General features: G+C 36.7%; 1 protein-coding gene and 1 pseudogene across 2 annotated transcripts; one reads left to right on the forward strand and one right to left on the reverse strand.

Annotated features, from left to right (window-relative positions):
- Positions 1 to 20852: 20852 nt before the first annotated feature.
- Positions 20853 to 102577, reverse strand: GNAI1 (G protein subunit alpha i1). 2 transcript variants are annotated; one of them, XM_005550380.4, is made up of 8 exons: positions 102150 to 102577; positions 49202 to 49244; positions 48955 to 49096; positions 38801 to 38958; positions 34338 to 34466; positions 29075 to 29204; positions 27261 to 27414; positions 20853 to 22938 (listed from the first exon to the last, which is right to left on the reverse strand). In XM_005550380.4, exons 1-8 carry the CDS (start codon positions 102265 to 102267, stop codon positions 22748 to 22750), a joined length of 1065 nt encoding a protein of 354 aa, XP_005550437.1. In that variant the 5' UTR covers positions 102268 to 102577; the 3' UTR covers positions 20853 to 22747. The 2 variants fall into 2 exon arrangements, with proteins under 2 accessions (XP_005550437.1, XP_005550439.1); XM_005550382.5 differs by lacking the exon at positions 102150 to 102577 and adding an exon at positions 101352 to 101702.
- A 36378-nt stretch (positions 102578 to 138955) lies between these two features.
- Positions 138956 to 140014, forward strand: LOC102135792 (large ribosomal subunit protein uL16-like; annotated as a pseudogene).
- Positions 140015 to 144179: the final 4165 nt, after the last annotated feature.

Consider the following 144179-nt stretch of genomic DNA (forward strand, 5'->3'; position numbering starts at 1 on the left):
GTATGTACTTAGAATGAAATTAAATCTATGTCGAAAAGTATCTAGCACAATGTCTTGTACTGGTAGTAAATGTTTCTTTACTTGGCTGGCAATTAAATACTCCACAAATTCTGACACAAATAATAATTTAAATAATCAACAGTAATGTTTTCCAGGAGCTTACAGAGGCTACAGGGTTTTTGTCTACAATTTTAAAGTATTTTAAAATAATTTTCCATTACCCTGATATTTTGAAACTGCTCTGGATAAATTATGAGTTCTTAAGTGCATGTTTTCACAATAGTGAGAATGTGGAAACAATATTGTTTCTTTCATAAGGAATCTTGGAGGTTACAGGGACCAACTTATTAAAGACGGGAGTATCAAGAAAAATTGGGGTAAAGATGAAATTCGGCAAGCATCATGATGAAAACTTCTCATGTTGTTTGGTGACAATCTGGAATGATAAGTAATAAAAAGTATTGGTTTGTTGGCTTTTCCTGTCAGTTTTTATGATGCTCCCAAAAACTCATATAATAGTTACCTTATTTTTAGAATATTCCAGTTTGGTAAAGTAATATGAGTTAACAACAAGAGAAGGGCAAAGCTATGGCTAATGGTCATGGTCCAATAAAGCCAAGTCTGTTGGCCTTGGGGCTCTCAGTACAGGATCCATCTGCTTAGCCAGATTTTTTTTTCTAATTGAGATGAAGTCAGTTGGCTCTTTAACGTCAAAATTTCAACATTTCATTTTATTTTGAGAGTTTTGCTTTTATATCCATACTTCCTGTGATATTTCATATTGGTGTATTTTTAGAAGTAAAATCTATAGTGATCATTATGTTTTGGGGCATTGAGTAGATTTCATTTTGTTACTGCTAAAAATGATATTGGTAGAAAAAATGTATGGTATGTAAAAAACATGCCAAACTTATTCTGAAAAAGTGTATTTTTGGTAAATTATTCAGTATGAAAATTTCTTCCTATCCATAAGGCTTCATTCACCAATAGGCACAAGAAATGTTACATGCTAAGCAGAAAGGGTAATGTTAAGACCTTTGACACTGTGGCTCTTATATTCCTTAAGAATTAATTTTATGAAAAAATTTAAATTTCTAATAATTCGTATTATAATTTAATATAGTCGTGTGCCACATAATGACATTTTGGTCAATGAGGGACCACATCCACAACAGTGGTCCCATAAAATTATAATGGAGTTGAAAAATTCTGTCTAGTGACATCTTGATGATCCTGACCCTGTGTGTAGGCCTAGGATAATGTGTGTGTTTGTGTCTTAGTTTTTAACAAAAAAAGTTTAAAAAGAAAAAAAAAAAAAAAGAAATTTAAATTTAAAAATAAGAAAAGGCTTTCAAAAATATAAAGAAAGAAGACATTGTTTCTACAGCTGTACAATGTATTTTAAGATAAATGTTATTACAAAAGAGTAAAAAAGTATAAAATTAAAATGTTTATAAAGTTAAAAGTTACTTTATAAGCTAAGGTAAAATTATTGTGGAAATAAAAATATTTTTATAAATTTAGTGTAGTCTAAGTATACAGTTTATAAAATATACAGTAATGTACAATAATGTCCTAGGCCTTCACATTTACTCACCACTAACTCATTAACTTTTTTTTTTTTTTTTTTTTTTTTGAGACGGAGTGTCGCTCTGTCGCCCAGGCTGGAGTGCTGTGGCTGGATCTCAGCTCACTGCAAGCTCCGCCTCCCGGGTTTACGCCATTCTCCTGCCTCAGCCTCCCGAGTAGCTGGGACTACAGGCACCCGCCACCTTGCCCGGCTAATTTTTTGTATTTTTTAGTAGAGACGGGGTTTCACCGTGTTAGCCAGGATGGTCTTGATCTCCTGACCTCGTGATCCGTCCGTCTCGGCCTCCCAAAGTGCTTGGATTTAACTTTTTTTTTTAGATGGAATTTCACTCTTGTCGCCCAGGCTGGAGTGCAATGGTGCAATCTCTGCTCACTGCAGCCTCCACTGCCCAGGTTCAAGCAATTCTCCTGCCTCAGCTTCCCGAGTAGCTGGGATTACAGGTGCCAGCCACTGGTGCCTGGCTAATTTTTGTATTTTTCGTATAAGAGACAGGGTTTCACCATGTTGGCCTGGCTGGTCTTAAACTCCTGACCTCAGGTCATCCTCCTGCCTTGGCCTCCCAAAGTCCTGGGATTACAGGCGTGTGCCAGGCCTCACTCGTTAACTTAGCCAGAGCAATTTCCAGTCCTGTAGGCTCTATTTATGGTAAGTGTCGTGTATAGGTTGTAATGGTTTGGCTTTGTGACCCACCCAAATTTCAATGTTGAATTGTAATTCTCAATGTTAGGGGAGGAATCTGGTGACAGATGATTGGACCATAGGGTGATAGATTTCCCCATTGCTCTTCTCGTGACAGCGAGTGAATTCTTACCAGATCTGGTTGTTTAAAAGCGTGTAGCACTTCCCCCTTCATGCTCTTTCTCCTGCTCCAGCATGGTAAGGCATGCTTTCTTCCCCTTTGCCTTCTTCCATGATTCTAAGTTTCCTGAGGCCTCTCAGCCATCCTTCCTGTACAGCCTGCAGAACTGTGAGTCAATTAAACGTCTTTTATTAATAAATTACCCAGTCTCAGGTAGTTCTTTATAGCAGTGTGAGAACAGATCAATACACAAGCGTACCATTTTTTATCTTTTATAACGTATTTATACTATACCTTTTCTATGTTTAGACATAAAAATAGTTGCCATTGTGTTAACATTGCAGTATTCACTACAATATTCACTATAGTATTCACTACAGTAACATGCTGTACAGGTTTGTAGTCTAGAAACAATAGGCTATACCATCTAACATAGTGTGTAGTAGGCTATCTAGGTTTATGGAAGTATAGTCTATAATGTTTGTACAAAAAAATCCCTTAACAGTATGTCTCTCAGAACTTTTCCCAATTTAGCAACACATGTTTGTATATAATTTCTAAATTATAATTGATGTGATTAATCCATGAACAGTTTTTTTAAGGTAGATTTTACTTTTAATTAAAACTTTGAAATGATTGTGTGCATTTGAGAAACATGTCAAACTTGACTATGAAATCAAATTTTTCTTGGTAATATTTTGCTGTTAAGAAACAGTCTTTTATAAACTAACCAAGGTTCCTAAAAAATCAGAACAACAATAATGTCACATAAAAATAACTAATTAGCACAGACTACGATGTAGTTGATTCTGTGAGTTGTGAGCCAGCCAGCTCGCCCCAGGTACTGGGTGTTGCCATAAGCTGTAGACTCATTTCAGAGAGAAACATAAGGCAGATATGCCACTCTAGTAACTATGGTGGGCAAGCTTTTGCTAAATCATGAACAGTGGTGAATCATCAGATTATTTTATATTTTCTCCCACTGCATATGCATCATGTTTAAAATGTGGGTTTCCTTCCTTATTTGAATCAGAATAAATTTTTCAAAAGAAATTTCAGCATAGAAAATATTTTGAGGAAATTCTTCTAAGCCCTGTATTTACTTCTCATGTCTATAATAAAATAAAAGCATATCATAGTTTCTCAATTTTGTTTCCATTTTGGTGTGCAGTGCACAGGTGTGAAACTGAAACAATTCCAAATATCTACATAAATAAAAGAATAAAATAAGAAAATATTGTTCCACTAGCAAAAAGGAAATTATGAAGTTCTTATTTCTGACTAGTGGTTCTTAGACTTATGGTTCTGAAATCTTGGTGTCTGGAACAATAGCAGCAGCACCTGAGTACTCGTTATAATGTATATTCTCAGGTCCCACCCGGGCCTACTGAATCATAAACTCTCAGAGTGGGGCCCATAGATCTGAGTTTCACAAGCCTCCCACGTAATTCTAATGCCTGCTAAAATTTGAGAAAAACTATCTTTGACTATGGAATATAAATTAACAAAGCTAAAATAGATAGGTCTGAATTTATCTGTAGACTCATTGGTTCTTATTGGATCTCACTCATGCCCTCTAATCCTACCTGGGGATGTTTATAAGACCCCAAACCAGATAATCAGAATTGAATTGAATCAGAATCTCTGTCCTAGTATCAGAATTTTCAAAAGCTCTCTGGCTATTGAGCAGGCAGGATAGACAGACACTGGTATAAGCTACACATATTTGTTCCACAGATCAACTACTTACTGTTGGGGTCCGCGTGTTTCCTAAACAAAGGAATGAACACACAAGAGAAGACAAACATGGCGGCCGCCTCGAATGGCGCGCTCTGCTTTATTTTATACAGTCGTTTGTGGAATGTTGCCAAGTCACAAGACACATTGTTGTTTTTCTGACCTTTCCCTGACTTTCTGGATTTTCAAGATGTTTACACATAAGCCCCCAATGCCCTACTTCGTTTACAAGAGCAGGACTTATCGGGAACGTCTCGTTTGCGAGACTTACCATGTCTTAAGCATATACCAATGTGTGGTGATAACTGTTGCCCCTTTTTGTTGACCCTGCTTTCCTGCTGTTCCTCACTATTTTATTAGCTGAAGCTACGAGAGCCAGAAAGAGGATGAACATTAAGAAGATATTTTCATATATCTACTGTTACTTTTTCATTCCCACACCTAATTACTAGAGTGGCATTCATATGAATTGTTCCATTTTAGAAACGTGCATATTCGATTTAAAAATCAGCCCACTATTCCTTGGATTATTAAACACACCCCTACTACTGATTTGCTTGCTTTGTTTTATCCCTTTTCAACCCATTCTTCACATTGTAGAAAATGTTATCTTTCTAAAATGCAAATTTGATCATGTCCAAACTTTTTTAAATGACTTGCAAAGCACTACATAAGCTCTGTGTGATAGCCCTGCTTCATCTATCTTCTATCTACTATTCCCCTCCCTGAATCCCTTCAATGATGTAGCCATACTAAATGTTAGGTTTCTTGAACCCAGCATGTGTTTTCTCGCTTCTTATCAGCAGAACACATGTTGTTCTCTTTCCTTGGAACGCTGCCTCTGACAGATGGTCACCTCACCATCACTCATTCATCTTTCAAGTCTTTGATACGATTTCTTCCAAGAAAACTTACCTGATTATTTGAGCTTGAGACAGCACTCTCTGGAAAACCCTAGCATTTTTATAGCTTGCAGTAATTACTTACTGAAATCCCCAGTGGGCTGGAAAATTAGGGAGGTATTTTCACATATCTGTTGTTAATTTTTCATTACCACAGCAAGCAGAGAGGTTACATGTTTTCAAAAAATTTTATTGAGTAAATGAGAGGATGAATTTAAAACAACCTAAACACAGGTAATACAACCAAATAACAAATTAAAAATCATGAAGAAGTGAACCAAAGAATAAAATCAATAAGGTAATATGGGTCAGGAGTGAAATTGCACAATAAATGTGCTGTGATAGACATAGGGCCCAGATAAATTGATCTCCCAGGTAAATGTCCTTTTTCTTATATCATCCTAACACTTTAATCCCTTTCTTTCCATCATACATGAAGTAACTCTTTTCTGGTAAAACAATTGAGATGCAATTGATGTATTTTAAAAAGTCTACATTTCTTAATATATTAGCACTTCTCATACTGTGCTCCTCAAGCACTAAATGTACAAGAGGTTAATACATGTTTCACATAAATTCATTTCTCTGGTGGAATAAGTCTGTGAGGTGCTGTGTTAAATTAAGTAGCTTTCTCTAACGCAGTCATATTCAGAATCTTTATTAGGGTAATGTGCTTTGTAAATCTCCCAAAGGGAGAAATAGTAAACATTTCTTTGGAAATACTTTGAGACACGTCTTGCGGAATTAATTGTCAGTGAAACCGTTTGAAAAGCATTAGTTTAAATGAATCAATAAATATCTCACTCCAAGAAAGTTGAGGAAAATCATGGGGAGTGTTGCAGCAGCTTTCCTCTATCTCTCAGGAAATTGATTGGTCAGAATTATTTTCTGAACTATGTGAACTTGGTGAGCTTAAAAAATTTATATATAAAATGAGTGACCAACGTGTATATCTTCAAGACTATTGAAAAGTATGTATTAAACACATACAGTATGCAGTATTGTATGTATAAGGTATGGCTCTTTTGATAACTACACATTCTTGTTGAACATACAATGACTGTGCTGGATGGGTGTTCTGAATTGTAAGGACTATGACAGCCTAACAGTTCAGGAAGACTGTATAGCAATGTCAGTTGAAATAAACAATGGAAAAGTTAAAGATACAGGAGGGATCTAAATGGGCCTCGGGAAAATAATATGGGACCTTATTGGAATTTTGAAACGTGGGGCTCAGATTATGTTAAACAGTGTTAAACAGTGAGGCACCATCTATTTCCAAAGCTAGGACTTGGGTGCTAGTGGGTGGATTTAGGAGCAACTCTACCCAATGTGTTCATTTATATTTAGGAGCCTCCAGGAGGGAAAGGCACTGACGCCTTGATCTCTGAGATTTAAATGCATAAAAGCCTAACTGACCCAAGTGGAACCTATTAAATGAGGTTCATGTTTCCTCAAGCTTCTCTTCCTCAAAAAGAAATTTACCTCAGAAAGGGAAGCTGGGCCAGTGAAGCATACTTAGTGCCAAGGTCTAGTTATTTGAAGAAAGCGACTTTTCAGGCACATTACACACTTAATTCCAGAACTTTCTAAACAGTCCTTCTAGCATTGAGGGAAAACTTAGAGAATGACAGTTTGACAAGTCCTACTGTAAGAAAGATAGAGCTTAAACCATTAAAAAGCTCTTATACATAGGGCCATGGAAGTCTGTAGTGTAGGACTCCTAACTGGGCTTAGTCAAGAAGACTCCACGGGACATTGTGTGTATATGTGTCTGCATGCACACACATGCATGCACGCATGCTTCATTCATCACCATTTCCTTAGGAAATGTTCCTCTTCCGTCTGGTGTGATTCTGAGGAAGTCTGTCAATTACATAGTTCACCAGCTCTAGCCACAGGACTCTGTCCCAGACCTGGCCTAGTTTATCACAATAACTTACCTTTCTGATCAGCAAGGGGGATAATCAAGGGCTAGACATATGATCCCAGAAATACCTATCTGAGTCCCTCATGAGATTAGCTAGACAATGGGAAAGAGAGAGACTCTCTTTCTTTTGGTTAGTAAGTTACAGAGAATAATGACTTGAGGCTGACAGGAACCATTTTTCATACCATGTGGAAAAAAAGCTTGCATAAGAATGAAACCATCACACAGAGGAAAGCAGAGCCCAGAGTCATAGAAAAACTGAGTATGAATGACAGCTTTGTTAGAAACTCTAGATCACAATGTGCTCAAAGTCTACCTCATGCTCAGACTTGCCAGTTACAGGAGTCAATACTTACTTATTAAACTGTCTTGAATTTATGTTTGGTTTCTTTTACAAAGAGGGTGTTGACTAATGGATAATCACCCCGTTTTCACAAAAAGGAGCCAGGAAATGGATGGAGCCACTGACAGAAGTTTGCTTCAGGATCCTGGAGAGCATGCAGGACAGTAGTAGTACTAGAAATTCAAAAAGAGATGATTGGTGTTCAGGTGAGTCAAAGACTTGCAGAATTATTAGGACTTCCAGCAAAGTTATCAGTGATAGTTTATGTCCAGTTTCACCACTGGGAAGAACGGCAATAAATCATTGGCAATGCCACATGGATCATGGTCAACTGTTGGATGAAAGGGGTTTGGAAATGAAGTTTGACCTCTGGGAGCTTTGAGGTACTGCTTCTTTGGAATCATGAAGTGTAAGACGAATGAGAAACATTTCATAATTCACCACAAGAAGATACTGGGAATATCTAGAAAAGGAAGGTGCTTAGATCTATTAGAATTTCTATAAGCAAGGTTGGTGAAGGCTTGCAGGTATTATGATTTAAGGAACAGTTGTTAAGTATAACCTCAGACTACTTACATCAGAGAAGGAAGTGAGAAGGTCATGCCAGAAAAAGGAAAATCTTGACAATAAGCCTTGGCATATTCACAAGGCTTTGAGACCAAACTGATGAGACAGGATGAAATTTTGGAGGGCGTTGTGAGAAATAAAGCTGGCTGGTTATGAGAGTTTTGGGTTAGGGTACAGTTTATCAGAGAAATTTAAATTGGATTTAGTATGAATGAAATAGGAAGCACAATAGACTTGGAAACACTTGTTAAACTTGTCTGCAGCATAAACACAATCACACTTCTTATTTTTCAGATAGTCGCTTAAGCTTTCAAGTTTTCTTCCTTATACCTCGTGAGATTCTCTATTTACCTTTTTGAGATAGCCCCCTATACTCCCACCCACACTGAAATGTCCAAAAAGCAAGGGGCTAACTCTCTCTCTCTCTAAATATATATATATATATATATATATATATATATATATATATGGAGATTAGTTCTGTTTCCAAATACCAAATAGGAAAAGGGAACGATAAAGTTAGATGAGTCCCCATCCACCATTGATTTGATCATGTACATCTCATACAGTCAGAGGTTTCTCCCCGTCTTGCAGATACCTGCCCAGGTTGGAGTGGTGGCTATCTTTCAACTTCAAAGATACATCTTAAGCAAATCTTTCTGTTCTCAAACATTGTTTCCTAAGACAGGACACCATACAGAGACTGGCTGGGGCTGAACTCATGCTGACTCACAGAGACGGAGTGCAGATGTGTTTTTAGAGAGTATGCTCAAAATTTCACAAGCTGTCTCCTAGCAGCTGATCATGGCGCAAATTTTGCTGCCCTGCTGCAAATTGGATATGACTTTAACAATACCAAGTGTTCTTGAGTGTAACAATAAACAGCAAGTTTTATAAAATGTGGGTAGGAGTATAAATTGCTATGTCCACCTTGAAAAGTAATTTCACATCTAGCCAAGTTCAAGATATAAGTATGTTTTATCAAATAATTCCATTCCCCAAGTATAAGCTCCAGATGAGTGGATTCATGGCAGTATTGACCAAAGCAGGGGAAATGATCAAAATGTCCAATAATAGAGAATTACCAAATAAATTATGATATGTTCATGCAATCAATTAAAATTTACCAGTGAAAGTATATGAAAAGTAAGACATGCCAACATGGATAAATCTCACAAACAATGTTGAACAACAAAAAAAGCAAGTTGTAGAAGGACACCTCCAGTTGGAGGTCATATATCTAAAGTTCAAAAATGAATAATAGGGCTGGGCGCAGTGGCCCACACCTGTAATCCCAGCACTTTGGGAGGCCAAGGCTGGTGGATCACCTGAGGTCAGGAGTTCAAGACCAGCCTGGCCAACATGGTGTCTCTACAAAATACAAAAATTAGTCAGGCATGGTGGTGCATGCCTGTAGTCCCAGAGGCACTCGGCTACTCAGGAGGCTGAGGCAAGAGAATAACTTGAACTCAGAAGGCAGAGGTTGCCATGAGCTGAGATCACACCACTGCACGACAGCCTGGGTGACAGAGCAAGACTCCGTCTTAAAAAAAAAAAAAAAAGAGAGAGAAAGAAAAATATATAAAGAGTATGTAACTATGTGATAAATTTTAAAAACTCACAGAGGAATGATGAACACAAACTTCAGGATCCTGCTTAGCTCTGTAGGGAATAGAGTGAGCTGCGATCAGGGACTGATCAGGGACAGACACATGGTGGGCTCCAGATATTGTAACTTTATATGTCATAGAGAACACAAGTGTTTGCTTTATTCTTCTTTAAGACCTACATACGTATATTACATTTATTCCATATGCACACATGCATGCATATCTTATATTATGTGTTGTGCATACAGATTCACAAATACACATACAATTTCATAAACAATTTTTATAAGGACTCACTTAGGTGGGGTAAGTTATGTAAGTGCAAGTCCATAAATCTCCATGGCTGTCCCTTAACTCTCTGGCTGACAAAACTCTAGGGGGGTGAAGACTCATTTGGATAAGAATCCAAGAGGCTTTCTGAGAGGAAGGACCAAAATACCAACTCTTTCTTAGCTGTTCTCTGCAAACAACCACAGACATTTATTACCATATCCTTAAACACTGGATAGCTTCCTCCTGAAAAAGCCTTCCTGTGGATGACAACCACCCACCTCTTCTTCAGCAGTTTTACTGTCTCTCCTCTCCCTGCAACCCTGGCTCCAGAGCACGGCCTCTTGTTCACCCGTCTGTATTTATTGAACATTTCCACTCTTCCATCTTTTTTTTCTCTTCTTTTCTTCACCTACTTTTCTATTTTTTCTCTCCATTCTCTACTTGCCAAGTTCTTAAAACTCAAAATAATAGACATGGCGTGGGAAGAGGCGAAAAATTCAGGAAGTACTTAAAAACGGTTCTAAGTATACTCATTGTGTCCTTGTTGGTATCTGGGGGGCAGGGGGAGTTGAGGTCTCCTTATCAAATAAATATAGCCAATGAAACATTTTTCTTTTTTTTGCAGCAAGACTTAGAGAACTTTAAGAGGAGGGTATAGTATGTTGTTTATTTACAAATTTTTTGATGAAACAATTTCCCTGTTCTCCAAATACCTATCTTGGATAATACTATGTTCAGTGGAAAAATATGGGAAATGCTGAGTTTGAATTACCACCAAGAACGTTCTTCAAAGTATAAGGAGAAGAAATTATACTTCTTTCTACATTAAGTCTTAGTGACCAAATATTTTTATTGAATTCTCCCACTTTCTACAATGAATTCTAGGCTCACATGGATATAACAAGTTCTCTATAGTAAATATTATAGCTATAAGTGAGTGCTTGCTCAACATAACCATCTTTTAGAACAATTTACATCTTACTTCCTGCTTGAAAATTGAACGACTGTCTACTCTATAACAGTATCTTAGTGTTTGGGACAAAATTGTGAATATTATATACATAATTACTGCCATCATGGAGTTTATAGGTAAGGAAAAAATTGTCAGAAATTGATCACCACTCTATTGAATGTAATTATCATAATAGTAACATAAGAAACATAATTTTGACAAATTAAAAGGAGCTTTTAGTCCCAACTTTTTTTCCCCCAAATTATTACATCTCTACTCAAGTGAAAGGCTAGATTGATTACCTGGGTATTTATTATTTGATTTACCCATTATAAAAAAGATTGCATGGGGAAGAAAAAAGCATCATATAATGAAAAATTCATTTGAAACTTTGAATTTAATCTCTTAAGCAGTCCTCTTCTGTTAATAGGAGTACACAGCCCTAGCAATGACAGCAACATCTTTGCCCATCCAAGTTTTAGTATCCTATTTTCATTGTGTGATTTGATGTTCAATGCAAATATGATTTCAAATAAACTATTAGTGAAATTAGAAATATTGTGAATATATTGTTAATGTAATTGATGAAAGTAATATTGGAGAAATTCTTTAATCAAAACCCATAAAAAATGAAGGCACAGAATGAGAATTGTTAAAAAATAAAGAATATAATAAGAATGACAACAAAATTATTCAGAGGTGAATTGTTAAGAGAGGTCTTTGAAAAACCTGGAAAGCCCTCAAATGTATTTTCAGAAATAACTCTTTATGATCATTCTATGAAAGCCAAATACGAAGGCAGTCATGATCTGTCATTTTTGAAAAAATACCATACTAAAAGAATCAACTTACTTTACTCTTTGTTCAACAAATCAGAGCACAACTGAAATTGTAATTTAAATGTTGTTAAGCACAGAAAGCATATTTTTAGAATGTTACACTTCATTTGTCAAAAAATGAACCAGTCAACCTTGTTTATGATTATTTATTGTGAATTTCTCTTCCTATTTTAAGGGGTCTAACTTTAAAATCCTTTCCATTACCAGCTGCTCTCAGATAATGAGGACTTCTTGCACCGATATTCTCCTAAACATACAGCTAAAAACTCACATTAAAGTTTGGAGCCCTGTTTTCTCAGTTAGTTCCTGATTCTGGTTGGAAACTGCAGTTAGCTGACAGCCCTGTGCCTGAGATTGTTAAAATATTGAACCTTTCATCTTTAATAGGATGACATTTGACATTAAATATTGTACTGTTGATACCAGAAAAATGAGTCTCGGTGGTAGGCTGAATAACACACCGCCCCCACCAAAAGATGTCCATGTTCTAATTTCTGAAACCTGTGGACATGTTACTTTTAGGGTGAAAGGGATTTTACAGATGTGATTAAATTAAGGCTCTTAAATTGCAGAGATTATTCCGGATTATTCAGATGAGCTCAGTGTAATCAAAAGGGTCCTTATAGGAAAGAGGCAGGAGTCAGAACATATGTAGAGAAAACGTAAGGACAGATGCAGAGATCGGAGAGAAGAGGTTAGGCTTTGGGTCTTGAAGACAGCGGAAAAAAGGCTTATGAGCCAGGGAATGTGAACAGCCTCTAGAAAGAGGAAAAGGCAAAGAAACAGATTCTCCCCTAGAGCTTCAGATGATGTGCAGTCCCATGGACCCATTTTTGACTTTTGACCTCCAGAATTTAAGTGAATAAATTTATATTGCTTTATACCAGTAATTTTATGGTAAATTGTTACCATGGCAATAGAACACTAATATAGTCTTGTTTGGAATTCTTTTCTGATCTGCTGAAAACTAAAGGAAAACGTAGCTTTCACCCTTCTAGCTCCCCCTTCACGAAAAGCCAGGCAATGGACAGAGAAATGACTTTCCCTCTCTACCCCTGTTCCTTTTATGGGTCAGTTCAGAAGTCTTTTCCTTCATGAAGCCTTAAGTCCGTCCTGTGACCTCTCATATCAGGTTGCTCTTATTTACAGGACCGTAGATCCATTTTGAGACTGCAATGGGATGAAGTTAATAACCATGCTGTGACAATAGGGGTAAACTGGAACTGTGCTGGAACAGACCGTCACCAAACCCATTTTGTTTTGCCTTGAATTACAATTAGTTACTTAAATGTCTACCTCCCTTTTCTTTTCCTCTCTGTTCTTCATAATATATTCATCATCATCACCAACATCACTATGATGAGAATTACATTTAAAAGTTCCATCACACTTACCATGTGTCTGGCACACATCATGCACCTTACATTAATAATTCATGAGTCCTTGCAACAGCTACGGGAGGACAGCACTAATGTTATCCTCATTTTATAGAGAAATCATTGAGGCATAGAAAGGCCAAGTAACTTATTCAAGGTCACACAATCGGAGGCAGCAGGGCCAGGATTCAGTTTCAGACAGTCTGGCCTCTTCATTACTATTCCTGTTTTGTGTCCCTAAATAGGACTTTTCACAGCAAAGGTGCTAAGTTGTCATTTGAAAAGTAAATGACCCCGGGTGCACACACTTACACTCCTATCCCTAAATACTAGCGGAAAGACAGGGTTTGGAATACAAATAATAACGTCAATATAATAGTTTTTGTTCTGTCCAAATCTCTGTGGCAAACTTTTTAAAAACCTATCCACACCAAATGTTGTCCTTAGTCTTTTCAGACCTAAATTAAAGTATTAAACTGATTTGGTGAAATGAGTTATTAGAAGAAACATATACATTTTTAAAGTTGCTTTTTCATTAGAGCTTTGCCACAATGTCTATAAGTGGAGCTAGCAGCTGTATTTTCCTTAACAGGTCAAATGCTTCCAAACTGTCCTTGACAGTAGCTAAACACAAAGGGCATTTTTGCCAAAGGTTCATGGAAAAGAGAGATAACACTTAATTAGAAAAGATGAAGCATTGATGTGACTTAAGTGAACTTTATTGCTAAATTTGAGATAAGTCATGTTTAAAACAGCCCTGGCCTGAGATTGCCAAATATGTGGTACTCTGTTACTTAGTAAACAGAATAACCATTGATTTTGATTATCCACATACTTATGCCAAGAAAAATCACAGTCCTAAAAAATAAACTTGGATTCTAAGAAATTAGGTAGCAGGACTGATGCTGCTTTTCTTCCATGTAAAGCTCTGCTTTCCATGTGAACCATAATGTATTTAAATAAAGATAAATGCATTTGACCAACTTAATACAAGAGTTATAAAAATAGATAAAATTACCTTAATGATGTGTATAGATATGAACATGATGATTTGATTAAAAAATGATTTTTTAAACATTGGATTATTAAAAATAATATGGATATAAATATACTTTTTAAATGCCTTTATTGGATACATAATTTTTAACCAAATGACAAGTTGATATAAGAATCTAGTTTTTTTCTTCATAATTGTCAGAAGGACTTAAATCAGGTTTAATCATTCAGCAACTTCCAAACTTAAAACAAAAATGAATATGTTTTTCTAAAATATGTGTCTGGACAATTTCAACTAATTATAAATGAGTTTATTCTCATATTCAAATATAGTAAACTTTTATTTGATGCACATTGTACCAAGTAGAAAATAATCATTTTCACAGATATGTGTGTGTGTATACATATTTGAAGGATAAGGATAGCTAAAGTCTGCATATAAATACAATTTTTCACAGATTGATCCCATTAAACTAATGAACTCAAATCTTGTGGAAAGTTTGAGAATCTAGTAAACTTCAACTATATAGATTAGTAGATATGATTTTATTGACCCTTAAAGAGCAAGTCATTTGCAATCTTCTATCTTTATCAATAAATGAAATGGGCATAGAAGGCCTTGGAATATTTGATACTCTATCCTGATTTAAGTCCTGCAGATAGCAAATTCCTGTCCTCCTCCACACTCCAGGGAGCTACTCTTTCCAAAATAAGTTCAGAAGCTTTTTTAATGCATGACTGTGCTCAGCCCAGTCCTGTGGGAGGTGTGGAGAAAGAAAGGAATTTGGCTGGGGGAATTGAAACATATTTTAAAAACACAACACAACACAATAACAACAATAAAAAAAAAAAAAAAACACTAATCTTTTGATTTGGCTGCAGAACACTAAAGAGATGAGTCTGTAAACCAGGATTTAATAATTTTCCAGTATCTTGAAGGGTCGACTCCCACTCCATGTATTGGAACTAAAAATAAAGAGCTGCTAATTTCAAAACCCTGTTTTAGAGTATAGATCTTAAAATGTGTATGTCTCTCTTTTATTATAGCTGACATATTTAAAGTGAAAATGAGATGGGTTTTCCCCCCACAGGAAAGGCTGTATTACACCAAACTCAACCATAGCATTTAAAACTGGAATAGTCCAAGTCTTTACTGAGGCCCACCATTTCCCAAGAAAGTCACTGAAGGTGTGATTTATTCAAGACACCAAGACCCAGATCTTCCACATTCAAATTTTAGCATTTTATCCTTTTTATTTTTTGTATGTGCTTCTCTAAAACTTGGGAACATTTCCACGCAATGCAAATAGAGTTGTTGTGGAAGAAAAACAAAGCATTTCATTTCCCAAATACAAACATAATGCAAAGACACAAGAGTACCTATTTTCCAGTAACCCATTAAAAATGTAAAAAAAAGGTAGAATTTTAAAATTATATAACCCACTATATGAAAAATCAGTTCAACATGTAATTTTTTTATTCTGCATATCTGAACTCTTGTATTTTACACTAATAGGGCCGCTCACTTTGGACTAGCTATGTTTCAAGTGCTCTACATTCACACCTGGGTAGTGGCTGCTATGTTCGTGCAATTGCTATGTTTGTGAAATGGAGGGTTAACACATAGAGAGCTCTTTACTTCTTTACTGCACTGGCTTTTCATAGCCATTGACATGCTAATGTGCATCATGCATACTTATTAACATCTGTTCAGGCCATGCTGTTGGGCATGCTGTACTACACCATGTGGCACCCTTGGGAAAAACTTCTTTATGCCATTGGATTTTGAAGATATGGCTAACAAATGACACTGGATTTTGAAGATATGGCTAACAAATGACACTGGATTTTGAAGACACGGCTAACAAATGACACTGAATTTTGAAGATAGGGTTAAGAAATGACACTGGATTTTGAAGATATGGCTAACAAAGGTCTTAACTCTAGATTTTACTCCCAGCTCTGCCACTTCCTAGGTAGCCAACATTGCACAAAATACTAACCTCTCTTGAATGTATTTCCTTATATAGAAAATGGAAATTTTACCAATATTGCAGGACTGCTCTGATGACTAAATGAGAGCATTAGTAATGTACCCAGAAAAGTACCTAGCACACAGTAGGCACTAAATAAATTATGTATGCATTTTCTCTATATATTTATGTATTTCTAACATATTTTAAATAATGTAGGAGTTCGTGGTTTTGAGTAAATCTTACTACATTAGTACATTTTTCAAGGTCTTGATTTAGAACTATTGTATAAATCTGCATCTAGAAGCCTTAAGTGTAGGAGGATCAGAGGTGGGGGCTCTCAGAAAGAAGAAAGGGCACTTTTTATGGCCTTCCTTATGCCAGCTTCATACTGAAGCTTTCCATTGCAACTTCAGCCAGAAAAATGCTTTATTAGATTTAGACAAGATTCCTTTTGAAGAAAAAATTCATCGTTAAAATGTGTAACTTACTATGTTAAGGAATTCAAGAATGGTGTAAATCATTTAAATGTATGCTGAAGTCTGCAAAAAAGTTCTATTTATTATAGATAAATTGCCTTGTGAAGTAGATTGCTAGGACAATTGGTCACTTAAAATAGATAATTGCTTATATTTGTAAACAGGAAAACATGTTATACTAAAATGGAATACTGCAAAGTGAGTCCTGTACAAATCATATTAATGAATTTGCTGCTGGGATAGTCCGCATTGAACAAGCTACAAAATTGATACCTCAGTACTATTTAATAGAAATTAAAGATAGAGCTGTTTAGAAGTAGCTTTGACTTACTTCATTCTTGATTTTCAAAAGTGAAGGAAGGAACAAAGTTAAAACTCTGTGAAGTTTCCACAGAACATAATTAAAATTCAAGAGTGAATAACAGAAAATCCAAGGTAATATCCAATCTTCACAGTGGTTTATTTTGAAGACTAGCTTTACATTGAAATTGTACAAACATTTGTCAATTTAGTAAAAAATAACTGCAAAATTGTATGTCCAATTTAGCAAAAACAAAAAATCCTGGTAAAATAGAGAATACACAGATAGTGTGTTTGCACAGGAATAAAATTAATTATAAGAATCCCTCCATAGACACTGCAGCTGGAAAAGGAATTTCTGTGGCCCTTAGGCTCTCAAGAGTCCTACTCTATGTACAGGTGGTCCCCAATGTATGATGGTCCAACTTAACAATTTTTCAACTTTACGTTGGTGCGAAACTGGTATGCATTCAGTTAGAAACCATATTTCAGTACCCATGCAATCAGTCTGTTTTTCACTTTCAGTACAGTATCCAAGAAAATTACATGAGATATCCTTTATTGTAAAACAGGCTTTATGCTATTCTGTCCCAACTGTATGCTAATCTAAGTGTTCTGAGCACCTTTAAGGTAGGCTAGGCTAAGCCACATTTGGTAGGTTAGGTGTATTAAATGCAGTTTCGAAGTAAGATATTATCAATTTACAGAGGGTTTCTCAGGACATAACCTATGGTAAGTCAAGGAGCACCTGTACTTTCTTCTAGGTGACACCTTCCTTTACTAAAAGGGGCACTCTTATCTGCTAAAAATAGTCTCTGCCTAGTATTCTATGCATGTTTCCTCAAATTATCTCATTTTTAATCAATTAAAAATATTTTGGCTGGGCGTGGTGGCTCACGCCTGTAATCCCAGCCCTTTGGGCGACCGGGGAGGGTGGATTACCTGAGGTCAGGAGTTCGAGACCAGCCTGACCAACATCGAGAAACCCCGTCTCTACCAAAAATACAAAATTAGCCGGGTGTGGTGTCGCATGCCTGTAATTCCAGCTACTCAGGAGCCTGAGGCAGGAGAATCACTTGAACCCAGGAGGCGGAGGTTGCGGTGAGCCGAGATCACGCCATTGCACTCCAGCCTGGGCAACAAGAACGAAACTCCATCTCAAAAATAAATAAATAAATAAATTTAAATTTGAAGAACTAGCTCCTTCAATGACAGTGTTTCCATCCACTTTATGGATGGAGACCTAGGAAGATGGGCAGTAAAATCAAAGAAGCTGGAAATATTTGACCTTATACACAGTTCTCAGGAAGATTTATTACATGGTGGGACTATTCCAGTTGAGGCCTAATCAGCTCTGGCTTGGACAATTGCAGCCAATTCCTGTCTGTGAATATTTGGGTGTCTCTAGCCTCTGGATGTGATGAAATGTGAACTTTCATAACTTTTAAAGTAACTACAAAATCCAACTAAATAAGAGAAATCACAACAGACACCAAAGCAAACACAAAAAAAAATTGGTTTAAAAAAAAAAAAAAAGCCTGGGAAACAGGCCAGTGGGATTGTGAAACGTAAACTTCTTTATATAACTACATTTCAACTGTTAAGAAAGGGTTTTGAAAAGAACTAAAAAAGAAAACTGGCTGGGCGCGGTGGCTCACATCTGTAATCCCAGCACTTTGAGAGGCCGAGGCGGGCGGGTCACAAGCTCAGGATGTCGAGACTATTCTGGCCAACGTGGTGAAACTCAGTCTCTACTAAAAATACAAAAATTAGCTGGGCGTAGTGGCACGTGCCTGTAGTCCCAGCTACTTGGGAGGCTGAGGCAGGAGAATGGCTTGAACCAGGGAGTCAGAGGTTGCAGAGAGCGGAGATCACGCCACTGCACTCCAGCCTGGCGAAAGAGCGAGACTCCGTCTCGAAAAAAAAGAAAAAGAAAATTTTCCAACCTAACATTAAAATATCGAATCTCTCATATTATTGGTTACATTAAAATGACAGAAGTGTCAAGTTGATTAGAGATTGCATTGTTTTTTTTCCAGTATCAATATCAATGTGAGACACTTAGTTTTAATTATGAAAATGAATTATGAGTTTTGTTTTTGAGGCATTTCATTCAAAGCTCGTATCAACAACCATTTGTTAAACACTGATTATGATTTTAAAGGCCCATTAAAACTATTATTTGTAATCAAATAACAGCAAAATTTATTGAGGGCTTATACATTCCACACTCCCTTCTAGGTACTTAACATGTACTGTGAACTTAATACTGACAACCACCATTAAAATTAATGGTTGGATTATTTAATCCTTATTTTTTTCAGATGATATAAATGGAGGCAGACCAAAACTAAATTATTTGCCCAGATTTTCCCAGTTAATAAGAAATTGAGCCAGGATTTGAAGCCAGACTGGGTTCCAGAGCCTATGATTTCCATCATCACTTTCTACTTCCAACATAACACACTAAGCAATGATGATGCTACCATCTGTAATGATTACAGTATCAAATTCATTTAGGTAAGGTAGTTCTGCAAACAACAAATGATGTAAAAAATGGTAACTGTTTGTGCTCTAAGTAGCTTCAAATCTAAGGAGTAAAAAATAGCTCTGATGAAAGACATTAATAAGTATCTTTTTTTAAATCTGAAAAAGTATTATGGCTCAGAGGAACTCAGAAGGGCAGAGTGGGACAGGTGAAACACTACTTACACATTTTCTGGAAATAAGGTAGCCTCTTTGGGGTCCTCTGACAGACACGCAGTCAGAAGCCCTAGGTTTAAAACCTTGATCTGGTCTTGCTCAAGTTAATTCACCTCTTTGAGCCTTTTTTGATCTATCTAGTTACTGTATTAAATGAGAGCATATGGATTTTAATCAGTACTTTTTCAGTAACAAACTGAATTTGATTAAACTAGATTAGGCATAAAAGTAGACTTAAGAAGGGTACTGAAATGAATGAAGGAAATTTTAGAAACCACAAGCGCTTTAGGGACTTTAAGAACGGCAACTGGGACGACGATTGGCTCACTTGTCCAATGCTGGAGGACTCGGATTGGTCAGGTCTAAGCCTACAGACTGAGAAGTGAGAAATGCGATTGGCAGCTCTATCACAATCATGTAGTTCCCCAAAGGGCACCCTGAAGAACAGATGCCAGAGGAGTCTAAAAGATACATCACAACCAAATTTCAAAGTGCCAATGAATTTTACATGCCATTTTACAAGTCCTAATAAAAATAACATTGACAGACACAAATGAACACTTAGGCACTGCTCTAAGCATATCACATGTAGTAAGTAATACAGTACTTGGAGGAAAGCCCAGGCTATGCACAGGACACTATTTGGATACAGTGTAGAAAGGAATAAGAAGTAGTGAAGAGGCCTCAGGTGATGAAGAGCATTAAATGGGAGGCTAACATACTTAACTTTATTAAATCAGAGTCAATGCAGATCAAGGCACCGAAGGAGATAGGGCCACAGTTCTGTATTAGGACAACCTACCTAGGTTTTTCAAGAAGAGAGAAATGGGAGGTGGGGAATTTAATTAATAAGTCATTTCAAGAGGAAGTTTAGCAAAGACTTGAATAGGTAGTAGTAGGAATAGAAAGGAAAACAAACAAAAAACAGATGTTAAGGCTTTGTAGAACTGTCAGTAAACTGAAATGGAGATGAGGAATAACAGTTCCACCTGATGCATGCAGGGCTTAAAACCTAGATGATGGGTTGATAGGTGCAGCAAACCACCACAGCACATGTATACCTATGTAACAAACCTGCACGTTCTGCACATGTATCCCAGACCTTAAATTAAAAAAAAAAAAAAAAAAAAAAAAAAAAAAAAAAAAAAAAAAAAGTTCCAAATGGCTAAAAAGTTCCCCATTGAAGGAATAAATGATGATGGTACTTAGTAGAAAAAAATGGCCAAGTCAGGGATGAGAACTGGTTTAAGGGGAGAACGATGATGAATTTAGTTTTGAATATAATGAGTTAAAGCAGGCAATGGATTCTCAGAAGGGGATATCAAGAAGGCAATTCCACAAGTGGCATCACATCTCATAGCTTGGAGCAGGGAAAATTTGAGCTTCTGAAGTAGCTGAAATTGTAAAGAGCACAGAAAAAGAAGAAATGAAGATACAAGACTGATACTTAAATTCTAATCCAAAATGTACTTAGCCAATAGGTTTGTAAAATTTTAAAAATTTAAATTTATTAGGATTTATTAACACAATTACACAAAGTTCAGGATTTCATTAATGATGGTCACCAATATGTGCTTCTTTGTGGCTTTTTAACCCATAATTCTCATGATTCAAATTTATTCATATTATAGTTGAATTTCATACATAGCTTCACAATGTGGATTTACAGGTCCATCAGTAAAATTAAAGAAAACATATCTTTCATGAAAGGCACATAAAGAATCTAAGCTAACACATTTAAGGTACTTCGATAACTTTGAATTTCTTTACATTACAAAGAAGAAAATCCTCCAAATGAAACAGATACGAATATAGTTTATGGTTACACACACACGCACACACACACAATTCAACAAATATACTTCAACCCAGGGACAACATATAACTTGGAAACTACTTACCAGCAACATGTACTGAAAGACTAACTTTTTCCAAGATGAGTAAAAAAAGGGGGCGGGGTAGGGAGTGCTGTTTACTTTGCTGAAACAAGGTCAGAGATGACACATCATGAATAATCAAAAGAAAATTATTCTATCAAAGCTCAGTATCTAGTGATATGTAACACTTATTTGAGCATAATCACTGACTTATTAAATACTAGTACTCATTTTCTAAGTGTAATTGTCCATTTCATTCTCAGAAATAATAGTATAATTGAAAAAGAAATAATATAAACTCAAGCAAGTGGAGAAATCTGAACATCTAAGGGAAAAAAAGTAATTTTAACATAATGTGATAATCACATTTGAAACTAGTTATATGTATAAATTTAAATCTTGTATTATATCAGCAATAGAGTATTCAAAGATCCTTCTTGTTACCTTCCCAACGAGGAGCTATCATGTATGCTAGGTACAAGAGACGCCTCAAGGGAAATACACAAAAGCCTCACCAATGTCTCAAAATTCATTATGCCCACAGGTTTTTTTTACCCACAAAAACGCTCTTAGGATCCCTCAAAACTTAGTTATAAACAAAAATGTAGTTATTTAAAGTGTATAAAAATGAAGATGACATCACCTTTGAGGCAATGCATTAATATCAGCCAAATATTAAAATTCAGAGTGAAAACAAGTGAATAAAAACTAAGTGTTTACAATAAGTCTAAGACAGTATATCCTCAAAAATCTGAAATTTTAGTTTTTCAAACCAAATCTAATGTGGAATCTAATGTAAAATTAAATTATTTTATTTTCTTAAAGTAGGAAAAATCAAAATGCACACAATGTTTAAATAATTGATCCAAAGGCAGGTGTATTCATCTTAAGAACATTTCAATAAAACACATAAAATTTAAAGAACAAATCATGTTATTAAAATAGTCTGTGCAATGTTTGTACAAATAACATTTTTATTAATACAAGTATACATATAATCAAGATAAGGGTTATGTTTCCTAATATTAATTACTGTACTTAAAAATTTACAGGACATGAACATAAATAAAGCTGTTTAAAACTGGCAAACATAGTAATAGTCTGTCATTCAGTACAAGGTATTATTTATGTTATTTCCAAAGCCATCACCCTAGAATCCTAAGTTGCCACTCTAAAAACCTAAAAATAATGTCGAAAACTAAAGTCATAAATACATGTATACATACATTTGCATATTTACACTTATGCAGAAATCATCAATATACTAGAGCCCAGCTTTAACACTGTCCTTCAGTTTCACACTGCAGGACCATCTGTCACATTTAAGAAAGGTCCTTCTGTTACTTTCAGTTAAAAAAACAAAACAGAACAACTTTGGTCAGGTCCCAGATGCATTTGCCTTATATTACATTCTGTGTTGCTGCAAGACTCTAGTCTACAGAGATCCATATATAAGTACTCATTTGGTTTGAAAATGCATTTTACCATTAACTGCAAAACTTAGAAGAGACCACAATCTTTTAGATTATTTTTTATGATGACATCTGTTACAGCATCAAAAACAAACTGCACATTCTTAGTATCTGTGGCACATGTGAAGTGGGTGTATATTTCCTTTGTGTCCTTTCTTTTATTGAGGTCTTCAAACTGACATTGAATATATGCAGCTGCCTCTTCATATGTGTTTGATCCTGAGATGGAAAAAGGAAAGAAATATAATGTAGAAAGTTAAAATAACTGCTTAAAATACTGAAGTCAGTTTCATACAGCTTCATTCATGGACTCCTTAACTGTGCTTTCCCTTCTAGAATGGGAGACACTATTTCTTCTAAATGAAAAACACTCCATGTTAATTACCTTTAATGACTGTAAGTTATCCCTAAAATTAAACAAAAAATTTCCTCTACATGGCATTCCGTGTTCATCATGATCTTTGTTCCTGCCTCAATCTCCAAAGGCTAGATCTTTTATCCTCTTATCTTCTGTCCTCTACACCCCAACTCAGATGCTTGATGACGGCATGCTATTTCAGTTCTGGCTCAACGGTGGATCAAAAAATGTTGGCTGAATGCTGATCAGTATTTTTTCCTCCCTTTTCTATATATACATTAATTAGCATTCTTCACTCATTTTTCTTTATTCAAAAATTGTACCAAGGTCTACAATGATGTTTAGGAGTATGAGGTTACAAAAAAAGTGAATGACACACTCCAGCTTTCAGGTTACTGACTAAAAAAGACTCCCTCTGAGTACAAACACTCCAGAAATTGTTTGGCAATATCTAAAGATAATCACACACACACTCTGACCCCGCAATTCAGTTTCTAGATATACACTTGACAGAACTGTGTATCACTGAAGACACAGAAGAAGTGAGAATGAAAGTACTACTGCTATACTCAATAACTGAGTTCACTCATAAGTGAACTATTGAGCAAAAGCAGCTAGATGCAAAAAGATCACATACTGTATGATACAACACTGTTTGAAAAATGAATTGGTGAGGACAAAAGTCTCACCAATTAATAGAGTCTGTGGCACATGTGAAGTGGGTATATATTTCCTTTGTGTCCGTTCTTTTATTAAGGTCTTCAGTGATTATCAGTGAGTAATCAGTGATTACTCTGTGTATCGGATGTGAGTGTGTACGTGTGTGTTGCGGGGAGGTTTTGATTGGTTAAGACTGGGAGGAAGCATGATGGGACTTTCTGGGGCCTTGAAGCTGTTTGGTTTCTTCACCTGAGTGGTGGATACTGGTATGTTCACCTTTAAAAATGCACTTATGCTGAGGGTGTGTGTGTACATATGTACGTACATAATATACATAATGTATACAATGTAATGCTATATGTAATGCTTCAATAAAAAAATTAATCATCCAAAATTATCTGCCAGGCTTTCAAGGTCTTCTACTATCCAGCCTGCTCTGCAGTGCCATCATTCTGAGATCCTCTCCTCCACACTGGTGCTCAACCCAGGTCCATGTCATGAGGACCCAACATGCAAACTGCCACCTGTGGTACTGCAGTACTTCCTCTTCATTCTACTTTACCGGCTGAGATCTCTGCCTGCCTTCACATTTGCTCAAAATTGGCACTCCATCTAACTTTTCCTAATTAATCAAATCTAGCTGGGTTCTCTATCACTTAAAAACTTTTGTCTCCTCCTAGAAATAACTATTTCAGTTTTTGTTATACTGCTTTAAAGTCTTAAATTCTTTTTCAGTGTTGAGTCTCCTAAACTAGAATGTGAACTCCTCAAGAGTAAACATCACACCCCACCAGCCCCATACTCCTTTTATATCTTACAGAATCCAGTATAATACAATGTGACAAATGCCCATAGGAATGTTGTGTAATGTGCTATGATACAGATTATGAGATTTTTATTAGGGATAAAAAGGTAATAAAGTTATTGTCTTTAAGTTTACATTTTAACTATTTTATATCACTAGAAATCACATACTTTAAAAAATCAAATTTTATTAAATCCTAAGTTTCGTTCTCCAAAATTTTAAAGCAATTAACAGCATCTTGTTGGCCCACAGAAGCTAATGCAACTGCTAAATTAAAATATATTTCAGCCAAACAGCTTACATTGAGTGCCTACCTCAATTTGCTCTACATATCCTAGGCAGCTAGCTAGATTACCCTCAAAGTACAACACACATGAATGAACATTCTTCATTCTGATTTTAAGTCTTAAGAAAAGAATGGCAATGCAGGGACACGAGAGCAAATATGGTATTTTTTTTTTAATGTGAGATAGAATTATCCTGAACAAAGGTAAGCACAGGTGATAACCAGGTTCAAAAATGAAGAACTGGGAGGCTGATGACAGAATCAAAAAGGAAAGAGAAGAGATCTGCGTTTAAACAAGAAGAGGAGTTCTGTTTGAGCTTCGGGTGCTAAAAAACCAACCAACCAACCAAACAAACAACAAAAAAACATGTATGTTCAAGCAGTTGGTAATGCAAATCTAAGGCTCCAGAGATAAATTAGGGCTGACCATAAAATTTAACCTATTGAGAATAGCTATGACTACGAAAGGATAGAGAGCTAAGATGACATGACTGCAGATGAAACTGGTAAAGTGGCAACATACAGTAAAAAGAAGAGGAGGAGAAGGATGACACATGAGCAGACAGACAGGAGATAAATCAAGCAAGTTGCTTAGGGGCTACACAGGGTTCTTCCACAGCCATAGGAAATTGAGAGTTGCGGCTGAAGCAAGAAGCAACTGAATCAATACTTAGGGCATGCCATGGAGATCTTAAATAATAATCTTAACTCTGGAGATGTGAAAGAATTATGTAATATTCTTTTTGTGCAAAGATTCTGAAGTTAGGGATTATTAAGCAAAACACAAGCAAAAATTCCTAAACACACTGTCTACTTGGCAAGGAAAGAGCTAACAAGTATATTCTTAGTTGTTCTGAAATCCCTGTAGCTATACAATATTTATGGATTCATTTGGGGCTCTGGTACTATGAATTAATACAAAATGGCTACATCATAGAATACGATAAAAATAAACTAAAAAATATATTCAAATAAGGGAAAAAATAAGCCATCTTGACTCTGGATAACTTATTTCCAATAAGCACAAAAAAATGTTCCTGAACACAGTGATTCAGGACTATGACTTCCAAAAAGAAAGCAAAGTTTTAAAGTAACTGTGTGAAATTAGTTTGAACTGAAGTATAATTTCACAGTACGCAAAAAGAGCTATAACAATTAACATGATTATATTTACCAAAGAACCCTCCCCTTTTGGTTTCAGTGAATGTTTAATTAAATGTAGCCTAGCCGTGAATGGTGGAGGAGCAGGAGGACAATGGATTTGGGTCTGGAACTGCACTCTGGCTTCACTAAGCCTCGCTATTCTCATTTGTATGGGTAGGGATACCCGAGCCCTGACATCACAGGGTTGTCTTAACATTTCCTGTAAAATGGCAGTGAATACTCATCGTACAATCGACTCAATACAAGACTCAGGAAAACGTTGTTTATAAAAAAACAAATCCTTGAGACTTTTTTAAAAAAAACAGGAAGAGTGGAGTGATGGTAAATAACTAAACTCTTCAAAGTAGATTTGGAGATTACATACACCAGTGGTAGTCAAACTCCTGTTTTTTAAGGCATATTGAATGCTCTTCACTAAAATAAAACCTTACTTGATATGGAAACCAGATGAAAGCTGAGTTCCTCTGCTTTAATGAAAAAGTTATAAGGTGGCGGGTGCGGGGGGGCAGTAATTAGTTCTGTTTCCTCTCCCATCTCCACCTTCAACAGCAACCCAGGAGGTGCTCCAAGGAACTAAACTAAACTAAAACTAATGTTTTAGCCCAACTCCTGACTTCACAGATGGAATACTGAGACCTAGGTGAACTAACTGCCTTGCTCAAGATCAAAGAGCTAATTATGGAAAAGTCAGGACTGTACTTCAGGTCTACTTTTCTCACTCCATGGAATTTTCCACTGTAGTAAAATTAAAGCACTATTAACAGTCTCATTACCAAAGCTTAGGCTTCTTGCGAAACCTTCCCTGCCCTTCTGGAAGAGTTAGCCGCTTCAATGATCCCATCTTCATTTTCCCCCTTACAATAACGTTCATGTTCCTTTTTAGCAGTAGGATGCACTGCTATTGCTTGTTGTTTAAGTATGTCTGTCTTTGAGATTAGATGGTGGGCAGAGACATGTCTTATTTATTGTACATCACACAGTACTGATATGAAATCTGTTAACTTGGTTTAAAAACAGTATTTTAACTTGGAGTCATCACTAAACATTATCTAACAGTTTTTCCATAAAATGAATACATTATTTTCAGTAATTTCCTCCACATCTTAAGGAAATTTCTGTGCTCAACTGCAGTTTGATAAATAATATCCCTTAAAGGTCTAAGAATCACTAAGCCAAGAGATTTAAATTAACAACTGAATTCTTGCCTTAGGGGAAGTTTCAATTAGAAATATGTAACTTGACAAGTGATTCCCGGAAAAGTAAAATACCTGCATATTCTGGATAGCATATAGTGAGAGGGCTCTTCTTGATTTTTTCTTCAAAGAGATCCTTCTTGTTGAGAAAAAGTATAATGGATGTATCTGTAAACCACTTGTTGTTACATATGCTGTCAAACAACTTCATGCTTTCATGCATTCGATTCTATAACAGAAAAAAAGAAAACCAATGGTCACTAACAGCAAGGACTTTTAAGGAGTATTTTAAAAAATAATAGGTGTTGTAATAAAACAGAGTTTAGTCATTGAAAAATACATAACATATCACAAAAATACATTTCTGTCATTTCAGAACACACTTTCACTTTAGGTGAGAGAAGTGTCTAACCATCTTTCATCACTTTCTGCATCCAACTTTTACTTGCTAAGTGCCCACTATATGTCATGCTCTATGCCAGAGAACATCCTGCTACAGGACAGTATAATCTAGGATGTGAAATGTGAACTTGTGAAAAGAAATGACATCGTCATAGAGCTTATTTCATCTAAGTTTCCATTAAAAGATAAACAGAGGTTTTTAAAGATTAATAAAATTAAATTGAACAAGCTAAGACCCAATTAGCCCATTACTCTAAATATTACAATACATATAAATACTGGAAGAACACTTCCAATTCCTGTTTCTGGAACTTCTAGGATCTGTGCTCATCAAAGAGGGCACTGATACATTTTGTAGTGCTGAAATAAGAGAAATGAACATGTGGTGTTGCATTGCACTATAATTTCATAGACTTGATTTTAAAGATATAATCGTCTCTCGGTATATTCAGAGGGATTAGTACAAAGACACCCAAAGGTACTAAAATCTGCATATACTCAAGTCCAGCAGGCGGTTCTGTGGAACCCACGTACAGGAAAAGTTGACTTTCTGCATACTCAGGTTTTGCATCCCATGAATGTGCTTGGTTGAAAAAAATTCTCATATATGTGGACCCATGCAGCTTAAACCCCTGTTGTTCAAGGGTCAACTGTACAAAACTGACATTTCTACTCCTTTTTCCCCACTTCGTAATAAAGTTAACTTAAAGTTTTACATTTCTATTTAAAAATACTTCCCCCATATTAATGGTACATTGAAACCTATCTGAAAATTACAGGGCAGCAACAAAGTATAACATATATTAAAGATTTACTGGCTGGGTGTGGTGGCTCAGGCCTGTAATCCCAGCACTTTGGGAGGCTGAGGTGGGTGGATCACCAGAGGTCAGGAGTTTGCGACCAGCCTGGCCAATGTGGCGAAACCCCATCTCTACTAAAAATACAAAAACCAGCTGGGTGTGGTGGCACGTGCCGGTAATTCCAACTACTTAGGAGGCTGGGGCAGGAGAACTGGCTTCAAACCGGGAGGTGGAGGTTGCAGTGAGCCAAGATCGTGCCACTGCACTCCATCCTGGCAACACAGCAAGACTCCATCTCAAAAAAAAAAAAAAAAAAAAAAAAAAAAAAAAAAAAAAAAAAGGATTTACTAAACTAATAGAAGTAACAAATTAAGAAAAGGGATCTTGAACTACTATGTAAATATATTTCCATGTGCTATGTTGATATCAGATACAGAAATGCATAGTTAAGCTTACAGGCTTGAGGTGAGATTGACTCTCCATGCTTTCCTTTTCCTCAAGATCCACCTGTGCTTCTCTAGTATATTTCTCTTGTATTAGGCAAATAGAAAAGTTAGAGGAAAGACCCTGTACTTTCAAATTGTTATAGACATTAGAAAGAATTTAAGAATTTTTCTCAGAAAAATTCTTGGCAACACCTTCAGCTCTTCATGTTTCAAGCTCAACTCTTAAAGTAGTTCTACTTGCCATTTCTTCATCTTCAGCTAGAACCAGATCGTAGTCACTCAGTGCTACACAGAAGATGATCGCCGTCACTCCTTCGAAGCAATGAATCCACTTCTTCCGCTCAGATCTCTGACCTCCCACATCAAACATTCTGTTAAGAGGAGAAATGAGTTAACATCATATTAAACGTTCAAGAAGTTCTGAGAAGTTCTTTAACAAAAAAAGCTCTGAATAGTTGTGGAAATGTGTGATGAAAAGGAAGGAGAGAAGGACTTTATGGGAGAAAAACAATGTCACAAACTGGACTTCTCAAAAGGGGAAAAAATCTGCTAGTTTTTAAAAGTTTTGATTGAAGGGAGGGTATCTCTAAAACAAAAGCAAAAACAAAAGTACCCTCAAAAGACAAGACGTTAACACACGGAAGAACACTTAGAACATTAAAGCAAACAAATGAATGGACTGCACTGTGTGTAAACACTGAGAAGTCACATGAAGCAACTGGGGAATGCAGAGATCAAAGAGTAAATATTCCATTTGCCACAGTCACGGACATCGAAGGCAGAGAACAGAGACCCCTCCTCCTACTAAAACATGTTGTTTTAGCTCAGAAGTAATAAGCAAGGCTTTGATGTAAAGAAGAAGCCATTTCAGGTAAGAAAATGTAGGGCAAGTAAATAAAACTCAGATAGGGTAAAATACGTTTGCATAAAAAGTAAAATCAGGATACATTACAAAATGAGAGAACTGAACTATGACATAAATGAGTGATCCTACTGAATGGCCTCAAAATTTAGAATGGAAAAAAACTCAATTTTTATACAATATACAATAGTGAACCACTGTAGGTTACTGAACAAAGTAGTAGCAAAATCAAACAATATAAAGACAATAGTCTATTCCTTTTCTAAGATCTTCTAAAGTTAAGCAAAAGTTAAAATTTGCATAGACTACATTATACAACCTAGAAATAACCACTTATATAATGAAAACACTATGCAAACTGGTACATTTTTAAAGGCTCCATTTATCTAGATGGTGCACTAATTAAAATAGTCCCTATTTAATTCCCAGGCAAAAAGAATTTTCCCTACAGAGCAGTACTGGCCTATAAACCAAATCTGAGTACATCAACTAGTATTGTTACTTTTATGATCATTTAAGCAGCTTCATTCTTTTGGCTTAGCTGATACCATTGTTCATTAAATTCAGGTAAGTTATATAATAAAATGTTTCTACCACAAAATAAATCAAAGAGTTAAGATGTAAAACGCATAGCTGGGTAATAAAGATCAAACAAGAACAAAATAAATGATAGTAAATTAAAATGATTTAAATTGGGTTACCATTTGCAAAAATGCCCAGGAACACAATTTGAAAATAACTTTACTGAAAAGATAGCATATCTCAGTGATGACCACACTCAAGAGTTCCCAGTAGAATTATTCTAAATGCATTTCTGCTCTCATTCATCTGAGGCTCATTTAACCTATAAAAAGCAAAGTTGAAACCATATGCTAGCAATGATAGTAATTCAACAGAATTCAAAATCCAAAATAAGACAAAGTTTATCTGAAGTTCCTGACAAACCTGTGTTTATCTTTAAGTCACCGAATAAAAACAGCAACTAAATACATCAATCTCAACCAAGAAGCTTAAATGGAGTACGATAAATGAACCTCGTGGAAGGATAATGGTGAGAGTCAACTTTACTCAATCCCAGTATTTGCTGGATGCTGAAATGACAGGTTTGAAAAACCTAGGAGGGAAGTGAAAACTATGGTCCTGAAATAAATGTTTAAGAGTGCACCTAAACAAGATGAAAAGTGAATTTTATACAGTCAGACCGCCTTAAATACCAAATAACTGATTTAGTATTTGCCTCTGCCACTTATTACTATTTATAGAGTTCTCACCTTTACAACATTTTTCATAGGTAATAACTCATTTTATTTTTAAGCCTCTAACAGAGCAAAACTGTAATAGAATGTTAAGAAACTTAACCAAGTTTACCCAACTACTTATTAGGGGAACCGAGGTCTAGAATCTTTACTTGCTAACTCCAACTCCACACATTTTCTCCTCAGACAATATTGGTTAGAAATACAGTAGTTCCCCCTTATTCCTGGTTTCACTCTCTGCAGTTTCAGTTACCTGTGGTCAACCGAGGTCCAAAAATACAACAGTATTTTGAGAAAGTGAGACCACATTCACATACCTTTTAATTATAGTATGTTGCCATGATTGTTCTATGTTATTATTAGTTGTTAGTCTCTTACTGTGCTGAATTTATAAACTTTATCATAGGTATGTATGCCTACGAAGAAACACGGTGTATACAAGGTTCAGTACTATTAGCAGTTTCAAGCATACATGGGGGGTCTTGGAACATATCCCCTCAAATAAGGGGGGACTACTGTAAGCCATTAGCTGAACATAATTTAAGTTTGCTTTAGAACACAATCTTTAAAACAAAGTGAACAAAAACCAAAATCAGAATCTAAGGTATACTAGGTTAAAAAAAAATTCTAAGTCCCAATCTATTAGTGAACTTCCTTGTCATTAAAATCACTTCTTAGTTTTAAGATAAAATGATGATATTCTCCGGATCAGACATACCTGATTATTTGAAATCAGAGTACTCAGTTTGTTTATTTAATATTATGGAAATAGTAATAAGCAGACTAAAAGAAGTTAAACAATTTCAGTAAGAGATAATGACAGCAGTATAAAATGTCGACTGAGGGCTTTTTTTTAGAAAAGAATGAAAATGAAAAAAAAAAAAAAACCCTATGCAAAACCATAGCATGTATTAAAGCACAAAGCTAATGTTGCCAGATAAATTAATTATGACCTATATCTTTGTTTAAGAAAGCAGGTCAATGTTTGTTTCTTGGGGAGAAGTAGCCATGAAAATTGAAATAAAGCTTTAGTTTTCTGGAAAATTCAGTTACATGAACCACCTGTAAATCAGTGACAAGTGATAGCAACAAATGCATTAAATATAAAATATTTATGGAAGCAATCAGAAGTATTGTTGCATATAATTTAACAGTGCTCACTACTTCTAACAGTGAGATTTCTTTATGAGATGAACCGATAACTATTTTTTCTCTCACTAGGAACCTTTATTCCAAGATGATTTTAGAAATTCTGCTTTATTATCATGACCATTTCAGAGCAATAAAGTTAGATGAAGCAAAGCCTAATCCGTAATTCATAGTAAAGATTTATTTAGAATGATTATGTTGAATCATATAATTTTTAGTGAAAATAAAAAAGACAAAATAATTTCAATAACGATATGGGACACTCCGTTTGCAAACCAAATGCAGACAAATTACTTTTTGGCAAACAGAATAATATAAGTTTATTGTTCTTTTGCTTGTGTAATCTTTTAAAAAATTCTTTTTGGTATTGTGGGGATAGAGTTGGGTAAAAGTTAAGGAGATATATACACAGTCTTGTAAAGTTTGAATTTCTACAAAGACACCAAAAACCTCCACTAAACATAATCTTAAAAAAAAATCACAAACTGATAACAAATGATTTATCTAACCCTTCACTGTATTTAAAAGTTGAAATTTAGAAAAACATGAAATATTAAAATTTTCCTTAAAAAAACAGACCATAAACACCTTTTCTAATCCAATCTCCTGCAGTGACAACTGGAGTGTGCTCAATTTGGGTCAACATATCTATAAAGCTCTGCAGCTGTGCGATGATAGCTACTTGATGCCCATGACTACAATGGCAATCTTAAAATCAATCTTAACCTTGCTGGGTTAAAAACAAACAAAAATATCCCTATCTGTTAAATTTAAAAGAACAACAACAATAAAATCCCTATAAGTCTACAACTCACTTAATTCTAGCATTTTTATTATTTTCATTTCCAGGAATATTTACTAGTGAATATGTGGTGTAGGACACGCATAGGTTTTAATACTGTGTGAATAATGTGACTCTATTATAGTCATATAAATTAGTCATTGACTTCAGAAGGGCCTCCCAAAGCTATTGAACAGCTTTGTGTTTGGTGTTCCTTCAGCTGAACACTCAACTGGCACTTGGGACATGTGACATTTTAAATGAATGTGAATTATAAGAAACTAGCAGATTTTAAAAAAAGAACTTCTGCCTCTTTATTTAGCTTCAATGTACTGAAATAAAAAATACTAAGAAGGAAAAAAGGAACATCTGTATTTTTTAATGAGTATTTTTTAACATCAAGTAACACTACAGTGGTCTTAGATGTCTATGACAATACAGAAGTTTTGTTTCAGTAGAATATCCTGTGATGTTATCTTATTAATGTATATATCTTTACATAGGCTACATACTTTCTCTTTTCATGATTTTACTATTACTTTAATAGAAATGATGAATAACAGTACAGACTTAAAGGCAATTTTGTTTGAGTGAACAATGAAATGAGTAAGTGGAGCATTTTAGAAGAAGTCATGGTAACAACTAGCAGATGACCTGGAAGGGAAACAGATGAAAGTAACTGACCAGGAAGGCTGTATAATAAAACAAGACTCTGCAAATGAAAACATCATATTCAGTTGTGTTTAAGTCCAACAGTTTTCCTCATACCTTGGAAACTGTTATTTACTGGAAAAAGAGAAAAGTAGTTTTGTAAATTTGAATATGATGTTTTACTAAACTTTCCTGAGCCTCGTTCATTATAAAATGAGGCAACTGGGAAAACATTCACTCCAAGACCCCTTGCATTTCTAAAGACTACAATTCAGTGCTCTTCTGCTCAGACCTCAGTAAGCGGATATTCAGTACACTTTAAATGTGTATTTCTTATCATGAAATAGTGCATAAGGACTACCTTCACAGGGACGGCAAGTTCCCTAGGAAGAAAACTGTTCATGAAAAAATTTTTAAAGCTGCTCTTAGTATTTCCATAAATAAGCATTTATACTATCAGTAAAACTTGCTCTCTTTTTACCTAAAAATAGATGGCAACACTTTCCGAAAACACAGTAGATTAGAGCAGAATTTTCTGTTTAGAAATAAAAGCCAAAAACTATTTTGTTTGAATCACTGTAAAAACTACAGGCAAAACAGAATTTGCCTGGATAGATTTTCTTAAATAAAAATATTCCACTTAGGAATGCTTTTTTTGACTTCACCCAAAAATTATTTTGTATAATCATCTGAAGAAAGTTTTTTTCCAATTGTAATTTCCGACTGTAAAAATGTTGTCAACTTTTATTATACCTTTTATTTCTAAAACAATGTGTTTTATATCTAAAATTAGAAAGCTACTCACTTAAAATGAAGATCTTTGAAAGTAAAATGGGTTTCAACAATTCCTGTAGTTTTCACTCTAGTTCTGAGAACATCTTGTTGAGTCGGGATGTAATTTGGCTGAGCTATTCTGTCCAAGTCATTCAAATAGCTGAAAAAATTAAACAAAACAACGTATTAAATATAGCCAATAAAGATCATCCAAAACAAAAATTAAAACACACTGCAATATAAGCGATAATCTGAAATCACTAAAAGTTTTTAAAATTCTGTGTAAAGATACAAACGAGTTTAAGTTTGTATCTTCTTATATAACTCCCATGGAAATAAAAATGTTTACACCTCTGCAACCACAAAGCTCTTTTAGTATGTTTTAAATATGTTCTTTATTTCTAAGGGACAGTTAGTAATTCAAAGGAAAAAGAACAACTTAAAAAAAAAACAGAAAGCTAGTACACGGCATGAGTTTGTTTCTTAGAATTCTTTATCACACTTTTTGGATATAGCACTGTGTTTATGATCCAGACATCACTCTTTTTTATTGAAGATTTTTAAAGTCTTAATTTTGGAGCAAGTAGTGATGAAAGCTCTGCCCAAAGGCTGAATGAGATGTTTCTTTTCAACCACTCTTACGTTACATACAGGAAAACAGCACATACTCCTCTACGCTGCACTTTACTGCTCTCTAAATCAATACATGTTTTAGTCACTCATGTAATACTCTCTGCCACTGGTGCTACATATGTTGTGATATAAAAATGTAGTGGTATCATACCATGCAATGTAAAAGAGTAAGTTATTTTGTGTCAAATTGTACGGTATAGTCAATAATTCACAGAAAGTATAGGTATGGACAGATTAATGTGGATCTAGGTGATTAAAGGATTCATGGATAGTGAGGGGTGTAAACAGAATAACAGGGATGGAAGAAAAGGAATGACACTGCCCCAGGAGAAGCTGTAAATTAGTATGGAGATGAGAACAGTTGCCTGTTCTTTCTTGGAGAGTAAAGCCACTAGTAAGCTATACAAAGCCTTAAACGAGGAGTTTGGAATGAGTCCTAAGGTCAGCTGAATGTAGAGAGCATCACCGCAGTGCTTTTATTACGAGAGCTATAAGGTGACTGATAACTTAGAAATAAAAAATGTTTTAGACAGTCAAGTGTATGTATGTGGTAATTATACTAGAACACATAGAGAGATGACAGCCTGAGTTACCTGTATTGTATTTACTGAAGTTAAGAGAATCTTATCACATTGGTGATAATACTCCAGTACTTTCTCTGTGCTTTTAATTCCAAATGTTCTACTTTACTGTAAGAAAATCCGACTTAACAAATCAAACAAGCCATGGCAAGATTTTACTGCCTCTTTAAAATAATGAGCTACTCTTATTTAAAATGTTCTTTGATTACTCACAGATTTCTTTGCTTAAAACTGTTATAGTTTGCCGGGCACGGTGGCTTGCGCCTGTAAACCCAGCACTTTGGGAGGCCGAGGTGGGCAGATCACGAGGTCAGGAGATCGAGACCATCCTGGTCAACATGGTGAAACCCCGTTTCTACTAAAAATGCAAAAATTAGCTGAGCGTGGTGGTGTGTGCCTGTAATCCCAGCTACTCGAGATGCTGAGGCAGGACAATCGCCTGAACCTGGGAGGCCAAGGTTGCAGTGAGCCAAGATCATGCCACTGCACTCCAGCCTGGCGACAGAGCCAGACTCCATCTCAAAAAACCAAAAACCAAAAACAAAAACAAAACAGAAACAAAACAAAACAAAACAAAACAAAAAACAGCTACAGTTCAAAAAAATCTCTAAAAATAATATTTCAATAAGACAAAGAAGAAAAGCAGGCACTGCGAAAAATTATGATTGTTCTAAATGATTACAAATTTAAAGTGTGAATTGGTGGGGAGTCAGCCCTAATGGGCAACTTGACTGCATCTTAGCATCCCCAGTCAAGAACTCATAGATCAAGATTCCCTCTAATAACTATGGAGAAAAATGTTTCTATGACTTTCTTCATTCCTAAAAAGCAGCCACATTAGTGCCATCTTAAGGTCACGACTATTAGAATAAAATAATGTAAAACTAAAGCAACATATTTTTCATTTTATAACTTTATTTTTTTTCTTTTAGATATGGTCTTGCTCTGTCACCCAGGCTGGAATGCAGCTGCGCAGTCATAGCTCACTACAGCCTCAACCTTCTGGGCTTGGGTGATTCTCCTGACTCAGTCTCTCAAGAAGCGAGGACTATAAGGGATGGGCCACCATGCCTGGCTAATTTTTTTGTTTTTACTTTTTGTAGAGACAAGGTCTCAGTATGTTGCTCAGGCTGGTCTGGAATTCCTAGGCTCAAGTGATCTTCTCACCTCAGCCTCCCCAAATGCTGGGATTACAAAGCATAAGCCACCAATGCCCAGACTATGTTTTTGTTAACTCATTTTCAAGTAGTGTGCACAGGAGAGAGTAGTGGACAAGAGACTGAGGGGGTCTGGAAGTTCCCACATATAGTGAGAAAGAGAACTTCAATCTGTCATTCCCAAGTAGCACCCCTTAATTACTGAAATAGCTCCTTTTGCTGGGCTCCACTCAAAGTAATCTTCTCATAATAGTGACTCCCACTTAAATCTCTGCAGATACTGGTGGTGTCAAAGCAAATATGGTTTAAGAGTTGTGTTCTTCCTATAAGTATTTTTTCTAATTTGTCTTCTAGCCTTTGTGATGCCTGGTTTATGAATTCATTCATTATTAAACAAGATCATATTGAGTGCTGACTGTGTCAGGCTGTGGGAATACATTAGGTAAAAACACATTACTGAATTTACAATGTAACGGCAGAGACAGAAAATAATCAAATATTCACAACATAAACAGAAATAAAATAACCTCAAAATAAAAGGAAAGCTGAAGAAAAAGTAAATTAGGAGTACCTAAAACTGGAGAGCAAGGACCAACTCAGTGAGTCAAGGAATATTTCTTTGTATAGGATATGATACCAGTTGGAGAGATGGGCTACATATTCAATGTGTTTATGTTATATATACATGTATAAACCACGTAATAATACATAAGGTTAATACAAGTGTAAAATGTTAAAAATATAGATTAAGAAATACAGGGTTATAAAGATTGATGTGGGTGATACAATATTATTTCTTAAACACACTAAATCACACAACATATAGTACCTATGCTGATGCTGAACAAATAATATAATTCGCTCTTCAGGAGCCACACCTCATTTACTTATTCATTGTGGCAAAGTGTATGCATTCACCTAGACCTTTCAAAATCTGTCATCTATCTAATCCTTACTTGTGTCCCTAACAGCCAACAGCTGTGTCAAGAAAATGGAACAATCCTGGAAAGTAAAACAAATGCACAACATAGATTTTAAGAGCAATTAATGCCTAATACATATCATATAGGACTTTTTGAGTATGTGTGGTAAATTATAAATTTGTTTTTTTTGTTGTTTTTGGTGTTGTTCTATGGAGATCACCAAACAGAAAGCTCCCTGATTAGGTTTTTATTTTTTATTTTTTTGAGACAGGGCCTCGCTCCATTCACAGGCTGGAGTGCAGTGGTATGTTCATGGCTCACTGCAAACTCAAACTCTTGAATTCAAGCAATCATCCTGTCTCAGCCCCACTGAGTAACTGGGACCAATCAGGTGTGCACCATCATGACTAGATAATTTTTGTATTTTTGTAGAGATGTGGGGGTGGGTCTCGCTAAGTTACCCAGACTGGTCTCAAACACCTGGGCTCAAGAGAGCTGCCCACCTTGGCCTCTCAAAGTGCTGGGATTACAAGCAATGAGCCACCTCACCCAGCTTCCCTGATTAGGTTTTATCACAACTTGTTTTGCAAACTTTCTGGCGCCACCACCTGAAAATTTAGGGCAGATTTTTCTTCTAAAAAACTGAACTTAAGTATCTGGAAACTGTATCAAATACAACAGGGCACACACACAACTGACAATTTTCAAATACAGAGCTATTTTACTTACTGAAAAAACATCTTGGAGTCATTCTGCACTCTTTCAAAAAAATCCCTAAAGTACCTGTCATTGAACAAGTAACTCTTCTCAGGCACTGCTAGCATAATGAAAAGAACTCAAATCAGTTACACTCTCAAGATAGCTCCAAGTAAACTTATACACCCCAATTCAGAGTGGTTTCTGGAAACTTCCAATTACTTTCTTGAAAATATATTGGAAAAGGTACCATTTTGCATGTTTCAATTAGAGTTACATAGCATGAGTCTCTTGAGACACTATTGAACACACAGGAAATAACACTGCTATCTACACACACACAACACACATAAGACAGATAAAATTTTAAAATATTGTCATCTTGAATATCCTAAGTTGTACAAGAATGTGTCAGCCAATTCTGCAATAAAATTGACTTGGAAGTATATTTGACTTGCAAGTAATTATTCATGATAGTTTAGTTCTGAAGTTATGATTACTTACTATGCTGCAGAATCATTAAGCTGGTACTCTCGGGATCTGTTGAAACAGGCTTGTACACCACTATCTTTCCACAATCTCTTTATAACTCCAGCAAGTTCTGCAGTCATAAAGCCTTCTTCAGCAGCTCCAGCTAGCACAAAGAGTTGGCGTGCATCATCCTGAACATTCAAAGGACATTTTTTTTAAGTAAATAGGGATATGTTTGAGATAAAAAGTACAAAGGAGACAATTATAGAGTTAAAAAAAATGGCAATAGTGAATTTCCTCTGTTTTTATTAATGTGTCATTACTTTTCTTTCTCTAAGGCACCACTTAAAAACTGGGTTGACCAAAAGACAATAATCATACATCATACGTCTATGTTCTGTGGTGTCAGTAGTATCTGTCAAGGCACTAGGAAGCTGGAAGAATAACTAAGGTTCCAGCTCATAAAGGGGACATTAACCAATTATGCACTCACAGTTTTTTTGTGTATTGAAGATGGTCATTTTTGAGAAAACAGAAGAAGAACCTATGTCTTCTTCCTCTCTCCTCAAAATGTTTTCTAAACTAAGAAACACAACTTTTAAAAATTAGAGATAGAATTGAACTAAGTGTTAGCTTTCTGATATACCTTATAGTTGCAAAACAAGTTCAGAGCAGGGAGAAATCAATGTGGAGTGGGCAAGACCAGAAGACTAGTTTCATACAATGGTCTGAGATTTTCAGGAGATTTTAAGTATGGCCACATTAAAATCAATGGGGCAGAAGTTGGGAGCAGGTGTTTTGCTAATCCAGGCATAGAAAACAAAATAAGCACAGCTTTGGAGTAGAAATACTCATGATATATATAGAAGACAGTATGTAAAAATTTCTAAATGAAAAGATACTTTATATAAAGTTAATTAAACTTTGCTTAAAATTTGAGGCTACTCATATTTGGTTATTCTGATCCACAAGTAATCAACCACTCTAAATCAGTGTGGGGTCCAAGAGAAATATAACGTGCACCACGAATACAATCTAAATTTTCTAATAGCTACATTTGTAAAAGCTTTTTTTAAAGCTATGTGAAATGATTTTTAACAGTATTACTTAATCTATGTATAAAAATATCAATTCATTTATATGTAATAAATATACAATTATATTTATTATGAAATTTATTATGTATATTTTTTCACACATATTACAAAATCTGGTGTGTATTTTATGCAAACAGCCCATTTCAATTCAGAGTAGATACATTTTAAGGATTCAGTAGCCACATGCGGATAGGAGATACCACACTGGATAACATAACTCCAGTTTTCAAGTAATAACACAATTTTTAAAAAACACAACAATAAACAAACAAAAAACCCAGATGTGAAGTTTCTTTCTTAACCAAGATTCTCCTTAACTTTAAATATGTAGCTTTAAGTTAACTGGGTGGACAATTCCTAATTTCTCTCAAGGGGCATTCTTCCAAAGTATCGTAGCAGATGCTTACAAAGTGATGGCACACATTATTATAAGGGGTATAGAAGAGAAGCAGCATTTGGTGACACAGGCTAGCAGAGTGTACTAGCTGACAATATAAATTCATGCTGTTGCCAATTTGTGAAACATTTTCTTTTCAGCTGGAACCCATCATGAAAAATAATTAAGTCTCTCAGCATGAGAACATATTATTCAAGCATATGCTTCCCTTTTTAGCAAATCACAAGAGAAATGCATGCAAGCAAGCGACACGTGCATAATATCCTTAATAAACCTCACATAACATGGTTTCAAGTCATTCTTAGCACCATTAGCCTAATTCCAGTAAACAATTATTCAATTATCCGATTACCTATACATGAGAAATTTCTGAATCTGACCATTTTTATTTATTAAATTACATCAAACATAACCTATTTTAGTAAAGTACTTTCCGTATAAGTAGGTTTTTAAATGAGCTTTCATTATGACGTCTTCATTCAATTTCAATAGCGTTTTTTGACAAAAAAGGACTAATGCCCTCCAGTATGGGTTACAAGATCACATTCTTCTCAAACTTTCCAGGGACAGGCCTGAAGAAAAGCCTTAAGAAACTTTGGAAGCTGTATTTATAAACTGCATTCTCTCTATAGCATTAAAAAAAAATGTTTCTTTTTCATAATTCCACATATAAGTAAGATGATGTAATATTTTTCGGTGTCTGGCTTATTTCACTAAGCATAATGTCCTTCAGGTCTCAAAAAAAATCCACAGAAACAAAAATAGGTCAAGGTCAAATATACAAAGGTAGAGGACAAACCAGTAGTTATGGCTGTGGGGTGGGGGAGGAGAGGAGGGAGGAGAAAGAGAAAATAGACATATTCAAAGAATACAAAGTAGCAGATACGCAGGATGACCAAGTCTAGAGAAGTGGACACTGAAGTACAATATGAGGACTGTAGCTAATGAAAATGTACCGTATTCGAGATTTTTGTTAAATAGGTTTTAACTGCTCTTGTAGCCAAAAAATTTAAGTATGTGAGATAATGGATATGTTAACTTGCTCCACTAGAGTAACCATTTTACAATCTATATGTATCTCATAACATCAAGTTGTAAAGCTCAGATAATTTTTTCAAGCCTCTTTTCTTTAAAAAAAACCTTTTCTTTAAAAAAACCTTTTCTTTAAAAAAAACTTACTGGGATTATTCACTTCCACATCATTACCAGGACATTCAGGTGTGTCTGTAGATGAGCTTTCAGGTAATAAATCTGAGCAGAAGAACACTGCTGAAATTATTCTACCTAATCTTCTGTATAAAACGAACCCAAGGCACAAAGAGCTTAAGCAACTTACTTAAAGTTCCATGGCTAGTCACCCAATCATACAAAGTAGGGAGTCAACAGTTCATAAGTGGCTGTATCTAAAACAGGATAAATTTTAAAAACACAGAATGATGACAATGATTTTATCTTGCCATGGAATGAGGTCTTTGCAAAATTTATGAGAAGGAAAATTACTTAACATTTATAAATATAAATGTGAGGGTACCAAAACAGTGTGATGCGGAGTAGAAAAAGAATAGAGATTACTTAAGAGAAGACTGGAGTTTGGTAAGGAGGGTTACAGGTTAATAAAGCAGTTTACAGGAAGTCTTTGTGGTGGTGAAGAGAAAGAAACATTATTTGACAGGCAATTATTTGACAGAAAAATTCCTCTGATGTAGCAAAGCTAAAATATTTTCAAATTACTAAAAGCTAAATAAAAATAAGATGATTTAGAGAAGGTAAATTCCAGTTCATAAAACCGTGTGCTCTGAGAACTCAGAAAGGAGCTATGAAGCACTATTTTGTCGAGAGACAAATAATAAGTCCTCATTCCAAGCAGTGATCAGGGAATATCTAGCATGCTGTACTTATTCAGTGATTACATGTTTTATTTAAAGCTATCACCCACTTTATGAAAATTCATAAGAGTCTGCCTAGGATAGGAGGAGAAGACTTTGAGGGAGCATGATGGCTGTAGTCTGACATAATTACAAGGTAACAAAGAACAGAGTTCATGTTTAGGCACAGAGCAGAAAAAGGAGCATTCTTAGAGCAAAAGATATCAGAGTTCATCTCAATTACAGGATTTTTTTTTTTTTTAATAAAGCCACCTGAAAAACAAAAAAGGGAAGGGGAATGAGAGACTGAGGTTTTAAAGCAAAGTGGTATGACTATTCATTGTAATACAGCAGGTAGAATTTATGCATAAGATTAAGAGTTTACATTTAAAAAGATCAGCAAACCCTTCTAAAACAGAAGCTAAATAATATGGTAATGGAGTGTTATTGAGAGTTTCTAGCACGAAGGGGTGTTGAATTTTACTGAAGGCCTTTCCTTCATCTATTGAGATAATCATGTGGTTTTTGTCTTTGGTTCTGTTAATGTGATGGATTACACTGATGTGCGTATGTTGAACCAGCCTTGCATCCCAGGGATGAAACTGACTTGATCAGATGTTAAAGAGTTGCTTTAAGGAATACATACATGTAAAATACATTTTTTTCTAAAAGCACAAATATAATCAAAGTAAAACTGACTTGAGGAAATGAAATGGGAAGTCATTTTTCTTTTTTCCCCATAAATTTATCTCTGACATATAGTTAAAATTAACTTAAAAGGAGGAAAAAGCCTAAAATAAAGTTAATTTTAACTATATGTCAGAGATAAATTTTTAACTAAATTGCAGTGAATTTAGCATGAATTAGGAGTTTCATTAAGTCAACAAGGGAAATTATCAATAAATATATAAATATACATATTTACAAATCTTATACATGTGTATTTTTTCAAATTGGTAAAATGAAGAAATACTGACATTTAAGCGTTCTTTGTACTGACAAGAGAACTTGTCAAGAGATACAGAAATGTGAGATAAGTGAAATGAGAAGAGAAATATACTATATTAGAAGTACACATTCATTTCAAATGGTAGCTAGTAACATTTTGCCACATATATATCAACATTTTTCAGAATCAAAACAAAAACCGTAAGTTTCTTCATCTTAGTTCTCAAACATAAACCAGAATACTACTAAAAATGATACAAACATTCATGAGGAAAAAACAAGTAAAAGTAATAAGGAGCATTTTGAAAAAGACTAGGAGCACAGGGATGTTTTTATCAGATATTGAAAGCCTACAATATGTAGAAACAGTCTACTATGAAGGCAGATCCATAGGGGGAAAAAATCCCAAATCTGAACTTATTATACGATAAATGTGGCAAGATAAATCAGTCAGAAAAGATATGATTAATCCAGTCACACTGGTGATAATTAGATAGCCACCTGAAGAGAAATAAAATAATGTACATCCTTCATGCATACTCCATGCTTCAGACAGATTAAAAAATAAACACAGAAACAAATGGTAAAATTCACTCCCTTGAAACTCCTCTTGCTTTTAAAAGAGCATCAATATTTGCTAAATCTTTTGTTGGGAGAGGATGTTCTACATTTAAACACAATGGAAGAAATAACAGGTGAAGATTTAAACACTTTTTAAAATATAGTATTACCATAACATTAATGGCAGTTAAGTAAAATGTGACTTACTAAACATTTGTATTAGTGGACAAAGAGTTAATACGTATGTACATATAAACAAGCAAATAGATCATCAAAACACGAAGATTCCAAGTGGTAAATGAATAAAGTGTCACAAACCACATAGAAAAATAAAAATATAATCAATTGACACGGAAAACTGGTCAGCTACATTAAAAATGGAAAATTCAAAGTAAGCTGATACATGATTTACTAACAACAAATTAGCAAAGATTTTTTAAATACGAGACTCCTAAATTTTGGCTGTCCAGAGTGCTAAGAAAACGCATTCCAAAAACTGCTGCAAGGAAAGCAAACTGATAGAACCTTTCTAAAAAACAATCTAGCAAATCTGGCAGACAGACATAGACAAACTAACTAATGAAAGTAAATAACAAAGTTATTGGAACAGAAAAATGGCCATTATGCAGAAACATACATGAAGCTTGGGGGGAAAAACTTATGTAAGTCAATTCAAGGTGAGGATTCCTACTCCTCATAGCCTGAAGTATTCTAAATAAGTGCTTCTCAAGCTGTCTGTGATGAAGAACCAGTGTTGTGTTTTATTTCATTTGCATTTGTTTCCAATCTATTCCAGAATAATAATAGAAAAAATTAAATGACATACAAAATATGAATTAATGTTTTAAAAACTCTCAGAGTGAACATATAAATTACTCTGTCAATTGCTATAAACCCAATGCTTACGTTTAATTTCTATATCCACTTTGTGCACACTCTTGCGGACAGGCACTGGCCCATGAATCACATTGTGAACAGCACTCCTGTAAGTGCCCAGTGCCTGAACAGGCGAATAGGCCCCTCTGTAAAGCTTCTAAAATTTTACTTCATTAGAAACATAATCACCTAAATTATCAATATATTATCACTCACAGATGGACCATCCTCATTCTGCGAAAGTTCTGAAATGACATTAGGCATAAAATGTGATTGCTCCATGCCAGCCTTGAAAACAATTTTGTTTCTTCTCATTTTCTTCTCATTTTAAATAATCAGTGTATAATCTGTTTTGGAAATCTGGTAACTGCCAAATACGAAGCAAACCACAGAAAATTACTCACCACTTATTAAGATTTTACATCTTCTTACTCAATTCTTACCAAATCAACCTATATACTAAGATGTAATCCCAACGAAGTCAACAAGCTGTTTTGGTTTGTTGTGTTTCAACAGGGTTGTGGGGGATTAAGTTGGCTCTCAAGTTCATCTGGGAGAGAAATTATGATGGCATTGTTATCTGGCAAAAGAACAATGGAATGAAATGGGGGGCACTTACTCTACCTACCAGGTGCCATGAAACGACAGAAATTAAAATGGCGTGACTCTCACAAGAGTAACAGTAATGTAATAATAATTACTTAAAAAAAAAGAAAAAAGGCTGGGCATGGTGGCTCACGCCTGTAATCCCAGCACTTTGGGAGGCTGAGGCAGGTGGATCACCTGAGGTCAGGAGATCAAGACCAGCCTGGCTAACATGATGAAACCCCATCTCTACTAAAAATACAAAAAAATCAGCTGGGTGTGGTGGTGGATGCCTGTAATCCCAGCTACTCAAGAGGCTGAGGCAAGAGAATCACTGAACCAGGAAGGCGCAGGTTGCAGTGAGCCGAGATCGTGCCACTGCACTCAAGCCTGGCAAGAAGAGGGAAATTCTGTTTCAAAAAACAAACAGAAAAAAAGCAAAAGACAACAATAGCAGTAACAGACATTTATTGAGCATGTATTAGACGAAGGCATGTGGGGAGTGCTTAATATTCATAATGTCATTATTCCTCACAACCCTACAACACAGATGTTATCATTATTTCCCTTGTATTATAAGGAAACAAGCTTAGGGAGGTTGAATAGCTTAATACGTGACAGATGTGGGGAAAAGGAATACATCAATAAAAGAAAAACTGGAGTCCAGAAACACACTCAATTTAATGCTAAGGGTAGCAATTTCAAGTCGCTGAGGAATAGACAGAATAGACTTGATTATTTAATATTTAATAAATGACTGTTAGGCAAAAGATATGATAAAATACACTTAGATCCTAACTAGCAACAAACACAACATTTAAAGCTGTGTGAAGCGATAACGAGATAAATATAAAAAATAAAACTACATTCTAAAAAATAAGAGAATTTAAAAAATTATAAGATGAAGAATGCCATTCTAATAAGAAACAAAACACAGAAGTGAGAATCGACTGTAAAAATCTTAACGGTTTTGTAATGTACTATTTCAAAAACTAAAAGAAATATGCTAGGCAAAAGTGTTTGCAATATGCAAGGAAGGGTTAATATCCTTAATACTTAAACAGAATCAATGTGAAACGATAAGTAATTGAACAGAAATGAGTAAAAACTAAGGATTTTACAGAAGAAATACAAACGAAAAAATGTTTTAAAATAATCCTCAAATTCATTAAAAATCAGAAAAAAACTAGAAAAAGACAATAATTCACATTTATCAGATGTTAAAAATTGAAACGCTGATAACATCTAAGTTGGTGAGACTACGGTAAAACAGACACTGATGAATGGTTACTAAAACAGATTATTTATGTTGCTTTTCTTCGGAAAGCAAACCTGTGGTACCTATCAAAATTCAGTATCTGGTTATCCTTCAACTCAGGGTTAATACTTCCAGAAACAGAAATACATTCAGACTTCTTTTGAATATATTGTTTGTGGCTGGGTGCGGTGACTCACGCCTGTAATCCCAGTACTTGGGGAGGCCGAGGTGGGCGGACAACTTGAGGCCAGGAGCTCAAGACCAGCCTGGCCAACACAGTGAAACCCTACCTTTATGAAAATACAAAAATTAGCCAGGTGTGGTGGCACACATCCATGGTCCCAGCTACTTGGGAGGCCAAGGCATGAGAACTGCTTGAACTCGGGAAGTGGAGGTTGCAGTGAGCTGAGATTGTACCACCGTACTACAGCCTGGGCTACACAGCGAGACTCTGTCTCAAAAAAAAAAAAAAAAAAAAATAATAATAATAATAAATATAATAATAACAATGTACTGTTTCTTATTCCTAGAATGTTTTTTCTATTTTTGTCTAGAAAACTCTTATTCATGTCTTAACACTCAGCTTCAATGCCCCTTCCTCGTGTCCAGGCCACGTTTAATTCATCTTTGTATTCCTCAGCACAACTGCAAAAGTCCAGTAGTTTTGAAAGCTTACGTAAAGACAGGCAGCACAAAACATGGAGTAGATCAATGAGAAGCAATGGGAGGACATGAGGCATTTGTGTGAATGAGTTAATGATGATGGAGAAAGCAAACAGAAGTAACAGTCCGAAGGCAGGAAGAAGACAGTTACTGAAGTATGGCTAGAGAGTCTAAAAAGAGTGGGTCAAACCAACAACAGTGAAACAAAGATGAGCAAAGCAGACCCACATAAGATTCCAAAGCATGAGAAAACTGGTTTAAAAAAAAAAATAGCGCTTGAGAGTAGTTATTTCCAGTCTTGAAACTAAGCCCAAGTTATGTTTAAAAAAAGAAACAGAAAACGACAACATTCCTTGAGAGAAAAACTTGAAAATAAAAAGAACTCATGAAAAGCTGTTTGTATTGACCCTTCATGATCTCCTAAAATGGAGGCTACAATGCTTTTTTCTTTCATAAGCACATACAAGATCCAAATGCAGAATGTCGTATATGTGAATTTGGTAACAGGTTTAAATTAAAAGTTTATAATTGGAATTGGTGTAAGGTATTAATTCTTTTTTCTTAATCGAAGCATGGTTCTCTACTGTAGAGTCTTTTAAACAAAGATTAAAACGGCTTAGTTTAATTAGTATTTCCAAGTAGATTTCAACATTATTTTCAATAATAATGTTCTTTTAAAATGTCTTTTCTGAAATAAGATTTGATCTTCTCCAGAATATTTATTGCTTGGAATCACTCTAATTTATGAATTTATCATTTATTCATTCAACAAATGCTTTTGAGTCAAAAAGTTTGCTGAATAAATGATAAATGTATAAATTATTTAAAATGATATTGAAATCTTGAAATTTTTAATTTATGATACTAACCTTTTTAAAAAAGTTTGAAAAACAGTAAATTAATACGGCTCAGTAACTTGTAAGAGAATTTTTAAAGTAACATTTTAAAAACTAGATTTTACAGAGTTTTCCAGTGTGCATTCCCTAATGTTGCTTTCATTTTTCTTCCCTATTAAGCATGAATTGAGCCTACATGTTTAAAAAATAAAATCTAGCCGATACTAAGACAGAAAGAAAAACGTACAGTCTCTACACACAAAATCTTCATAGTATTAGTAGGGAGACAGCATGTATACTGAACACACAGAAATATAAAGGAACCATAAAAATAAATATTAGTAAAAACAATACAATAATATACAGAAGATGAGAGAAGAAAAGAAAAAAAAAAAAGGTGCTTTATGGATTGGATCTGGGCTGCTTCCAATCCAACTGAAACAAGTTACTGGGGCAAATGAGGAGGCATAGGCATAGTACCTTGGTTACCACAAGCTGTATGGCAATCTCTGTACCATGTAATTTCCTGGGTGCTAGTTTCTTTCTTGGCAAAATAAAGAATTGGAACTAGCTCGTCTCCAAAAATCTTTTAGCTCTCAAATTTTGATACATGGTTTTTAATAGCCGATATTTTCCTATTCCAAAGATAAGCAAACTTTTATACTGTTTTCACTATTTGAGATTAGACTGCTTTTCAGTCTAGGCAAGAATACAAATAACTATATCACTTCATTATTCCAAATTACAGAAACAGATTCTGAAGAGGGCCAGGGTAAGCAGTTTACTCAGTACTAAACATCATTATGGTATTACAGGGGTACCCAATATAGCATGCTATACAGAAAGCACCGTGATGATTATTCAGTTGTCCAAATCATCTAATGGAAAAGGAAAGCATAAAGGAGACATTACACAATCCTATATATTTTTATTTCACTCACTTCTAACGCTCCTGACTCTTTTCACTCACTTCTAATCTTTTGATTCCTTTTATAAAATGGTCCTGATAGTTGACAAGCCTGTGTAATAACATGGTATGGTATTAGCACACAAGTTATTCTTTTTACTCGTCAGGTCGGCTCCAACAAATTTATAACTTACCGCCCGGGCTGAGTCACCAAAGTCTATCTTCAACCTCCCCATGGCCCTAATGATAGCAATAATCGACTGGATGGTGTTACTGTAGACGACTGCTTTGTACTGTTTACACTCCTCTTCTGAATAACCAGCTTCATGGATAATTCTTATGAGACAAAAGGGGGAAAAAAACCAAAACATTTACTTCCTTTGGTAGAAGGGTACACTTACTTAAACATAAACAGCAAATTTAATGTTTAAATCTACTTACTTCATCTGCTTCACAATTGTACTTTTACCAGATTCACCAGCACCTAAAAAAAACCATAAATAAAAGGTTTCTAACTTCATCATAATCACTTTATAATCACTTTATGTTGGGAGTTGAGTAAGTATATTCAACTCCCAACACACACACACCCAGTCTTCTCTCTGTGTGTCTACCTCTTAGAGCTGAATTTTGTTTTATACTAAAATGAGATACAAGGCAGCAAATATGTAGGATTAATAAGTATAAAGATCTAACATACAACATGAGAACTGTAGTTGTAGCGTAATAATACTGTATGGTCTCAAGATTTTGCTAAATGAGTAGATGACAGCTGTTCTAGCCACAGGTGACAAACAGGTAACTACATGAAATGATGTGTATGTTCATCTGTCTCAACATAGTAACCATTTTGATACATATATTTTGTAACATCAGGTTGTATGCATTTAATACACAAAATAAAATTTATTTTAAAACAAATAAATAAAATGAGCTTCATCGGTTTCCAAACACACAGAAAAGTTCTGGGAAATAAGTCTGCTCTACCTGTTATTTCATAAAGTCAATAAACTCAAATGAAAAAAACATGCTTCTACTGTTGTTTGTGTGTATTCTGTAAAGCATTAAAAAATTCAGTCTTTTCTAAGTTAAATAAAACCTGTATAAATTAGTTTTATTTAAGACTCTGTTCCCCACTGGAAGATGTTTTAACTGCTTGACCAATTATCTTAATTTTAACCCGTGGCTTTTGTGAAATAGGCAGCAGTGGCACCAAGAAGCCACATGAAAAACTATTCTAAAGTATCAGATGTTCAAACAGCTATGTCTCATGCAGTATGTGTTCAATCACCATTATTAAAAACGTAATACAGAACCAAGATGATCTGCTAGCCCTGAGGATTCAATGTTGTGCTGGACAAAAATAAAATAAAATAAAAAGCGTCTTTTCATCTTCAGTGTCATGCAAGTCGTAAGGCCAGAAGCCATTCTCAAAACTCTCCCTCACACTCTATATATGCAGGGCCTCCTCAAGATTTGAGTTCCTAGGGCTATGCTATCCTAACATGAAAATACTACTAAGGAAATGACAGTTTACAAAATCAGGCCCTTCTTAAATACCCTTTCCACTTTACAACAGCTGCTATCTTTATACCAAATTAGATCAATTATTTGTCAGGCTCCCCTCCCTTGATTGCTGGGTATTGAGAACATCCGAGCCAAGGACACAAGACATGGAAGATATGACAAGTCTATCATTTGGTTTCACACACTCTTTGGCCAATACTACAATATCCTGGAGGAATTTATGACTGTTTGAGAGACAGGGCCCAGGATTTTCACTACATTTTCATTCCATTTTAGGCTCCATATTCCCATTTTCCCTGGGCCATTCCTACAGTTTTATGTTCAGCATTACTGAACAACTTACAGTTCCAGGAACACCCACTGCTGCTCATGCCACACATCTTCAAACACTGTTTCCCCTGCCAAAATGCAATTTGCTCTGGTCTTGCCACCCTGGTGATTCTTTATTAACCATCGAACTTATCTCCTTTGTCAACCTCTCCTTACCCATTCTGCATGTGATTCCTGCTGCCTCTCACTTTGCACATGTTTGTATTTGAATTTTCAGAAGCTAGCTTGTGCTATACACAAAATCAACCAACCAGAAATGTACTTGAATTTATTTAAGCTATTTATGACTGATACAACTGATGGTCAACTTCTGGGCCTCATCTCTCCCTTTACCTCTTTTCTTCTCCAGATACACACACACACACACACACACACACACAAGCACACACACCCAACTCATCAGAGACATCTGAAAAGAGGTTATAAACAGCCTATTTGAATATCTGAGGATAAAACTCCCTAAATTTTACTTGCTGTTTGATATTTAAGAAATTTTCCCAAAATACCCTCACACTGAATAGAAAAGCAGGCACTGAATAAACAATAAAAGCATTCTTCATTTACAGACAGGCTTTGAATCTTTCAGGGCATCTGCCAATAAAAACAAGTCCAAGATAAACAACCCATTATTTATTAATCAACAACAGTGTGCTTGGCTCTATGAAAAGCACAATGGCAGGCATTCTGGCTCACACATTTCTCTAATCCTGGGGGTCCACACAAGTAATACAACCTAGGCAGTTTCCAGTGGGGCTGTCTTTAAGAAACCAGTCTGGGTTTCTAGAGTACTGTGAGTGAGTCAGCGGCTGCCATGCTGTGATGATGGGACACTCTAGATTCCAGGATTCATACACAGGGGTGGCGATTCCACAGATATAGCCAACTTTGATGAATAGCCACCTATGGTCTATTTTGTTAGTGAAACAACTCAAAAGCCCAGAGAAAGGTTCAAGTGACATAAGCTCGTTGAGTTTCGAGATCCACGAAAGGAAGAAAATCAGAAATCGTAAAGAATAAGTTTGTTTCCAGTTGAACTGGTCTTGCCACCCTGGTGATTCATTTGAGTTTATGTATGTACAAATGAGAATGTTTAAACCTTAAGAAAAAAACAAATTTTCCTGCTATTAGACATTATATCTACATTCTAATTCACTTTTTATCTCTTCAAATAAATGGGAACATGGAACCCTTAGCTTACTTTGCATTGCACATCCAGTCAATGGCTTGTGGTTCAAAAAATCCTGAAATCTGTTTGACATTAAAGAGTGGGGGGGGGGGGGGGGCGGGCGTGGTGGCTCATGCCTGTAATCCCAGCACTTTGGGAGGCTGAGGTGTGCAGATGACAAGGACAGGAGTTCGAGACCAGCCTGGCCAATATGGTAAAACCCCGTCTCTACTAAAAATACAAAAATTAACTGGGCATGGTAGCAGGTGCCTATAGTCCCAGCTACTCCAGAGGCTGAGGCAGAAGAGTTGCATGAACCCAGGAAGGGGAGCTTGCAGTGAGTTGAGATCATGCCACTGTACTCCAGACTGGGCAACAGTGCGAGACTCCATCTCAAAAAAAAAAAAGAATGGGGATGGGAGTCTTATTAACTGGATTTGTACTTTCTTTACTAGTCACAAAATACTCTTTGTGGAATAGATATCTACAGGCAGAAATTTTGCAAAAATGTTTCAAAGCTTAGTAATTTACATAATTAGTTTTCAACTCTCACTTCCATACAGAGTCTCCTAACAGGAAAAGTACAAATGTCACGTGGTTAGGGTTTCAACATTCTGAACACTGGTATTTTCTCCATATAGTATAGACAAAAGAGTAAACAGTTGTTCTCTACAAATCTCAGGCAGCAGAGTCACTTCTGGGAGGCTGGGGGTGTAACGCTGCACATCGTTGCCTGATGTGCATGCCAAGTCAATGTGCTGAGACCCTGGGCTGCAGTAGAGAAAGAGGTTTAATCGTAGTAGGGCCACCGAACAGACAGAGGAAACCACAAATCCATCTGCCTGAGGAGTTTGGGGCTAGAGTTTTTAAGGGTTTGGGAGTCGGCTGAAGTGTACAGATTGAGTGGTCAATGAAAGCAGGGTAAAGTCATAGGACAGGGAGATGAAGAAACTATTCTTAGGCTGATTCAGTTCTTCTGTGAGGGTCTTTAAACTGGGTGGCCTTTAAACTGGGTGGCCTCAGCTGTTAAATTGGAATTCAGGATCCACTTAAATAATTCTTAAACAAAAGCCTCATGATTCTAATACCAGAGATCCAATTTAAGGCCAGAAATACAATCTATAGGAACAATGGAGATGCAAATGGTCAGTATCCTGTTAAGTGACTTTCAGCTACAAGGAAGTGGGTCCAAGCACAGACTGATTAATGCTTAATTATAACTATATTTCTGTCCAGAATTAGTGTTAGCCCTATGAACATGGCTTCAGCAGGAAGTAATATTGTAAGGAAAAAAATGGGGTTGGGGGGTAAATTTTTTCCAGTAGTACTCAGCCAAGATGCCGTTACTTTTCACTGAAATCCAGGGTGGGATGAAAAGTGCTCCCATCTACCAAGAGCAGCTTCAGAAGAAAAGAGAAATATGTAACATGTGTCAGTCAAGAAAGATCAAAGTGTGTAACCATTTGCAGTCACAAAACCTGGCTGGTCAAGGTGACTAAGTGGCCCACACAGGAACTATCAATAAGGTAATCACTGTGGAGTGAATGAGAGTTTAGAGGGGAGAATGTGACTCCCAGAGGGCTGAGAATGTGCGTGCTATGGTTATTGTAGGCCAGTGGCTATAAAGTCAAAGTTGTGACATTACAGCAGGTAGCTAGTCAGGCATGAGCAGGACAGGAGAGGGCTCCACCCGTCCAGGAATGTCAGGCGACCATCAGATGATGGACAGGATGTTGTCAAATGTTTTTCTAAAACAGTAATTGGTCACAGCCAGTAAAAGGGAAAGGCAGTCTCCATATAGACAGAAAGAAACCTGCAAGTGGCCATCAGCAGCTTCCCAATAAGATCCGGAGAAATGGGTGAGTGAGCTCAAGCATGCACATTAAGAGGCAAAATGGTGGAGTTTAACTGGTATGTGACCTTCCTCTAGGAATGCTAGACTGGTAAGGGAAGAAAGCCTCAAGTAAGCATGGGCACAATTCCCGTAAACACACTGCCAGGCTCCTCTCCCAGGCGCTAGTAGGCCACTGCACATGTGAACAGCCCACCCCAAGGGAAGAATCAGGGGAGACGGGACCCAAGACCCCGGAAGTATGCCAATGGATAAAATCCCAAGTCAAAAGGTCAAACTGCACACTAACCATTCGAGCCACCAGCCTGGCCCTCTTCCAGGTACACATTCCTTCCTTTTGTTCCTGCCCTAAAGCTTTTTAATAAATTTTCACTCCTCTAAAAGTTGTCTCGGCCTCTCCTACCTTGTGCCCCTCGGATGAATTTTCTTCTGAGGAGGCAAGAATTGAGGTTGCTGCAGATGCACTGGATTCGCTACTGGTAACAGGCACACAGAGAAGTCCTCCCCCTCCGCCCACTGGTCTCCTTTAAGGAGGAAGCGGCTAACGAAAAACTGCATCTCTGAGAGCAAATATGGAGTCCAGCAAATAAGACTGCACTGAGGGCAAAGGAGCACCACCATAGTAACAGAGGGGAGAGAACTCACGGGCACTTTGGGGTCTCAAACATACTGCAGCCTACCGGTAGGATCCAGGAAAGGGAAATGCATCAAGTCAAGATGGTGGAGGAAGGGAGAAAAAATAAAAACAAATCAAGATATAAGGTAACTCTTTGCTAGATTCTAATTCCTTTAAGAGAGTTATATAATTTATCGCTATCAATATGATAGCCAAACAGTGTCTGCCTCTGATTTGGTGGGGGGTAGCATAGGAAATTTTAGTTTTATCTGCTGATAAAGTTTAAAACAAAACAAAAAAACACTTCTGACCTCAGAAAACAAGTATTTTTATTTTTCTTTCAAAGAAAAAATCCTTTGGTCTACTTTCTGCTTAGGGTCACATTTATATCATTTATTTCCTGGCTTCAAGGATGGAGGGTGTTCAACATCACAGGCTGTTCAGCTACAACATAGGGATTTAGCCAAGTTATCTTACACTGAAGTCCTCATACCACTACACTCCTTTTAAGAAATCCTAATTTTTATGTTGAATTTACTGATTTAAAATGTTAACATCGAATAAAACTAAACTATAATTTAGTTGAAAATGAAATAAAACTAAATTACAAATGCATTTAAAATCCCTTCTCTTTATTATAATGCTACTGTAAGATTAACAAGATCAAGGTCCTTATGTTTAAGATAGAAGCAGATAAAGTAGGGGTGCAAGGGCAAATACAAATCAAAAATAAAACGTTCAATCCTCCCTGTTGAAAGGAAAAACATTTCCCTCCCTTTTTCTTAGAGCATTTACTTCAGAAAAATTATAATTGGAAATACTTTTCTCTCTCTTTGAAATGTATATAATATATTCTTTTGAAAACTAAATAGGCCTTTTGCCAGCTTTATGATTCAGGAATGTGTTTCTCAAGGACCTGGGAGCCATCTCTTTGAAATGCAAATATCAAGGGAGATAGCATCCCTACCTCCCAGTTTCTGTGGCAGGGTAGGAACTTGACTTCATGGGCACCTTGCTCCAAGATGCAAAATTACCTTCTGTCCTAAAGATAGAAGTTTCTTTTTCTCCTATGAATAAGGCCAATTAGCTAACATGATGGTCATCCCAATGACCACAGTAAAGGTACGGTAAGTTATGTGTGACAAAGGTGCTTTGAAGTCCTCTTACTTGAGGACTTACTGTTTATCATGTGAACATGCATGTAATGGGTTGAATAGGCTGCAATGTATAAGAGGGTGAGGGTCTTTTGTCTTTCCAATCTCTTAGCAGATGTACATCACAATATGGTTTATAACACATATTTAATAATGAAAATATTTTCTCTCTCTGCTATTTTTGTAAAGAGGATTTCTGGGTTGGGAGAAGGTTTTGTTTTTAATTATCATTCTCCAACAGAGGTAATTATCTAAAATATTTTCCATTTAGTTCTAAGAAGCTCTGAACTTATATTTAAATAAATATTTACATATATATGGGAGACATCTGACATTCTGGGATATAAGAAAAATTTAATAATGACTGTAAACATGAAAATCCAAAATCTAGAGCTTCAAAATGACCCACTTTCCCCAATCTTTACTCCATATAAAACTATCCCCTGAGCCATTCACTTCTGAGATAGGTATCATACTATAATGAGCAACAATGTATGCACACAAAGGAAATGAAATCAGTATACTGATATGTTCACCGCAGTATTATTCACAATAGCCAACTTATGAAATCAATCTAAATTATCTGTCAATGGATGAATGGATAAAGAAAATGTTGTGTATATATACACAATGAAATATTATTCAGCCTTAAAAAGGAAATCCTGTCATTTGTGATAGTATGGACAAACCTGGACAAATACCACATAATCTAACTTATACAGTACATGTAGAATCTAAAAATGTCAGACTCATAGAAACAGCACAGAACTGTGATTACCAGGAGGATTAGCTGGGGAGGAAGGGAGATGTGGGTTAAAGGGTACAAAGTTTTAGTTAGGATGAATAAGTTGTAGAGATCCACTGCACATCACGGTGACAACAGTTAATAACATATTGTATACCTGAAAACTACTAACAGAGTAGATCTTAAATGTTTTCACCACAAAAAATGGTATGTATGCAAGATGATGGATATGTTAATTAGTCTGACTTAATTATTTATGTACCCATATAGTAAAATATTACCTTGTATACTGTAAATATATATAATTTTTACATATCAAAGGAGTGAACCCCGCTGACACTTTGATTTTGAATATTTAGCTGCAGAACCATGAAAGAATACATTTATGTGGTTTTAAAAAAATGAATGAATGCACACACAAAGCTATCCTAGAAAGGAAGGACAAAAGAAAGAATTGTGTGCAGCACTGAAAGCTCTTTTCTGAGATTCCCGTCAAATAGACCACTCGGCTAACTGAACTGACAGACAAAATGTTTCTAAAATTTGAATCTACACACCCACTCGATGAGGAAGGGTGGAGGACCGGAGGCCATAGGCATATTTTTAGGTGTCTATAAGTTTTCTGTGAAAATTTTTAATACAGTGTTCTTATTTGTATAGTGATAAAATAAACTCTAAGTCACTCTAATCACACCATATGTCTGAAGGGGGTCACACAGTTTCAAGGTCTATATTTGAGTTTGTGTTTATAAGTCCCTAAGATACTTAAGCGAATGTCAAATGTTGTGCTGGAGGGACCCTTCCATCCACCACTCTATCTGGTTTGACTGTCAATCACCCAACTGGTCAAAGAAGAAGTGTCATGTGTTTCTAACTGGCCAATGAGAGTGGTGTCATTGGGAATAAAATTCCTCACGCTTCTAGGTCTTATACCAACCAGCAAACAAAATATTTTACAAATTAATATAAGATATATACATGTAATATATATATACATAAAACTTACAATCACTTAAGATGCAGTGATTTTTTCCCCCCTATAAAGGAAAGAGCCAGTCTCTTTCCTTTTATATGAAAGTTATCAAGAAAGATCACAGCACTGAAAAGATGATGTGAAATCTGGCCCACAAAAGCCATTTTCAATGATCACATAATGGAGGATGCCATTAAAGGATGGGGCCAAAACCTAGAGTAGCAGCACTGAATGAAGACCAGGAAATGAGAAGCCTGACAGTACTGTTTGAACCTTTACATGAAGCCACAGTCAGGAGAACATATAATTTATCTTCCAAGTAGGGACTTTCGAGAGTTAAAGCGGACACAAGGTCAACCAGACTGACCTGGGCCAAGTAGGAAATATATCACTCTAGTTGTAACTGCAGACAAATCCACCTTGATTTCCCAGCTATGAGAGCCAGGTATGAGGTTGCTTTCTGTCACATCGACCCAAAGAGTCTTGATTACCCCTGTGCCAAGTAGTAATACTTTAATTATCTTGAGCTAATGAGGGAGAAACAAAGGAGGTTAACGATGCATCTGTACCAAGTGAAGGCCAAATAAATACTGCATGCCGCACAAAAGAAAGTTACAGAATTTTAGGTAGAAAAAGATGTGGGAAAATTTGATATTATACAGCCCATTGCAGAAGAGGTATGCCAAATCAAAACAATCAAATTGCACGTGCAATTTATTGTAGCTAACATACCATTACTTCTCATACTAATTTCACATTTACACTTTATACATATATACACACACACACACACACACACATATACACACATTTTATAAGAATGTTTTGTTTTACAGTTCATGTAAGACCTAAAAGGGTAAGAAACTTTACTTCCTATCACAATTATACATACACATTTATGAAAATAATTTAGAACCACACAAGAGGAAGATATTTTTCTTCATCAGGAAATCATACACTGTTTTGTCTAAAGCTCAAGTCTAATTGCTCTCATGTTTTTCCTAAGCTGTTTTCTATTAAGGACTGGCAAATAATTAACATATACAAACTTTTTCAACATTTCCTCTGCTAAGCTACAATTCTCCATGGGCCTCTCTCACATTTGTGAACATTTGTGAGCAGAGTCATGGACTACCTATTCCTATCTTTTCAAGGGTATTTGTAGAGACAAGACACTGATAATGTCTCCCTCTGTGGCAGAAAATAGGTTTACTGTCCAGTATAATAAAGGCAATATATCCTCTGGGACAAAGGTCAGATTGACTTATTTTTAAAAAATTGTGATCCCTAAAGTCAGGGTTCATCTACTATAATATAACCCACTGCTTGTGCACCTATCACCTGGCACTGTTCATGCTGTCCTTACGGACTGGGTAAATCACCACCAATGCTGATTCTCTGGCATAACTGCTGTATTAAAGTCATTTTTCATCTCTAAATGAGGAACTCCTTGTTTTTTCACAGCATTCATGAAATGGTGGTATGGTAAATTGTTAGCTTGTATGTAGGGGAAAGTCTCAGACACTGAATAATTCCTGACAAACTATTCTGCTTAATTTTTTTTAATTCCCAAATTTCTGGCAACTAAGGATACTACACTTCCAGTATCTTTATACCCAAACTACATACATGTCTTTTAAAAATTCTAATATTTTTCCTTCCCAAATGGCAGGTAAAACAAGGTTGCCTAATAAACCAAAGAAATAAGTAGAACAGTGGTTCTGAAACGATGATACCAGTATCTGCATCACCCGGGGATTTTGTTAGAAATGGACATCTCAGGCCCCATCCAGTGTTTACTGAGTCAGAAACAAACTCTGGAGGTGAGGGGTCCAGTAATCTGTGTTTTAACAATCCCTCCAAGTGATTCTGATGCATGCTAAAGATTGAGAGCCACTAAGGAAGAAAAAGAAAAAGGTCACCTCCTTTTTTCTTGATTAGTTATCATAACACAGTCATTAAGTTGCTAGTTATTAAAAAAGAATACACAATTCTAATGAAATAATTATATTTTGCCTTCCCTCCCCAAAATAGTAAGACAAGTAGCACTGTTTTGCATTTCTGCAAATAGCACAATAAAAGGCAGCTAGATTCTAGTATCTACTTCTGCATTTAATATACTGTAATACATTACACTTTGGTTGAAATATATGAAGAAAATCCATTTTCACATAATTCAGTTAGAAAAGGGAGGAGCATTCAACAGCATTTTAAGTATAATTATGGATAGTCTTATTCTGTTGTAATTTGAGAAGTGGTAACTTCTTAAAGTTTGATTATTACAGTGTAGAATCTGAAACGATTTCTACGAAGTTTTCTTATTTTTGTACAGGCATACCTCAGAGATATTATGGGTTCTATTCAAAACCACTGCAGTGAAGAGAATATTGCAATAAAGCAATTCATAGGAATTTTCTGGTTACCCAGTGCATATAAAAATTATGTTCACACTCTACCATAGTCTATATTAACTGTGCAATAGCATGATGTCTAAACAATGTACATACCTTAATAAAAAATACTTTATTGCTAAAAAACGTTAACAATCATCTGAGCCTTCAGCAAGTCATCATCTTCCGCTGGAGAACGGTCCTGCCTCCGTGGCAATGGCTGCCAGCTGATCGGGGGAGTGTTGGGGAAAGCTGAAGTGTCTGTGGCAATTACTTAAAATAATACAATAACGAAGTCTGCTGCATTGACTGACTTTACCTTTCAAGAAAGATTTTTCTGTAGCATGTGATGCTCTTTGAACAACATTTTACCCACAGCAGCAGAACTTCTTTCAAAAGTGGATCCAATCCTCTAAAACCCTGCCACTGCTTTATCAACTAAGTTTATGTAAGATACTAAATCCTTTGTTGTCATTTCAACAATGTTCACAGCATCTTCACCAGGAAAAGACTCCATCTCAAGAAACCATTTTCTTTGTTCATCTACGAGAAGCAATTCCTCCTTCCTTAAAGTTTTATCATGAGACTGCAGCAAATCATTCACATCTTCAGGCTCCACTTCTAATTCTAGTTCTCTTGTTATTTCCACCACATCTGCAGCTCCTTCCTCTACTGAAGTCCCAAACCCCTCAATGAACCCAGGCATTCTTTCAAATGCCTGTTAATGTTAATATTCTGGTCTCTTCCCATGAATCACAAATGTTTTTCATGGCACCTAGAATGACTAATCCTTTTCAGAAGATTTTCAATTTACTCAGATCTATTAAAGGAATCACCATCTAATGGCAGCTATAGCCTCACAAAATGTGCTTCTTACACAATAATACATGAAAGTTGAAATTACTTCCTGATCATAAGCTGCAGAACAAATGCTGTATTAGAAGGCATAAAAACAACACTAGGCTGGGCACAGTGGCTCACACCTATAATTCCCTTGGGAGGCCAAGGCAGGAGAATAGCTTGAGGCCATGAGTTTAAGACCAACCTGGGCAACATAACAAGACCCCCATCTCTACAAAAAAATAAGAATAAAAAACACTGGCCAGGCATTTGTAGTTCTAGCTACTTGGGAGGCTAAGGAGGGAGAATCACCTGAGCTCAGGAGTTAAAGGCTGCAGTAAACTATGACCATGCCACAGCACTCCATCCTGGTAACAGAGCAAGACCTTGTCTCTAAAAACAGCAGCAACAACAATAATTTCCTTGTACATCTCCATCAGTGCTCTTGGATAATGTGGCGCATTGTCAATGAGCAGAAATATATTGATATATTGAAAAGAATCAAATGAGCAGTAAGGTCTCAACACTGGGCTTAAGATATTAGGAAAACCATGCTGTAAAAAGATATGCTGTCATCCATGATTTTGTTCTTCCATTTACAGAGCACAGGCACAGCAGACTAATTTTTTTTTTCTTGAGACAGAGTCCCCTCTTGTCACCCAGGCTGGAGTGCGGTGGCGTGATCTCAGCTCACTGCAGCCTCAGTCTCTTGGGTTCAAGAGATTCTCCTGCCTCAGCCTCCCAAGCAGCTGGGATTACAGGTGTCCACCACCACCCCTGGCTAATTTTTGTATTTTTAGTAGAGATGGGGTTTCACCATGTTGGCCAGGCTGGTCTGGAACTCCTGACCTCAGGTGATCTGCCTACCTTGGCCTCCCAAAAGTGCTGGTATTACAGGCATGAGCCACCACACCCAGCCAAGATTTAGTATAATTCTTAAGGGCTCTAGGATATTTAGAATGCTAAATGGGCACTGACTTCAACAGTCACCAGCTGCATTAGCCCAGAACAAGAGAGTTAGACTGTCCTTTGTAGCTTTGAAGCCAAGCACTGACTTTTCCTCTCTAGCTATGAATGTCTTAGATGGAACTTTCTTCAAATCGAAGGCTGTTTTGCCTACATTGAAAATCTGTTGTTTATTGTAGTCATCTTCATCAACGACCTTAGCTGGATCTTCTGGATAACCTGCTGCAGCTTCTACATCAGCACTTGCTGTTTACCTTGCATTTTTATTTAATGGAGATGACTTCTTTCCTTCAAGCTCATGAACCAACTTTTCCTCTGCAGCTTCCTCATTTCTCTCAACCTTCACGGAACTGGAGAGGCAGGGCCTTGATCTGGCTTAGGCTTTGGCTTAAGGGAATGTTGTGGCTAGTTTGCTCTTCTATCCAGACCACTAAAACTTTCTCCGTATCAGCTGGTTTCACTTTCTTATCATTCGTGTGTTCACTGCAGTAGCACTTTTAATTTCCTTCAAGAACTTTTCCTTTACATTCACAACTTGGTTAAATGTTTGGTGCAAGAGGACTAGCATTCAGCCTATCTCAACTTTGGACATGCCTTCCTCACTAAACTTAATCGTTTCTAACTTTTGACTTAAACTGAGAGACTTGTGACTCTTCCTTTCCTTTGAACACTTAGAAGCCACTCTGTAGGGTTATTAAGCCCAATTTCAATACTGCTGTGTCTCAGGAAATAGGGAGGTTTAAGAAGAGGTGGAGATATGAGGGAACAGCCAGTCCAGTGGAGGAGAGAGAATACGCACATTTGTCAACTAAGTTAATTGTCTTATATGGGCACAGTTTATGGCACTCCAAAACAATCAGAATAGTAATATCAAACATCACTGATCCCAGATTACATTTGAAATACTGTGCGAACTACCAAAATGTGACACAGAGCTACAAAGTGAGCACACACATTAGAAAAATGGTGTTGACAGACTTGCTGGATGCAGGGTTGCCACAAACCTTCAATTTGCTTTTCGTTTTTGTTTTTTAAAAAGGCAGTTATCTGCAAAGTACAATCAAGTGAAGAACAATAAAACAAGGTATGCCTACACATTAAATCCACTGGTCTATCTCATACTTGGAATTAATCTTTTAACCCACGTTTGATTTGCAAATTGGTTGAGTTTTGCAGGACCAAATGTTGACATATTTCATTATCTTTACACACATACACACACACACACACACACACACACACACACGTATATTTTCTAATTTCCTTTTCAAAATTACTCATAATCTCCTCAGAAAAGGATTTCAGTCTTGAAGATGCCAATATCCCAGTAGCAGGAACAAGTTTTTAAGTATTTTTATTTTAAAAATTTTATTTGGCTTAAAAGTTCAAATTTTATAGCTGTCAACAAATAAGAGTTAGCTATTTTCCTTGAAGTGAATGGCTAACTCTGCCAATCCCAAGTTGGACTAACCGTAGTTTGTCTATCAATTAAAAATGGTTTTCCAAGAAAAGAGCTAGTTCAGTTCACAACTCAAACACTCAAACAACTGTTTTCCCTCACGATAACCAACCGTCATGCTTTGGTATACAGTAAGAGTACTGTAAGTGTATTTCCCATTTGGTCACATGGAATATTAAAGAGATACATATTTATCGCTCAGGTTTAATGAAAATAATAATACTTTTTGCTTATTTAGCTTTTTCTTTTATTATAGGTGCACAGTAGTGAAGAATCAATGACTGACTACTAGTACTTGGATCCCTGAATGACCACATGGGGTAGAGCACCTCAGGACTATTTAAACTTATATTTGTGACATGGGAGAAATAAACATCTGCCTTCATTAAGCCATGGTCAGGTTCGCTTTATTTGATCCAAGAGCCTGGTTTTTACACTGACAATTTTTTTAAAAGCAGACTAGATTTAAATATATAAACAAATATGTAAACATAATACACAAAATAAAATAAAGAGTCCCAAAATGTACTTTAAGAAAAAAATGTAAACCCATAAATAAAATGGAAAGGGAAATTACAGAACAGGACAAAAATATTCATAATTAATGACCAGCAAACTAGCTTTCTTTAATACATAATGAACACTAATTGACAAGAAAAATATCAATATTCTAAAAAAAACCAGCAAAAGATACAAAAACAATTCATAAAGGGAAAATAAGCACATATAGTATATTTTAGAGCTATATATATATATGTTTATTCACACAAGACAAGTACACGTGAAAAATTACATCAAAGAAATATTTTTTAAAAATAAATTTTTAAAAATTAAAAATCAGAACAATGATCTCTGAGGGAAAAAAGTGTTTATACTGGAGTAATGTAATTTTACTTCTTGAATGTTTCTGTAATTTCCAAATTTTTACACTAAATCAAAATTATGCAATTTATTTAGAAAAAATTGGTATCTCCATGATTAAAGTTGAATAAAATCATCTTCTTTAATTTCCTTTGCATCTACCCATCTTCCCATCTCATTACTCATATACATAAATCTCACTCCTAGTCAAAGCAAATTACTTTTAACTCTCAAAAGTTTCCTGATAACCCCTACCTCCACTCCTTCCCCACACTTTCTCTCAAGTTGGGCCCCTTACCAACATGGGCCCTAAAAATGACCACACCACATTTGGGCAGGAGAGCCTCTGTGGTTGATATTTCCCAACCAAGGCACCTCTAATTTTCAGAGTGTGTGGTAACTGAGTTGACAGACACTGGGATGCTACACGGACCAATATAACGGTAGGAGAGATGACCAAGACTTAGTAAAAGACTAAGGACTGCACTTAGGGGGAACTCAAGCAGGTAAGCTCCAAGTAAGCTATGAGTTACAGCACCAGAGATTTCAATTGTGATGCCAGGAATACCTAGGTGGAAGCCATCACCTCTGAGACTAGGGAGGCAGAGAACACTACATCTATGGGATCAGACAATTCCTGCTACAATGAGTTTAAGTCACTCTTCCCACCCACCTGCTGTCCCCCACACCAATTGGGGAGAACAGCAGGAGGGGAGCATGGCAAGTGATGAAACATTTTTATCTGAACACTACATAAACGGACTTTTTAAATTATCGGGCAGGACTAAGGCTTAAGCATTTTGCAGTTTTGGGACGTTCTGTAGTTTTTCCCTACTTATCAGAACGTAGGGGCTCAGCAGGAGGTAGGCTGAGTACAGGATAAATTATTTTTTTTTTACTTGACATCTAATGTATAGTCCAAATTAATTACTGTAATCCTATTAAAACATAAGCAACAGATTTCTAAGCATATTTTAAAAGTATAGACAAGATATAAAAGACATATATTTTTGTGCTGCCATCTTCATTACATGGCTTCCACCTCAGATGTAAGATATCTGTCCAGGATCCCACCTGTACATGAACCCTGCCATCAGCAGGAGGGAGAAAATGAGTACGGGAAGTGGAGGAGATGCCCTTTCACCTTAAGGGCACAATCCAGAAGTGGTACCAGTACCCATCACTTCCATTCACATCCCCACAGGCAGAAGCTTGTCTTCTGGCCTCATTCTGCTTCAAGAAAAGCTAGGAAATACAGTCAGTAAATGTGTGGCCATATGCCCAGAAAACAGATGCTGAAGGACACTGGGTATTGGGGGATAACTGGCAGTCTCTGTCATACTCCATAAACCTACTCTTTCCTTTACCCTCTGTTCCATCTTTACATTTTAGAAAACTTTTAATATTATGCAAGTAAACATGCAAGATGAAAGTTTTTTTAAAAAATTTTGTTTTGGTTTTCCTCGTGAAAACTAAGGTGAATGTCATGGCAAGAAAATAAATAAGGCAAGCTGCTAAAAAGTGTTGCTGAACACGTAAAGGTGAGGTAATTGTTAAGTAGAGAGAAAAAAGGATTTTACAATCTGGAAGGATTCTTCATTCAAGTTGCTTTGCAAGTATCTTTAAATTCTCACTTGAAAGAAACAGAAACTGGAAATAAGAAGTCCATTTTGGTTATGTGAAAAAGACAACTCTGAACAATACTTCAAGGAAAAAAAAGGTCATGACTCTACATCAAAAGATTGCTGAATAAAAGTATATGTTTTTGACTAAAATAAATACTCAAGGTATGCTGGCAATTTTTATTTTGTTTTTAGAAGTTCCCTAAAGACAGGTTGGTTTGACAGACAAAATCTGATCCCATGAGACAGAGGAAACTTCCCTCTGCATATTAACATATTCAAAACTTAACTACCTTCATCTCCCAAATTAAATACTCCTTACAGAACTATTTTTCTAAAATGTTTAAATCTGTAACAACTTTTTAATACAAACTTCTTAGCATGCCATTCCAGCTATTTCTAGAACTAGACCCAAAGGTCTTTCAGTCTCACCTCTTTTTACGAACCTCCAACTATTCACTAGCCATAGAAATCTACCCACATAGCCAGGACAATGTTAAGAAATCTAGTCAAAGTTAAAGAACACATAGGTCCTAATTCCAAAAAGCTCAGATTACAAGAAAATGACAGCAAAAAATTACAGAAAGGCTGATATAAATAAAATGTGTACAAGTTCATATAATTCTAAAAGTACAAGTATAGTATACTTTTCATTGGACCACTAGCTTTCCAAATATCATTTTTGAAGACATTTTTCCAGGAAGGGCACACAAATAGGATTATATACAGAGATGTGGTGTACAAAACAAACTACTTCATTTGAAGAAAAGCTGAGGGAGGAAGAAATGTTTAGAAGGAAAAAAGACTAGTGGAAATAAGATGTCTGATAAATAACTGAAGAGCACTCATGAAAGAGAAGTCATACTGTGTAACCAAGAGACTGAAATTTAAAATCAAAAACAGAAGTTATACAAAAGCAAATTTGGTTCTGGAAAATATATAATCTAACAATCTGACGCCAGAATCTATAAAACTACATCATCTGTCAATAGGATTGTTGCCCCCTGCACCCTAGTTTTCTATAATACTATAGGAAGCACACAGTTTCGCTAGATGCCATTTTACATCAAGATGTAAATTAAAATAAACATCAATAATAAAAGATGACATTGAGTTCATACATTCTGGCCGTAGTCAGTTTCTGCAAGGGTCAAAGTCCAGTGGAGATCAATAAAAGACAAGCCTTCAATATTTTTCTTTGTCAGCTGTCCTTGCCAGACAAGAGTGAGTCTAACAATGATAAATGATGGTGTGGCTTTCACTAAATCCCTGCACTACTTCACACACATTGACACACAGAGACCTAAAGTTTATAAAGAAGAACACAGAAAAACTTATTGAGGAAATACCCAATAAATTAATAATTTTTTTACAAGGAAATAGGGAATTATTTTTAATGAGGATAAATAATACATCAAATTTATTATTGCCTATAACTTGGTAAGTAAATACTAATCAGAAAAGGCTTACGTAGGTAAAGAGGCATCACACCATAATTTTAATCTGATGAGCTGCAAGAGAAAAAACTATTTTGGTCCTAATTTAACAATATACTTTAGTTTCTAGTTGAATCAGTTGCTCTAGGACTAAGAGAACCAGAAGTAATAAACCTCAACTGTCAACTGAAATTTCTTTTTCCTAACTGTCTTTACTAAAGCCATAATATATTTACTGTAAAATGCATTGATTTCAGGGATGTCAAATATGAAAAATGTGTATCTTAGAATTAAATGAAATACGCTATGTCCCTTTGATCCATCATCACTAATGAAGCTAACTGCCAGGTTAGAGCTTCTATGTGGTTTGGGTCTGTGTCCCCACCTAAATTTCATGACAAACTGTAATCCCTCATGTTGGAAGTGGAGCTGGTGGAAGGTGACTGCATCATTGGGCTAGATTTCCCCTTTGGTGCTGTTCTGGTGATAGTGAGTGAGTTATCTGAGATCTGGTTGCTTACAAGTATATATCACCTCCCCGCTTCTCTCTTCCTCCTACTCCAGTCATGTAAGAGGCGCCTGCTTCCCCTTCACGTTCTACCATAACTGAAAGTTTCCTGAGGCCTCCCAGTCATGCTTCTTGTACTGTCTGCAGAACTGTAAGCCAACTAAAACTCTTTTCTTTATAAACTACCCAGTCTCACGTATTTCTTGACAGCAGTGAAAGAATGGACTAATAGGAATTTTGTACACTTAAGTTTTCAGAGTTAATAGAGGTTAGTAAACATGAAAAGATGTTCAATAACATCAGTCATCAGGGAAATGTAAACCAAAACCACAATAAAGGTACTACTTCACACCCACTAGGACAGCCATAAAAAAAAAGTAGACAATACAAATATTGGTGAAATGTAGAAGAATTACGGAATCTTCATACACTGCTTGATAGGAATGTAAATGGTACAACCACTTTGGAAAACACTCTGGCATCTATTCAAAAAGTTAAACATTCAATCCTACATACATACGTAATAAAAATGAAATATACTCACATGCAAAAAGTTGTACATGAATGTTTATAGCAGCACTACTCATAATAGCAAAATGGTGGAAACAAGACAACTGTCCATCAACGGATGAAGAGGTAAACTATGTAGCCCATCTGTAAGATGGAATTATTCAGCTATGAAAAAGAACAAAGTACGGATACATAGGACAATGTAGAGGAACCTTACAATGCTCAGTGAAAGAAGCCAAAGATCATATTATATGATTCCATTTACATGAAATGTCCAAAAATGTCAAATCTATAGAGACAGAATGTAGACCAGTGGTTGAGTAACGGTGTGGGTTTTGGGGGAAATGAGAAGTGACTGGTAAAGGTCACGAAATTTTTGGTGGTAATGTAAGTATTCCAAAACTGATTATGGTAATGGCTGTACAACATTATGCCTACACTTAAAAATTATGGAAATACATACTTTAAATAAATGATTTTTTGGTGAATTGTATCTCAATAAAACTGTCTTTAAAAGTTAATAAAATTTGGTAATCAATAATCAACAAGATAATTTGGGAATGATATTTAAAAACTTGATTATAGACATTTCAATGACTTCCCTTCCATGAAGTCATCCTGAAACACTGACTAACACCTGGTTACTTGCTAAGGGCAAACTGTTCCTAAATGGAACCTTCATTCTACCTCCTCTTCTATTGTATAGCATTTCTGAATACACAATTTGCTGAAAGATTAGTGATTTCATATGAAATAGAAGTCCAAAGATTTTACCTAACAGGTAGGGGTGGTGTTTGATTCGAGAAAATTATACATGTCTATTACTTTAAAATGATACTAGATATACAAAAGGATTCCCTCAGGAGGAAATTTTAGCCTGTAAGTCTCCAAGTTACAAACGTTAAAAGGTTTTAGGCCTTTTAACAGTCACAACAGAACTTTATTAAAGAGAGCAGGGGCAAATGGATGGAAAACCACCACAAAAGCCACGTGCAGAATATGGAATCTAACTCCAATTGTCATCTGTCAAGGCATGGTTCTTACTTCCTATTTTAAGTCTAAGAACATTTTAAAGGGCGAAATCATAGATTATGACAAAATCAAAAGAATCAGGGACAGAAGTACAGAAAGAAGAGCAATGAGAATATTATTATTTACATTTAAGGGACAGAACAAGCAACATTAAAGAAACAAAATGAAGCATAAGTTTCTGGCAACAGAGGAAATATCTAGGGTCCTGTAACATAAAAAGACAGTCAATCTCACATTATCAAAAAGGAAAAACCTGTAATAAAATATTTTTAGTCAAACTAGTAGGGTAAATTTTTAGAAAGGTAGAATAGTGGTTATCAGGAGCTGGGAATGAAGAAGCAATGGGGATTTATTATTTAATTGGTAAAGAATTTTAATTTGGGATGATGTAGAAGTTCCAGAGATGGACACTGGTGATGGTGAACAACGTGACTGTACTTAATGTCACTGAATTGTACACTTAAAAATAATTAAAATGGTGAATATTAGGTATATTTTGTCAGAATTTTTAAGTGAATCTGATGTTCTAGTTATGGCCTTTGTATGCATGAGGGGCTTGTTTCTAATAAATTTCACAGCAATCTTTTAAAAACCTAGTAAATTAGTAAAAAGAGGGTTAAGTACCTGACTAGAGATTTCCAGAGCACCTGTCAAAGGCAGTTTCTTGTATACTCTCTAGTCTGAGGCAGCACCTAGGGCTTCAAGTTGCAAGCTGAAGTTCTCATGGAGTCAGCTAAGGGCAATGATTCTGAAAAAGGATAGCGCTAACCCAGGAACAGTTTAATGGGAATTTGTGGGAGCATTTTTGGTCACTGGTGTGGCTGGGTATACTACTACGATATACAGAAGAATCCCTTCAATAGAGTACTTTCCATGTCCTGCACAATTTTCTAATTACCTATATTCTGTTGGTGAAAAAAACAAAACTTTATATTATCTGAATCCACAACCTAACTCAATTTTCCACATAAACACAAAGATTTTTTTGCATGATTTTAGTATGTGTTGACTTTTTCCAGCAATGCAACTACTGCATAAAAGAGAGAAGATGGTAATCCTTGTCATGTGGAAATTTCAGTAAAGTTGAACACCATTTCTGCATGTTATATTCTCAATGGCACGTCTATTGCAGTTTGCATGTATAGTAAAGTACAAATGATTCTATATAAGGAAACAAGTATTCAACTTTTATAAAGACACAGTTGTGGCTGAGCATTTACATGCTGAAAAACATGGGATAAATTTCTTCTATTTCTCTAATATATTGCAATTGGGCATGTTTAGTGGTTTTTAGTAAATACATATAAATAGGTTACTATTATCTACAAATTTTGTTTCAGAATATTATAGGGGGCATTAAAATTAGGTGGGCATCTGGTCTGGCAGGATGGGAGCTACTACTCCAGGCAAGTAAAACACGAAAATCTTTTCCTTTGCCAGACTCCATCTTCACTTCTGTGACACTGACCACCATCTTAAGCACAAAAAAGTGAACCTAACTGCATACGCCTCCTGCTACACACTACAGATGCTACAAATGTCTACCTTCCACAGAATGCTGAGCATTGCAAGGAAAAACTTTCTTGTCTTTCTTCCATGCATCCATGTGCAGTGTTCGAGTCTGGATGTCCACTAGTCAGAGATGCAGAAAAAGGTCATTCTTATCTTAGCTGTGAGGCTGAAGGGGTGACTCCAAGTTTCTTTCCAACTCTAAGAAGTCTATGAAACCACCAATGGTTCTCAGGTGACCTTAGCTTCTAAAACACTACCAGGAAACAGCAATCCATTAACCCACTCACTCTCACTGGCTATTATTTATAATGATGACAGTCACCTCATCAGCTCTCACAGGCTGTTTGACGTCTCAGGTAATATACCCTAATCGTGACAATCGTTTTTAAGAACCATAGGTGTACACATGTATTATATGTAGAAGATTTATTTGTAACATTTCATCCCCAATCTATGACAGTAGTATTAGTGAGAGGTGGGGGATATGAAACTGAAAATAACTTTATAAATATAGATATTGCCAAAGCACCCATGTTATTTTAAGGGACTAAAAGTAAATTACCACATGTAGAGTTAAATAAACAACATTAGAAGATAAATTAAATGTGAGTAATCCTAAAATCAACTTAGAATATTAATATCAGTATGTAAATGGAACTAAGAGGCTCTCCACTTCCTCCAACTGTCTTCTAAACACATTTATATTCAAGTAAAGGAAAACTGTTTATTTCTACTTTATGATTATTTGTAAGAATAATGTATCAATCTATTTTGCTAAAATTAGAACAATCTAAAGAAATAGTAACCTCCCCTGTGTTTTTAAACAATTTTGAAATTCTGTTTTCTCCAACGATCAAATTATTATCCAACTCTACTTTCTGGAAAATTGCATGTCTATGAGCACTCATATCACAATTACATGTTTCCACCTATGTTTCCAATACAAGGAAGAAAAATTCCCCAGCACAAAGAATGGAATATTTTTGTCCTTACATGCTCATTGCTTAGCATAATGCCTAGTGAATGGTAGTAAGAAATCCGTAATCTGTTGTTCTTAATGAATAAAACAATAATCTTTATAGCTCTTACTATGTGACAAGCACTATGCTAAGGATTCTGTATTTATTTTTCCAGCAATCTAAATAAGCATTGTGCCATTACCATGCTAGATTATAAATGGTAAAACTGACGTTTAATAAACAAAGATTAAGCAAATTGCCCAAAGTCCCTATTTGTAAGCTGAGATCTAGGAGTCCAAGGTTTTATATTGATTTACCCTCCCTGTATTTAGTTATCAATGAAGTAAAAGTAACAATGGTCAAACGGGATAATACTGTCCAAATGGTACAGTAACTGCTATGAAAGTATTTTACATATTTGCCTTGATTTTTTATCTATGATTTATTTCCAAATCAGAAATTTTGAGAGATGATATTCTCAAATAGCATTTGTTGTTCTGGTAATCTAGTTTTTAAAAACTATTATACTAAAAACTACTTTTAGTTACAGAACATGTTAACTAAAAGAACTAGAAATAAAGTGCTTGAATGAAAAAATAAAAATAAATGCATAGCATGTTCAATTTCACAACAGAAAGAGAAAAGAAGGTAAACTGAAAATAAAGACTGTCTTTAAAAATAATTTATCAAATAGCTCATGTTTTTTAAATAACTGAAATACCTCATAAAGTATTTATATTTTACATAAACATATAAAGTGGAGTTTTATTTTTACACTGAGAATAGTATATTAAATGGCAGGGTCACCTTTCCATTAGCAGATCCATGATGGAATGTTAACAGCCCTTTAAATGACAAAGAAAGAACAAAAGTGAATCTAATGCAACAGATCTCTAGCTGTGGGGTGAGATCTGTGAAAAGACAGAGTCACTGAGCAAGAAAGGACTTGAAAGGTCACTTAATATCTCTCTTAGCCTTTGGGAGCACTGTACAACATTACCGAGAGATGAAAATTGATGTTATTTTTAGAGATTTAAGAGAGGAGAGAAATCACAACTTCTACCAAAAAGTCCCTCCAGAGATGAGCAATATTCAGAATCATAAAATTCCTATTAATACTCAATATACATCCCTTAATAATGCAGCCTAAATCAATTCCCTTCGGTTCGGTCTTGGTGGAATGAGAAAAGAGCTGGCTACTACTACAATACATCCTCATGTATGAAGTCTGAGCTTTCTCTTTTTTGGAGAAAAACCATGCCATCTTTAGCTTTTTCCTCATAGGCTTATTTTCTAATTTTTCATATATCCTTTTTCCCAATGACTCTCTATTACTATTAAAAAGGTCAAGTGAAGAAGTGGTATACTAATGCTCTGAAATGCCAATCAGCTATTACTATATCATCATTTTTGCTTCTCCAATTACTGGTATCTTTGTAAACTAATCAAAGGAAATTTGAGAAATCATGAAGATGTTACAGAAGAGCAGAGATGGACAAATGCTCCAGATTAAAAGAGGCAGTGATAAAATTAATTAAAGTCTAGAGTCAACTTCTGCCAATTTTGAAGGACAAATGCTCCAGATTAAAAGAGGCAGTGATAAAATTAGGTAAAGTCTAGAGTCAACTTCTGCCAATTTTGAAGACAACTCATTAAAAGGTAAAATGTGAGTACTCAAAAACAAAGTGGGGAGGCCGAGGCGGGCAGATTACAAGGTCAGGAGATCAAGACCATCCTGGCTAACACGATGAAACCCTGTCTCTGCTAAAAATATTAAAAAAGTAGCCAGGCATGGTGGTGGGCGCCTGTAGTCCCAGCTACTCAGGAGGCTGGGGCAAAAGAATGGCATAACCTGGGAGGCAGAGCTTGCAGTGAGCTGAGATTGTGTCACTGCACTCCAGCCTGGGCGACAGAGTGAGACTGTCTCAAAGAAAGAGAGAAATAAAGAAAGAAAAAAAGAAAGCAGCTGGGCACAGTAATCCCAGCACTTTGGGAGGCTGAGGTGGGTGGATCATGAGGTCAAGAGATGAGACCATCCTGGCCAACATGGTGAAACTCCATCTCTACTAAAAATACAAAAATTAGCTGGATGTGGTGGTGCACACCTGTAGTCCCAGCTACTCGGGAGGCTGAGGCAGAAGAATCACTTGAACCCAGGAGGCGGAGGGTGCAGTGAGCCGAGATCGCACCACTGTACTCCAGCCTAGCGACAGAGACTCCATCCCCCTTCAAAAAAAAAAAATAATAAAATAAAAAATAAAAAATAAAAAATAAAAAATAAAGCATCAGTTTGATAAAGTAGCATAGGTTCACTAAAAAAGGTCAGTTCTGTTTTGATAAGACTATTAGACACAAGAAAAAAGGCATGGACCATATCTGAGGCCTAGAGTAGTATAATTTCAGTGATGCTTTTACAATATGCCACATGATATTCTTATATTCAATACAAGAATACAAGGCCGGCCTCTAGTTTAGGTAGGTTTGCATCTGGTGGGACAACTCTAAAGAACATTGATTAATGAATTAGTATCAACATGTGGATTACATGCTACAGAATTCATACTCTGACTATGAGGTAGGCAAAAAGACAAAAGGAAAACCAGTGTCTCTAAATATCTCAAAATTCAACAATAATGGGCTAAAACTCTCTTCACATATGTTTAAATTAATGTAAAATACAGAACTTGGACTCAAAATGTTCAGTTTCTCAAATATGTGTTACTGGTTTGAGCTAAGTAGTTATGTAAGTGAATTTCAGTTGAATATAATAAACGTGTCAACAGTGAAGAGTTCGCTAAACACACAATGGAGTGATGGAGAATCTACTACAAACATCTTATTAAGAGGACATGTAGAGATCAAGCAAGGTTTAAGAACTCACTACTGTTCAGAACACATCTGCATTTGGTAAACAGGTATGAGCCTACCCACAGAAGGGCTAGTACTATGCATGCTGAGGTGTAGGATAAAGATGATTACAAAATTAAAATTATGTAACTTAAATAAAATACTGAGGGATTCTGGTGGATAGGGACCATTCTGTATTTCAAACACATAAAACCTTCAGATGCTATATAAAAAAGAACTGACACATATACTGCCAGAGGAATTCAACGCTAGTCCCAGATAGATGAAACCCAGAGGTGTCAGCCTCCCTTGGGTGTCTCAGCAAGTCCTCTAAGTCTTCCTTGAAGCTATCATCAGTACTTGGCCACATTCCCTAAAACAAATCCAGTTTTACAAATTATTTTTTAAAGCAAACACTTTAAAGATTTTGTGGGAAGACAAGAATAAGATTAACATCAAACAATGCAGAGCAGAAACCTATCAATATTACCCACACACTTCCATTCTTCCTTGCTGTTTCTCTTCACTGAAGGCCAACTCAACTCTCTTAAATCTCTTCCCACAGGATGTCTCAAAACCCACCCATCATGCTCACCCACACCAAATCCTAGTGTGTGGCTGAATAAGGACCGTTTTATTACTTACCCCAGGTATGTATCTTAACCATCTATCCCCAACCTCAAGCAGCTATTCAAAGTATGCCTTCAATCCATGGAGGGTTTCTTCGTAGGTGGAGAGATTTTCCATTGGGACTGAAGTGGTAAGTTCCAAAAACAACTTTCTCTTTGAAAACATAAAGCTGAAAAGAATTCAGCTGATTTTGTTTGCGCAGCAACAAAGCCAAATTCTAAAGATGCAGGACAATTCTTTTCCTGTTGCTTGTATTAACCTTGACATACAGCTGTGTACCTTCAATTTGAGAAGCAGAAGATTTCTAGAAGAGTATCTGTTTCCTCATCTATAAAATTAGTAAAAGAATACAAACTTCTTCAGTGAGGTGCTGTAGAATTTCATAAAATGCCTTAAAGACCAGGGTAACTACCTGGCACAGGAGCAGACTATCTTAGTCTGGGTTGCTATAACAGAGTATCACAGACTGGGTGGCCTAAACAACAAGCACTTGTATCTCATAGTACCGGAAGCTAGAAGTCTGAGGTCAAATTGCCAACATGGTCAGGTTCTTGGTGACTGCTCTCTTCCTGGTTTACTACCAGTCACTTATTTGCTGAATCCTCACATGGTAAAGAGAACTCAAGGTCCCTTCATGCCCATCATGAGGACTCCATTTCATGACCTCATTCCAACCTAATTATCTCCCAAATGCCCCACCTCCAAATGCCATCATACTGTGGGTTAGGGCTTCAACACAGAACTTTGGAGGGACACATTCAGTCCACAGCACAGACACTCAATAACTATTAATTAAATAACCTGATATTTATAGATCCTTTAGGACATAGGGCGGGAAATGGTAAGCACTGTACAAGCATCTACCAGTAAATAAAAAATTGAGCACCCTTCCATTGACTTTGAAGCATACTGTATAGTTCCATGATCCAGTAGTTTCAGGGGTAATTTCAGCTTTTTGAAGAGGAGGATAAACCAAGGGATGCTAAAAAAAAAAATCTGCATGGACTCAATTTCCTATCAGTCTATGATTCAGAGTATTCTGAGTTGTGGAGCTCCCACTTTAGAAACAAGCACAGCATTAACGATAACATTATAGGCTAACACACATTTAAATTTAATAAAAACTAAGAGAGTTTATATTGCACAGCCATAATGCATAATGCACTGCTAAAAATATATGACATTTAAAGAAATTCTTTGTTGTTGACACAAACATAACTGAGTGGAAAATTTCACTAGCATGCCCAGTGGTAAAATAGTTGACATTTTTAAACTCTCATTCTTTGTGTCAACATTTTCTAACAGATTTCTCTGTAATCACCAGAGCTGTACTCAATTAACTCCTCAAACGCTTATCAAAACAACATACCGTTGCTGATTTAAGATTCTAATTTCCTTCTTAACACAAATTAATCTCCAAGTAAATAAGTATGTGCCTTCAATATGTAGCAACAATTTCTCAGATGCTCATGTACCTGACCAGTAAAACAACACCTAAATGGGTTGTGAGAAACAAATAAGGTAATAATGCAAGAGTACTTTATAAACTATAAAGTACTATATAATGAGCTTCTCACAAACTGTATCCTTGGAACACTAATATTATGAAGAATCTCAACAAGTGTTCTTTGGATACCAGGCTACGTAGTTTAGTAGGTGTATACTCTACTTTCTTTTTGAGGATTCACAATTCGCATTAGTATATCAAAGATCCAAAAGAGTACTACATTTCAAAAGTCTGTTAACTGACTTTCATTCAGCACTTATGAGATATGATTAACTAGGGAGCCACTTGGTTTGTGGAAATTTGGTGTTCTGGAGAAGACTGCAAGATATCATACTTCACGATGCCAACTATTACTTTAGTTACATTTTATTTTTCTAAAAATTAGAACTAGTACCAAATAATGGAATTAAATGGAAGAATATAAAAAATATACTTTTTGCCTTCCTTAGGAAATATTCAAATTGTTTTACCAAAATATTCTCCTTAATAAAAGAGATTTTCATAATGGTCTGAAGAACATAACAGGCTACATAACAATTCAAAGTAATATTCTTCTAAAAGGTTACAACTGACAAAATCACAACAGATAATACACTGGCAAATAGCTTAAAATGAAGAATTTGATTTGCAAATGGATATCCCAAGTATTCCTTTGTAAAATGTAACGAAAACCTTTGCAGACCAAAATCAAAAGGGGCTGAAAGCTGCTTGGTTAATTTCCAAACTTTGACTTACACTGAATTTCTCCTGGATGCCTACTTAATTCCACACCAGAATACAGAAATACCAGAAACCATCCTAGATATATGGAAGCCACCTGCCTAAAATACAAAATTGAGCCTAACAGATCTTCTCTTATAGAATAATGAATTTTTAAAGCACAAACGAGTTATTAAAAGACCACCCGGCTCATTACTTTCACTGTTTTTAGTAACCAAAATGAGGTCCAGAAAATTTACAGAGAAGTTGGGCTCCATGGGATGCTTTGTTTTGTTTTGTTTTTTAAATCTACACTCTTCTGACGGCTGCATTTTTAAGAAAAAAACTGTCTAAAATAACCTAACTTAGAAGAGAGGCTACCTAGAGTATGCAAAAATCACTTGTAGAGTGTTGATGTGATATTTACAGAAGAAGCAGGCATCTTCCCAGGGAGACTTTAAGGAAATTGATCTGCAACAGAGTTGCATCTGAGCACAGATCTATGAAGTCAAGTAACAGGAGAGATTCCTTTATTTACTGATAGATAGTAAGTGATACAACCAACTCAGAGGTCAACATTACTGCCACATAACTCCGAGTATCTAGCATGTGCCCAGTAAACTTAACATGTATCTCTAATCCTCACACAATCCCTATGAAACGAGTTTTCTGTCAATTTCATAGATAAGGAGATTGAGTTCCCCAGAAATCTAGAAATGTGCCACAATCACACCACCAGCGAGGAAGCTGAGATTCAAACTAAATTCAGCCTGCTTGAACACTAGATTCTTAATATAATACAAAAAAGTGAAATCAAGAATATCTACCTGGAGAGAACCACAACTAAAGATTCTCCACCATCCAAACAGGAAATAAAGTATATTTTTAAATGTTAGTATTGTGCTGAACATTCTCAGCACAAGGAAATAATAAATATTTAAAGTCATGGATATGCTAATTGCCCTGATTTGATCGTGTACACAATGTATACATGTATTGAAACATGTTGTACCCCATAATTACATTCAATTATTAGGTGTCAATCATAACTTTTTTTAAAAAAAAGATGACAGTAAATTGAAATATCTAAAGTGTCTGCTCTTGGCCAACAAGAGTATTGCCTGAACTTCAGATGGGCTCACCTAGAAATTAGGCTTTTCTAGACACCTCTCAAGGTGGGGGTAGAAGTTATCAATGTACACAGCTTGGATTAAAAACAAAGTACAAGCCTCAGAACTATGTTTCTGAATATGGTGTCACTTAACCCAGCCCATCTGTACTTGGACTGAAATAGGGCATAAGGGCACTGCAAATAAACAAGTAAGTCCCCCAAAAAACTGTTTCACAAAAGTCTCTGTGGGACTGTGAGAGCACAAGCCACCAGAACTTGAGCCAGCAGCACAAAATATATTTACTTATTATGTGGCTCAGGATGGTACCCTCAGCTTGATATGGAGAACATCACAAGGAACTCTTCAAGGCCACAAGACAGACACAGCAAATTCAAGCCTGGGCATCAGCAGTATCAGCATGTCTGTGGTGGGTGGTGGGTGGTGGGTGGTGGGTGGTGGGCAGTGGCAGAAGCTACGCCACCTTCTAAACTCAACAGCTTTAGAAGACATCGCCACTGTGAGCCTTAGTGAGAAAAGAGGAAAATGGTAAGCGTTTCTATGGAATCCAGAGCCACAGGTCACAAATTGTAGCTGAAAGGTCCTCCCTGTATATCCCAGGATGAATTGCGAGGAATTTGAAAGGGATGGATTGCCTGAGGTTGGCATGATTAGTATGGTGCAAACTGAGAAAACAGTATTTTGCCATTTATACTGTGACTATCTATTTAAAGATCACTGGATTAGCTTCTTCTCATGCTGTTAAAGACATACGTGAAACTGGGTAATTTATAAAGGAAAGAGGTTTAATTGATTCACAGTTCGGCATGGCTGGGGAGGCCTCAGGAAACTCACCATCATGGCAGAAGGAGAGGCAAACACATCCTTCGCATAGCAGCAGGAAGAGAGGTGAGTGAGTAAAAGGGGGAAAGGCCCCTTATAAAACCACCAGAGCTCATGCGAAATCACGATCCTGAGAACAGCATGAGGGTAACAACCCCTATGATTAAATTACCTCCCACCAGTTCCCTCCCACATGAAGATTATGGGAACTACAATTCGAGATGAGATTTGGGTAGGGACTCAGCCAAACCATATCAGTCACCCTTCAGAAAACAAGAATTTCGTAAATATGTGGAAACACTACTAAATATTAGAATACTGATTAAGCAAACAAACACCTCATTAAGAGTTATGGAATTAGCCACCCAATTATTTTGTAGATGTCAACAAAATGATTCTAAACTTTATACGAGAAAAGATCTAGAGTAGCCAACACAATACTGAAGGAGAAGAACAAAGTTGGAGTACTGACACTACTTGTTCTCAAGGTCTACTTTAAGCCTATCATACACAGTGTAGCAGCAGTGAAAGAACAGACAGGCTAATCCATGGATCAGAACAAACAACCCAGAAACAGATCCACATAGATAAAAGTCAACTGATCTTTGATAAAGGAGCAAAGGCAATACAATAGAGAAAAGGCAGTCTTTTCAACAAATGGTGATGGAACTGGATATTCACATGCAAAAAAAAATTAACCAAGGCACAGACCTTATACCCTCCACAAAAATTAAATCAAATGGATCACAGATCTAAACGTAAAATGCAAAACTATGAAACTCCAAGATGATAAAAAGAGAAACTCTCAATCACCTTGGGTTTGGTGATGACTTAGATACAAAAAAGGCACACTATCCATGAAAGAATGAATAAGCTAGACTTCATTAAAATAAAAAACGTATACTCTGTGAAAAACACTATCAATAGAATGAACAGACAAGACTGGAATAAAACATGCAAAAGACATAGTAATAAAGGACTATTATCCAAAATATACAAAGGTTATATTTCTCAATTCAAAAAATAATGTATATTTTTAAAAATATAAAATACACAAAGAACTCTTAAAACTCAACAATAAGAAAACAACTTAGTTTAAAAATGGGCTAAAAACTTTGACACCTCACCAAAGAAGATATGCAGATGGAAAATAAGTGTATAAAAAGATGCTTCAGGGCCGGGTGCAGTGACTCATGCCTGTAATCCCAGCACTTTGGGAGGCCAAGGTGGGCAAATCACTTGAGGTCAGCAGGTCGAGATTAGCCTGGCCAATACAGTGAAACCCTATCTCTACCAAAAATACAAAAAAAATTAGCCGAGTGTTTTGGTGAGTGTCTGTAACCCTAGCTACCCAGGAGCCTGAGGCAGGAGAATTGCTTGAATCTGGGAGACAGAGGTTGCAGTGAGCTGAGATCATGCCACTGCATTACAGCTTGGGTGACAAGAGTGAGACTCTGTCTCAAAAAAAAAAAAAAAAATGCTTCACATCATATGTCATCAACAAAATGCAAACTGAAGTACCAATGAGACACCACAATACATTTATTAGAATGGCCAAAATCCAGAACACTAACACCACCAAATGCTGGTGAGAACATGGAGCAACAGGAACTCTCACTCACTGGCAAGTGCAAAATGGTACAGCCTCTTTGGAACACAGTTTGGTAGTTTCTTACAAAATTAAACTTACTCCTACCATGTTATCCAAAAACTGTATCCCTTAATATTTACACAAACGAAATTAAAACATGTCCAGACAAAAATCTACACATGGATGTTTACAGTAGCTTTATTCATAATTACTATAATTCAGGCAAACTAAGATGTCATTCAGTAGATGAACAGATAAACTGTGGTGCATTCAAACAATGGAATATTATTCAGCTATAAAAATAAATAATCAAACTATGACATGGAGGAAACTTAAGTGCGTATTATTAAGTGAAAAGGCCAATTGGAAAAGGCTACATACTACATGATTCCAACTATATGACATTCTGGAAAAGAAAAAACTATGGAGACAGTAAAAAAGATCAGTGGTTGCTTAACATTAGGTAAGAGGGAGGATAAATACGAGGAGCACAGAGGATTTTCAGGGCAGTAAAACTACTCCGTGTGATTCTATAATGCTGGATAAATGTAATTACGCATTTTTCCAAACCCATAGAATGCACACTACCAAGGGTAAACCCTAATGTAAAACTATGGTCTTTGAATGATGATGTGTCACTGTAGGTTCATCCACTGTTAACAAATGTACTATTGTGGTGGGAGATTTTGATAATGGAGGAGTCTATGCATGTGTGGGGGCTGGGATATATGGGAAAGCTCTGAACCCTCTCTGCTCAATAGTACTGTGAACCTAAAACTGTTCTAAAAAATAAAGTCTGTTAAAAAATTATAGAATTACAAAGCAATGGTTCATTTCAGTACTCAAAAGCCCTCCTTTAGCTGGGCACAGCAGCTCACTCCTGTAATTCCATCACTTTGGACTGCTGCTAAAAGTGGGTCATTTGAGGCCAGGAGCTTAAGACCACCCTGGGCAACATAGCAAGACACCATCTCTACAAAATAAAAAATTAAATATTTGGCTGGGAGTGGTGGCACATACCTGCAATCCCAGCTACCTGCGAGGCTGAGACAAGAAAGATCACTTGAGTCAGGAGTTTGAGGTTAGAGTGAGCTATGGTTGCACCACTGCAATCCAGCCTATGCAACACAGCAAGATACTATTTCAAAAAAAAAAGGCTTTCCTTTATGATAAGGGTAGACATGACACATGACATGACATGACATGACATGACATAACATGACATAACATTACACACACTCGGGGTGTTTGATTCACCTTGCAAAAGGAAATCTTAAATCTCTTATCCACTGCTACATCCAGAGAATAAGAATCTTTTCTTTCCATATTTTCTTTCATGTCTTTTAACAGGACACATGGTACATGATAAGCACACAATAAATGCCTAATGAGTATGATATATTTTTTAGGACTGGAAAAGTGAGACTATGCAAATGAATACTGCATCCTCAGAAAACTAATGCCTGCTCCAACAGCTCTTAGTTTTGAATTTCACAAGGAAGAGAGGCAGACTTGCTTGTTGATATGTACATTAGCTTGCTTGCTTTTTTTTTTTTTTTGAGACGGAGTCTTGCTCTGTCGCCCAGGCTGGAGCGCAGTGGTGCGATCTTGGCTCACTGCAACCTCCGCCTCCCGGGTTCAAGCGATTCTTCTGCCTCAGTCTCCTGTGTAGCTGGGACTACAGGCACACGCCACCACACCTGGCTAATATTTTTGTAATTTTAGTAGAGACAGGTTTCACCATATTGGCCAGGCTGGTCTTGAACTCCTGACCTCACGATCCGCCCGCCAGAGCCTCCCAAAGTGCTGGGATTACAGGTGTGAGCCACTGCACCCAGCAGCTTTCTAACTGTCTGCTCGGTAACACACTGTTTTTTTCTTAAACATCTAACTGCCTAACTCTGCTATCATTCCTCCTGGAATGCTATCGCTACTTAAAATTTCAAAACTTCAATTATAATCACTGATCTTCAATAATAAAAGAACCAGCCTACTCATTGACTTTGACACCTTAATGACTAAGAGTACAAAGTCTTGAAAACTAGACTACATAAAATATATTTAAGGAAGGTAAGCACACAGAAGTTTGTTTAATCCTGATGAAATCATTTCAGAATAAATAAAAACATGACCTCTAACTACCTAACTGAAATCACTGAAACCTTTATTTAATATTATTGACCTTACAGAGGCCCAAATAAATCACTTTTATGCATCACGTATGTACTACTGGATAGAAATACAGAATTTGATATTACTGAAGTTGATAATGTATCAATGAATGTTTACTTTTTATGTAAGAAAAAACAATTCAATACTGATTAAAATATCCAAAAACCAAAATAATTTCTGTGTTTGGTTAATATCAACTCAGAATATTCTGTCTTCCTTCATGTAAGGAGACTATAAAAAGTATTAAACTTTTTATTTTATCAAGAAGAGCTCAATACTTCAAAAATTGCATAATCCCACATATTGAGTCAGTCATCTTGAAAAATCACTTCAGTTAGAAATACATTTATAACAAACAATATATTTAAACTTGAATTCAAAAGCAGGCTATAATGGAAAAAATAAACAATGTATCATTTTATTTTTTTCTGAATATGTAATAGGTAACTTTCCTCTGGTAATACAGCTCACGAAAGATGAAACTATATTTTATACAAAAATAATCTACTTTAAAAAATATTTTATCTATAACCTAGTAAGTTGTAAATCCAAGTCTTTCACAACTATAGCTCTCACATAATTCTGGAACACAGCCCAGAAAGCTATTGCCGAGCCCAAAGCTCCAGTGACAATAATCAAAACCAACTTCTTGCAAATGTAAATGCCATTTTCAAGAAAATATCATTTTCAGGAAAACATTATAGTTTTCTCTTAAATATAGAATGTACACATCATTTCCTTTAATATAAAGAAAACCAACTATAAAAGAGGATGTAAAAGTTAAACTGTTATTTGTCAACAATGAACCTAAAGTTACCCTAGCAAATAACAGAAAGTATGCTAGAGGCTTGTTTATGCAAGAAGCATCCAAATAAAAACTGGAAGCCCCAGATAACTTCAGCCTGGAGATTAATGTACAGAGTGTTCAAAAAATCATGTTGTCACCTCATTCCTTCCACTCTTTCCAGAGCAAACTCCCCAAGAACTTGGGGAAGATTAGGGCTTTATATCTAAAATCCCTGTGCACCAAATTTAATCCTAGTTTTACATAACTACACCAAGTACAAAATTCACCAAATTCACGCAGAAGCTAAAAATACACCATTAACAAAATGTTTACAAGAACTCTATTAAACACAAGATATTATAACCATAAAATAACAATTAAAATAAAAGTGCACCTTCTATTTCTTTTCTAAATAAAAGTTAAATGGCCATGCACGCTGGCTCACACCTGTAATCCCAGCACTTGGGAAGGCCAAGGCAGGCAGACTACTTGAGTACAGGAGTTTGAGGCCAGCCTGGGCAACACGGTGAAACCCCGTCTCTAAAAAAAATACAGAATTTAACTGGGTTTGGTGGTGAGTGCCTGTAGTCCCAGTTACTCGGGGGGCTAAGGCGGGAGGATCACTTGAGCCTGAGAGGTGGAGGCTGCAGTGAGCCGAGATCACGCATCTGCACTCCAGCCTGGGTGACAGAATGAGGCTGTCTCAAAAATAAATAAATAATTAATTAATTTAAAACATAACCAGTTCAGTGACTATATAAGCTTAATTTCCATAGAAATGTATGTAAATTGCCTGCCTGAAATATTTCTAGGAGTTACACTCAGAGACAAAAGTAGACGTTACAGAAGATATAAAGATTAAGAAAACTAGGCAATCGCCAAAGTGCAAGAAAAAGAAAGTATCACTTTGTGTTACCTTAATTTATTTTCTCCTTCTTGACTATGGCACAATGGATGTTAACCTTCTTGATGACCTCAGGAAAAAAGTATTTTAGGGCCATGTTTCAGATTGTTAAGGCCGTTAATACAAGTCCTCAAAGCAAACTCACCAGAAACACTCTCTTGTATATTTACACTATTTAAGCATTTCAGATGGAATATGCATTCTACCTCAGCCACCCGTGTCTTGTTTATTAACCACCTCACTGCTTTTCTCCTACTGTATTAGAGAAAAAATATCCCTGACATTATTCCAAGTTAACTTGTAGAATTGGAAATAGTTTTACTTCCAATTTGGTAATTAGATAAATCAGTGTTCAAACATACTTTAAAAGTTATTAGAGAAATACAAGCATTAACTACAGCTTATTAATTTTTAAGATGCACATTGTATAATCAAAACCAAGGATGTAAAACTACATTAAGGCTATATTAATGGGGAAAAAAAGAATACAAAGTTAAAATGAACCCTCTGATCCTTCTTGAAGACTATCTCTGACATGACAAGCTTTAGTGATTTAACTGCCCTCTTGGAATCTCTACCACTATCATGCAGGGGCTGGTCTGTCAATGACAGGAATATTTTTACACTGTGACACATTATGATAAATTTAATATTTTAGTTACTTTGGTTAGTGGGAAAGTAGTGATGTTAAAAAATCTTTCTGAAATATAAAAGTCTACATTCTTCGGTAAATACAGTGTATTAGATATAATTACCGTTCTCTTCAAAGATTCAGGGTATTTAATTGCCTCGGGTTTTTTTTTAAATAAATTTCACTTTTCATTCAAAATCTTTCAGCCATAAATAGTGTAGGCGTAAGAAATGAGACTGAATCCAACCCCAGATTATATCCTTAAGTTGATTTCTTTAACCTCTTTTTGTAAAAACAAAACACCAACCTATTTCGATGGGTATGTATGACTTAGTCTCCCCTTTTAAATTATCTAGTTAAAACACCTGTTGGGTACATCAGTTAATAATGGTGTTGTAGTTATTAATTCTTTCAACATAAGATATAATTGTTCACTAAGTTATTCAACAGATATTTACTTTGACCAGGCCCTGTCTCCCTAATAGAAGTAAAAATACCATTTAATTGCATAATTGCAAATGCGCACATGAAATAACATAAGGAAAGAAGCGTAAGAGAGGACATAAGGAAAGAAGCGTAAGAGAGGACTGAGAGGCAGTATACAAGGAGACAACACCCAGCCTGGCCACTTACTAGCAGTATGTCTTAGGCAGATTCCTTATCTATCAAAACCTCAATTTCCTGCTTTGTAACATGAGATTAATACAACCTACCACCTTAGTTCTAGCAAACTGAAAGAAATAGGGTATATTTAAAAAAATGAAAAGATGCCATGAAAGGAGAATAAAGTGAAAAAATTAAAAATAAACATGTGAACTTCACATTCTTGCTTGTGCCCTTTAATAGCTGAAGGGCTATGCATTAACAGCTCTGAACTTGAAATTCAGATGTCTCCCAATACAAGCTCAAATCACACCCCCTAGCATTTATCCCTCCCGTAAATGTTTCCTTGGTTTCTTTTGCCACTAAACTCCCCAAGGGCAGGATCTATGTATGATATATGTTTGGATCCACACAACCTTTGACACAGCCCATAGCAGACAACAGCTAATATTAAATAAATCTGCACTTAGGCATTAGAAAGTTAGAGGCAGATGTATTTTTTTAATGTAGTAATGCAGCCACTTGGTGGGGAACACTACTGAGCCTTTTCATTCATGAAGATGCTTCACTGAGGCATTTATTCCACTGGAGGTGGGAGCACCCCAGGAATGAGGACTTTGCAATTAGAGAAAGAGGACGCAAGAATTAAGACATCTTGTGGCATTTCATAGTAGGCATGCCACATGTGAAAGCAGTTGATAGCTGACTGACATCACAACCAGCAGAGAACAAGTCATGTTAATGACAACTCTACTGGTTTGTGGTTTTCTGTGTAATTTTTTTTTTTTTTTGGCTTTGTGGCTATCTAGAAGTGAGAAACATTTTTATACCTAATTATATGTTTTCATAGTTTTATATATTGAAATGATTTTGCAATACATTTAAATCAATATTAGGAACCCATAAGAATTGTTTTATTAGGGATCCAGATACTATTCAACTTTGAGAAAAGTTCTCCCAAACTCTGCTCATGAACATGCCTGGGCAGGACTGGAAACAGGTAAGGGTAGAAGGGCACTCCCTGAGACAAGAACAACATAAGCAAGGTTATCAAGATGGAAAAGCAGGGGAAGTTCTCACACTGTGGCAATGGAGAATCATGGGAAATATGGAAATGCAGGGTGGAAGCCAAACCACCCAGGCTCCCAAATTCCATGCTAATAAAGAGAACAATATTCTGTAAATAACCAGAGCTACTGACGACTTCTGGCCAGTTACTGATACAATCAAAGCTGTCATTCTGGAGGACTGATATAGACTGAAGAGTGGGAAGTACGCAGGGAGGAAAACCAGGTAAGAGGACATTACAAAAGACTAACTTGTGTAAAAATGGAAAAACGGAGGATGATGGATGGACAATGCAATGCAATAAGGAGTAAACAAGGCTTGGGAAATAACCAGATGTGAAATCACAGGAAACTATGCCAAAATTGAGATGAATTAGCCTACGATAACAAAAGTTCTGTTTATTTACGAAATATTTCAGTCATATAAAAATATCCAGAAAACAAGATAATAAACATCTCTGTGTCCAGCATCCAGCTTGAGAATTAAAACACTGCAGTACCCTGGATGCATCCTCCTGATCCAATTCCCTCTCCGCCTCCTCAGAGGTAACCAGCACTCTGAATTTGATGTTTATCCTCTCCTTGCATTTATTTACACTCTTCCTTTATGTGTTTGTACCTATAAACATATGGCATAGTTCTGAGGATTTTTTTTAACTTTATACGAATGTGTCATAAAGCATATCACTTTACAAAATGCATATTTAACTTAGCACTGTTATTGAGATTTATCATACATTCACTTTCTCTGTATAGTACTTCATTTGTGTAGTTCTAACACAGTATTTCACTTTCAGTATATACCCTCATTTATTTATTCATTCCTGCTCACATATTTATTCACTCCTATCCACTCCTGATGATTAATAATTTAGTTCTTTTGAAATTTTGCTGTTACTAACAATGTTATAGTAATTATTTTTCCTGGTACATGTACAACACTTTCTCTGGAATCCATACCTAGGAATGGGATTATCAACTCAAACGTATGTACACCTTTACTAAGTATTGATAAAGCTTTACCTAAAATTGTTTTACCAATTGATGCTTCCAAACAAGAGTACATTTAAGCTGTCAAGTCAACATCTGGTATTGTCCGGTTCTGAGGGCATCTCACTGTAACCTGCACTTCCATGAAAATAGGTGGTATACAGATGGTATGCTGTTTGGTCCCACTTGGTTTAGGGTATATAGGTCTTCAATGCTAACATGAATTAATCAGTCTTGTCTATCGTAGTTTCCATTTTTTCTACTCGTGTAACAAATTCTTCTCTACTTTAGTTTGTACATCCTGAAGGCATATAAAATTAAGTGAATTTTAAAATGCCTTGTTAAAACCACTCAAGGAATAGTTATATGGGCCAACAATTTAAGGCTTTCTAAATCCTCTCATTAACATGAAGCAAAACAATCTATCTAGGTGAAAAAGTAACAAGATCAAAAAGTACACGAGGAAGAGGGAATATACAAACATGCAAGGTATTACAAGACAGGTTCTGATGAATCTCAAAATGGAGCACATTAACTTCTTTAGAGTATATAGTCCTTCTACTGCCCCTGGGCAAATTTAACTTCTTCAGAGTATATAGTCCTTCTACTGCCCCTCAGCAAATATAACTTCTTTAGAGTATATAGTCCTTCTACTGCCCCTCAGCAAATCCAAAATTGCAGATTACAGCAACAATGGGAAGCCATTTTTACCCATCAAGTTAGTGCAGATAATTACAAGAACACTCAGTGCTGACAAGGGTAAGGTGAAACACAGCAGCTTCACATGCCTCCTGTAGGGACAGAAACTGGACCATTTAGGGGGAGAAAATCTATATCTATACACATCATAAGCCTTAACATGATTCAAAACTATTAACCCAGTAATTTAAGGAAATAATTAGGAATACAGGCAATGATACATGCATAAAATTTGACAATTCCAGCACAGTACATGACTGTAAAAGTAGGAGACATCAATTATCAACATTAGTGTGATTAAATAAATTACGGAATATCTGTAAAATATTATGTAGCTACTAAAGTTGGGATTTACAGAAAATTTTTAATAAGTAAATACTGAAGCCAGAAAAAGTGTAAACTTACATTTGCAATACATCAACCATTCAAAATATACTGAGAAAAGAAATGTACTCAAATGTTTGCTTCCCTAAATGTCCACAGTATAGCTGTAATATTTTATATACAGAGAAGCAGCATTTGAAAATAGTTAAATACCAGAACAAAAGAAAGCAATTCCTGTATTTTTCCTACACCGATACTGCATATAATTAAGACTATTGAGACTGCATTGGTATTAGTAATACCACATATCAATCTCAAGACTCAACACCTCAAAATATGTGGGAAATATATTACAAGGAAGTTATAACTATATTTTTACCTCAAAAGATCTATCAAATAAACTGGAGATATTAGTTGTAAACATCCACATAATATTTAGTTATTAAAACTATCATAAATCTAAATAGCTAATCCTAACTATCAGAAATAAAGACAAACCTTTATACTAAATCATTTCTAGAATACAACTATTCAATTCTAAAACATTAAAGTTTGGTTATCAACTTATTTCTCCATGGATATGAACCCATTCTAGAAATTCTTCAAACTGGTTTTTAGCTTATACTTTTAAAAGTTAAGTTGCTTATATGACAAAATCATTCAGATGCTCTAATTTTCTAAGTTTTTTGTTTTGTTTTAATTTTAAAATAACATTTTTTTTTCACTGATGGACATAAACATCAACATATACCCAAATACAATGCAAAATCTACACAATTCTATGAATTACAAAGCCTAAGTCCTACCGATTCTCCAAAGGGGACCACTATTAAGATCTTTTTGAGAGTTTTATATTTTTCAGAATTGCTCTTTCTATACTACTTTTTAAATTACAGTTGAAGTTATTTCAGATAGGACTGCTAAGTCTACAATGGACATTTGTCAGCTGACAACCTTCCAGAGAATTAATTCTAAAATTCCAAGCATCACCATGTGCACAGTATGAATTACTGTGGAGTCCATTTACTTAGTGCTTAGCTCTGAAAGTCTAAAATAGTTTTTGGCAAAAAGCAGTAAAACTCAACTTGACCTATAAACTGCATTCATCTAAAACATCGTTAAGATGATTTACTACAAAGGCATATTAAGACAAATGAGAGAGTAAACCTACAGCCCAATTTTTACATTTAAACATAACAACAACAACAAAACATATTGTTTCACCTAATGGTGAAATGTTCCAATAATGTGTTATGTACTTTAATATATCAGCTTCCCAAAGACTTCCATTCCCACATATTTAGAAAATGCAGGCCACAGAACTGGCATTCTATAAATATTTGTTGAATGAATTTACACATGTTTCATAAGAACCAGATGTCATAACTGCAACTAAACCCAACCAGCAAATGATACTATGATGAAAGCAGAAGCTATAGGACACATGCTGTAATCACAAAATAGTTCTTATTTTGCAATTACTTATCACTAAACATGAAGGATAGTTTTCTAAGATCAAAACTCCCTTTTAAAAGTAATGGAAATCATGTTGTATGCACCACCTACAGATCAGAAGAGCTGAAGTGAAGGAAAGCAGCATGATTATTTCAAGTCCAATGACTGTAAACTTAATCAGAGTTGGCAACTGTCTCAGTCAGTGAAGCCTGCTATAACAGAAAACTATACTGGGTGGCTTAAACAACTAACATGTATTTCTCATAGGTCAAGAAGCTGGAGATCACATCAGGGGGCCAGACTGGTGTGTCTCTTGGAGGGCCCTCACTGAGTACGTCTCATACGGTCACTTCTTGGTACAAGCAAGAGAGCTCCTGTGTCTTTTTTTTAAAAAATAAAGACACTAATCTCATCATGAAGGACCAGCCCTCATGACCTAATCTAAGCTTAATTACTTCCCAAAAGCCCCATCTCCAAATACTATCATATTGGGGGTTAGGGTTTCAACCTGTGAATTTCAGGGGCATACAAACATTCAGTCTGCACCAGCAACTATATTTATTTATGACAAAGGAGTTTTGTCACAAACATTACCAGAGGAAAACAGTCAGAGAAACATTATTATTGGGGCTCTTTCAGCCTGACCTGAATAATCATATCATCAAAAGAACTCCACTTAAAAAACTCTTGCCAAATCATAAAAGATTCATTATAACTAATTATAGTTTTTGGTCATTCCTAAGGAAGTGGATGTTTCCATGTAAGATGATACCGAATGGTTTCTCTCAAAATGCACTACTAAAACAAGTTTCTAGACTAACATTAGAAGTTTAACTATAAAACAGCAATAATAAGAAGTGTGATATATGTGTATGCATGTACGTGTGAATATCTGAAACATGAATGTTTACGCTGTGCAAGGCACTGTTTTAAATACTTTACAGATAAAGTGATAGTTTTCATGAATGTGGCAAAGGCCAGATAAGACGTGAGAAATGCTTATGAAATGGATAAACGGAAAAGAACCAGAGAAGATCACCTCCTCTAGGACGGTGAGACGGACTGGACCGTGGCTCAGCAATACAAGCACCCCAGGAGCCTGTGAGAAATGCAGAATCTCAGGCCCCACCCCAGATCTACTCAATGAGAATCTGCATTTTGAAAGTTTCAAAATTACTTCTATGCATAGTAAAGTTTAACTTTAAAAAGAACGAGCTCTAAAAAAATAAGGTCAGCACATGGATTGCAGCAAGGACATACAGTAGGAATAACTGTGGGAAAAAAAAACACAAAAACCTAACTTCAGAGCCAGACCCAATAGAGAATGTAATATGAGAAATTCTTGAAAATTATTAAAGTGCTTTTTTTCTCTTTTGCATTTACATGAATAATGGGAGAAGAGGCAGACACTGGTGACATCCAGACAAAAATGGAAGAGTACAAGTGGCTTACTTTCCTAGGCATCCTGTGGCAGAGCCTGCAAGCTTGGGAGCTATAGGGCATTCAGTTAGGAGCAACTGCAGAAGGCAGATGGGGAAAAGAGAGGCAGAGTCAGACCGGTATCTTAATCTCCTCTCTGGGCCAAAGTTGAATTGTATGTCAGAGACGATGAAGAAACTGCTAAAGGCAGGGTGATCTGTTTGGGTTAAGAAAGTCTCCTAGGCAGCAACACGTATCCAAGCAGTATGATGAATTGTGGCTAAGCAGAGGGAATGCCTGAGCTGACCTTTCCCCAACACCATGGGACCTCTGTGGAATGTATGCAACATATAATTTTCCTGATGCTCGAGATAACCAGGGAAGGCAAAGCATTCAAAACAGCTGAGAACCTGGCTACCTCATACTGACTCTACAGGAAAGGGCTGCCTGGGAAAAACCAAATAAGGCGGCCACAGCATCCACGAGACGGAAAGGAAAACTGCAGCCAACGCAGGGTGTACAGGATTCACACAGACAATGTACTGCTTAATACATGTTCACAAATAAAAAATTACAAGAGGACACAATTTACCGCGAGGCAGAGTCAAGACACCAGAAATAACTGAAGCTCAAGAACTTCAAAAACAGTTTTTCAGACTATGAAATAGGTAGAGTATAATGAAAATGGCTTTGAAAAAGCCAGAAAATAAAGTAGAATAACAGATACTTTTTCAAGTTAAAGATGAGAAATGGTTTTTAGACATAGAAATTTCACCACTAAAATGTAAAGCTCAATATATCAATAGGCAGATTAGTTATTACCAACTGGATAAAAATGAACCTAGAAAATGTGTAAGTAGCACAAAAAGATAAAAACCACAAAGAAGTTACAAATAAGTTCGAATGAGAAGCCCGACCTTCATACAAAAGGAACTCCAGAAGGACAGAAGTACACAGGAACAGACACCACATTACCTCTTTAAAAAGTATACAGATTGATATAGATTGATAAGGTTACATGACTGCCTATTTCTCAATACTTCCGTATCAATCAGAAAGTCAATAATTTAAAGCAGAAAGTAATTCAAAGAGTGATTAGAAAGTGAAAAAGGAAAAATATGAATGCTGCCTATTTTTCTGAAGATTCTGAAAAGTTTAAATTAAAAAACAATAGATTAAAAAGTACTTAAGGGGTGTATTACTTGGATTTTATCACTTTTAAAGCTAGGCATGACTTGAGACCAGGACACAGGAGTCTTTAAAGCAGTGTGAAGACGCTAGAGAATCAGGTGGATGGAAAAAGGTGCTGGAGGCAAGAGAGGATGAATGGATGGAGGCAAGTGCACAGTGTTGGTCTTGAATTAGAGGAGCACCATCTTATAGTCCCAGCAACTTTACTGACCAGCATTACTTTTTACAGTAACAAAATAACCCTTGCATACATTTCTTGATCTGATTGCTGATTAATGTGCTCAGTTTGTGAAAATGTAAGTGAGCTAGTACACACGGACCAATTTTAAGCTATACTGAAATAAATGTAATTCTTGGAATTAGATTAACTTCGGAACCATATAAGAAGGCAGTTTTCTTTTAACTCCTACTACATTATATTGATTTTAACTGTAGGTTTACTTACAAGTTCCATCCCTCTTTTGTTCTTCTTCCATCAAGAACAAAATTAGTAAGCCTTCGGCAGCAGCTGTCAAATAAGATTTATGTGCCCAAACAAGAAAAATACATAATATAGATTAGTTACTAGAAAAAATTCTGGACTGTACTTTAGTGAGGCAAGGGTAACAGGAGGAGTTTCATACAATTCAAGACGTAAGTCTTAAGGAACTCCTTTTACAATTTGTTAAAAGGCACAAATACTATCACAGATTCAATGATTCACTGTTTCTCTACCAAGGTTACCACCACTTTTCAAGAGATGCTTCTCCTCAAAGTAAATCCATTATAATCCTGGAGTTCTATCTGGAATCTCTTTGAGTCAACAGTACAGAAAGTTGTTATAAATTCCTCTGAGAAATAGCACCATCTTTTGAATGAACTCAATGTTTCATAATTTACACGAACAGCTTTATTTCCCCCCAAAAAAAGAAGTTTGCAAGAAATCACTTCACTAATTCTAAAAATGGATCATAAAATGAAGAGAAAATTACTTTTATAACATTTGTAAAGTCTTCTGATTACTTAAAGTGCATTCTCTATGGAATTCTTAACACAGCACAAATATTTACCTGGTCTAATCCCAGTAAGGAGGCTGTTAAGATAAATCCAAGTCCCTCAAGGAAGTTACGGTGGGATTAGAAACTAATGTTTAAAACTGAATTTATACTTCTTGAAGTCTTCACTATATATACATATACATGTACACACACACACACACACACACACACATATATACATCCTTGCTAAGAAAAGCCAATAAAAAGAATTTAATGTCTATGACCATAAATGGATGAAACTGCAAGGGAGGGCTGATTCCAGAGAGTTTCTAAAGTATTTATAATAACAGCCTATAATTATTAAGAACGTATGTACCAGGTAGTATTCTACGTACTTCAGATGCATTAGCTGACTTTGTCCCTAGCCCTATGAAGCAGATATATTTATTATCCAGCACTTATAGAAGAAAAAACCAAAGCTTAAAAAATTTGGTAACTTGCCCAAGACCTCATGGGAAACCTTTTACCATCAGAGTTCGAAGTCAACTCCCCTTTCCTATCTGGAAAGTCTTTCTACAGAGCTAAATAAACCTTGGAGGGGAAAAAAATTCCTTAGACACGGAAAATGTTTGAAAACTAAAGACATACATAGCAAAGTCTCTTCTAAATTATAAGTTTCCAGACAACACAAAGCTTATAACCAATCGGGGTTAAATAGTAGGTTCAGAAATACACGAAGGAAATTGACAGATTTATAACCAAAGTAGTATCTGAGAGGCAGGCTACCTCCACCTCCGCCCCGAAAGATCAACAATGAAGTCCCAATACTGACACTCACCTCCCCTACCTAGTATCTATTTTATTCTTTTTCTTCCCCATTTGACATTATGAGGACTTATTTTTATGTATATATTGTACTTCCCCAAGTAGACTGTAAATTCTCTTAAGGATCTGGGAAGGCTAAAGCGTAATTGGACATGAAAAGCATAGAACACACTTTACAAATGTCACCAGTGACCATTCTCACCACATGAGAACAAGCAAGACATAAAGAAGAGACTGGTGGTGAGCTTCTGAGCAGCCTGCTGGCTCCTGAAAGCTGAGGTTTACTAGATTCACATCATCCAGCGTGAAATATAGAGTTGTGAGTATATATTAAATGCCTCATTGCAATAGTGTATGCATTTTAAGAAAAAATCTAAATAACACGTGAAGCAGCAAGGCAACAATACTGTTAAAAATAAAGTTCCCAAAATATACAAATATGAAAATCACATTTCACTCTACCACTTATTTACCAAGAATCATATTTTTTTGATCACGTAACAAGATGGTACCCAAAATTAATTTGCTTTTTAGAACTGTTAGGAATAATGTAGTAGGTTTTCATTACTCTAATACAGCAAGATATATATATATATAAAACTCAAAATACCCAAAGCACAAAGAATATGTACCAATTTTTTCCTTTAAAAGAAAACTAGTCAAAATTAATATTCAACAATTTATCAATTCATTTAACCGACAATTATGAAACGGCTACTATGCACCATCCCATCAGGTGATAAGTCTGACAAGATTCATGTTCTGATGGGGCCAATGCCATAGAGAAAGGCAACAGACAATAAAAAATAAAAGTACAAGATGATTTCAATATTATTAGGAAGGGAGAGGAAGGAAGACTAATTTAGACTGGATGATCAGGAAAAACATCAATGAAGAAAAGGCAAAGAAGAGCTTTATTCTTTCACGTTACGACCTGAGTAACACCATGGGTTCCATATGACATGTAAGAAACTGGTGCTTTTAGTGTTACCATGATAGTCACATAAATTATGAGGGACGGGAGAATGTAAAATTACAATCATTTTGTACTCTCAAAAGTTATATATATCCATGAAGATAATGGGAAGTGTGGTGCTGCTATAACACCTAAAAATGCAGAAATGGGCAACCGGCAGAGGCTGAAAGAATTTTGATGAGCGTAACAGAAAAAGTCTAGGTGGCCTTGACACACTGTTAGTAGAAATACGATGTTAATGTCTCTCCCAGTGTGGGCTCAGAAGGAAGTGAGGAGCCTGGTATATGAAACATTATCATCTTAGAAAACATGTGAATTATCATGAACACACTATTGCTAGATGCATGGACCTTAAATCTGCTGCTGATGAGGACTTGGATGGGAAGAAAGGTGAAACATGTTACTAGAAACTAGAGGAAGGGGGATCCTTGTTATATACTGGCAGAAAGCTTAGCTGAATTAAGTCCAGCAGTTATATTGAAAGCAGACCTTATAAGCTATGAACCTGGACACTAAGATGAAGAGATTTCCAAGCAAAGTATTGAAGATGTGGCCGGTTTCTTGTTTTTGTTTTTTCTTACTGGTTACAGTAAAACGGGAGAGGAAAAAAGTGAAGTAAAAGAATATGAAATGAAATAATGTTGTCAGACCATCATAATTCCACAGGCAAGAAACAGGCTGATAAAAGTAATAAGCAGCATACAAGTGCTACTACCCTTGATTAGAATAGAAGGATGACTCCCAAGAGTGGAGAAGTTCAGTACCCAGAGGGTGGAGCAAAGAGTCACATAGAACTATCCCCAGCCCTTGAAACCTAAAGGAGTTTTGAAAGCGCTCAAAACTTGTGACTCCTTTTTTCTTTCCATTTAATGATAACCTATGCCTGACTCACCATATTCTGGGAGCAGATAACTTGTTTGCTAGTTTCACAGGTCCACAAACAGATAGGAATTTTGTCCCAGTATGGATTAAATCCAGAATCTCACCCATTCCTGAGTTAGATCAAGAGCCTGGTTGAGATTCTGCAGTCAGATGTGGCTGTACTGGGTTGAGACTTTCAGAGATGTTGGGAGAGGGTGAATGCATTTTGCATGCAGGATGGACACCAACCTTTGGGAGCCAGAGGACTGACTGTGCTCAGCAAAATAATGGTCCCCAAAGATAAATATGTCCCCATCCACGAAACCTGTGAATATGTCACCTCACAGGGCAAAATGAATTTTGCAGATGTGATCTTGAGATAGGGCTATTAACTTGGATTATGTGGGTGGGCCCAATGTAATTACAAAGCTCCTTCCAAGTGAAAAGGGGAGGCAGGAGAGTGATGCCACATGAGAAAGACTCCACCAGCTATTGCTGGCTTTGAGATGGAGAAGGCACCATGAGCCAATGAAAGCAGGCAGCCTCTGAAGAGGTTGAAAAAGGCAAGGCAATGGATTCTCCTCTAGAATCTCCAGAAGAAAAGAAGCCCTATGGACAACCTGACTTTAGCCCAGTGGAAACCTTTCTTGGACTTCTAACCTCCACAACTGTATGACAATAAATTTTGCATTAAGTCATTACATTTATGGTAATGAATATTCATTTTAAAATTACTTCTGCCCTATTTCCATTAAGGTTTTTAATTGGCACTCACAAGTTAGGACAGAAAGCAGTCCGAGCACTAAAAGATGAGGTAGAGCTGACCTTAGTTCATGAGACTCAAATGGAGTTTGGGATCTGAACTTCACCGTGTCATACTCTGGGGAGTCATACATTGGTTAACGGCATGCCAGAACATGTGACCAAGAAATCTGCAAATACACTCAAATACACTCAAGTCTTCCCATGTGAATTTGTTGTACATAGAATTTTCCAAGGCAGCTAGAAATTTATTACAAAATAAAAATTAAGGTTGTGGTTGAATACACAATTTTTGTTTAAAAAATTACAGCAGTCTTTTTCAGGTTTAAATAACATCTATTAAATTCTGTAAGACAGGCATATTTCCTATCACTGAGACATTCAACAAGAGTCATACTTTTTATGCATCAAAAATTGGGGCCAAAAATAAAAATCAGAAAATGAGATCCACCTTTACAAAAAAAAAAAAAAATTTGCAGGGCAAAATCCCATAATTGCAACATAGCAGACCCTCCTCCAATGAATATCCATTATCATTTTCACAACTTTAATTTATCAAATATAATGACTGTGAAAAGCTCTTATAAATATGAAAAAAAAATCTTAAACCAAACAATTTGATTTTAGATGCCATGTGTTCACTGTGGTCATCACATAATTTACTATTCCTTTTTTGTTTACATAATTTGGCTGGGCAGTTATTTGCTCTCATTGATAATGAAAACAGCAGAGCAAAAAGTTTATATTCCAGCAAGAAAATTTTACATAATTAAGAAGTCATTTTACACATGATAAAATAGAAGGGTTGTTAGGAATTCAAAGAAAACCTACAAAAGTTCTGCCTTTAAAGTGCTCACAGCAGTAGGAAAATAGGCTGGGCAGAAGGCTAACCACCACCAGAAATCAAGTGCAAATATGCTTTAATATATGCCAACAGTTTCTGTTTGGAGGAGAAGGGTGCCCTAAGGAAAAAGTATAAGGGTAGAGGGAAGCCAAGTCTAAAAGATTTTATTCTGCAGGAAACGGAAAAGTCAACAAAGGTTTTTGAGCAAGGAAGCAGCATGATACCTACAATAGAAAGAACAGGCTAGAGGGAAAGACAAGAAGCAGGAAAGCCTACTGGAATTAGGCTGCCAGAGGCAGTGAAGGAATTGAACTAGGAATATGAAAATGAAAAACGGAAGGTACAGAAAAATCACCAATTCCAAAATACACTCTTAAACCACCTGTGGCTTCTTATTAAAGTAACTGCTAATATAAGGTACACCACGAGAGAGAAGCACACAACCCATACTGAAATACCGGGTCCATTTATTCAAGGAAATGGGCTTTCTGATATCTAAGATCCTAAACCAATTCTAAGAAAGTCAAAGCAATGAAAAATCAAAAGCCCTGCAATGCCAAAATTTCTCAACTAGGGGAAGTCACAGGGCAAGTTCAAAAGGAGTGAAGATTAAAGATGCAGCATCCCAAAGAGCTGGCCGGTGGTCGCAATAGAAAAATATCCACCAAACAGAAGAAATCCAATCCCTCAGCTCATTTTCTCCTAAACCTGGAATATTCAAACCAAGCTAAAGAAGGAGACAAGGGTGTCGAATTTTGTATATGAGGGTGAGTGGAGCGGAAGGAAGGATAGTAAGGTGGAATAAAGGAGAATACTGCTCAAAGCTTTGGAAGAGAAAATTAATTGATGATCATTTATTTGTATATCATCTCTTATGTTCTCAAAACACATAAAACATTTAGTAAGTACCAGTAGTACACTACAGTTACCTACTGAAATAAAGCATAAGCTTAATCTTACTGCCCTTAGAAGGATGATGTATTAAAACATTCTCAAAGATATAATAAAAAATAATTTCCTCAACAAGTAAGCATTATTAAAAAAAATTCATTATTACTTACTTCTTTAAAATAAGTTTCTGTATTAAGTACTGTCATCCTAATAAGCATAAAAACTAAACCAAAAAGACAAACAACCCAAACTCTGGCCTAATTTCCTTAGTGCCAATGATTAGATTAGGTCCTCTTTTTTTAAGGCCTAGTTCACTGCTCAGTATATTGAAATACCTCTGATTTAAATCATATAGACACTCAGTGCCAAAATCTTTACTAACAGTGTGCAAGTCTCATATCTAAATTACTCAGCCCCACTGTCTAAAATGACAATACATTCCTTAAGAAAAAAATACAATATATTTACAGACTGTCTTTAACTTTAGAGTTTTTATGCCTTAAATTTAAAAAACATCATTTGATGAGAAAAACAGAATAAGTGAAAAGGAACAAGATCTGATGTAAATGGCTGTGATACTGGTTATACGTTACCTAGAAACGTTTTTACATTTCTAGTTGATTCTGTTGCCGTGTTTTACATGGAATTATTTCAATGAGCTGCTTATACATATGCTTTAAGGATTCAAAAAAGAACCAAAGGTCACAATTCACTACTAAAGTCAAATTAGGAAAACAATGTCTTCAAACATTCCAAGAATTGAATTTCTGGAATAAGTAAGCCAGCATTCTGTTTACAGGACTAGGGTGCTGGAACTCTGGGCAAAAGGGTAGAGTAGACCGGGGATAAGACAGAGCAGAGTGCTGGGCCAGCAGGACAGCCAGGATTTCCCAAGAGGTAGGGAAAAGCAAAAGACCAAAGCTAGAAAAGACAGCCGAAAGAATTCAGTCACCTAGAGATTGCTAAAAATCATTCTGAAGTATTTCTAATGGTGCTAGTACTGGTTTAACGAAATAAGAATTCTGGTCAGGCGAGGTGGCTCACGCCTGTAATCCCAGGACTTTGGGAGGCCGAGGCGGGCGGATCACCTGAGGTCAGGAGTTCGAGACAAGCCTGGCCAACATGGGGAAACCCGGTCTCTACTAAAAACACAAAATTAGCCAGGCATGGTGGCACGCACCCGTAGTTCCAGCTACTCCGGAGGCTGAGGCAGGAGAATGGCTCGAACCAGGAGGCGAAGGTTGCTGTGAGCCGAGATCGGGCCACTGCACTCCAGCCTGGGCGACAGAGCAAGACTCCGTCTCAAAAAAACAAACAAAAACAAAACAGAAATAAGAATTCCATAATTTCTTCTGAAAATAAGGCCTCTGCTACATCTCTCTCCAAACTCACTATGACTGTAAAGATTCACCTTCTGATTCTATATTATACATTCAATTATATTTAAGTGTTAATCTAGAACAGTGGTCCTTAACTAAGGCTGTATATTGCCCCCAGAGGACTTCTAGCAATATGTGGAAACGCTTTTGGAGCTCATAGGTTGGGGGACTGCTACTACCATCTAATGAGTGGAGGCCAAAGATGCTGCTGAACATCCTACAATGCACAAAAACAACCTGCACAACAAAGAATTTCCCGGCCCCAAATGCCAACCGTGCTAAGGTTAAGACACACTGATCTCTTCTGAACACAAGCAAAAGCCTCCTCCTGGGACCTTTATTCTAGTCCATCCCTAACAGTCACCTAATTAAAGGACAAAACACCACGACCAGATGATTCATTTCTCAATTGCTTTAAACATGGTGGATGGCTGGCTCAAACTAAGAGTCACACAAAAATACACTGAAACAACATATCACACCAGGAGAGCAAAAACTGCAAGAAAAAAACTTTTTAATCCTTTTATTTCATATCTATCTCACATTCAATTCACAAGAGAAGCAGATACACTAACCTCCTCAAAACACAGTATTTCTTAATAATGTAAAAACTTAGGCAACAGCATTAACTGAGAAAGACTTATGTTGGGGGCGAGAGGGTGAAAAAAGCCACGCAGGTCTTTAAAATGCAAAGTTATTTCACAGTTTACTTGCAAAATGACTCAGATCATTATTACTTTTAGTCATGCCAACTTTGCTGCTCCCAAGCCTACTAGTAATGTAGAAAAAAAAACCACCATTTTTTCTGCAGTCATTAAACCAATGAAACAGAAGCTTACTGAAAACAGGTTTGTGCAACATTTCTTTTTTATTATAACTGGTATAAAAATAAAAGCAGTCCTTGGAAATGCAAATGAAGATTCTGAGAAATTTTTCATCTAAATACCTAGAGTGTGAGAAGAAAACATGCAAACAAAAGAAAACCCTAACTCACAAATCTTAACCTGTGACTATTTTCCTACTGCTTCCCTCAATGAAAACCCTGGTTTACTCTTTTTTATTTTCTTCCCTGTCAAACATTTGGAAAAGACCTCCACGTAGCGTTTCACGAACAGAACAGTGCGAAGAACAAATAAAAGCCTTGCGTGTACCTGGCAAATCTCATTCATCAGAAACGGTGGCAGCGGAGGGAGAACCGTGTTGTCTGGCGTGACCCTCTCGCTCCTTTCACAGCAGTTTTCACCACTCGAGTCTTGCCTACTACTAAAGCAAAGCTTCCCAACCCCACTTGGGTGGCTTCCATGCCCCTACAGCAAGAAAAATCAAGCATCCAGCGCAGCCTTTCCCCAGCGCAGGCGGAATGTAATCGATGCTCCTTGACCACTTAAGGAGTCGCCATAGGAAGTTAACAGGAAAGACATTTCAGCCCCATCTCAGAGACCCCACAAAAGGTGCACTGATTTCACCAAACGTGGCACTCTGGGCATGAGAAAACCACAGTCGAAACACAACCCACACCTCACACGAAGAAGGGTTTTCCGGGAGGGGGCTGGGGACGGCGTGGGGGGGTGGTTATTTTCTAGCCACGAATGCCCCTTCGTCTTTGTAAGGCTGAGCTAAACTTCAAAGCAAAGGGTTTCCACAGGACCCGCCGCCTCGGACTCGCGCCTGGGCTCTTTGCTGGGTCGCCGAAGGCATCCGAGAGAAGTGACGCGCCCGCCCCACCACGGGGAGTCCTCGCCCGCCGGGGCGGAGGGAGGCCGGGCACCCGGAGAGGAGGACCCGCCTCGGCTGCGCACCGCCTGACCTAGCTCCCGCTCGGAAGCCTCCTCGGGCGCTTCCTCCCCTTCCCTCCGGGTTTCCAAATGCCGAGGGCCGCGCAGCGGTCACCGCGGAGCGCCGCGCCCGGTCCCCCGCCAACCCGGGGTCCCCGACCCGGCCGCCCTTACCAAGCAGCAGCAGCTTGACCTCGCGCGCCGCCTTCTCGCCGTCCTCGCGGAGGTTGCGGTCGATCATCTTACTCCGCTCCACCGCCGCCTTGTCCTCGGCGCTCAGCGTGCAGCCCATGTTGCCGAGAGCGAGAGCCTGCCGCCGCTCCCTCCGCGCCCGAGTGCGGGCTCCAAGCACAGGGGAATCCTTTCTCTCTCTGAGCGGGCGTTCGAACGCCTCCCGACGGGGGCCACGCCACCCCCACCACTTCCTAAGCGGAGTCGAGAGAGACGCCGTCCGCAGAGGGGCAGACAGCAACGCGCGGCTGTTCCTCACGGCCAGGCTCTGCTTCCCGGTGCGGCTCAGCGCCCCCAAGTCTCCGGTTTGGGGTTTTGAAGCTCTGGGTACAGTGGCTGCTGCCCTCCCGCCGGTGGCCGCGCCGCAGCCTTGCCAAGCCCAGCCGAGCTCGGCCTCCGCGCGCCGCCGCGGCCCCGCCCCTCCCGCCACCCCGCGACCACTCCCAGAGCGCGCGCCCGCGCACGTGCCCTTGGACAGCGCCCACTCGGAGGGGCGCGCGCGCCCCCCGGCTCCCTACCGCGGCGCCGCGACACCCCCGAGGGCCCGGCGCCCCCTGGCAGCGTCCCCGGAGCACAACACTGACCCGCGGGCCTGTGGCCTTCTGCCCTGGGCGGGAGTGGGGTAATTTCTTTCCGTTTACTCACACCGACGGAGCTGTGCGTACCTGCCCTTTCGGGTAGGGGTGGGAGAGCTGCCAAAGTTGCCGAAAAAAGCCAGTTCTGGGCGTTTGAGCATGCCCAGCGCCGGCAGCCACACAAGGCTTTTCAAAATGCAAATCCCTGTCGGCTGGCTTTCAGGGCCGTGGGAAACAGGGAGCTGGGGAAGGAATGGAGCCTGGTGAAACCAGAGATGGGCACAGTGGAGAACAGGAAAGTCGGGGGAGGAGACTAGGAAAGGGCAACAAGGTCAACTTTCTTCCTACCTTTTGCTTCTCTTTCCTTCTTCCTATCCCTCCCTCCTTCCTTCCATTCTCAGGTTTTTCACAAGAACTCATTTTGAAGGATTTCCTTGTAACCTAAAAAAATGGGAGACAAATAATCAAAAAGTACTTTTAAATGATAAGAGCAATAAAACACACCCACAACAAGCCAATCTCCACATCATAGCAGATCTCCTCTAGAGCAGCACATAAGCTTCCATGCCAAATTTTGAGCCAATATTTATTACCGTGTTTGTAACTCCTGTACCACTGGGCATGTCGTTTTTACAGGCCTTAGCTTCTTTCCCCATAAAATGAGGAGTGCATTTATGGGGCTATGGCCCCATCCTTCCAGCTGTAACTGATCCGCCCGAGATAAGTTCCTGTGGCCTGCAGGAGGCATTACTACTCAGCACCCAATGAATGAGCAGAGGCTTAAGATCTCATCTCTCCCTGTCAATTGCACTACACCTTTCCCCTACAGATATCACAGGAAGCGTTAACTGATTAGAAAATGGGACTGGTAGCAAGGAAAAACATCTTCCTTGATGTATTAAAAATTGGGAAATGCTCCCTGGTTTTCATCTGGAAATCTTATTATCTAAAAATCATTTGAGAAAACTGGGCTTGAGTTTTCCAAGGTGAGGCTGAACTGATGATACAAGCAGAATAGCTTTCGAGTAGGTCACTGAGACCACGCTTGTGAGCTAGCAGAGACTCTGAGTTACCTCCTTATGGGACATGTCCTTTCCTGTTCTCCTATGGGAGTCACACCACCTGCTGGGCTGATGAGATGCAATTTCAAGATCTGCCTCAACTATAATCTTTTGTAATATAACAACAAAAAGGAGCAATCTTTAAATGTACTTACTCACCTTCTACACTGTAATTCTTGGCACTCTAAATGCTAATGTGTATCAGAACTCTGGAATTAAACTTAAGGAAATTAAATTTCAACATACTGTGTGTTAGCCAGTCTTGATTATCTTTCATGGTGAGTCTTTCCTATTAAGTTTGGACCAGAGTGTGGAGCCAACAGTTTCAGCAAAAAAAGAAGCAGTGGTGGCTGAATATTGGTAAAAATTACTACAAAACTTATGTTTTGGAGAAATGAAGGTGTAACAGAAGTTTGTCAAATAGGTGACGTTACTTCTGTCCTTTGAAGTTAGTCAAATAGGTGAGTTAAAATGTAATACATAAATGAATAAGAACAGCAAATTAGATTTATATGTAGCAAAATTCCTAAGAGGATGCAGAGTAATGAACTGATCAGTATGGGGGGAAATTCTAAAATAAGAAAGTTTTGAAAAAAATGTTTGAAGGAGGTGATAACAGAATATTGGTGGGGAGTTTAAAGAAGTATGTATTAGTTCAGGCTGCCCTAAAAATACCATAACCTGAGTGGCTGAAACAATAGGAATATATTTCTCACTGTTCTGGAGGCTGGTAAATCTAAGATTAAGGTGCCAGTTGATTCAGTTCCTCAGTGAGGATTCTGCTGAGGCCTTGCAGATGGCCTCTTTCTTGCTGTGTCCTCACATGGCAGAGCAAGAGCGAGAGAGAGCTTGAAAGCATTCTGGTCTCTCCTCTTCTTATAAAGCCCCATCTTAAAGGCCCCACTCTAAAGACCTCATCCAAATCTAATTACCTCCCAAACGTTCCAACTCCAAATACCATCGTATTGTGGGTTAGGGCTTTGGAGACATTCAGGTCATAGTAGAGTATGTTTTGTTTAAGGGAACTAACCAGCTAAACAGTTAATATGCAAGATACATGAAAGAGAAAACAATGGTTTTATAATTGTAAATAGTTTGGCTGTTAAGAATGATAGGATGTGTGGGTCAAAGCTGGTGTAAAGAATGATGGGATGTGTGGGACAAAGTTGGAAGACAGCTTTAAATGCTAAGGGGAAGAGTTGGACTTGATAAAGTGTGTACTAAGTGCTAGTACATTGGGTCCTTAGTACTAGTACTAAGTGGATACTAATGTAAATTCTTTCCTGAGTTGGGTAATACATGTTAAAAAACAAAAAAATAAAAAAACCCTCTTACCACTACATGCAAAACAAATGGGTTACCAGCAAGTAAAATGTGTTAGTAATCCAAATGTGAGGTGGTGAGAGTCACTCAAGCTAATAACTTACATAATTATGATGTTGCAAAATATGATTCAACAACCTTGTCAAGGAGGAGGTAGAGCAGATATTATTTATTTATCTATTTTATACAGAGTGAAATTGAAATTATAGAGGTTAAAGCACTCTACTTCAGAGTTTCACTCTTGTTGCCCAGGCTGGAGTACAGTGGCACGATCTCAGCTCACTGCAACCTTGTCTCCCGGGTTCAAGCTTTTTTGAGATATAAGTCATATGCCATAGAATTCACCTAAAGTATACACTTCAGTGGCTTTCAGTATATTCACAGAGTTGTGCAAGCATGATTACAATCAATTGTAGAATATATTCATCACCACAAAAAGAAGCTCTGCAATCCTTAGCCATTATCCCCAATCCTTTATCTTTCCCCAGTCCTAGAAAACCACTAATCTAATTTCTGTCTCTTTCGATTTGCCTATTCTGACATTTTATAAAAAAGGAATCATATAGTATATAGTATTTTGTCACTGGCTGCCTTCAGTTAGCATAAAGTTTTCAGGGTTCATCCATGTAGCATCCACCAGTACTTCATTTCTTCTTATTTCTGAATAATACTGAACATTATATGTTAAGAGAGTTAGAGACATATGTTAAGAGACAAATTAGAACACATCCAGCTGAGAGCCTCAGGATTCAAAGTAGCTACAAACTATGTCATAAGGAATAATTGAAGAAATTGGGGATATGTAATGTAGGAATGAGAGATACAAATGACTGAAGAGATGTCATAAATCAAAAGGAGTAGACTTTTTTAGCTGGCTTCAAGGTAGTGTTGAAAGCTGTAGCAAACAAAATTTTGCCTTGCTATGTTGTGAATGGGAGCCTTACCATATGGAATTAAGAAATAAACATGGAGAATGCAGAAGCTGAATAAGGAGACTTTTTCAAGAACCTTAACCATGGAGAGGGGTTGACATACGGGATGGTAGTTGAAGAGGTAGGTATGGAATTTGTTTCATTTCACTTGTAACTCTTCTCAAATATTATTCAACTGAGAAAAAAAGGATTGCTATTGATATGGTTTCACTGTGCCCACATATAAATCTCAGGTTGAATTGTAATCCCCATACGTCAAGGGTGGGACCAGGTGGAGATAATTGAATCATGAGGTCAAATCCCCCCTTACTGTTCTCCTGAGTGAATAAGTCTCATGAGAGCTAATGGCTTTATAGGTAGGAGTTTTCCTGCACAAGCTTTCTTGCCTGGTGCCATGTAAGACATGACTTTGCTCCTCCTTTGCCTTCTGCCATGATTGTGAGGCCTCCCTAGCCATGCTGAACTGTGAGACAATTAAACCTCTTTCCTTTATAAATTACCCAGTCTTTGGTATGTCTTTATTAGCAGCATAAGAACTGACTAAAAGAGTTATGGAACAAAGGAAAAAACATGGCCACCCTACTTTCTGACCACCACTTCAGACATTTTCATCTCACCCTCTGTTACATTATTACCATCAATTCTTCAGTCTCACAGAGACCTTCCATCTACCAACCATATGCCTTTTCTCTTTCTGTCATGCCCCACATGTGCTAATGTCTCTCCTTGTGCAACTTATATTCCATCTTCCATCAGGATAATTATTCATTTGCAATATCCTCAAAACACTCCCACCATTGTATTCAACAGGAAAAACCTCGAATCTGGTTAAATCTACTCTGCCTATGTATGACTACACCTGTTCAGCTGATCTTGACTGGAGGAAAACACAGTAACCAACAACTCCACCTTTCTGTTTGCTCAGGCCAAATACTTGGAGTTATCCTAGATTCTTTCCTTTTCCACAAACCTTGGTTATTCAATTTGTTAGGAAATCTTACTAACTTTGTCTTCAAGTATAACCAGAATTTGGCCAAATATTGCCATCTTTACTGATAGACACTAGAGATATTTATGAAATATTAACCAGCTTTCTGCTTCCTCTAATTCTACTTTGATCTCTTACTGTTTCCCACCTAGCAGCCAGATGCATCCTTTTAAAGTGTCAGGGAGAACTATCCATTCACTTTCCATCTCACTTAGAGGAAAATCTCATCTAAAATCCTTATGATGGCACACAAGGACTTGCCATTTTTTTACCATGTGCCTCCCGCATAGTGTTTTCTGCCATTCTCCTTGTTGTCTGGTTCAGGCTCACTGACCTCCAGACTGTTCTTTGAACCTGCCAAACACACGCCATCATTGGCCTTGGCATTTATGCTCCCCCTGCCTGGAACACTCTTGAGCCAGGTATCTGCTTGACTCACTCCTTTATTTCATTCAAATCTCTGATCAAATGTCATCTCATCAGAGAGATATCTTTCCTGACTACTCAACAACCATTCTTTATTCCCTTATTATGCACTATAATTTATTTATATTTCTTATCACATAGCATACATATGTTTGTGATTATCTGTTTGTTACCTGTCTTCTCTCCTTGAATATACATGAAAAAGGGCAGAGACTTTCTCTTTCTTGCTTACTGTTTTATGTCCAAACCTAGAACAGTAAAACTCACAGTAACTGAATAAAGAGGAACTGCTGGATCTAAAGCATAAATCTAGCCTTCTAAATCCATTAATTCATTTATTCAACAATATTAACTGAAGATCTATTATAAGCCAGGTACTGTTCTTAGCACTGGGAATAAGGTGATGAATAAGACAGATTACATTGACGAGGAGATGGTGGCAGTGGTAGGAGGGAGACATTAAATAAATACATAAGTGGATCAATTTAATTGGATAAAATAAAAATAGTCATAAATGCTATAAAAGTAATCAACCAGTGTTTTACAAGAGAGTTCAGGTCTTCTGAGAAGCAGACATCAAGACAGAATTAGATAAACAATAGATTGGGAGAAGATACTGTGAAGGATAAGAGAGAGTGGGAGCAGGAGTAGCTGGGGAGCACTTCAAATGGGATGCAGCTCTGACACCTGGACAAGGAAAGAAGGAAAGAGGGAGTTTGGGACAGGTTATGGTGCAGCTCGAAGAAAGTCTTGACCGACCTGATGAGATCTCTGCCCCAGAACCCAGTCCTGAGTAGATATTGTTCATTAGAGGAGTCCTGCACTGGGCAGAAGTGGTGAAGTGGGCTGGGTCTAGTACCTCTACCTTAGTCATAGGCTCAGGGCAGCCTCAGAAGAGAGAGCCTCGGGTCTAAGTGTGAACACTGCAATGGATCTAAATATGGGGCAGTTGGAGGCTATCAGCCAACTATGCTCCTGTATAGGGTCATCTGAATGGTCACAACAAGGAGTTACTCTGAGGGAAAGATTAGGTACTTTCAGCTGAACGTTCATGAAGATTACTCTAAGAGATGACACGTTTGAGCAGAGAACCAGATGACTAGAAGGAACCATGGTTGGAGGAAGAGGATTCCAGTGCCTTTCAATGGTGAGTACAAGGGCAACAGCCCTAGGGTAGAATGTAAGTTGACTTAATCAAGGAACTCAAAGGTTAGTTTGACTGAAGTGGAGAAGAGAGGGGTAGGAGATCAGGGAGGTGAGGGATGCAAGGTAGGCAGGAACCAGATCCTATAGAACTGTGTAGGCCATTCAGGTGCAGGGAATTTATTCTACATTGGAATTTGTAAGCCTCAGTTTCTTCTTCAACACTGGAGATATTAGAAGTATTGTGTTAAGTAAGATAACTCATAACACAGTTCCAGGCACATCATGTGCTCATAATTATAGTGCATTTTTGTTTCTGTTTTGTCAGATCCAAGAGTAAGAACAAAATAGCAAAGAGAAATAGATTAAGGTGACAGACACAGTTGAGGACTTTGAGGGCCAGAAGGAGGGATGTAGTTAAGATCCAAAGAGGAGAAATTGCCATCAAATTCATGATGCATCCATTTGTATCTTGATGGGAAACAATAACATTTTGTTCATATTTTGTGATTCCTATCTGCCTTGTGTTTTCATGGTTCTCAAGCTTCCTGTTTTCCTTTTTAAGAATAAAATCCTAAGAATGAGGACATGTCTCCCCCTGCCCCAGTGTTTGTTTGCCTTACCAAAATTTCAAATATGCTGTTCTAATAGAGGATCAAGCAAACCTTGGACCAAGCCTGAAGCATAAGCTAGCTTCTCAAGAAAAGAGCTACCTGGCTTTATTAAAGTCTATGAGTTTATTTACTACATTGGCTTTAAAAATAGCTATCTTGACACCTCCCCCTCTGTTTATGCTTCCTGCTGGCTCAGCTGTTTTTCTTTCACTGTAGCTCTTTGTTTAAGCTGTGAGGCTGACATGTGTGTCTCTTGTTCAGCTCAGCAGGAACTGCAACAGAAGGGTTGACAGAGGACTGGGAGTAGGAGGCAGGCCAAAGGGATTCAGGGAAGCACTGAGTGCTTTTCTGTTCTAATTACTATCAGTGGCAATATTATTCCAAATAATTGTATTAAAGGGTTTAGCAAACGTGTTGCATATCAGTAGTTTATTAGACCACATATAGAGTAGGGGCTAAAAGGAATAAAATATGTTTTAAGTTTTTAAGAAATTATCTCTTTGTAAGAGTTCAGGGGCCAGGGGCATTGGCTCATACCTGTAGTCCTAGCACTTTGTGAGGCCAAGGCAGGAGGACCCATTTAGCCCAGGAGTTCAAGACCAGCCTGGGCAACATTGTGAGACCCTGACTCTACAAAAAAGTTAAAAATAAGCCAGAGATGGTGGCATGCACCTGTGGTCCCAGCCACTTGGGAGGCTGAGGTGGGAAGATTGCTTGAGCGTGGGAGGTCGAGGCTGCAGGGAGCTGTAATTGCACCACTGCACTCCAGCCTTGCACCAGTGCACTCCACTTTAGTCTACAGAGTGAGACCCTGTCTCAGACAAAAACAAAACAAAATGAAACAAAAAGAATTCAGGGCCATTGAATGGGGGAAAATATTACACAGGAGGAACTTTAAGACATGCAATTATCCAGATCTTCCATATACCCATCTATAACATTATACAAAGTGGAGAGTCAGGCAGCAAAGTGCTCAATATCAGATCCTAAATCTCTGAGAAAAGTGACTGGGGAAAAATGTATGTAATGAAAGAAAATCTTTGGTCACCTCTCCTGTGCCTGGCTTATCTTTACCCCCTTTGTTCCCAGCTCACTGTTACTCTAACACTGAAGAAGATACATTAAAAATTCCGTAGGCAGAAGTTTCAGACATAGAATGAGCCTCAGAACATTAACTTTATCTTAAAAGCAATGTTCTGCTCTCCGTGCTTTGCTTGCCTGTCTATTTCCAATCTCTGGGTTATAGGTAGAACCTCGCAGGAGCTTCTTTTTTCAATTCAATGCACTTGGATGGGTTAATGGGTTCAGGACCTGCCTGAGTTAAACGTTGTTTTTCACAAGCAAGCCTGAGCACACTGGCTCACCAACTTTTAATTCATGTTAACTGGAAAGTGCTGCTTAGCTCTCAAGCTTCAGCTGTAAATTCAACCTCATTCTTTTACGAAGGCACTTCTTTGGATATCTGGGGCTGCACAGCTATTGATAAAGTGGTGCTTTAATTCACAAAGTGCTCCTGTCCCCTTTCTAAACAGTTCTGTGTTAGTCCACTCTGGCTGCTATAACAAATACCTTAGACTGAGAGACTTACATACAACAGAAATTTCTTGCTCATAGTTCTGAAGGCTTGAAAGTATAAGATCAAGATGCCAGCAGATTCACCATCTGGCAAGGGCTCATTCCTCATAATTGATGGCTTCTATGTGTCCTTTCATGGTGGAAGGGGCAACCAGGCTTCCCCAGGCCTCTTTTATGAGGAACTACTCCATGCATGAGGCTCTACGTTCATCACTTAATCACCTCCCAAAGGCCCTCCCTCCTAATGCTATTGAATTGGGGATTAGGTTTCAACATACAAATTTTGCAGGGACACAGACATTCAGAATACAGCCTTCTCATTGGGAACTTTTGGATGAGGGAGAATGTTTAGGCTGGCGGAGCACTTTCCAGGCATTTCTTGATCTTAGAAAGGAAAATTTAAAATGATTTTCCTGGATTGTATGGTAATTCTGTATTTAACTTTTTGAGGAATTACCAAGCTGTTTTCTAAAGTGCTATACCATTCAGTTCCCACCATCAGTGTATGAATATTAATATGGTTAGTTGCGGATTCATAATTAGTTACTTCTGGTGCTGAATCTAGGTCAGACTTTGTGTCACTGCAATTTCAAAAAGTACCAAAAAACAAACAAACAAAAAACCAAAAAAAAAAAAAAAAAAAAAACCAGGATGCTGTGGATTTCATGGTCCTCCTATTCCTTTTTTTTTTCTTCTCATAATTTTAAGATTCCCGTTGGTCAAGGCCGGGTGCGGTGGCTCATGCCTCTAATCCCAGCACTTTGTAGGCCAAGGCGGGTGGATCACTTGAGGTTGGGAGTTCGAGACCAGTCTGACCAACATGGAGAAACCCCGTCTCTACCAAAAATACAAAAAAAGTTAACTGGGCGTGGTGATGATGCCTGATTACAGGCATGCCTGTAATCCCAGCTACTCAGGAGGCTGAGGCAGGAGGATCACCTGAACCTGGGAGGCAGAGGTTGCGGTGAGCCGAGATCTCACCATTGCACTCCAGTCTGGGCAACAAGAGTGAAACTCCATCTCAAAAAATAAAATAAATAAATAAATAAAAATTTTTAAAAATTCACTTTGGTCAAATGATTCTTACTTATAAGCAAAAGGGTATTACCTATCATAATGCTAATTACAGAACATGAATTCAACACATATATATTAAATGAATGGAAGAATGGCTAAAAGGTAATCTTAGTGGTTTCACTAAAAGTATTAAGAGCATTTCATTTAAAGAAATATCTTCTTGATTCTTTCCACTAAGGTATGCTACCATTGTCCTGTCCCTATCGTAACATTTGACGGAAGTTCAGTGTAATAACCTGAGTCCAGCGATAAAACATACAGATTTTAGTTCGGCTCCAAGACTAATTTGCTGTAAGACATTCAGCAAATGATTGTCTTCAGTTTCCTTATCTGTCAAACAGTAACGATATCTGTCTTAATTACTTGGCAAGTTATTGGAGGGAGCATAAGAGATAATGTGTTTATAACTCAGAGTCAGTTGCTGCCTCCGTGCCCTTGACATCTTTGGTGGTATATGCTGTGCCTCCACCTCTGCTTTAACACACTTTCCCTCTGTTCCACACCACTGCAGGCCAGACATACTTAATTTAGACACATACGCACACACACACATATACACACACTCTTACTTAATTCTGATAATGCCTCAGAATGAACAAATAATTCAAATTGCACAAAAACAACTAAAAATCACATCTTGAATATTTTTCTTCTAGAAGAGTTTGTGTAGGATAGAGGTGGTAAAGGTGAAGGGGTGGGGGCCACCGTACCACTAGGGAGATTTTTACAAGTTCCTTGCCTCATGCCGCTTTGACACACCACATTTCTTGGGCTCTTTGCCTCCCAGTCTCCTCCTCCTTTTCTTTTTTCTCCCCAATCCTCTTAAGAGCAAAATCCAATGACTTTCATTTTCTAAAGCAGAGCACCCCAAGCTGCTCTTCTGTTCTTGGGACTCAGCTGGCACCTATGCCCTCTAGATCTCTCTTCTCTTTCAAATGGCTTACTGAAGTATCTTTTTTTCCCTTTCAACAAAAATAGTTCCATCCCTCAGAGAAATTCTGTTTCTATCTGTTAAGATAATACAATGTCTCATTTCATTCACATGTGAAAGTGCTTTGGAAAGTTAAAGAGAATAGTGGATACCTAAGGGATTTTATATTCAACAACCTTTTTTTCTGGAGGAAAAAGAAACAAAAGGTCTGTAATATATTGGAGAATAGCAGTATTCACCCAACAGCCATTTTAAAAATTTTATTCTTGATCATTCATCACAATTTATATAACTGAAGGTGGGCACATAATCGAAGCATAACCAGATTCCCAGTGAATTTGTAGTTGGAAATTACATAGAGATTGGTGTCTCAAAGTGGTTGGATCTGGAAAATACATGCTCTGCATATGCAAGCAGCCAAATTTTTACTCAAGGATAGGCAGAGGAAATATACCTTTAGAAATTAGAAATAATATTTCAGATAAACCGAGAAAAAATACAAGAGAAGAGAGGAAAGGTAACTGGTTCCAGTTCTTTCCTGAGATCTTGATGTGCTCCTAGTTTCAGATACCAGAATGCTATTGAATCCTTATAATGCAGTCCTCTCTCCAGTTTTTGCCCCCTCTTAAGCTAGTTTGAGTTGATTTCTATTGATTGCAATCATAAAATTCCTAGTACAAGACATAGTTACAAAATGAGGATTTGTTATTGTTATTGCTGTTAAAGTTGTTCTGGGTTTCCAGAAATGGTATCTCTATCTCTCTCTCTTTTTTTTTTTTCCAAAATGTATTTATATGTTTTACCCCATTTGATTCTCATTGCAATCGTGTGAGGTTGGTAGCACAGGATTTATTTTCCCCAAATTATAAATGAGGAAATTGACTTCCAGGAAAATTAATTGGCAGATCCTTGGTTACATAATCAATATGTGGCAGGGCTGAAAGAAGGCAGACCTTCTGGATGTTTCTGTGACACTACAAAGATTATGTAGAGAGGAATGCCTTCTAACTGAATTTCCAACCTAGTTATATAAAAGTGTAACTGTGAGAATGTGAACAATGTTTACATTCCACTTATTATCTATATAAATTGAATGAAATTATAGTAAATTCCAATGTAGGACATAGAAGGCAAGGCCTTACTGATGAAACAAGCAAATGAAAAAGACTAAACTGTAATGCTCTTACCCAGGAAAGTCATATGATTTTATGTGTAAGGTAAGTAGCATAACTGGTTCGAACTCTAAAAGGCTTTCTAGAATTATTAAATATGGTAGTTTTTTCATATATTATAAAATAATTTTTCTGTATCTCTAATTTTCTCTATATTAAACATGAATCTTTGACTGTCTAGGAACCTAATAGTGGCCTGGGGACACTGGGAATATGTAATTCGTATAATACTGAAATATTGAGCAAATGGTCAATACTCAGGTCAAGTACTCAAAACGCTTGGAAAATCAAGACAGTCCTACTTTATTTCCTCTAATGTGGAGTGTATTATGATTCTCTGGAGACAATATTGTTATAGATTCTGGCCACTTGGAGTGGGTCTAACAGGTTGGCTCTCAGAAGGTAAAGACCTCTTTGAACTGGACTGAGAACAATTCCATTTCTGTTTGCAAACCCCTCACTAGAGCCTAGCACAGAGAGGACACACACTTTCCCAGGAGGGCTGCTGGGGTACCTGTCTTTTGGCTTTTTGTCTTCTGAGGTTGTACTCAAGGCATCTCTGCAGAGACAGGCAAAAATGGCAGAAACAGACCAGAGATTTCGCTCCCTTATATCCAAGGGCTTGTATTCTATTTTTAAAAATAGCAGTATTTCATCAAAAATTGTATGATGTTTTCAGGGAGGTGAAATAGTCATAGAATGTGTTTTTTAAGAAAATTATAAATGTTGTAGCATTTAAATATTTTAATTGTTCCTCATGGAAATCTTTATAATATACATCATGTTAATGTATATTGATTATAGTTTATACTCTGTATAATGATTATACTTTATCAAAGTACAGTTGGCCCTCCGTATCAGTGGGTTCCACAACTGTGGATTTAAACAACCTGTATCAAAAATATTCGGAAAAAGCACTTCCGCAATGTTCCAAGGGAAAACTTGAATTTGCTAGATGCTGAGTACTATGTTGAATCCATGTGAAGGAAGTGATGTTGTAGACCTTGTATTAGGTGTTGTACATATAGAGATGATTTAAAGTGTACAGGAAGATGTGTGTAGGTTATACGCAAATACTAAGCCATTTGACATTAGGGACTTGAGCATCTGTGAATTTTGGTATCCTGGGGGTTCTTGGGACAAATCCCCTGTGGATACCAAGATACAACTGTATGTAAAATATATACTTTTATAAAGTATAGAAGTTTATGTACTTTTATATGCTTTATAAAAATGATTTTCTAAAAATTTGCCATGCCCTTCTCCAGTTCTTTTAAAATTCAGCATAAAAGATACTTGGTCCTTATAACCATCCATCAACAATAAAAGTTTTGCTTAATGCATTTATCCTAGCATTGTATACACAGATGAAAATTTAGAAACCATCTAAATTCTCACTAAGAATGGCTCTAATATTCCACACAGTGAAATACTAAACAATTACTCAAAAAGGCTAAATATTCAGTGCTATTCAGTAGAAATATAAGCCACATCTGTAGTTTAAATTTTCTGATAGGCACATAGAAAAAAAAAATTAATAGATTAAATTTATTTTAAATATATTTTTAATCCATTATATCCCAAATGTTATTTTAACACGTTATCCATCAAAAATTTATTAGTAATATATTTTTCTTTTTTTTTTAATTAAGTCTTTTAATAATCCAGCATATGGACCGGGCATGGTGGCTCACGCCTGTAATCCCAGCACTTTGGGAGGCCAAGGCAGGTGGATCATCTGAGGTTAGGAGTTCAAGGCCAGCCTAACCAACATGACAAAACCCTGTCTCTATTAAAAATACAAAAATTAGGTCAGGTGCAGTGGCTCACACCTGTAATCCCAGTACTTTGGGAGGTCAAGGAGGGTGGATTACTTGAGGTCAGGAGTTCAAGACCAGCCTGGCCAACATGGTGAAACCCCATCTCTACTAAAAGTACAAAAATTAGCCAGTCGTGCTGGTAAGTGCCTGTAATCCCAGCTACTGGGGAGGCTGAGGCAGGAGAATCACTTGAACCAGGGAGGAGGAAGTTGCAGGGAGCCGAGATTGCGCCACTGCACTCCAGCCTGGGCAACAAAGCGATACTCTATCTCAAAAAAAAAAAAAAAAAAAAAAAAAAAAAAAAAGCCAGCATACAAATCCAGAATTTATATGTCTAAATTCACACATTTTATTTTCAGTAATTGAAGTAAAATGTAGTCATACTAAACAATAAAGTGGTGTTTATTGGAAAAAAACATTTTATATTGCTTCAATTTTACTTTTAGGTTAATAAAATAAAAAGTCAGCTCTTCATTTGCACTAACTACATTTCGAGAGTTCAGTAACTGTATAGATCTTCATGGGAAATATCTGAAAATTATATAATAAAATGTTAACTCAGGTCGTAACCAAATGAAGGATTTTACGTATTCTTGATTATTTTTTCTTATAAACATATTCTAAGATTCCTATAGTTATATATGCATTTCTATGTAACTTCTCGGAAAAGGAAAATGATGGTCCCTTCCAACTTAATATGTTTGTTTTACTTTTATTCTCTTCAGATGTGCTGTTGTTCTGTGTCTCCATGGATTATTAATATTTTCTGGATTTTCTAGACAGTTGAGGGTGTTGGACCACTTACCTTGAGTTAGATTGTGATGTCATCCAATTTCAAAATCCCTGACCCTTTGTATATAACAAATATGCTATACAAATAATCTATTTCTTTAATTGTATATTTATTTAACATTTACTTCTCAAGTGCTATACAGGGTGAGCAGTGGTCTAGGTCTAAGGAAAATCCAAAGTGACAATGTTCTTATTGTTCAGGAGCATCCATCCAAATGGTCGTTTAAATAGATCGATGGTAAACAAGAAAACAAATAGGGTGTTTTCAGATGGTGATAAGTGTAGAGCAAAATAACCAGGGTGAGAAGATAAAGGATAGTAGGCAGAGCCCACTTTAAATCTTATAGGAGAGGGGATGTTTGAGATGAAATCTAAAGGATATTTTCATGAGAATGAGCCTGGTGATGGGTAGGGATGGAAAGAATAGCATTTCAAGTAGAAAAAGGTAAGGTGGATGCTAGAGGAGCAGAGTGGAGGCCAGCGGGCTGAAGCATGGAGTGTAAGCAAAAGAGGATATAGAGAATCTGGGTTTGCAGAAGAATTAGGGGCTTGATTGTGAAAAGACACAATGGCAACCATTAGATGGGGATAAACAGAGAAGGGATGTAATCTGATTTATTTTAAAAGATCGCTGTTGTCACAGTTTGGACAACAGAAAAATTGAAAATGAAAGCAGGGATTGTAATTAAGAAGTTATCGCAGTATTTTAGAAAAGATAGGACGATAACTTACAATAGGGCAGTGGCAGTTCAGTTAGAACCAACAGGACCTAATGGTCAATTGGGCATCAATCAGGGATGGTGGCGTGGAACAAAGAGGAATCAAGCATGATTTTTGTGTGTGTGTGTGTGTATATGTGTGTGTGTGTATATACACATACTGTATATATATATATACATGTATACATATGTGTGTATATATATACACATACATGTATGTATGTATGTGTATATATATACACATACATGTATGTGTGTGTGTGTGTGTGTGTATATATATATATATATACACACGCCATTTTTAACAGGAAGAGGAATGGATCAGTGCAGAGAATCACCAGCTATGGTTTGAACCTTTCAACCCAGTTAGGTATCTAAAAGAAGATGTCAGACAGGCAGTTGAACACCTGAGTCTAGAATTCAGACCAAGGGGATAGGTCTGACCTCAGAATGAGATTTGGAACATGGGAGCACAAGAGTGTGATCTAAAGCCATAGGAAAGAAAGGGACAACCTAGGAAGAAGATGTGGACAGTAAAGAGGAGGAGGGAAAGCTAAATCTTGAATCAGAAGTAGCAGGAGGATGCAAATCAGAGACTGAGTTCAAGAGATAGTGAGGTAGGAGGAAAAGCGTAAAACTATTAGATCCAGGAATCCAGGAGGGAAGCTTTCTCGAAGAACAGCATTGCCAAGTAGGTTAAATTCCTATTGAAATTGGCAACTCTGAGGTAGTTGGTGACCTTGAAAAGAATAAAGTCAGTGGAAAGGAGAATAAAGTCAAATATGTGTAGTTTGATGGATGAATTGGACAAATGGAGTTGGAGAGAGTAAGTCAGGCAACTAGATAAAGGATTTTTGCTGAGGAAAGGAATAAAATATAGGACAATAACTGGAGGAAATAGGGATTAGGGAAGGGATTTTTAACATAGAAATAGTAGAGAATATCTGCATGCTGATGAGGGTAGATTTGATAGCACGGTTACTTCTTTTATACTAGTAGGAATGGTGGAGAAAATGAATAGATTTGCTGCAGGAAATGTGAGGAAGTTTCCCTGTATCCTTTTTTCTCAGTGAACAATGAGGTCTAGTGTGTACCAGCTAAAAATTAAAGGGAAAGGAGAGGTAAATATGAAGTAAGAGAAAAACCTGGGTAACAGTTAACTGGGGGTGGGGTGGGAAAAGGAATATCCTCACCAGGAGCAAGAAGCGGATGTTTCTGTTGTATTCTAATGTTATAATGAATGTGTTATTTTTCAAGACATGAAAGATTGAGTTCGTCAAGTCGTATGACTGACATATTTTCAAAGGTTCAGGAAATTAAAGCTTCATATTAATTTTAGAATTAGCTCTCTAGTAATTGTTAGAATCTAGTTGATTCTGTTTCCACTTAGCTCTTGTTTTTCTGTTCTGTTCTTAGTTATCTGTGAAGCACTTGATTATCTACACTTACTGACATCTAATCAGACTAAATATCTAAATGTCTCCAATAAAAAGAGGCGTTAGAGTTTTCTTCAGATATATTGAGAGGTCTTAGAACTACCAATTCCTGTCCTATAAATTTAGATGTTATATTACTGCAGGATTCTATAACATTTTCCACAAAGATTTTTCAAAATATACACATATGCACACACACACAAATTTCATTTCAAGATTCAAATAGCTGAATAAGATCTTGAAAGATCTTGAAAAATCTTGAAAGACAAAACACAAAAACATGGATTTAGTCATTATAAGATTATGCAAATGAATAACCTAGTTTGTACTAAAGCAATAGGTAATGCCTTACTAAACATATCAGATGACTACAAAGTGAACCATGTGAAAAATTTGAAATAGTCTTTTTTAAACATTAAAAATGCCAGGTTGCCTTAGTTTATCTGCTGTATCTGTACATTTTCAACTGGTGTATTATATGAGCTGGAATTTTAATGTATGTAGTATTTGTATTTTTGTAAATGACAACACAGTGTTTTCTCATGAGTAATAAAATACATCAATATAGAATGCAAATATATTAATTTTTAGTTTCATCCGTGTACTAAATTCCAGTGGATTCATTGTGTATTGAATTATACATTATGTTTGCTGGGTAAATGGGATTATGAAATTACCTTCCTCTCTATTATCTTACTGGGGGCTTCGTTGATTTGCCTTGATATCACAGAAAGCTAATATGTAGTGAGTATTTTTTTTTTCTTGTTCACTAACTTGTTACTGGTCTATCATAATAAGACAAATACAGAATATGTTATCTTTTACCTAATATTTTTTCAAAACACCTAAAATAATTACATCCAGAGATCTCAAATGAATTGAACTCTGTACATTTGATAAGAGAATTGCCTTTAATATGGTATATTAGTCAGGGTTATCTAAAGGGAGATAATTCTAGGAGGATAGATGAATATATGAAGGGGAATTTATTATGACTCACAGCATCACAAAGTGAAATCCTGCAATAGACTGTCTGCAAGCTGAGGAGCCAGGAAGCCAGTCTGAGTCCCAAAACCTCAAAAGTAGGGAAGCTGACAGTGCAGCCTTCAGTCTGTGACCGAAGGCCCAAGAGCTCCTGGCAAGTCATTGGTATAAGTCCAAGAGTTCAAGCTGAAGAACTTGGAGTCTGATGTTTGAGGGCAAGAAGCATCCAGTACAGGAGAAAAACAGAGGCCAGAAGACTCAGCAAGTTTGCTCTTTTCATGCCTGCTTTCATGCTGGCAGCTGATTAGGTGGCGCCCACCCAACATGAGGGTAGGTCTGCCTGCCCCAGCCCACTGACTCAAATGTTAATCTCCTTTGGCAACACCCTCACAGACACACCCAGGGACAATATTTCGCATCCTTAATCCAATTAAGTTGACACTCAATATTAACCCTCACACTATTTAGAGGAAGCTGTCCCTTCAATTTATATTGATAGCCAAGACTTCTGTAGGCTTCAGACCTATGCATCAATGTCTCTTGAATCTCTCCACCGGAAAACTGGTTTCCAGCCAAACTGCCTATTTTTGTCTCTTTTGAAATTTTCATCCCATGAAGGTCAACACCTTCTACTAAACGACTAGTTCCGCACATCAACGTATAAAACCTAGCATTGTCTGCTTCATATCCTATTGATTTTATTTAAAAACAAACTCTATCCACATTTCTCTCTGACAACTATCATCTGTGTAGATTTTGCTGCTATTATGTTATACCTAGACTGCTGAAATATAGGTTTGACCATTTATTTAAATCTCAATCTAGGAAATACATGAGAATGAAAGACGCCCCCTCCAAAATTATATATTTTTAAATATCTCTTTACAAAAAATTATTTTTATGCTGAAACTGTAAAATAATTTCTAAAAATAAAAAGTGGCATGTGTCCATGTTCATAAAGCAAAAATTTAATATTAATGTTAAAAATATAAGCAGAATAATTATTCTTGAAAATTATTCATATTATTTATTTATTTATTTATTTTTTGAGATAGAGTTTTGTTCTTATCACCCAGACTGGAGTGCAAAGGCATGATCTTGGCTCGCTGCAACCTCCACCTCCCAGGTTCAAGTGATTTTCCTGCCTCAGCCTCCCCAGTATCGGGGATTACAGGCGCTCGCCACCACACCCGGCTAATTTTTGTATTTTTAGTAGAGACGTGGTTTCACCATGTTGGCCAGGCTGTTCTCGAATTCCTGACCTCAAGTGTTCCACCAGCCTCGGCCTCCCAAATTGCTAGGATTACAAAGGTGTGAGCCACGGTGCCCAGCCCACTATTTATGTTCTTTAAGCAGTTTGTTATACGTGTCTATATATAATGCCACTGAAATTTTTCTTAATAATTTATTTTTTCAATACTGTTTAATTATTTTCAGTTTTCACAAAATTACGTACAATTTTTTTCAAAGTTGTGTCTTATAGCTAATAAATTTGGAATTTTTGACAATTTAGGTTAATTTTCTATGTGGACCATTATATTTTGAGTTAAACAAATATTCTCTTGACCGGGCACGGTGGCTCATGCCTGTAATCCCAGCTCTTTGGGAGGCTGAGGCAGGCGGATCTCCTGAGGTCAGGAGTTTGAGACCACCCTGGCCAACATTGGGAAACCCCGTTTCTACTAAAAATACAAAAATACAGCTGGGTGAGGTGGTGGGGGCCTGTAATCCAAGCTACTTGGGAGGCTGAGGCAGGAGAATCGCTTGAACTTGGGAGACGGAGATTGCAGTGAGCCGAGATCTCGCCACTGCGTTCCAGTTTGGGCGACAGAGCGTGACTCTGTCTCAAAAATAAAAACCAAGCAAGCAAACAAACAAAAAACAACAAATATTCTCTTTACAGATGTAAGATGCCCAGTAAGACCTGAGCAAATTTTGCTAAACAGAGGTTATTGTTTATTTTATTTTATTTTATTTTATTTTTTCGTGTTCAAATGTACAAATATTTCAACCTAGATATTTTGACGAGCTTTATCATATTGTCTGCATTTTAAAAACCTTTCTTTGATATGTGTTTCATAAGAAAATAACTTGGCCAGACGCGGTGGCTCACGCCTATAATCCCAGCACTTTGGGAGTCCGAGGCAGGCAGATCACGAGATCTGGAGATTGAGACCATCCTGGCTAACACGGTGAAACCTCGTTTCTACTAAAAATACAAAAAATCAGCTGGGCGTGGTGGTGGGCACTTGTAGTCCCAGCTACTTGGGAGGCTGAGGCAGGAGAATGGCATGAACCCGGGAGGTGGAGGTTGCAGTGAGCCAAGATCGTGCCACTGCACTCCAGCCTGGGCAACAGAACAAGACTCCGTCTCAAAATAAATAAGTAAATAAATAAAGAAAAGAAAAGAAAAGAAAAGAATTTGTCAAATAAATGTTCTCTTTTTTATTCTTTTGTATATTTCACCAAGTTTAAATCTATAGGTGTTTTATTCAGTTTTAGTAGAAATTATAAATTAATTTGTTAAAAAGAAGACCTACACCAAAAGGTTCATTCCACGAATTTAAGTATTTCAAAGTACAATTATAGTATTCCAAAATTATGTACATCATTTGATCTCTCATTTCTTAATTTATTCAGTCTCTACCTTGGATATATAGATATATTTTAATGCCTTCCTGTGTTAAGCATTGTTTTCCACTTTACTTTTCTAAAAGCCTGAAAAGCTGCATTTTTTATTGCTCTATTTGCAGAACATTTTGATTGAAGATTTCCAAACTTAATTTTGAAAAAAATGAACCAAAATTTAGAGGCCTTGTTTTTTTTTTAAAGAAGTTCAATTCACTGTAAGCCCTTTAGGTTGTTTTACAAACTAATTCTTCCAAGTTTCAAATATTTTTTTAAAATCCAATTGATGATGAGCAGCAAAGAGAAAAAAGCATGTACTGCTAAGCTGAAGTGTGTTATAACTTATTTAAGATCAGCTTTATCACAAAAATTTTGTATTTGCCTACTCTGTACACATATAAAAATGTGTAAATTTTGACACCTACATTCTCTATGTTGATTATAGAACATTGTACTTTTTCAGTTTGCAATTAATTGTGTCTACCACAACCACTTCCAAATACAGCATATGTCTGTTTTTGAGTTCCTTGTTGCCAGAAGGGTTTGTAGACTGAACTAGATTCGCCCAAGTCTTTGCATTCTTCTTTGTATCCACACCCTTGGCATCCTAAGCAGATTGTACTTTCCTATCCTTTAGTTTATTTTGGCCAGTGGCATATAGACAGATTTGATAGTGTGCTATTAATATTTCTGAGCCTAGGCTTGAAAAGATCTTCGGTAATTGTGTTTGCCTTCTTAAGCCTTTGTTATCACCATGAGAAGAACAGGTCCTGGTCTAGCCCACTCCTACCATGAGAACAATGACAAACACATGAACTATTATGTCAGCTGAATGAAGCTCACATCAATGGATTCAGCCGCTACAGTCTAATGCAAAGCTTCTTGTGTCCGGAGTTTATTTCTTCCGGTGGGTTCTTGGTCTTCAAGAATGAAGCCGCGGACACTCACAGTGAGTTTTATAGCTCTTAAAGATGGTGTATCCAGAGTTTGTTCCTTCAGATGTTCAGATGTGTCGGGAGTTTCTTCCTTCCAGTGGTTTCGTGGTCTCGCTGACTTCCGGAGTGAAGCCGCAGACCTTCACAGTGAATGTTACAGCTCTTAAAGGTGGCTCCTCCAAGTTGTTTGTTCCTCCCAGTGGGTTTGTGGTCTCGCCGACTTCAGGAATGAAGCCACAGACCCCTGCGATGAGTGTTACAGCTCATAAAGGTAGTGCGGACCCGAAGAGTGAGCAGCAGTAAGATTTATTGTGAAGAGCAAAAGAACAAAGCTTCCACTTTGTGGAAGGTGACCAAAGCAGGTTGCCTCTGCTGGCTTGGGTGGCCAACTTTTATTCCCTTGTTTGGCCCAGCTCACATCCTGCTGTTGGAGCCATTTTACAGAGTGCTGATTGGTCCATTTTACAGAGTGCTGCTTGGTCCATTTTACAGAGTGCTGCGTGGTCCATTTTACGGAGTGCTGATTGGTCCATTTTACAGAGTGCTGCTTGGTCCATTTTACAGAGTGCTGATTGGTGCATTTTTACAGAGTGCTGATTGGTGCATTTACAATCCTTTAGCTAGACACAAAAGTTCTCCAAGTCCCCATGACCCAGAAGCTCAGCTGGTTTCACCTCTCACTATCATATATTTAAATTCAGTTACTTCTCACTATCACCCAAGGCCTCACTCCTGTCCTCCTGTGAGCTACCATCATCTCACTCTTGATTATTGATCCAGATATTAGCTGGCCATCACATAGCCATGAAGATAAATGTTTTAAACTGTTGAATTTGGGGGTGATTTATTAGGGAGTGTTATTGTTAATGTGGCATGGCCAATTGATACAATAGGTTTCTTAGCTGCAACATTGTGTTTACCACAATCCTGGCTCCACCAAAATTTGTATTCCTATTATCACTGTAAAAATTAACCTTTAAAAACTGTGTCTTAATGTATCTAATTGTACCTTAAATGTTGAACTTCTAAACTGATTTTATATTTATATAATGTTGTAAATGACAGATGTTCACCTCCTCTAAATTGTTTTATTGATTTGATTTTGATTCCATGAATTGGGTGGAAAAATATTCTGAAGCATTATTGGATTCAACTAACAAAATTTCTTGTTTAAAGCATATAATTACACTTATATAAAACTGGCATCAGAGCTACGTGCTTCACTTTTTATATGTGCATAAAAATTCGGATTGAAAATAAATTATTTAGAAGAACATTCATTTGTTTTAAATGAAAACTCATACTTTTCAAAATGGAATGTAGCAGCTGCAGGTATTAAGTTGTTGTCTTTGGAAACATTCTTCTTAAGATAATGACTAACTTTTGAACAGATATTGATGGTTTCTCAGAGATTCGTGTTTTCTGGTTTTCTAGTGACTACTGACTTTACTGTTGTCCCTATGGTGAATAGTAATCATTGATAAACTTTTTTGTGCAAATTTATATTATTCACTTGTTTTAAAAATGGAAATGGATGTTCAGTATGATTTTTTTTTCTCTCTCTCTGCTGCCCAGGCTGGAGTGACATGCCTTAAGCATAGCTCACAGCAGCCTTGAACTCCTGGGAGTTCAAGTGATCCTCCTGTCTCAGCCTCTTGAGTAGCTGGAACTACAGGCACCCAGAACTAATTTTTTTATTATACATGTTGTGTTAGACCATTTATGTTGCTATAAAAGAATACCCAAGACTGTGTGATTTATAAAGAAAGGAGGTGTATTTGGCAGGCGCCAAATAAGAAGCCTGGCGCCAGCATCTGCTTCTGGTGAGAGCCTCAGATGGCTTACACTCATAGTGGAAGGCAGAGCGGTGCTGCTGTGTAGCAATCCCATGACGAGAGAGGAAGCAGGGGCAGGGAGGTGCCAGGCTCTTTTTAACAACCAGCTTTCCTGGGAACTAATAGAGTGAGAGCTCATTTACTACCATGATGATTACACCAAGCCATTCATAAGGGATCTGCCCTCAAGACCCAAACATCTTTCACTAGGCCTCACATCCATTATTGTGGATCAAATTTCCACTTAAGGTTTGGAGAGTCAAATATCCATACTATAGCACTTGCTTTTCATGTTTTGAGTTCATTGCTACCAAAATCTATTGCAAACTAAAAAAGCTTTACCAAACAATAAAATATTTATAGATTTACAATAAATGATGAAACTACTGTACCAAGAGGTTATAAAGTATTCTCTATGTTATACAGTAGAAATATCATGTGTAGCTAACCTTTCATTTGCCATATTTCCTGTTGACCCTGCTGACTGTTGACTGGTAATTTCATGCATTGTCCAGTCTGTGGCATTTGCCATGACAGAGCTGGCTAGTTTACCAACTGTCTGGCAGAGGCTGTGGCTTCAAAACTTCTCCCTTCACCACCTGAAACTGCAGAGTTGACTGTCCTAGCCACTCACTTCCAAATGTACTTGGTTTTCTCAGTGGGCATATTATATGCTGTTTGAAAGGGAGATGCTAGTGTTACTAAATATGGAAAAGCACTAGAAAAGGTAGCTATTGCATATTGTTTTAAAGATATAACCATATGCCTGACAGACTGACAGAAGCTGGGAATACAAAGAGTAGATCTAACTCATCTCTGATTATTTTAATGCAAATATTAATACAAATACTTTGATAAAAATAAAAAAAGTCCTGGACAAATGCTAAACAGGAGTAAAGGAAGCTTGTCTAAGCCAAGTTTTTACCTGAGGTCACTTGTATGCACGCGTGCACACACACACACACACACACACAGAGGCAACTGGCTACTAATTGGCCTCCTTTAATCCATTCTTACTTTCATTCCAAGCATTTTTTTCCAAAAGAAAGAAACAACAAGAATCAGAAGGGCAAATAGTAACAAAATATCTCTATAACTGACCACATGAAAAGGTGCCCTGAACTCACAAAAACAATCATCTATTCTGTGGGTTTAAGTATAATCTTAAGGCAAAAAACTATTTATCAGTTTTTCAGGCATGATGGCAGTAGCCATTATAATCATCCATCTAATGTTTCGGGTTCACAGTAACTTTCTGATTATAACATTGCTTCTGACACAGATTTTCCCCAGGAAGAGAATGTGCTGATTAGCAAACTTGAGTATCCTGTCTTCTTGATAATGCAATTCTCTTTTTTTTTTTTTTTTTTTTTTTGAGACAAAGTCTCACTCTTGTTCCCTAGACTGGAGTGCAGTGGCACCATCTCGACTCACTGAAACATCCACCTCCCAGGTTCAAGTGATTCTCCTGACTCAGCCTCCCGATTAGCTGGGATTACAGGCGCCTGCCACCATGCCCAGCACATTTCTGTATTTTTAGTAGAGACAGGGTTTCACCATGTTGACCAGGCTGGTCTCAAACTCCTGACCTCAGGTGATTCATCCGCCTTGGCCTCCCAAAATACTGGGATTACAGGTATGAGCCACCATGCCCGGCCGATAATGCAATTCTTATTTTAAAAACATGTTGGCTCTCTGGATTAATAAACAGTCAAAAATATTTTGAATATATCTTCCTTTGGAATATTGCCTTCTATCTTTTCCCGTTACAGTACATTCTAGAAAGAATAGTCTTTGTCTCTGATTTCTCACTAATTCATTTATTCAAAAAATGTTTACAGAGAACTCAATACCTGATGGTAGGAAAACTTCCAGAACATACATTTAGACAATTGTTGAAATAGGACCAACTCCTGTGTACTTTCCATTACATTACAACTTCTTTAGCTTTGGAAGTCTTTTCAATTAATGCAATGAAAGTGAATGGAGTGCTTAATCACTTCATTATTTAGGGATTTTTGCTTTTGATTCAGTGACAGATTGAATATTATTGCAATTGTGATTTAAAATGCTGAAGAAAACATATTGCTAATCATCCCTTCATATTCTACTTTCAAAACAATTTTCCAAACTACAGTACTTTATAATAAAGTCTCTTATTTCTACAAAATCCTGAACTGTGCCTGTTTGTTTAACTGACTCACTCAATGGCCAAATTGCAACATACAGATTCTAAAGAGTATTTAAGATGTGAAAAAGTAACATTGAGTATAATTTGAGCTGCCTTTCTTTGGAATTTATTTATTTTCTACACCACCTGCGACCTTTAAACCTTTCAATATACAAGGTTTTTAATTCCTTGAGCGTCTCTGCTCAAACTCTTAATGTGCACACAAATCACCTGGGCTGGGGATCGTGTTAAAATGTAAATCACAATTCAGCAAGGCTGAGGTGGGGCCTGAGAGTCTGTATTTCTGACAAGCTCCCAGGAGTTGTAGATACTGCTGATTCAGGGAATGCATTTGAATAAGAAGACTCTAGAAGACAAACCAAAATGCTAATAATTTGGAATGTTTTATGAATGTACCAAAAACATACAGATTTTGATAAGTACCCTTGGTAATATATATTGATGTGCTCTTAGGGGTAAGCAGTGGGCCCAGCATTGCCCAGGAATGTAGGACCATCAAAATGAGCTTTCTGCTTTAAAAACTGAGAGTATACCCAAATTATTACAAACCAGTAAGTTAATCATTTTATGTGCATTATTATCAGGTATTTAGGTATGTACAACTGTGTTAACATAAGCGATACGTTTATGGATTATCTAGGTTTCTTGACTGTGAACACTAAACTCAGTTTGCATACCATGTTTGTGAAAATATTTTTAAACATGGAAAGTAGTCAAGAATTCAAAAACAATAACATTAATGTCCAATGTGTATATACTCTTGTATGGTTGCAAATTATTTAGTACTATAAATATTTGTTACTTTCCACTTGGTTTAATATTTGGATACTTAACAGAAATTTTCTATTATGTAACAGTTTAAAAATAACTTGTTATATTTTTCTCTTTTTAAAGAAAAACAATGTAGTATGAAATGAAAATTATAAAATATCATGAATGTAATGTTTTATTATCAATTAATATGTTGAATGAAGTATATAAGGTCTGTCAGCCCACATACTGCTTCTTCCAGCTCCCAACAAACATCAAAATGCCTTGATATTACCCTGCTATTTTAAGAAAATGGGCACTTAGGAAACTCAGTTCTTCTATTTCTATGGTAATCAGAATGCTCAATTTCTATTTGATTTTTAAGTTAAAGCAGTCTCATTTGCATACATACAATAAAAGTTTTTAAGTGTGGCTAGAATCATTTCCATGATTCTATATTTTTCATCTTAACATTCTTGAAACTGACATTGTGCTATAATTTGCAAAACTAAAATCCATTAAGAAATAATCATTGGTAGAAAAAGTAAAAACCAAGAAGACATACCACATTTAATGCAACTTTACTTTTTCACAGTAACCCAATGGTCAGGAAGAAAAGCATCACAAAGTAGTTTAGCATAATGGTAGGATTGATTAACTTGCTAGAAATAGAGTTTTTATCCAAGTTTGGATTGGCTCATACCAATTACTGTATGATTTCACTTGGAAATGGAACCAGCTACAAGTAGCTATGTGCCTAAGCTGAATACATAAATTGTACCTGTGCCATTACTCTCTCTTTTTGTCTAGAATACACTTATATACATAGTAAAAGCAAGGATAAATAGAAACAGCAATACTTATAAAAATACTTTTTCAATTCTTCCTGGAATGTTTGTGTTTTACAAATGTCTCTATACATTTTTTTTCTTTTATTGTAAACAAGAGTCTTATTCTGTGTGTTTCTTAGTATTCTAGCAAACATTTGTGCCATGTTCAATTATGAATGCATTCCTTTAATTGAGAGGATTGAATAAATTATATGCTTAGCTGATGAAAGCACTTTCTTTTCTAAATAAGCAGTTTGATATAAAATACTTCAGTAAGAAACTGATCTGTATTTTACTGAATTTAGAAATTTATATCAGGAACTTTTATCTACAGGAGCTACATACTTCTTGTACTAATTTTTTTCTGGAATAGGACAGTGTGACCAGATGAAGTCAAATATAATTTCCATGTAGCTTTTTCTTACACTCTGAAGAGCAAGCACTTAGGCAAATAAAAGCAAAATTGTGCCTCAAAAAGCCACATCCTCAATGGATGTCTTTTAGAGGAAGCACTATTTTTTTTTCCAACCAAAACAGGATACTTACAGCCTTCAGAGATAAAATAGCAGAACCTACCAGTCTCTCAGCATCTGAAACCACAGTCTGTACCTGTCATTTATTGTTTTGTAAATGAACTAAAAATAAAAGATGGATGGGCTGTATGAAATCCATAAATTCTGTTAATGGCCTACTAAGAAGCCATGTTTTAGGACACTTGATGTTACTCAATGATTCTATTTCCACGTTGTTTTAAAGAGAGCTCTCAAAGCACTTGCTTATTTTGTCATTTTATTCCTACTTTGACTTCAAGGTAAAATAATGATTTTAGCTTATGTAATTGCTTTCTATAAATGCACTCAGCACATGATTTTGCCTTCTAATTCCACAGAAAGTCAAGAGTTCTCAATTTGCTGTCCCTCCTCACTTAATTCCATGAAAACAAAGCTGCATCCACATCAGTTATTTCTCTTTCTAGTCTCAGGGGCTGTGCTTATGTCCAAAGCTAATGCTAACTGATACTGTTCTCTGGATATTTGTACACCCTCCTACTCAAGAAAATCCCTCTACCAATTCTCTCTCTCCCCTCTTCCTTTTCTGTCTATCAGCTCTCTAACTCTTTATTGCTATCGTTCCACCTCCTTATCTCATCTCTATCTTTCCTTTTGTCCTATATTTTCAACTTCCTCAGCTCCACTGGCTCTTTCAGACCCTTTCTTTTCTGAGTGTAAGCACTCTTAGTCACTTTTGTTCTGAAAGTATTATAACCGCCCCTGTTTCCTTCCTTTTGAAACAAAACTTCTTGAAAGAGTAGAGCACTCTACATTTCCTCACTTCCAGTGCAATCGTGAGTCTGCTGCTATTTGGCCTCTCATAGTATTTAAGACACCGAAGATGACATTAACTCCCTCCACATAAAACCGTCTCTAGGTAATATTTAACTTGGATTATGTGGCATTTACTAGACAGTTGAGTATTTCCTTCTTAAACTTTCTTTTTTTGGCTTTCTTTTTTGTTTCCTACATTTCTTTCTTTCACTAGTCTTGAAACAAAAATATTTAAGTAAAATTAGTAGCAGAGCTGAACAAATTCTTAGACATAAAAGAAAAATGAATGCCAATCTGATTTAGAAAAAAAAACCATCGAACTGCCCAGATCCTAAAATTATATATGAAAAGCAGTCATTAGCTACACTTCCAATTAGTTAAATACATAAAACTATAATTTTATTTTCAATTATCACCATAGGAAGAACTGTTTTATTCTACTCACATGTCATTGGGTGGAAAATATTGCTAGTACTGCTTGAGCTGAACAGGCCAAGAGAAACCACTGAACAGGGAGAGGCAGCCAAACTTTTACAACATTGGTAATGATTATAGGGAAGAGGTGCTAGACTCTGAATTGTCTCAGTTTTCTGTTTCTCAAAAAAGAAAGGTTTAAAAGGAACTAATCTGAGACTTTTTTTAAAAAAAGCAAGTTAGTATTTCTGTTCCTGCTAAATTCTCCATCCAAGTTTAATGAGGAAGAGTGCATTTGTTGCCCAAGACTGCCTTAACAAAGTACAAAAACCAGGTAACTTATAATGATGGGAAGTTATTTTCTCACAGTTCTTGGGGACAGGAGCCTGAAATCAAGATGGCAGCAGGGCCGTGTTTCCTCTGAGGCTCTAGGGCAGGATGCTTCCTTATCTCTTCCAGCTTCTGGTGATTGCCGGCAATCTTCGGTGTTCCTAGGCTTGTAGACATATCACTCCAACATCTGCCTCTGTCTTCACATTTCTTCCATTTCTCCTGTGTGTGTATCTATCTATGTGTTCCAGTACCCCTCCTCTTTGCCACCTTCCTCTTCCTCTTCCTTTTCGTCTCGCTCTGCCACATAGGCTCTGGAGTGCAGTGGCATGATACAACTTACTGCAGCCTCAATCTCCTGGGCTGAAGCAGTCCTCCTGTCTTAGCCTCCTGAGTAGCTGAGAATACAGATGCATGCCACCATGCTCAGGCCTGGCTGATTTTTTTTTTCTAGTAGAGACAAGGTCTCCCTATGTTGCTCAGGCTAGTCTCAAACTCCTGGGCTCAAGTGGCCTACCTGCCTTGGCCTCCCAAAGGGATGACAGGCATGAGCCACTGTGCCTGGCCTACCCTCTTTTTATAAAGGCACCAGTCCTATTAGATTTAGAGATCACTGTACTCCAGTATGACCTCATTTTAAGTTGATTACCTCTGCAATTTCCAAATAAGGCCATATTCATGGGTTCTGAGGAGACATTTATTATATGGGGATACTATTTAACCCAGTAAGTACATTTTTTTTAAATGACTGATCACACATTATTTTTCTTCCTCTGCAAACCTCACTAAAACAATATTAAAACCATAAAGTAATAAAAAAGAGCTACCATAACAAATAAAAAACCAAAGATACCCATTGGAAACTGACAATACAGGAAATAGTTTTTAACATTTGAAAATAATCTAATATTCTCAATGAGATATTACAAGAGTAGGATGCTATGGAAAGGAAAAGAAGAGAATAAAACTATGATAGAAATAAATAACATTATAAAAGGACTGAAAGATAAAGCCAGGGACCAAAAGTTAACACACACACACACACACACACACACACACACACACACACAGAGATGCAGACACACAAAAATGTGAAAATAGTAAACATAGAAAAGAAAGAGGAAAAATTCATGAGGTTCAGCAACTATTTTATACAAAATATATAGAGAAAAGAAAAAAACAAAATAGGTTAACTATCAAGAACTATATAAAACAGTTTTTAGAAAGACATAAATCTCCAAATTGAAGGTGTCCAGCACAAGTGGCCCATAAAAAAATAAAGGAAGACCTCACAAATCACATAAAATGTGACATTTCAAAATAGTATCAAGAAGAAGAAGCTTCTAGAGAAAATAACAAAGGTCACCTACAAGAGACAGAAAATCAGAATTGTATTAGCCTTCTCAAAAGCTATAATGAATGATAGAAGACCTTGGAGCCATGTCTTCAAAATTATTGATGAAAATGATATTTGATGAATAATTTTATAGTCAGCCAAATTATCAATCAAGGATGAGAATAAATTAAAGTCATTTTTAGAAATACACAAATATATGTCAGTTACTGATTCATGGGAAGCTACTAGAGGATATACCTGAACAAATAAGGAAGTAAATTAAGAAAGACAGAGGTAGTATTCAGCAAAAAATGATCAATCTAGAAAAATGTCAGTAAAATTTTAAGGATGACAATAAAAGGAAATACCAGGACAATTGCTGTGCGACTTTCCTGGAGAGCAACCTGTCCACAGTGGATCAGGAGAATGGAGAGCTCCAGTCAAGTATTCTTGATAGAGACAATTTTCTAAACCCGATAAAGGGCATCTACAAATATCCCACAGTCAACATCATGCAAAATAACAAGAAAGGATGTCTGCTCTCACCACTTTTAGGCAGTATTGCACTACAGATTCAAGCCGTGGCAAGTCGACAAGAAAAAGAAAAGCATCCACACTGGAAAGGAAGAAGTAAAACTAGTTCTTTTTGAAGATGACGTGATGTTGTGTATGTATAGTAAATCGTAAGAAACACACTAAAAACTATTACACATTTATGAGAGCAAATAATAAACAAGGTTGTAGTATACAATATTAATATAAAAATATCTATTTTATTTCTATATACTAGCAATTAACCACCTGCAAATGAAGTTGAGAAAAAAATTCCACTTATTCTAGTATCAAAAAATACAATTCTTAAAAATAAATAATAGAAGTACTAAATGTATACTTTGAAAACTACGAAATATAGTTGAAAGAAATTTTTAAAAACCTAAACTTATAGGTTGCAAGGTTTACTTATTGTTTGGATTATTGGATTATGTCTTGTTTGGATATATAATAAAGATGACAATGAACGTTTGTTATTCATTATTATTTATTAAGATAGCAATTATTTATTAAGATAGCAGTATTGTTAAGATAGCAGTACTTTCCAAACTTATCTACAGAATCAATGCAATTCTTAACAGAATAACAACAAACGTTTTGCAGAAATTGACAAGCTTATTCTAAATTACATATGAAATTACAAGAAACCCAGAATAGCCAAAATAATTTTAAAAATGAAGAGCAGAGTAAGCGGATCCACATTTTCCAATTTCGAAACCTGCTGCAAAGCAATGGTAATTAAACAGTGTGCTGGCACAAGAATAGACATATACACTAATGGAATATAATTGAGAGACCAGAAATAAACCTATATATCCATGGTCAATAAGTTTTGACAAGAGTGCCAAGACCATTCAATGGGGAAAAATATTCTTTTCAACAAATGGCGCTGGGACAACTAGATGGTCATAGGCAAAAGAATGAAGTTGGATATTCACTTCATACCATATGCAAAAATAAATTCAAGATATTATATATCAAAGGCTAAAATGTAAAAGTTTAAACTCTTAGAAGAAAACAAAACAGTAAGTCTCGTGACCTTGGATTTTTCAATATGACACCAAAAGTATGAGCGACAAAAGAAAAAATTGCAAACTGGACTTCAGTAAGCTTTGTGCTTCAAGGGATACTATCAAGAATTTAAAAAAACAAACCACAGAATGGGAGAAAATATATGCAAATTATATACATGATAAGGGACTTTTATCTAGAATATTTAAAACACTCTTACAACTTAATAATAAAAAACAAATAAACCAACTAAGAAATGGCCAAAGTACCTGAATATACACTTCTCCAAGGAAGACATACAAACAGCCAATAAACAAATGAAAAGATGCTCAACCGCATTAGCCATCAGAAAAATGCAAATCAAAACCACAGGAAGATGCCATTTCACACCCACTAGGATGACTACATTTCAAAAGTCAGATAATAACAAGTGTTGGTAAGAGTGTACAGGAATTGGAACCCTCATACATTGCTGATGGGCATGTAAAATTGTCCAGTCACATTAGAAAACTGTCTGGCATTTCCTCTAATAATTAAACAGAAATACCAGTAATTCCATTTCTAGGTATATATGCAAGAGAAGTGAAAACACGTCTACATAAAAAGTTATACATAAATTTTTATTTGTTTGTTTCAGACAAGGAATCACTCTGTTATGCAGGCTGGAGTGCAGTGGTACGATTTTGACTCACTGAAGCCTGGGTGACAGAATGAGTTTCTGTCTCAAAAAGGTGGGCTCAAGCAGTCTTCCCACCTTAGCTTCTAGAGTAGCTGGGACTACAGGTGCACACCATCACACCCCATGATTTCTTTTAATTTTTGGTAGAGTTGTGTTTTTAATATGTTATCCGGGCTGGTCTAGGACTCCTGGGCTCAAGCGATCTTCCTGCCTCAGCCTCCCAAAGTGCTGGGGTTTCAGGCATAAGCCACCATGCCCACCCTTGTACATGAATGTTTATAGCAGCATTATTCACAGTAGCCAAAATGTCTGTCAGTGGATGAAAGGATACATAAAATGTGGTATGCTTACAAAATGAAATATCATTTGGCTATAAAAATAAATGAAGTATGACACATGCTACAACTTGGATTAACCTTGAAAACATTGTGCTAAGTGAAAGAAGCTAGTCCAAAAGTCCACATAAAAACAAATTCTATTTATATGAAAGTCCCAAATAGGAAAAGCTATGGAGACAGAAAATAGTATAGTGTTTACTTAGGGTTGGGTGCCAGATGATAGGGGTTTACAGTGGTGACAGCTAAAGGATATGGGGTTTCTTTTTGAGGTGACGAAAATGCTCTAAAATTGACTGTAGTGATGGTTGTGCAGATATGTGAATATACTAAACACCATTAAAGTGTACATTTAAAATGGATCAGCTCTATGGCATGTGAATTATATTTTTTAAAAACTTTTTCTAAATGATGGTTTATGAATTCTGAGCCTAGATCATGGAAGATACCATGCTTCTGCCTTGCTATTTCTTAGAATGCTCCCTCGAGGGAAGCCAGGCACCATATTGTGAACATGCTTAAGCAACGCATGGAGAGGCTCCTGTGGGAAGGAACTGAGGCCACTCGCCAACGACGTGCCCCAAATGAGTGAGACAATTTGGGAAAATATCCTCAAGCCCCTGTCAAGACTTCAGATAACTTGCAACCTTAGCCAACATCTCGACTGGCACCTCATGAGAGATTCCAAGTGAGAACCACCAAACTAAGCTGCCTCTGAATTCTCAACCCCCAGAGTTCATTGTTGTTCTAAGTAACTAAGCTTTGGAGTCATTCGTTCAGCAGCAATAGACAATGAATACAGTGCATTAGAAAGAAAGAATAATCAAAGTGTAGTACTTTGGAGGGAAGGAAGATTATTTGTGTGAACATATTTAATCTTTATCCCTACTCTGCAGAGCCTCTGGGGTACCATTTACATAACATGTAATGTAAGAAAGCACTAACACTCGGTTTAACTAAAATTTATGGGCCAGGTGCGGTAGCTCACACCAGTAATCCCACCACTTTGGGAGGCCAAGGCGGGCAGATCACTTGAGGTCAGGAGTTTGAGCCCTAGCCTGGCCAACATGGTGAAACCCTGTCTCTACTAAAAATACAAAACTTAGCTGGGCATAGTGGTGCACGTCTGTAATCCCAGCTTCTCGGGAGACTGAGGCAGGAAAATCACTTGATCCCTAGGAGGTGGAGACTGCAGTGAGGCGAGATTGCACCACTGCACTCCATCCTGGGTGAGAGAGTCTCTGTCAAAAACAAATAAATAAATAAAATTTACAGTACATCTATGTTAATTATGGGGGCAGGAGAAATAGACAGTTATGAAAGAGCTAAATTCTAATTTTCCATGATGTGAAATCGATAGGTAATATCTAAAATTGGTAGCTTATAAAATAGCTGTGTAAGTATATTCTTTATAAATACAAATCTATAAATTTCATAGTTCATAATTTGTGGAGTCAGAGCCTGCAAGATGGATAATATTGTAGTGAACTACTGATGTACATTGTAAGTCTTGGCACTATCTTTATAATATGTCCATAAATTATTTTTATGAAGAATAAATATAATTTCAAAAATTCAAAATATAATAATAGCACACAAAAGTTTAAAAAATTAAAATTGGAAATATCATTTATTTTCTGGAATTTCTAATATATACCATACACTGTGCTCAGCATTATCATACATGTGTTAAAAGATAATTTTCTGCAAAACACAAAATCATGACTCATATAGATATAAAAATGAACCCATGCTAAATAATTTATTTGCCTTATATGATATGAAGTTAACAGGTAGATGTTATAACTAGTTCAGAAAAAAAGAGCAAAATAGCAAAAATTATTATGGAACAAAGGAACGTGGAGATGAATTGCAAATGGAGACAAAACTAATTTTCCACAGAGGGGAGGAACTCAATTAAATCACTACCAGATAGTGCAGAATTTACTTATCTGTCAGCTACCTATAACTAAAAAGAGTTGTAAAATACCTGAAAGACAATGAACAGGGCTAGAATCTAATATCCCAGGAAGGTCTCCTGTAAAAGATGCTTAGTTTTCCACTGTAGCATAAAACAATTATTTAATACAACATGTAAACAAACTTTGTGAAGTAGGTGTTCCTTCTTTGTAGAAGAAAATGAAGGTTAAAAATTGATTACATAACTTGTTTATATTCCCACAGTTAGCAAAGGCCTAATAAGGAATATAAATTTTGTGTATATGTGTGATACTGAAAACTGTGATTTCTTTTCAATTTCAAAGGATAATTTTATCAGGTTTGTCTGTGCCTTTCTTTTTTTTTTTTTTCTTTTTCAAAGCTGATACTGTCAGTTTACTTCCTGGGATCCAGTCAAAGTAAAACAATTTTGTTTCTCAGGGTTTTTACCTGCAGTGAACATGGCCATATCTCTCTAGTTATTTCTTAGAAGGCGAGACAATTTCAAAACAGCTAGGGAAGGAATGTGGACATCCGTCAGGCCTTGAAGTGACTATGAAAGGGCATAACAAAGATTCTTCCTTCGTCCTAAAGCAATGGCCTCCCTCTTTATATATATTTTTTTCTCTCGTATAATTACCACAGCCCCATTCACATTTTTCCTCTTTTATATTTTATCTCCCGCCCCCCCACCGTTTCTGTAAATTTTGTCTCATCCCTGGTGTTTTTCCTCATTAGTCTGATTCTGCCATCCTAGCTCTGGTCTGAACCTGGCTGGACTTTGCTAACTTTGGGTGCACATTTGCCGTAATTAGCTTAGATAAGGGAAGCAAGGAGCAGAGGAACGGTGCTGACTCTCCTCGCTTTTGCCTAATTTAGTTTCTATATTTTAAACTATGAGGCAATACCTGTGACATCCAGCAGGGTCAAACTGCATCCCTTCCAGCCCATACCCTTCCCCGGAGGCCACAAACACTCCACCATCTTCGCGTGCTGCAGGGGCTGTTCGGATAACCCCAATACTTCCAGTAAGACGGACTCTAAAACGAAAGTAACTATCAAACAAAAAAGCATAGAGGATGCTTTTAAAAGGACACCAATGGATCTTTAAAAGAAAGGGAAGGGAAGGGTACATGTGGTCAAACTGCTCTTGAGGTTTGCATGTTCAGTCATTCTACAGAATTATTGTGTATCAATTATATGCCGAAGTGATAATTTTATGAGGTTACTCAGAGATTATTAAAATCCTGAGAAATTATTTCACATGAATCACCAGAGACTAATATAATAAAATATGAAGGTTTTAATTGGCATTTTCTGGAAATATCATCTCCTTCAATCCAGGTCACAGCTGGAGGAGGTAGACACTTGGCATAGCCAAGGAGCAAACTAGTCTGATGGGAGGAATTAATCATGGGACAACACATAACACAGCCAGATCACCTTCACATTCTAGTTTGCACTAAGAAAACTGTTGAACACTCACATTTTAAGAGGGCTCATCAGGAATTTTTATATTATTCAGATAAAAGACAAATATTTAGACAGGTTTGGAATAGACCCTCACTTTGTCAAGATTATATTGTTTGTATGTAATATATAGAATCAATCATGGTAAGGAGAACAGTGATTTCAGGAAATAATGTAATCAAACAATTATATCCTAATTCAGGGGGTTATTTCTGTTAGGGAAACTGCTTGAGTAGTATAAAGAAACAATGAAAGGATCTATTCACTGTTTCTTTTTATAGACTCTGTGAAATCACTACCTTTGTGCTATGACAATATTACCTTGAATACTTAAAAATATCAAATTAGTTGTTTAATAATCAGATGAAAGCTTATTAGTCAATGTTAGCTTTAGAAAGCCTTTAGTTACTTCAAGAGATACTGAAAGGGTATCTTTGACTGCAGTGTTGGTGTGGTAAGCAGCTTCTAAGATGACTGTCAGTGATCCACACCTCCTGATATTTATGCTATTTTGCAATCACTTTGAGTGTGGGAACTTAGTGGTGAACTTCTAATGAATAAAAGATGGTATGTCACTTAAATGAGATTATAAAAGACTGTGACTTCTACCTTGGGTGTCCACTCTCTCTCTTTCATATCGCTCACTCTCAGGCCAGCAACCTAACATATTATAAGCCATCTTACAGAGAATCCTACATGGTGAGTAATTGAAGTCTCTAAACAACAGCCAGAGAGAAATGCAAACTTGCAAACAACATGTGAATGAACCTTAAAATGGATCTGATTCCAGTTGAGTGTTGAGGTGACTACAGCCCTGACTGACAGTTTAGCCACAACCCTCTAAGAAAACTAGAACCAAAATTATCCAGCTAGGCCACTCTGGATTCCAGGTTCTCAGAAACTGTGAGATAATTATAAATGTTTGCTATTTCTATGCTGCTAGATTTTGAGATATGTTATACAGCAATAGAAAACTAATAGAATATCCTGTGTTACAACAGTATATTATCTTGAGTATCTAAAAAATTAATCAGACGATAGCTTATTAGACATCATTTGTCTAATAAAATGATGATAACTTGTTAGTCAACATTAGTTGCTTTAATTATGGTGGTTAGATTTGGAAAGCCATTAGTCTATTCAAAGGAATACTTTATAAATATTTAGATAGTAGCGTTAGTTGAAAAGTATAGGAGTGCACTTTCTCTTCCATGCACTGGCGAAGTTCCTGTGTTGCCAGGGGCCACCATCCTGCTCCTTGTTATTGGTACTGTAAGAAACAGCCATACCCAAAGTCTCGTTTCCACCGAGGTGTTCCTGATGCCAAGATCCATATCTTTGGGTCGAAAGAAGGCAAAAGTGGATGAGTTCCCACTCTGTGGCCACATGGTGTCTGATGAATATGAGCTGCTGTCTTCGGAAGCCCTGGAGACTGCCCGTATTTGTGCCAATAAGTACATGGTGAAAAGCTGTGGCAGAGATGGCTTTCACATCTGAGTGCAGCTCCATCCCGTCCATGTCATCTGCATCAACAAGATGTAGCCCTGTGCTGGGGCTGAAAGACTCCAGACGGGTATGTGAGGGGCCTTTGGAAAACCCCAGGGTACTGTGGCCAGGGTCCACATTGGTCAAGTCATCAGTTTATCCGCACCAAGCTTCAGAACAAGGACCACGTAATTGAAGCCTTAGGCAGGGCCGAGTTCAAGTTCCCTAGATGGCAGAAGATCCATATATCCAAGAAGAGGGGCTTCACCAAGTCTAATGCTGACAAATTTGAAGACAAAGTGGCTGAGAAGCACTTCATCCCTGATGGTTGTGGGGCCAAGTAAGTTCCCAACCACAGCCCCTTGGACAACTGGCAGGTTCTGCTCTCATGAAGGCTTTTGGCAGCACTGTCTCCTTGGGCCATGCCAATCTGACTTATGCTTACTAATAAATTCTGTTTACTGGCCAAAAAAGAAAATAAAAGAAAGAAAGAAAAATAAAGAAAACAATAAATACTCATCTATTACAACTTTCCACCAAACATCCATAAGTGCTGAAAAAAATGTTGTATCTCTGCCTGACACTAAAGGATTGTGTTAATGAGTTTGCTTACGTTCATTTTGGAAAACAAGTAGAATCATCCTTTAAAATGGAGTGTATTTAAAAGAAAAGGGTCTTCTGTATGTATTTTAATATCAGTGGGTTGGTTACTTCTTTGTAGTTTTGATGTGGACTCGTTTAAATTTAATTTGAGATCAATGCCAGTTGATGGATTAAAGACAGCTGCTTTCAAGAAATTTTCTCACACTACCTTATGGGTGGTGCCATTCCTAAATTTCTGTAAGCAATCATGTTTCTTTTTCTAAGAAAGTATTTTGGGCCCAAGTAATATGCCACAGTTTAAATATGCTTATACAGCCCTCTTATTACATACAGTCAAACCACTTAAGCTTTCAGTTCAAAATCACTGTCTCCAGATCAATGATGGCTCAAGTTTAACAGCCAAAAATTTACATTGATAATGATAAATTTTGGGCTTTATAACTTATTTCAAATACCGTATTACTTTCATTTGGCTGTGAGTTTAATCCCAGAGACAAATAAATTTGCTCATTTTAGAACTATGATATAGCAACATCCCAATTCAAGATGTGATTTTTTGAAAAAGGAATATAAGTTAGAGTTCCATTATATCATTTAATAAATTTTTCACAAAACAGTGGCACCTAGTGGTCTATACAAATCCTTCTCCCAACTGTTTGTAATTTGTCTTTACTCTTTAGTTTGAATCTGGCATTAATTGGCTACAGCTGGTTCAATTGCTCGTTAGATTCACTAGGATCTCTTGCTTTACAGATTCAAATTTTTGCCGTATTAAATTAATCTTTTATTTTTTATTTGTGTACTCAGCCTAATGTCAACAGCACTATTCTTACTATTTTGATGTCATTCTACCAGAAATATTTGTATGTAGTTAGGGCTAATGAGTTACTGCCGCTAAAATAGATGAATTACTTTAAAACATCAAACAAGAGACTACCTTAAAACAACAGTCTATAAAAAGAGATTCACTTGGCCGGGTAAGGTGGCTCACGCCTGTAATCCCAGCACCTTTTTTAGGCTGAGGCGGGTGGATCACCTGAGGTCTGGAGTTCGAGACCAGCTGACCAACACGGTGAAACCCCCATCTCTACTAAAAATACAAAAAATTAACCAGGCATGGTGGCAGCTCCCAGCTACTTGGGAGGCTAAGGTAGGAGAATCTCTTGAACCTGGGAGGCGGAGGTTGCAGTGAGCTGAGATCACGCCATTGCACTCCAGCCTGGGCAAAAGGAGCAAAACTCCATTTCAAAAAAAAAGAGATTCACTTTTGGAAGTAATAAAATTTGCCTTTTTTGTTTCTATAACAGAACTGAATAGTGTAAGCTATTTTAGCACTGCTTGTCACCACTTGGTATTATTAGTATATGAATATTCTTTAAACCCACAGCCTAATAAACCTGTCTATAAACCTGACCACAATGTATTCATGTTGAGAACTTCCTGAATTCTGCTCACTAGAAGAAAGATGTTGATATTATCTTTACTTTTATTTACTATGACCAAGTATGGCATGCACCAGTTTGGTTTAGGAAAAGCAAATAAAATATTGTCTTTCATATATGAAGAAGTTATTAGTAATAATTAAATATATTTTCCTATCAAATTGATACCCTTATAAAAATTTATCTGCATGATCTAGCCAATACAAGACACTGTAAGACTACTTTCAAAATTTGTTTGAGAACATTTCATTCCCTCATGAACATTATATGTGAAACTCAGCTCTCACTATTGCTGTACTCTAAAAATTATTTTAAATAAATCTGATGGAAACGAACTCAGAAGGCTATTGAATGGCAATTATTAATTTAAACAAATTTATATTCACACCTAGTTAGGAGGAGTTCTGTAATATTCTCTTTCTTAATATGAAGGCTGGTTATACTTTATACAAATTTATTGAGCTATATAACTTATTTGTATATGTATATTGTACATAATATGTATATTATATGTAAATAAAATTTACATTAAATGACTGATGGAGGTGAAAATGGAGAATTTTCTAAAGAAAGTTCTTCATATTATGAGCACTATTTCAAACCTTTGGGCCTAATGGATGATATTTATTGAACTAATGGTATTACAATCACTTAAAAAACATATCAAAATTTTTCCTGTCAGTATAATTTAAATAGACATTAATATTTATTTTTGTACTTTTCTTAAAAGAGCTCAATTATTTGTACGTAAAATAAATTGTACACTTTTTAATATTGATCATCTATTCCAGAATTTAGAATTACTCATTTAGTTAATACCAGATTGTGTCCAAAGTTGGGGTTTTAAATATCTTAGGTAGACTCATTTATTCTTGAGGTAGCTTTAAAACAAGTAACATTACCATTCAGTAGTAGCCTGCCATAAAATTTAGTGCCAAAGTAAGTTTTCCTTTTTTTTTTTTTTGAGACGCGGGCTTGCTCTGTCGCCCAGGCTGGAGTGCAGTGGCGCGATCTTGGCTCACTGCAAGCTCCGCCTCCTGAGTTCACGCCCTTCTCCCGCCTCAGCCTCCCGAGTAGCTGGGACTACAGGTGCCTGCCACCACACCCGGGTAATTTTTTGTATTTTTAGTAGAGACGGGGTTTCACCGTGTTAGCCAGGATGGTCTCGATCTGCTGACCTCGTGATCCGCCCCTCTCGGCCTCCCAAAGTGCTGGGGTTACAGGCGTGAGCCACCGCGCCCGGCCAAGTTTTCTAACAACGATATTTTATTTGTAAATCTGTGTAGACTTCACAGCTAATTCACATACAAATATTATTCTAGTCAGCTGGGTCCAAAAATAATAAAAATGAAAATGGTAAAAAATCCTTGCTGCAGGAGTTCAAACTGAAACTTTATGAGGAAAAATATTATTTTATGATTAGATATTAAAAAGTCATGAAATTTGCCTTAGTCATCAACATTCTAAACATCAAAGAGATTGAAAAGTAAGGTTAGAATAAAATGTAATATCAGGTTATTTCTAATTTGAGAAATTATTTAGGAAATGAGTGAGAAACTCTAACTGTGAATATTCATAAAACAATGAACTGATAGTCCCAAATGCCTATGTATTTTCAAGCTATTCCACAATTGTAAGCAACATATAAGTTGATATTCATTTTAAAAATAAGTTATCAGATAGTATTGATTTTCTTTTCCTTTCTTTTCTTTTGAGATAGGGTCTCAGTCTGTCACCTGCGCTGGAGTGCTGTGAGATTATCACGGCTCACTGCAGTCTTGACCTCCTGGGCTCAAGTAACCCTTCCATCTTGTCTGGAGTACTGTAGAGTACACTGGGGCTACAGATGTGCACCTCCATGCCCAGATAATTTTTAAACTATTTTTTGTAGAGATGTGGTCTCCCTATGTTGTCCAGATTGATCTCGAGCTCCTGGCCTCAAACAAGCCTCCTGCCTGGGCCTCCCAGACTGCTAGGGTTATGGGTGTGAGTCACTGAGCCTGGCCAGACAGTATTTCTAAATTACTGTTTTCTTCTTCTAATTAAAAACTTACTTGGAAGTATTGAAACATAGATGTCAGTTCTTGCTGAGAGGAGAAATAAATTCCATTGGCGTTTAGGAGGCATTAACTATTAAATCTGCTGATGGAGTTATATGGGGGTTTGTCAAACACCATCCACATGTCTCCTCAGAGCTTCCTGGACTTGCCTAGCTTTCAGACCCTCTATTACTGTCCCCACCACAGCTACCACTGCAGAATTTGGGATCTCACTTCACCAGAGGCTGCCATAGGGACCAGGACGTAACAACGAGGT

Source organism: Macaca fascicularis, chromosome 3 (assembly GCF_037993035.2).
Source record: "Macaca fascicularis isolate 582-1 chromosome 3, T2T-MFA8v1.1".
Taxonomy (NCBI): domain Eukaryota; kingdom Metazoa; phylum Chordata; class Mammalia; order Primates; family Cercopithecidae; genus Macaca; species Macaca fascicularis.

Excerpts from the sequence above, each read along its gene's own strand:
- GNAI1 (XM_005550380.4), bottom strand. The coding sequence starts at position 102,267 with ATGGGCTGCACGCTGAGCGCCGAGGACAAGGCGGCGGTGGAGCGGAGT. Across the intron at positions 38,959-48,954 it reads TTGGTGACTCAGCCCGGGCG|GATGATGCACGCCAACTCTT; the intron begins GTAAGTTATAAA and ends TTGAATGTTCAG. Across the intron at positions 34,467-38,800 it reads CTTAATGATTCTGCAGCATA|CTATTTGAATGACTTGGACA; the intron begins GTAAGTAATCAT and ends TAATTTTTTCAG.